Genomic DNA, 144179 nt, shown 5'->3' with positions numbered 1-144179 from the left:
GAGTTGTCAGGAGAGTTAATTTTCATCACAATATGGTTAATAATTATTTTCTGGCAAATCAGATAATGTATGCAAGATACATATGTCAGGTAAGTACCGATAAAATATGCTAAAATATTTGCATGCATAGATGCACATATTTTGCATTCCAAAAGTGTGAGGTGGGTAAAAGTTTCTAACCCTTTAATCTAAGTATACAAGATTATCACAGGTACAGGCAATTAATAAGCAGATTGCCCTACAGTCAGAGTCCTTGGGGACCCGTCACTAGCAGCAAAGGGGTGGTTGAGATTTCAGCTCAGGTACAAATAGAATTAGGCAGAGAGAACTTATACACCCTGTTCTCATTTTCTCCATTTTCTTTTGAAATTGAGAACACACTTGAGTCACTTTGAAGTGATATTATTAACTTGCATCACTTTGTTTTTTTTGCTCTACAATGTGAATGTGCATTTTTCAAATATCGAGCCTTTGATCAGACTTGCTCCACCAGAACACTCTATAGAGGCTGGAAACCATTTCTATATAAGGGTTTGCTATGCTGAGAGGAAGACTGCTCTAGCTTGGAAGAGGTTGGAAATATCCCATCTGGAAGCTCTTTCCAACCCTCCTCAGCCTAAACACTTTACTGAGAAGGGTCAAAGGTCACCAACTGCTAAAACAAAACCCAAATTACACAATGCTTCCACAAGGAAGTGAACCTAAGTGGAAACTCAGAGGTCACCAACTGGACTCCTTAATGCAGCAGGGGGCAAACAGTAAAAATGCCCTTAAAAAGCAACAGGTACATTCTCCTAAATCTTACTGATTTTGTCAACTTTTCAAATAAGTTTAAAGGACTAGCTTCTTAGGTATCAATGCAGAAATGCAATTGAACTATTTAAGAATGAGGGAGTGGTAGCAATAGTGGTGTGATCAATCCAAACTTTGAACTCTCAAAGCAACCAGCCTGCAAACTACAAAGCACCAGCACCAGCAGATAGTTTTATAAACAAGGAGATCCATAAATCTTTCCTTAAAATTTCCAAAAAAAAAAAAAGAGCTGTTTTCTTTGTGGGATTGGGGAAAATTTCAGTCATTGGTCATCTGAGCCCCACAAACCCTAATAGCTTTTTAAGTTTTCTTGCTCTGCATGCAAGACACAAGCAGAACAGAGGCCAAGAGACAAGCTCAGAAGCGTCATCTGGCAGCTGTCTTGCTGGGGAGAGAAGGCTGAGCTTCTATTTCTCAACCTTGACTGTCTCACTGGAGTCATCACAACTTCACGAAGTTCTAAGATTTTAAACTTTCATGGGCTGAGTTTGCAGATTCCTCCTTCAATTGGAAAATTAATATATATTTCTGATTTTCAATTACAACTCCAAATCTCCAGTTTTTAAATCATATTCAGCAGCGGCCAGAAAGAGGAAATGATGGGGAAAAGACTTCCCTGATTTTGTTATTTAGTCCACTGATTTGTGCCTGGTTCTTTTGCAACGCCATGGACCATATTCAACCAGGCTCCTCTGTCCATGGGATTTCCCTGGCATGAATACTGGAGTGGGTTTCCATTTCCTTGTCCAGGGGATCTTCACCGCTCCGGAAATCGAACCTGGGCCTCCTGCATTGGCAGGTGGGTTCTTTACTGCTGAACCACAAGTGTCACTTTAATTTGTAATGGAGTCAACTTTTCCCTACAACTTTTAATGTGTGTGTTTGAGCTACCCATTTTCCACATCCTACCTGGTAGAACATGCAGGAAGAGTACAGAAAATTGGATGGAAAGAGGGGCAGACCAAACAGCGATGGGTAGCCACAATGCAAATCGGCTCATTTCACTTGTAAAGTTCTGTGTACATACCTGTGTGCGGAGCATCTGTGTGCCAGCTTTATCAGGATGGGATTCAATCAGGCAAGAGTCCGCAAAAAATATGAGGCTTTGATTTTGCTACAAAAATTAGTGAATCAGAAAAGGGCAACTGTTCTTGGAAGACCCATCTATCTTACATAGTTTGGCCACTGAAATATGTAAGCATCCCATTATTTCATGTTCTTACGTCCATTTCCTGCTCTATTCAACCCTTCATTACATATCACCTTAACTTCCTTCCTTCCTTCCCAGATTTTCTTCTTCCCTAAGTACATAAAACCCTTTGTCTCCTTGTTTATCACAATGAGACTAAGACCAGCATGGATATAAAAATTGCTTTGTTAATTATGAAGCTTTGAAACAATTTCAGTCATGATTATTTATTCATATTACAAAATATGCAAAAGATAGAGTGCAAATGAAGACATGAGAAATGCTTAAGATTGCTTACCTTTAAAAAATTATGTTCAAGATCATTTAATAATCACATCAACATGTATTAGACTAGAGAGGTTTCAAATTCCATGGAAAATGGAAAACAAAACATGGAATGACTTCAAGGTTCAAGGTATACATAATAAGAAATTTCAACAATCTAGGTTGTTGAATCCTGGGGTGGATGAATCATTAAAGGAGACTGTGGACTGACTTTCCAGGAATTGTATAAAGAGCAGAATGGTCACCATCTGATGTGGTTCACACTCTAACCAAGCAAAAGGACTGAGAGAAATCAGGTCACCCCAATCCTATTTTCTAGTTCCAAAATTTGATCAAAGCATTAATTTTTAAAAACTCTCATGCAAAGTCCCTATAACTTTAATACAACACTCACATTTAAAGCAATGGCACCCCACTCCAGTACTCTTCCCTGGAAAATCCCATGGATGGAGGAGCCTGGTGGGCTATAGTCCATGGGGTCGCTAAGAGTCGGACACGACTGAACGACTTCACTTTCACTTTTCCCGTTCATGCATTGGAGAAGGAAATGGCAACCCACTCCAGTATTCTTGCCTGGAGAATCCCAGGGATGGTGGAGCCTGGTGGGCTGCCGTCTATGGGGTCGCGTAAAGTCAGACACGACTGAAGCGACTTAGCAGCAGCAGCAGCGCACATTTAAAAATGTAACATTTCCTACAGAATGGAAAAGTAGTCGAAAATTCCAGCTATTATGCTAACAAATAATAAAAATATCTTTTCAAATGCAACACATGGACATTTTAACAGCAGCCATTTCAGATGAGACTTCTGTTTATAAGACACCCCCAGAGGTTCAAAAATCAGAGGTGGTGATAGCAAAACAAGAACAAGCTTCTTGGTTTTTGGTGTAGTCCCACAAAGGCTTATGATCTGAAGTGTCCAATAAAAAATATATATATATTTCAACCACATGAAGAACATCAAGACTTTCAGTGAGTGGTCATCATAAGCAGTGTCACAGACCTTCCACAAAAGTTAAAGACATCCTTGTTAGAAGATCCTTCAGCTACTCTTTATGTATATCTGTATGAATATATTGATGTCTATGTATTTATATTTATTTGAATATTTTTATTTAAAGACAATGAAGGAGGAAAGTTAAAACTATCTTCTGATTTGAAGGTTTTGTGTGGGATTTTCACTTCTTTCATTCACATTTTACTCTGAAAGAAGACAATTAGGGCAACAAGATAAATCTAAATATTTATCTTCACTCACTGGAACATGGGAACCCGACTTTCCGTTGCATGCCAGTCATTTATTATGTGGGTTGTGTGTGTGTGTGTGTGTGTGTGTGTGTGATGGGCATATGTATACAAGCATAAGACAGCCACTGCTGCTCAAGCAGCCTGAAAAATTTCATACACCACCATTCTAGTCCTGACAAGAGGAGTCCAGCTTGGAAAACAAAACCTCTCCCTCAGTGCTACCGCAATCTTTTGTATCTCCTTAAAAACACAAATGAGACAGGGGGAGGCTTTTATTTCACACAAGCAGTTTCAAGTGATGAGGTACTTTGTCACCTCTGTGGACTAAGCACCCAGTTATAACATTTGTATGGGAGCTGACTTGTTAAATTTGCCCTCGCAGGTAAGGAACCTACCAAAGCACTAGAAAGAGGGGAAGCAGGGTCCAGTTAAAAGTGAGGCCAGAGGCTGAGGGGCGATTCATCCACTGATAACTACTTAATTATTAATCCTTTTGCTTAAGTGATATGTAAGCATCGAAAAAGTCTCCATTTTGCCTTTCTCAGTAGATACTGCAAAGTTTTTCTTTTTCCTATGTAGACACCAACATATATAAATCAAATATCATGAATAGTGACTAGCAAGCAGAGTATTTTTTGAGACAGATTTGGCAAATAAAACTGTAAGATATTTAAAGTATATAACATGATAATATGATATATGTATATATAATTTTTAAATTTACTTTTAATTGGAGTATAATTGCTTTACAATGTGTTGGTTCCTGCTGTACAACGATGTGAATCAGCCATAAATATACATATATCCCCTCCGTCTTAAATCCCCCCACCACGCACCCCATTCCACTTCTCTAGGTTGTCACAGAGCACTGGGTTAAGCTTCCTGTGTCATACAGCAACTTCCCACTAGCTATCTATTAATATTTCACATATGGTAATGTACTATGTTTCAATGCTACTCCTTCAATTCAACTTGCCCTCTCCATCCCCCATTGTATCCACAAATCTGTTCTCTGTCTCTTTTCCTGCCCTGAAAATAGGTTAAACAATGCTATTTTTCTAGATTGCATATACACACTTTAATATACAATATTTGGTTTTCTCTTTCTGACTTACTTCACTCTACATAACAGGCTGTAGGTCCATCCACCTCAGTTCAAGTGAGCCAAATTTGCTTCACTTTAAAGTTAATTAAAATTCCCTTGTATAGATGTACCACAGCTTCTTTATCCATTCCTCTCTCAATGCACATCTAGATTGCTTTCATGTCCTGGCTATTGTAAACACTGTTGCAATGAATTTTGTGGCTCGCCTGTCTTTTTGAATTATGGTTTTCTCAGGGTATTTGCCCAATAGTGGAATTTCTAGGTCATATGGTAGTTTGTTAGGACTTCCCTGATGGCTCTGCAGGTAGATTCTGCCTGCAATGCAGGAGAAAAGGAGATGGTTCAAACCCTGGGTTGGGAAGCTTCCCTGGAGGAGGAAATGGCAACTCACTCCAGTATACTTGCCATTTCCACTTACTCCTCTGCCGTAGTGCTGACCCTTACTTACATATGTATTAGAAAAGATTTTCCCTTTCTATTAACATAAGCAACATATATCATCCGAAATGTTTCCCTTTTATTTTTTGAAGAGAACACAGGTATGTTCCACTCTGTTAGACAGCATCAATTATACAACACAATTTTATCACTTATAATCACCATGGTATACATTAGATCCTCAGTTCAGTTCAGTCGCTCAGTCATGTCCGACTATTTGCAACCCCATATACCGCAGCACGCCAGGCCTCCCTGTCCATCACCAACTCCTGGAGTCTTCCCAAACCCATGTCCATTGAGTCGATGATGCCATCCATCCATCTCATACTCTGTCATCCCCTTCTCCTCCTGCACTCAATCTTTCCCAGCATCTGGACCTTTTCCAATGAGTCAGCTCTTCACATCAGGTGGCCAAAGTATTGGAGTTTCAGCTTCGACACCAGTCGTACCAATGAACACCCAGAACTGATCTCCTTTAGGATGGACTATTTGGACATCCTTGCAGTCGAAGGGACTCTCAAGAGTCTTCTCCAACACCACAGTTCAAAAGTATCAATTCCTTGGCACTCCGCTTTCTTTATAGTCCAACTCTCACATCCATACATGACCACTGGAAAAACCATAACCTTGACCATACGGACCATTGTTGGAAAAGTAACGTCTCTGCTTTTTAATATGCTGTCTAGGTTGGTCATAACTTTCCTTCCAAGGAGTAAGTGTCTTTTAATTTCACGGCTGCAATCACCATCTGCAGTAATTTTGGAGCCCAGAAAGATAAAGCCAGCCACTGTTTCCAGTGTTTCTCCATGTATCTGCCATGAAGTGATGGGACTAGATGCCATGATCTTAGTTTTCTGAATGTTGAGCTTTAAGCCAACTTTTTCACTCTCCTCTTTCACATTCATCAAGAGGCTCTTTAGTTCTTCTTCACTTTCTGTCATAAGGGTGGTGGTTTCATCTGCATATCTGAGGTTACTGATATTTCTCCCGGCAATCTTGATTCCAGCTTGTGTTTCCTCCAGCCCAGCATTTCTCATGACGTACTCTACATATAAGTTAAATAAGCAGGGTGACAATATACAGCCTTGACGTACTCCTTTTCCTATTTGGAACTAGTCTGTTTTTCCATGTCCAGTTCTAACTATTGCTTCCTGACCTGCATACAGGTTTCTCAAGAGGCAGGTCAGGTGGTCTGGTATTCCCATCTCTTGAAGAATTTCCCACAGTTTTTTGTGATCCACACAGTCAAAGGCTTTGGCATAGTCAATAAAAAAGAAATAGATATTTTTCTGGTAGTCTCTTGCTTTTTCGATGATCCATCGGATATTGGCAATTTGATCTCTTGTTCCTCTGTCTTTTCTAAAACCAGCTTGAACATCTGGAAGTTCATGGTTCACATATTGCTGAAGCCTGGCTCGGAGAATTTTAAGCATTATTTTACTAGTGTGTGAGATGAGTGAAATTGTGCGGTGGTTTGAGCATTCTTTTGCATTGTCGTTCTTTGGGATTGGAATGAAAACAACTTTTCCAGTCCTGTGGCCACTGCTGAGTTTTCCAGATTTGCTGGCATATTGAGTGCACCACTTTTACAGTGTCATCGTCACGATTTGAAATAGCTGAAATGGAATTCCATCAGCTCCACTAGCTTTGTTCGTAGTGATGCTTCCTAAGGCCCACTTGACTTCACGTTCCAGGATGCTGGCTCTAGGTGAATGATCACACCATGGTGATTATCTGGTTCGTGAAGATCTTTTCTGTACAGTTCTTCTCTATATGTTTGCCTCTTCTTCTTAATATCCTCTGCTTCTGTTATGTCTCTACATTTTGTGTCCTTTATTGAGCCCATCTTTTCATGAAATGTTCCCTTGGTATCTCTAATTTTCTTGAAGAGTTATCTAGTCTTTCCCATTCTATTGTTTTCCTCTAATTCTTTGCATGGATCGCTGAGGGAGGCTTTCTTATCTCTCCTTGCTCTTCTTTGGAACTCTGCATTCAAATGGGAATACCTTTCCTTTTCTCCTTTGCTTTTCCCTTCCTGTCTTTTCACAGCTATTTGTAAGGCCTCCTCAGATAGTCATTTTGCTTTTTTGCATTTCTTTTTCTTGGGGATGGTCTTGATTCCTGTCTCCTGTACAATGTCACGAACCTCTATCCATAGTTCATGAGGCATTCCCTCTATCAGAAATAGTCCTTTAAATCTATTTCTCATTTCCACTGTATGGTCATGAGGGATTTGATTTAGGTCATACCTGAATGGTCTAGTGGTTTTCTCCACTTTCTTCAATTTCAGTCTGAATTTGGCAATAAGGAGTTCATGATCTGAGCCACAGTCAGCTCCCAGTCTTGTTTTTGCTGACTGTATAGAGCTTCTCCACCTTGGCTGCAAAGAATATAATCAATCTGATTTCAGTGTTGACCATCTGGTGATGTCCATGTGTAGAGTCTTCTCTTGTGTTGTTGGAAGAGGGTGTTTGCTATGACCAGTGAGTTCTCTTGGCAGAACTCTATTAGCTTTTGCCCTGCTTCATTCTGTACTCCAAGGCCAAATTTGCCTGTTACTCCAGGTGTGTATTGACTTCCTACTTTTGCATTCCAGTCCTGTACAATAAAAATGACATCTTTTTTGGTTATTAGATCTAGAGGGTCTTGTAGGTCTTCAAAGAACTGTTAAACTTCAGCTTCTTCAGCGTTACTGGTCAGGGCATAGACTTGAATTACCGTGATATTGAATGGTTTGCCTTAGAAACGAACAGAGATCATTTTGTTGTTTTTGATATTGCATCCAAGTACTCCATTTCGGACTCTTTTTGTTGACTATGATGGCTATTCCATTTCTTCTAAGGGATTCTTCCCCACAGAGGTTGATAGAATGGTCATCTGAGTTAAATTCACCCATTCCAGTCCATCTTAGTTCACTGATTCCTAGAATGTCGATGTTCACTCTAGTCATCTCCTGTTTGACCACTCCCAATTTGCCTTGATTCATGGACATAACATTACAGGTTCCTATGCAATATTGCTCTTTACAGCATCGAATCTTGCTTCTATCACCAGTTCCATTCACAACTAGGTGTTGTTTTTGCTTTGGCTCCATCCCTTCATTCTTTCTGGAGTTATTTCTCCACTGATATCCAGTAGCATATTGGGCTCCTACCGATCTGGGGAGTTCATCTTTCAGTGTCCTATCTTTTTGCCTTTTCATACTGTCCATGGGGTTCTCAAGACAAGAATACTGAAGTGGTTTGCCATTCCCTTCTCTGGTGGACCACATTCTGTCAGACCTCTCCACCATGACCCCTCTGTCTTGGGCGGCCCCACATGACATGGCTTAGTTTCATTGAGTTAGACAAGGCTGTGTTCCATGTGATCAGATTGGCTAGTTGTTCGTGACTGTAGTTTCAACTTGTCTGCCCCCTGATCCCCTTTCTCAGTGCCTACTGCCTTACCTGTGTTTCTCTTACCTTGAACGCAGAGTCTCTCTTCAAGGCTGTTCTAGCAAAGCGCAGTCGCCACTCCTTAACTCAGAGGCAGGATAATTAGATCCTCAGATCTTATAATTTTCATATGTTAAAATGTATAACCTTTTACAAACCGCTTCCTATTTCCCCACCCTCCAGGCCTTGGCAATCACTTTCTTACTCTGTTTCTGAGTTCCATTTTTTTTTTTTTTAGATTCCTTAAAATTGAGATCATACAGTATCTCTCTTTCTCCAACTTATTTCACTTAGCATAAGGCCCTCCAGTTTCATCCATGCTGCCACAAATGGAAGAATTTCTTTCTTTTTTAATGGCTAAAAACAAATTCACACATATATATATATCACATCACATTGTTTTAATCTCTTCACCTGCTGACAGATAGTCAAATTGTTCCTATAATAGGTTGCTTCTCGGCTACTGTGAATATTGATGCAATGAACATGGGAGTACAGATTTCTCTTTGAGATAATTATTTCATTTCCTTTTAATATATATTCAGAAATGAATATATATCCAGAAGTGAGATTAATGGCCACATAACAGTTCTTTTTCAAATTTTGTGAGAAACTTCCAGAAGGTATTCCATGGGAGTTTTACCAATACACATTGCTACCAATTATCCATAAGACCTCCATTTTCTATACATCCTCAGCCACACTTATTTCTTACTTTTTGGTAAAAGCCATTTAAACAGGAATGAAGTGGTATTTGTTGTACTTTTGATTTGCACTTCCTTGATCGTGATGTTGATCATTTTGTCATATACTTCTTTAGCATCCTGTTTGTTTTATTTGGGGGGAAAATTGTCTATTCTGTAAAAAATAGCATGAATTTTATATAGTGTATTTGAATATACAAAACTCAGTTACCTATCCATACACCAAAACTAATTACAGAAATACAAATAATCTCATTTACAATTGCATCAATTAAAATACTTAGAAATAATATTATGCAAGGTGTTGAAAGATCTATGTAAGAAAACATTCAAGACACTCATGAAGAAATGTTTAAAGACATAAAAGGAAACATATTTCATATTTATTGACTGGAAGAATTAATATTGTTAATACATCCATACTACCCAAAGCTATGTAATTATTCACTGCAGTCTCTTTCAAAATTACAAGGCATTTTTCACAAAACAGAGAAAAAAATGTGCAACTTGTATAAAACTGTTTTTGTTGTTCAGCTGCCAGGTCGTGTTTGACACTTTGTGACTCCATGGACTGCAGCACGCCAGACTTCCCTATCCCTTACCATCTCCTAGAATTTGCCCGAGTTCATGCCCATTGAAATGGTGATGCCATCCAACCATCTCCATCCTCTGTCACCCTCTTTTTCTTCGGTTTCCAACCTTTGCTAGCATCAGGGACTTTTCTAATGAGTCAGCTATTCACATTAGGTGGCCAAAGTATTGGAGCTTCAGCTTTAGTATCAATCCTTCTGAAGGGGATTCAGGGTTGATTTCCTTTAAGGTTGACTAGTTTGATCTCCTTGCTATCCAAGGGACTCTAAACAGTCTTCTACAGCAGCATAGTTTGAAAACATCAATTCTTCAGCACTCTGCCTTCTTTATTGTCTGTCCAGCTCTTACATGCGTACATGACTACTGGAAAGAGTATAGCCTTGACTATACAGACCTCTGTCGGCAAAGTGATATTTTTGCTTTTAACACATTGTCTAAGTTTGTCATAGTTATCCTGCCAGGAAGCAATCGTCTTCTAATTTCATGGCTATAGTCATCATCCACAGTGATTTTAGAGCTCAAGAAGAGGAAATCTGTCAGTGCTTCCACCTTTTACCCTTCTATGTACCATGCAAGCGATGGGACTAGATGTCATGATCTTAGCATTTTTGATATTTAGTTTTAAGCCGGCTTTTTCACTCTCCACTTTCACCCTCATCAAGAGGCTCTGTAGTTCCTCTTCACTTTCGGCCATTAGAGTGATAATATTCATGTATCTGTGGTTGTGGATATTTGTCCCAGCAATCTTGATTCCAGCTTTTAAGACTCATCCAGTCCAGCATTTCGCATGACATGCTCTGCATATAAGTTAAATCAGCAGGGTGACAATATACAGCCTTGATGGACACCTTCACTAAGTTTGAACATGTTTAAGGTTCCTTTTGTGCTTCTAACTGTTGCTTTTTGAGCTGCATACAAATTTCTCTGAAGATGGGTAAGGTGAGTCTGTTATTCGCATCTCCTTAAGAATTTTCCACTTTGTTGTGATCCACAGATTGGTGAGGTCAATGAAGCAGATGTTTTCCTGGAATTCCCTTGCTTTCTCTATGTTCCAGCAAATGTTGCCAATTTGATCTCTGGTTCCTCTTCCTTTTCTAAACCCAGTTTGAACATCTGGAAGTTCTGGGTTCACATAATGCTGGAGCATAGCCTGGAGGAATTGAACATAACCTTACTAGCATGGGAGATGAGTATAGCTGTTCAGTGGCTTGAACATTCTTTAGTACTGCCCTTCTTGGGAAATGGGATGAGGGTTTACCTCTTCCAGTCCTCTGGCCACTATTGACTTTTCCAAATTTTCTGATACATTGTGTGGAGCACTTTAATAGCATCATCTTTTAGGAGTGTAAATAGCTTTGCTGGAAGTCTATCACGTCCACTAGCTTTATGGGCAGCAGTGTTTTTAAGACCCATTTGACTTCACATTCTAGAATGTCTGGCTCTGAGTGAGAAACTACACCATTGTGTTTATCTTGGTCATTAAGAACTTTTTTTGTATAGTTCTTCCATGTATTTCTTCCATCTCTTCTTGGTCTATTCTGCTGTATTAAATCACAAAACACCAAAGAGTCAAAGTGATCCTAAGAAAGAAGAACAAAGTTTGTGACTAGGGTTGCTGATTTCAAATTGTATTAGAAAGTCATAGTAATCAAAACAGAATGATTTGCTTGTGGCATGAAAACAGACACATAGTTCAACAGAGTAGACCAGAGAAGCCAGAAAGAAACACACACCCATATATTGTCGGTGAGCTTATGAAAAAGGAGCCAAGAATATCCAGTGGGGAAAGGACAAGCTTTTCAAAAATGGTACTGGGAAAACTCGGTAGTCCTATGAAAAAATGGATTAAACATTTGAACATAAGGCTTTAAGTGATTAACCCCCTAGAACAAAACATTGAGGTAATCATCTTGCCATTGGTCTTTGCAATGAGTTTCTGGGTTTCACACCAAAAGCAAAGGCAACAACTGCAAAAACAAACAAGTGGGACCACATCAAACTCCAAACAAAAGAACATCAACAAAATCAAATGGCAACTTAGATTGACAGAAGATATTTCCAAATCATATATTTGATAAGGGCTTAATATCCAAAAATACATGAGACATACAACTCAAGGGCAAAAAATCCCAAATAATCCAAATTTTTAATGGAGCATAAGAAAAGTAGGAATTTCAATAAATCTGAAGATTAGACTGTATATGAGAGACACAGCCAGGTTTCCCTTCTAGAACAACAAAAGCCTGTGCCTTCCTGGCATTACTTTCTTCATCTCCACTCACTTGTTTGACAATTACAATACACAGTGTACATTCTTCAGTCAATAGCAATCACCCCACAGTGAGCTATAATAAGTACTAAGAACAGCCCCACTGGGGGGAAAAAAACACACCAATATTTGCATACTTACTAATGAGGCATATCAAAAGGAAGGGAATTTCCAGAGTTTACCACTCCATCGTTTTCTATATTTCATTTCAAAATTGAGCCACCTAGCAAGGAAAATGAGTTAAGAGACCTCAATAGTCTACGACCATACCACCCTAAAAGCTCCCTATCGCATCTGATCTCGGAAGCTAAGCGGGGTCGGGCCTGGTTAGTACTTGGATGGGAGACCTCAATAATATATAGATAGAAAATGAGTTTAAATGGGGGCGTTAATGGATTATAATTTGGGGTTAATTTATTACTACTGTTGTACCTGTAGTCCTTTTGATTCTCTACTGCATCAGGTTAATAATTTACTATAAATATTAATACCAACATAGGGACACATACTACTAAAGTTATAGTGAATAGAGACAGACAATATATTGGGCAAGAAGTGAAAGTATGCAGTGGTAGTCAGCAATGGTAGTAAAGTCAAGGGCAGTATTGCCTTGAGAGGATAGAAGGTTCTCAAAGTTTCTTGAAACATCAAGAAGGAGCCAGATGTGAGGAATTAGCTTAATCTGTAAACCAGAAACACTACCAGAAGAAATTTAAGTTCATGAAAATATTACAATGCTAACAACCAAAATTTAGACAGAGAATAGGGTAGGGTAAGATATAGAGACATTCAAAATTTTCCATTGCTTAGTGCATAGGCACTCAAGGACCACCCTCACTGAAGTCTTTCTCTATTGCTTAACCTACAGGTACCAGCATGAAGAAAGAAATAGCTCTACTCCACAGGAAGTCGAACTCTATGTTTCTGGCCTCGTGGCTTTCCTTAAGAAGCATTCCATGCAGCAGATTTCCTCCATCCCATTTCGGGTGACTCCCCACAGTCAACAGGAGTCCTCACCCTGGGATCATTCCGCAATCCCCATGGCTCCAGCTTCCAGCTTCCTTGGACACCAGTGGACTTACAACCTTGTCCGAGGTATGAAAGGCTGCAGCATGGGTTGTCTATGTGGTTCTCACTCCGCTCGGATTGTCACAGATCAGTTAGGTCACTCCCCAACAGCTTCAAATGACTCTCCCCGTCCCGGTGGACGGCCATGGACCGGGAATCTGTCCCCTGCGCTTCAGCTCCCTCACCCCCAGGTGCAGGCTGGTCCCACTGGCTCTCCTCCTTCTTTCCCCTTCCTCCTTGTCCCTTCTTTCCTTTGTCCTACCAGTTCTGTATGGATCCGGATATTCCTTCTCAGTAGTCAGGGAGTCCTGCCAGTATTCACCTGGTCCTCTGTGAGAACTGCTACATCTTTAGACGTTCTTGATGCATCGGTGGAGAGAAGTGTACCCCACTTCCACCTACCCGTCCGTCATCTTGTCCACCCCATTTGTGCATGTATTACAAACGAGTTTCCCTTTCTATTAAGTAACATTGCCATCACCACCCATGTTTAACTTTTGCTTTTTGAGGAGAACACAGGTAAGTTCCACTCTCTTCAGTTCAGTCAGTCATTCTGTATTGTCCGACTCTTTGTGACCCCACGGACTGCAGCACGCCAGGCTTCCTTGTCCATCCCCAACTCCCAGAGCTTGCTCAAATTCATGATTAGATCATGAAGCTCAAATATTAGATCCTCAGACTTTCTTTAATATTTTATACATGAAAACGTGTAACCTTTAAAATTCTCTCCCTATTTGTCCTACCCTCCAATCTTTGGCAATGAATTTTCTTCTCTGACTTCCAGCTTTTTTTTTTTTTTTTTTTTGAGATTCCTTATAATTGAGATCATAAGGTATTTGTCTTTCTCTGACTTAGTTTACTTAGCATAATGTCCTCCAGTTTCATCCATGGTACCACAAATGGAAGGATTTCTTTCTTTTTCTAATGGCCAAATAATATTTACCTATATATGTCACAGCACATTGTTTTAATCCATTCACCTGTTGAAAGAAATGCAGGTTGTTCCTATCCGAAGGCTACTGTGAATAATGCTGCAATCAACATGGGAATACAGGTCTCTCTTTGAGACAATAATTTCATTTCCTTTGACTATACATCCAGAAGTGGGATAATGGATCACATAACCTTTCTCTTTTAATTTCTTGAGGAACAGCCACAGTATTTTTCCATGGGAGTTGCACTGGTATACATCCCTACCAACAGTGCATAAGCAACCTTTTCCTCCACATCCTCAATAACATTTGTCATTTCTTACATTTTTGGTACTAGCCATTCAAACAGGTATGAGGTGATATCTCTTGTCCTTTTGATCTGCATTTCCTTTGATTATTAGTGATGCTGAGCATCTTGTCATAACAAAGGTTATGAAGCAGGAAGTGAAGTCACAGGAAATTAGCAATGGTGTCAAAACAAGGGGCTGTAGTGCCTAGAAAGAAAGTAGAGTTCTCTAATTTTTTGGAGACAACACGAACAAGCCAGATGTGAGCCAACCAGCTTAAGCTGTGTAACAGAAAGTGCACCTGAAGGAAAATGAAGTTCATAAAAATATGCTGATGCTAAATGCCAAAATCCAGACAGTAAGAGAATAGTGTAGGGTTTATGTAGATACTGAAAACTACTCAGAGAGGTAGACATGGAAGCCAATACACTAATGAGCATCAGAAAAATCAAAGCACAAAAACGTCTGAAAAATAAATCATAAAGAGATGTGGTAGTCTGATCAAAAGAATAAGAGAATCAATAGAAAACCAAAATATAAAGACTTGTGCACATGATAGAACCAGAGAATGCTCAGGAGAGCAAATTTTGGACTTAGTGGACCAGCGAACAGAAGCCTTCAGCGTCAGGATCAAAAACCCTGGGCAGGACTCTTGACTGTGTGCTTCTGGGAACAGCCTCAGTTGCAAAATTTGGGCACTATACAACCTAAAGGCGAACACAGACAAGGATTATAGCCTGTTTAGAACACAGAATCACAGACAACAGTGTCTGTTAGTTTATTTTTCTCATTCAAGTATGCAGTTAATGAATCACTAACCAATGATAAGTGACACAATCAGTTTCCAGACAGATACTCTCTAGTCATACAATGGATATCTGAACCTCTTACATGATCCCCAATAACAGTTTTCATAATTAAATTTATTGATGTTTAATTGAAGAGTAATTGGTTTACAATCCTGTACTGCTTTCGGCCAAACATCAACGTGAATCAGCCATAGTTATACCTATGTCCCCTTGCTCTTGAACCTCCTTCCCGTCTTCCTTCCCATCCCACCCTTCAAAGTTGTTACAGAAAAATGTGGAAGGCTTCACAAATTTGTGTGTCATCCTTGGGCAGGAGCCATGCTAATCTTCTCAGTATTATTCCAATTCCAATTTTTAAATATATGTACTACCAAAGTAAACACTTGAATAACATTTTAACAGAAAAAAAATCATATAGTTAGTCAACTACCAATAATTCCTAATTACATTAGGAATTAGGGTATTCTGCTATATTTACTGTCTCTTATAAAATCAAATTTTATAAGGTCCAAAGTTCCGTGTAGGAATTAAGCGTGTATTTATGCATAACACATATATACATGCACAGAAATATATGCACACAAATATGTCTATGTTACACAAGCTATTATTCTCCTTGTCTGTCACAATAAGGTCTTTATTTGATGACAGAGATAGTCCCAAGTTTCTCCAACTTATATGTCTTCTTTTTGCAAACCACGTTTTTTATTTTCATCACCTAATTTTAAACAACCTTTTTATTCTTAGATACCAGGCCCCTTAAAACTAACTAAGAGCAGAGAAAACCTAGTAAAGGCTGATATCTTATCCTTAATTAAATTACCACTCTTCTGGTAAATTGGAAAAAGAATCATGTTCAGATCTCATTCAGGAGAATAAAATCTCTACATCATCAGTTCTTTTGTCCAAACTCAATTCTTGCTCACTTCAGTCTTAAATATGCTTACTACAAAGGATGGACAGAAAAAGTAATATTAAAATCACGCTTGCAACAGTCTATGATTTTATGCTTCTGTTGGCCAAAGGTAGGGCCAGAAATAATTTATGAAATATTATAATACATCCTGGAAGCTTGAAGGTTTATTTCTACTGTCAAAGAGGAGATGTTTGGAAATGGTTCAAAAACTAAGCCCCATGAGTTGTCAGGATGTACTCCCAACCAGACAGATAAATTTTTTCCCTAAAAAGTCAAAGTCAGGAAAGGGCAGGCCTTATTTGCCGAGCCAATGACGTTGTCTTGGGTGCTGATCAGGTAGTACCATGTGGAGATTTATTTGCTATTTTTTCGAAGAAACAAAAGTAATGAGAAGATTCAGTTCAATTCAGTTCAGTCTCTCAGTCGTGTCCGACTCTTTGCGACTCCATGAATCGCAGCACGCCAGGCCTCCCTGTCCATCACCAACTCCTGGAGTCTACCCAAACCCATGTCAATCGAGTCAGTGATGCCATCCAGCCATCTCAGCCTCTGTCGTCCCCTTCTCCTCCTGACCCCAATCCTTCCCAGCATTAAGGTCTTTTCCAATGAGTTAACTCTTCGCATGAGGTGGCCAAAATATTGGAGTTTCAGCTTCAACATCAGTCCTTCCAATGAACACCCAGGACTGATCTCCTTTAGGATGGACTGGTTGGATCTCCTTGCAGTCCAAGGGACTCTCAAGAGTCTTCTCCAACACCACAGTTCAAAAGCATCAATTCTTCAGCACTCAGCTTTCTTCACTATCCAACTCCAACATCCATACATGACTACTGGAAAAACCATAGCCTTGACTAGATGGACATTTGTTGGCAAAGTGGATTAAAGATACATAAAAGTAGAAGAGTTGTCCAGGTGCCTAGAAGAAAGGCTAGCCTGGAGAACCAGGCCCCCACACGGATAGTTGTAAAACTTAAACCGTGAGTGTTTTATAGACAGAGCAGAACAAGTGGATAAAACCAATGTTCTAGGGTCACTGCGGTTTTGCAGTCAAAGAGAAAATATTTTTCTCTTCAAGTAGAATCATCATAGGTCCTGATGTGGTCCTGGTTACACACATGCAGACCGAGAGCCCACAGACATGTGTGATGTGACATCAGGAAGTGAACAGATGGTACCCAGTCACCTCCATCTGCTAATAATGGGACCTGGGGAAAATTACTTACCTTCTCAAAGTCATTCCATCTTCATTAACAGAACGTGACATTCATAGTGAAGATTAAGGCTATCTCACAGGGTTACTATGACACACAAATTTTAAGATGTTTTAAAGCTTTTGGGAAAGTGTCAAAGACATGCATGGGGTTACTAAGGTGAGTTAGCAGATCCAAGGTACAGTATCCTTTTTCTCTTAGTATTCTCTTTGTTCTCAATAGGTGCAATCAGTCAGTCATGTGTTTACCCTTACCCCAGCATGATGGTAAACCACACAGGTCAACTGTACACTTCTTGTCATTTCAGTGTCTAAAATTCAAGCATTAGTCAATGTAGAGTGAAAAAATTACAAACTCCTAGAGGGCCTCACTGCTCAGAGTCTGCAGTGTCCCAACATGAAACTGTCTTAAAAGAATGGCCTAAACACTCTGGCTCAGAATTAAGTTTCAAATGTTTGCCGAGCACAGAAGTTCTTCTGGGAGCAATACAAAAATGCAGGGAGTAACCTACTTCTCCAGCTATCTATCTGTGCAAATATCATCATCCATCTCAATTTACACAGAAGGTGCTCCTTCTTCCCCACCCCAGCTATTACAGCACCAACTCCTGCTCAGAACAACAGGGAAAGAGAAGGCTTCCCTCCACAGGGTGGATTTGATAACCTCAGGTGACTAGATCTTCTCAGAATGGCTCATGTTTTTATTTAAGCAGGGTCCTGCCTGCTCTTGCTGCTGCTCATGTCAAACCTGCTCTTGTGCCAAGGCAACTTATGCCCGTCCTGCTGTCCTGACGTGTTTGACATCCCCCTGAAATCCCTTACAGCCCTGTTTATGGATGCCTCCAATCTGTCGAACAACATGTATAACCTTTACTTGATAATGTTCCATGAGTTTGTAAGTACTGTGGTGGTGGCAATTTAGTTGCTATGTTGTGTCTGACACTTGCAACCCCATGGCCTGTAGCCTGCCAGGCTCCAGAAGGAACCTTCCCGTAAGTGACTGGGCTATACTATTCTTTAAACAAAAAGGCTGCAACAGACAAACTTCAAATAACACACTCTGCAGGTCACAGGAGCCGTCAGCTCATAAGATGTGGAAATGGAAGAAAGGATCAGTTTTGTGACATCTCAGTGACTCCTAAGAAGTGCAATAAGCATTTCAATTTCCTTTCATTCATTTTCTTTTTTAAATTTCCAAAATAAATGACTTTGTATTTGTTAGCTAGGAATGCCATAAACGAATACAATAGACTCAGTGGAATAAAAAACAAATATATTTCCTACCAGTTTGGTTCTGGTAAGAACTCTTTCTCCCCAGGCTGGCTTCTCCGTGTGTCCTCACACAGGGTGGAGAGTGGGAAAGAGAGAAGAAAAGACACAGAAACACAGAGGCAAACGAGAAAATTCTCTGGTGTTTCGCTTCATGAATACACTAAACCTATCGGATCAGTGTTCCACCCTAAGAGCTCACTTAACTTTAATGGGCTTCAGTGGTGACTCAGATGGTAAAGAATCTGCCTGCAATGTGAGAGACCTGGGTTCTACCCCTGGGTCTGGAAGATTCTGTGGAGAAGGGAATGGACAGACACTCCAGTATTCTTGCCTGAGAAATCCCATGGACACAAGAGTCTGGTGGGCTACAGTCCATGGGGTTCCAAAAAGTTGGAACCCTTTCCAAAACACCTCTTTGGCAGTTAGGGCTCTAACACATGAATTTGAAGAACACACATTCAGTCCATAATACTAGCTGACATAAAGCACTTTTAGGTGGGATTGGGGAAAAGGAAGCATGTTGATTTTCTGGTCCTTCGGTGTCTCTCTGGGGTTTTTTCTCCAGGCTCTGAGTAAACGGCCAGTAAATGAGAACTGCTCGGCAGTGAACTGGGTGAATAGAACATGTTAAACAAAGCTGAATCCCGGTCACAAAGACAAATAATGGTAGTTTCTTTAATGATACAAATTATTGTTTTAAGATTTGCAGTGAATAGGTTTAGAGCTACAGTAGAAGGGGAGTTTACAATTGGAAACAATTATTCTCTTTCTGATGAAGGTATTTGAAAGTTGTAGGTTAACCCTTTTAGGTCAATCAAGGAGCACACAGTAGAGCAGACAACTAATAAAAAGCGGTGCTAAAGGTTTCTATTAAATTCACGGGGTTCTTTTTACTCACTAGCTTTTCTTTCATCCTCCGTTTTTGCCTGTCCATTTTTTTCCAACTCTTCCAAGTAATATCTTTAAATGTTCATAATTTTTGTTAAAGATTAGTTTTTCTCTATCAATCTGTTAGCTTGATTTTTCTACTCTTACTGTTCTTGGTCCATTGCTTAGTATTTCCTATAATTTTATGCAATGTTTTTCTGATGTACCATTTTGTTGCCATAAACAACATTGTATTCTGTACCTGGGATGAATACTAAGCCTTTTGGTGTGTGGATTCAGAGATAAGTCAGAGTCATAACTGTGTAACTCCTTATAAGGGAATATATTGGCTCTAACGCACAGTAAGCAAGAGATGAAATGGTTAAATATAGGTGCATGCATGCACTCTAAGTCAATTCATTTGTGTCCAAGTCTTCGCAACCCTACTGACTATAGCCCAACAGGCTCCTCTGTCCATAAGATTTGCCAGGCAAGAATACTAGAGTATGCTACTATATCCTCTTGCAAGGGATGCTCCTCACCTAGGGATCAAACCTGAGTCTTTTTATATCTCCTGCATTGCCAGGAATTTTTTTTATCACTACCGTCACCTGGAAAGCACCAAATATTGGTACATATGTACTATATTTGGTTCAAATACTAAAAAATTTAAAAAAGAGATAATAATAGAACAGAGAAGGGAAAACTTTGAACTTAGAAATGTTAGATGTAAAATCATTTTTATAGAGACAATGTAGAGAAAAAGTAGGAAAAGAATGACTTTCAAATTTGTGATGCCTTCACTCCCTTTAAAAAATTACACGTCTATCAAACATGTTGATATTCCGGTAATGGGTTCATCTACCGAATGCCCCACAACCCTAACTAATCGCCTGATCACTTTCAGAATATACAGTATGTCCAGGGCAAATAGTACTATATCAATGCCAGTGAGAGCTGCCACACCAATTCCCTCCATCTTCCTGAAGAAAGAGAACAAGCCAAACAGATGAACGTGAGTCTTTCACCTGATTTTCACTGGATCAGATGAGACAATATGTATGTTACCAGGCTGCGGATTATTAGAGGTAATGGCAACTCTATATGCAGAAAAAGGTGGAGGAACCGTAAGAAATTGAAGAGAAATTATATTGTGCAGTTGATGAAGCATGAGCGAAATCAAGGTATGACTAAAGATCTGTAGTAGCAAAATAAATAACAGATCTATAAATTGTCCATGCAGACAACTTTAGTTCAACCAATGCATTAGATACAGGATTGCAGCTATTATATTGTATGAAAACAGGAAATGAATGGGAATGTCCATGTGTAAAATTTAAGATTACAAAATTCATGAATATGTAAGAAACACACTCCAATGTTGAGTACTCCCTGTTACTAGTGACTCCTACGTGGAAGTCCTATACTGCACCACCTGAGCCATCCCGTCTGCCTTTCAAGGCTCTCCTGATTCTGCTTCTACTTCTCTGACACCTCCTTCATTCATCATTCTCAATGACTCCTCTGTTACCTTTTATTCTTAATTTGTAAGTCTCCCCCACAATGGCCTATAAAACATTGCTTTGCTTCTTGGGGCCGCAACAATTGCCTCTGTTCTGAGGACAACGAAGTTTACATATCAAGCCTCAATCATTTATGGCAGCTCCAAATTTTCATCATTATAATCTCTCCTTTCTGATTTCCTGCATTATCCTTCGTCCTAACATTATTTAAAATATTTTCACATGTATCCCCCCTTAAACTACTATCTTCTCTCTCTACAACTTTCTTAATGATACCAGCATTCTTTTCCTCTGTTAAGCTCATTAATAATGAGGATGATCAAGTAAAGGAAAAAGGTCAAAGAGGAGGAGGAGGGATTTTTCAATAAGGTTAAATTTAAAGTGTATTGAGAGTTACTACATGACCATACATTTTACTAAGCACTTTATGTGCATTACTATAGTTAATATTACTCAGTTCTCTGTTCTTTACCACTAAAACAGTTCATGGCTATAAAGAAATCAAGCATATTAATTAAAGATCTTCAGCTCCCAGGATTTTCATACTCAGTTCTGGCAGAAGTAGTGTACTAGGGGCGAAAACCCTCTATTGTGAATCCCACTGATGCTGCTACTAAAGATAACACTGTGCCATTTTGTGCCCGGACACTTGTCAACCAAACAGACTGTTCTGATATCAGCATGGGGGCTGGTATTGGGATCAACTGAGGAAAGAAAGGTTGTTTAGGAATGTCATATCTTCTTTATTGTGCCTTGTTGTAATATCATAAAGGAAATTACTGCTCAAAAATCAATATGAATGACTCATCTGATTCATTAATATGAATGAATCACTGGGTGACAATGATGTGGGCACAGGTAGAATCCCTCTTTCCTTGGTCAGGGGCTACAGGCACATACTGACTTGCCATAAAATACTAAGATTTCTCTCACGCAAATATACAAACGTAAAAGAACTCACTGACTCGATGGTAGAATTTCAGAGGAAAAAAGAAAATTCTTCATGTTATAAATTAGAATGCATCAGAAGAATTAGTTCCTAAAATAACTTAGATTTTTAATAATTCAGCTAAGTGTGAACTAATAGCTTACATTTTATACTTTGCAACTTTTACTACCTTCAAAAATCTGCATACACATAGGAATAACCAAAAGTTTTTTAGGTCAGCTGCTCTGAGCAAAGGTCAGATGTTACTAGAACCACTGAATTATGATTGTTTTAATGAGACTGTTTCTTATGGTTGCTTAGAATGAACACCTTAGTAAGTGGATACTCATGTTACTGTACTCCTGGAATAGACCTCTGTATCATCTAGTCAAAGAGCTGCAGAGAAGTAAAGAAATCTCAGATGTTTTCCTATCAATAGCCGAACATAATGAGAAGAAAGTAGATGAACTTCAAACATTCATAGAGAGGCAATTCAGCCAGGTGAGCATCTGGCAGAAGGCTTTCTTGCTTTGTTCATGAATAAAAGAGGTGACCCCTGTAATGCATAAGGAGTTTTTAAATATATCATTTTCTAAGAAAAAGATTCATAACTTCTATATTCTAGACTGCTACTACATAAAGCAGGAGCCTAGTCATTCATACTGCTAGATTCTACTGTAAAGGAATCAGAATTTCACTGCAATTTTTGACATGTGCAACCTTCCCTGCATTGCACACAGTTCTACCAAAAGCTTGCCTTTTCCTGGGCGCAGGTGGTTGAAATATTTTCAAGAGTAAGAGAACTAGAGAACAGAATTCCCAAGATCATCATTTTCTTCAAAGTATCCCAGGACATCTGCTGTTGAAGTTCCACTTGTCTTCTTTCTCTGTTCTCCTCAAATCAAAGGATGAGAGTGGGAAGGAAGAAAAGAGAAAGTTAAGACTAAACTTGAGTTATGTTTCTACATTTTATATTCCTAATAGTTTTCTCATAGGCTTGCTCCAAAATCCATATCTAGAGAGTTTTATATTCGTATGACTTCCCCAAATCTTAATATGGTAATTAGAAAGGACAAAGATAAGCAAATACTAATAAAATGCATAAGAATTCATTATGTTTTGGGTATTCAGGTTATTTTTCCAGTCAAGAAGATCTCCGAGGCTTACATTTACTGGTCGGGACTCCCATCCCTGACGTCCAGCGATGAAGATAGGCGTCATTCTGAATTTTATAACCCGCTCTACTGCCTGCACAAGAATATACATAAAGTTGACACGTACACCAAGATCATGGCGTGCCGAATCACCAAAAGGTGCTAAATCCACATCCATGCCATCCAGCTCTGAGATGGTCATAATGATCTATGCCATAGCAAGCTTCTTTGAAATTTACAGGTTTTTAATGCCTGCTCTGTTGAAATGGGTCTCCTCTTAAAAAAATAAACACAAACTCTGTAGAGATGTCAAAATGTGAGAGGGCAATTTGTCAACTTTTCTTATCTTCATTTAATAGAAAATCAAAAGAAAACCAACCCCTATGATTGAGAGAATGAAGCTCCTGTTAAAATTAGTCACAAATAGCAGAAGCTGGCATTACAAAGAATACCATTAAGAGATTACTTAAGGCTGCTATCCAAAAGTCTACAAGCAATAAATGCTGCAAAGGGTGTGGATAAAAGGGAACCCTCTTACACTGTACAGAGAAGGCACTGGCAACCCACTCCAGTACTTTTGCCTGGAGAATCCCAGGGATGGAGGAGCCTGATAGGCTGCGGTCCATGGGGTCACTAAGAGTCAGACACGACTGAGCAACTTCACTTTCACTTTTCACTTTCATGCATTGGAGAAGGAAATGGCAACCCACTCCAGTGTTCTTGCCTGGAGAATCCCAGGGATGCGGGAGCCTGGTGGGCTGCCGTCTATGGGGTCGCACAGACTCGGACACGACTGAAGTGACTTAGCAGCAGCAGCTTACACTGTAGGTTGGAATCCAAACTAGTACAGCCACTATGGAGAACCGTGTGGAGATTCCTTAAAAAACTGGAAATAGGACTGCCATATGACCCAGCAATCCCACTGTTGGGCATACACACTGAGGAAACCAGAATTGAAAGAGACACGTGTACCCCAATGTTCATTGCAACACTGTTAATCATAGCCAGGACATGGAAGCAACCTTGATGTCCATTAGCAGACTAATGGATAAGGAAGCTGTGGTACATATACATAATGGAATATTATTCAGCCACTAAAAAGAATACATTTGAATCAGTTCTAATGAGGTGGATGAAACTAGAGCCCATTATACAGAGTGAAGAAAGCCAGAAAGAAAAATATCAATACAGTATACTAACGCATATATATGGAATTTAGGAAGATGGTAACGATAACCCTATATGCGAGACAGAAAAAGAGACACAGATGCATAGAACAGTTTTTGGACTCTGTGGGAGAAGGTGAGGGTGGGATGATATGAGAGAATAGCATTGAAACATGTATATTATCATATGTGAAACAGATCGCCAGTCCAGGTTCGATGAATGAGACAAATGCTCAGGGCTGGTGCAATGGGATGATCCAGAGAGATGGGATGGAGAGGGAGGTGGGAGGGGGGTTTAGGATGGGGAACACAGGTAAATCCATGGCTGATTCATATCAATGCATGACAAAAACCACTACAATATTGTAAAGTAATTAGCCTCCAACTAAAATAAATAAATAAATTAAAAAGAGAAAAAACAGAGACATGTGTCTTAACCTTGTAACATTAACTGCAGAACAGCTTATTTACAATAGATAATCAAAACCACAAAATTTTGAAATCTATAGGCCTGCCCAGTACTTTGCTATTGGTCATTTAACCAATTGATCATTGACTTAATTCCTCCTTGACTCAGAAACTCATAGGTGTTTAGTTTACATCAGTAAAGAAAGCAGGCAGACACTCATCCTCATGGAACTGATATTCTAGCTGGGGGAAGACAGATAATGTGCAATAAAGATGAATCCAAGTACATTATATGGTATGTTAACAGGGGATCTGTACTATGGGAAAAGAAATAGTAAAGCAGAGGACGGGGTTTAGGGAATAAAGGTGAAGGAAGGGAGGTGATTTAAAGAAAAAGAACTTAGAACACACTGAGGGGAGCAAACATGCTTTCTTGCATTCAAGAGTCAAGTTTTCGCCCATCCAGTCTGGTCTCTTGGTCTTCTACCCAACTTCAAAAATGTTTCCATCTCTGAGGCTCTAGGCAAACTCATGCAAACATGGATATTCTGAACATTCTGCCTCTCTTCAATTGAACTGGTTTCATAAATAATTTTTGGTAAACTCCCCCAAATTAAGTAATATTTTATGTAACAAATTTTGGTAATTTTCTGTTTCCTGAAGAACTAATCTCCAAATTCTTTTTCCATTTTATAATATGCTCTCACTGACCTAATTATATTATGTGAAAATATGATATATGCATTGCTATTCTAATATGTTATGACATTTAAAAAATATACACAAAATATAAACTAAATGACAGTGAGATAAAAATAAATGGAAATGCTAACATTTTCTTCCCCAGAGAATGAGGACACTCATTTTTATGGCCACTGGACTAATGGACTCTGAATGTAAACACATAATTATCTCAGTTACTTAACTATCATAATAAAGTAATTTCTTTACATATAGCTTCAATCAAAGTTCTCAGAATACCACAAGGGGCCAAGAATAAAATTATATGTGAATAACTCTCTTCATATGCATATATAAAATTTTGTGAGCTCAATTAAGTAATCACCTTTAGTTCTTTTGTTATTCCATCAATTCATCTACTGGTAAATAATCCACACTCTACAATAAATTTTTTTTTTCAAGGGTTAAAATCTCACATCATAATAAAAGCAGAGCAATGGCCTAGAAGAATAAATAAAATGTCATATGGATATCATTATACATACGTATTTGTAAAGACAGTTAATGAAAATGTACAGAAGACTTGCAGTTTGCTGAAACAGAAAGTGTACTCACTCAGAGCTGAATATACACGTCATCTAGCAAAAATACTTTCTCAGCTTCTGCTGACTTCTAAAGAAAGGGACTCCATGACCTTCATATCCAGCCTACTGTGGACTCCTTTCCACTTTCCTTCTCAACTTCCCTCCATGAAATCTCTGCCCTAAGTTATAAGAAACACCTTGGGCTTCTGGTTCAGACAAGATGGCCTTGATCTCTTTGTGAACACTCCTCAATTTGTTCTGGAAATAAGATGAGACCACTAAAGGAGACCTTTTATAGTTGGCAAGAAGAAGGTGAACTAGATTAGGGCCTGAAGAACTGAAGAGCAACACAGCAGCACCTAAGAAAAGACAACCCAGGCCCAGCATCCTGCCCTCCAACCCAGCATCAGAAGGCAGCCTGAGTAGGGCTGCTCCTCCCAAAGCATGAATGTGAAAGAGCACCAGGTGGTGGTTTAGTTGCTAAGCTGTGTCTGACTTTTTGGGACCCCATGGACTGCAGGCCACCAGGTTCCTCTGTCCGTGGAATTCTCCAGGCAAGAATATGCATTCTCATGTCCTCCTCCAGGGGATCTTCCCAACACAGGGATTGAACCCAGGTCTTCACAACACAAGTGGATTCCTTACCGTCTGAGCCAACAGGAAAGCCCAAGAACCTCAAAAATGGCATGGATATTTGGAAACTAAAAGGATAAAATCATATGTTAATATTAGGTAAAATAGACTTTAGAGCAAAGAAAATTTTGAAAGACAAAGAATACAAGGATGTTACATAAGGAAAAAAGAGTCAATCCAGCAAGAATACATAATAATCCTAAATATGTATACACCAAACAGTATAATCTCAAAATACTTGAAGCAAAAACAGATACATCATCTGAATACTCCTATACCTTTAATGAGATTGAAACTGTAACTTAAAACTTTTGAAAAAGAAATCATCAACTCAAGACAGTTTGACCAGAGAATTCTAACAAATATTTTAAAAATTAAGATCAATTTGCCATAATCTCTTCAAGAAAATGAAAGAGTAGGAAACCATTCCCAACTAATTAGATGGGGCCAGTATTGCTCTGTATCAAAATCAGACAAAGGTAGTACAAAAAGGGAAATTTCATACTAATGTCTCTCATGAATTTGGAATTAAAATTTTCACTCTCAGACATAAAAATGAAGCAAAGAATTCAACAGTGTATAAAAATATCTCTTGATAGTTTCTGTTTCCTTCCTATGTCTAGTCACATTACCTATCTCTTCAAAGGGTTTAAGTGAATCAAGGATACAGTCAGTTAGGGTCCCAGTAATAATATTGTCATACTAGAAATACAGTGACAAATACTTGAGTCGAGGTCAAATCAGAAACTGACTTCTCCCATTAAAGTTAACGCTACCCAGTCATCCTAAATGTTTACCAAAAATAACTACAAATAGATTCGTAAGACAAAGAAAACATATCTAGTATATAGAAATGGTGGGTATGTTTGATATTCTTTATATGTCCCTCAGGAACACTATTGATCATTTTCTATTATGTTATGAACCTTTGGAGGCTGAGAAGACCAGACTGTATCCCTTTACTCTCCTGGCCTCTGACTTCTACTTGAGTTTGGCCAGTGGTGGACAAAAGAGATTGGTGAGTCAGTGGAGAAAGAGATTAGTGGACTGATTCTTTCTTTTGACTTCTTTCTTGCTGGGAAGTGGCCAAGTTTTTCCACTGAAGCCCAGAGCTCTTGTCAGAGGCCCGCGTTTTTAGCAGCAGTATGTACAAGACTCTTTACAGACTGCAATATCCATCCACCTCTTTGCCCTGTTGGCTTAAAAGTGTTCATGTATCCCTGTTCTTGCCTGTCTCAAAGAGTTTTGCTATTCCTTCTAAGCTATCCTTAGCTCTGATACAACTTCCAAATCCTTAAAGTTCCTTGTCTGTTAGTCGCTCAGGCATGTCAGACTTTTTGTGATCCCCAAGGACTGTAGCCTGCCAGGGTACTCTGTCCAAAGGATTCTTCAGACAAGAATACTGGAGTGGGTAACCATTCTCTTCTGTGTGGGTCTTCTCTGACCCAAGGGTGCAACCCAGGTCTCCCACATTGCAGGCATACTCTTTACCATCTGAACCACCAGGGAAACCAGTTTTCTTTATTTTCCTTATCTGTATAAATCATCTTGCTTTCTGACAATGATAGGGGTGGCTTTGGAGCTGCTAGTTAAAGATGGTCCCTCCAAGGTCTATCACTAAACTGCTTATATCAGGTGTGGGACATCATTCTTCCTGACACCAAAATCATAAATACAAGAACATGTCACAGGTCATGTAAAAATAAGTGCTGGGAAATCAATGATTTAAGAATGAATTTGGTTAAAGTGCACAAACTTTAAACTGTAAGATGATGAATAAGGTCTGAGGATCTAATGTGTAATGTGGTGACTATGGTTCGTAAAGTGTTATTGGCATTTGTGGAGCTTCCCAAGTGGTGTTAGTAGTAAAGAACACTCTTGCCAGTGCAGGATGCATAACAGAAGTGGGTTGAATCCCTGGGTCGGGAAAATCCCCTGGAGGAGGACACAGCAACCCATTCTAGTGTTCTTTCCTGGAGACACCCATGGACAGAGGAGCCTGGCAGGCTATATAGTCCATGGGGACACAAAGAGTTGGACATGACTGAAGTGACTTAGCACACATGTAAGAGAGTAAATCTTAAATTTTCTCACCAAAAAGATCTTTAAAGGTAAACATGTGAGGTGATATTAATAGATATGTTAATTAAATCAATGAGGGAATCCATGAATCATGTATACCTATTTAAATTGTCATGTATTCTTTAAATATCTTGCCATTTTATCTGGAAAATATATTTTAAAAAACTGAAAAAAGAAAAAAAGCAAGAATTTCGATGCTTTTTATATAATATTGTAGATATTTCAGCCATTACTATTGGTAAGTAGAAGGTTTTTTCTTTTTCATTCCAGAGAATAACCAGTGGGGTTCACTGGATATTCAGAAAACGAAGAAACCTTGGAAATTATCTAGACAATCCTCCCACATTAAGGATATATAAGTAAATCCAAGAATGATTAAGTCATCTATCTAAACTTATAAAACTCGATGCAAAAGTAGCAATAGAAACCAGGTTTCCTAGGTTTAAGTGAATCTTTACCAAGTTAACCAGCAAATGGAAATATCTCCTATGCTTTGCAAAACTTGATTCTTATCTCTTTCACAGAACTGATCATATTCCACCTTGTATTCATTGTCTAGTTTGCATAAGTTCTACCAAGTAAATTAAATTCCTTGAAGATTCAATCCTGGCATGTCTGTTCTTCTCACTCTATATTTTCACATGTGGCTAAAGCTCTTTGTAAATGCCATTTCTTCTCCCTGGATGACCCTCACTCTTTTACCTCGTTACTTCCCCAACATCTTTCAGATCTCAGTAAAAACCACTTCCATGAAGCAGCCTTTCCTGATTCTCACACAGCTCATGTCTCCTTGTTATGTGGACATATGGCATTCTGTGCTTTGCCCTCTCGACAAGTGTTCCAATTGTTGTGCAACATTTAAATTTGAATTTTACCTCATTTCTGTTTTTCTATTAAAATTAAGTCCTAATTTACAAAGTCCATGTGTGTGCTCTTCTTTGCATCCAGCAGGCCTTCGTTAGGTGTTTGTTCAATGAAACACTTTTATTCCTGCAGAATAAAATTTCTATGAATTTTTGATGCTGCTCTCACAGCATACAGTGAACTAAAATCATTGAGGTCTTTTCTTCCCACTCAAACCCTCATACCCGGATTATTTGGATATAATTACAGAACTAGAACTGTGGGGGCTTCCCTTGTGGCTCAGCTGGTAAAAAATCTGCCTGCAATGTGGAGGCCTGTTTTTGATCCCTGGTTTGGGAAGAGACCCTGGAGAAGGTAAAGGCTACCCACTCCAGTATTCTGTTCTGGAAAATTTCATAGACTGTATAGTCCCTGGGGTCAAAAAGAGTTGGACACAACTGAGAGACTTTCATTTTCACAGAACTGTGGATGCATTTGCTTTTAATTGTTACCCTATTAGATGGAAACCACTGGATTTTCAGTCTTTAATTCCACATACACTAGCCTGCACAGTTTCATGTCATAAGGTAATGTCATAATGGAGTCACTGACTGAAAGGCTGAATAGGACAGAATTAGAGACAGTGCTCTGAAGCTGCCAGTTGAGTCTACTTTTTACCATAGGATTCTTAACTTTACTAGAGGCGTTCAATTTCTTAGCTGTACTCCCTGATCATGACAGATAAAAACACTTTAAGGAGAGTCTACAAATCAAATATTCTTACATTGTACACAAACACCTAAAATCTCTTCGAAGGAACAAAAGCAATTCACCTCCTTGATGAATAATTATCTACTTTTCCTAGATGAAAGTACTATCTTCCTCCTTATGGCTTCCTAACGTCATTCTCACTCACCACATTCTGACTTATATTATAGTTAATTATTTGAACAACACCTATTCCCACTCCTTTAATTCAGTTCCCCTGGGGCTACAAGGGTACACCAACTGCCCTGAAGTTACTATTTATTGAGTATCAACCATGGCAGAAACTGGCCAGCCATTTGTTCTTTCTGAGGTAAGTATTATAATTAAAAGCAAATACCTAGCCTCTGGCATTTTGGATAAACTGACAAAATCTTACCTGCTATTCCAGATAAAATTTCCTTTTGTGTTAACTCTTTTTCTTTCAGATAGGGCTTGCATTCTAGATAGTGTTCAGGTAAATAGAAACGGGACTGATATGCTAGCTGCAAAAAAAAACCACTGTTGCAGGAAACAAAAGTAGACAAATCATGCATCTTCTGTATACTTTAAGACCCATTTAATTAGGAGCTGGCAGCTCAGACAGTACAGATTCCGCCTGCAGTACAGGAGAACTGGATTCCATCCATGGTCAGGAAGATCCCTGGAAGAGGGCATGTCAAACCAGTTCACTATTCTTGCCTAGAGAATCCCCATGGACAGAGGAACCTGGCGGGCTGCTGTCCAAGGGGTCGTCAGTCCATGGGATCATAAAGTGTTGGCCATGACTGAGCAACTACACACAGCAAACTTCTCAAGGTGACATACTGACATTTAGGAACAGTTTCTGTCACTAGTATACTTAACCACAACTCCTGCTTTTCAATGGAAGATCAAAGATAAAAGTAATATTCCAAAACCGTCAAGTAATTATTTCTATCAAGGATTTATTCTTAAAGCTAAGCTAGAGAAATACACTGTGAGATAGAGCAGATAAGGAGAAGTATAAGTGATCCAAACAGGGAAGCTGCACAACAAATCGATAATTTACTTTTCAGGAAAAAATATAAAACCTAAGTTTGGAATCATGTTTTATACAGACATTTGCATAATCTTTGGAAATATGAAGGATTTTTCTCCTCTAATTTTCCTTTTCAGTTGAGAAAACCAAGCCCTAGAGAAGTGAAGATAAGTTTTCCCAGTCAAAGAGCAGTTATGTGAGGATTCTGATGAGAGCCCAGTGACAGGCCTTAGGGTCCAGTTGCTTCATCTTTAGGCTGACAGGCTGAAGACTGGGGCACCATTAATGGTGCCGTCTTCAGGCTGAATTGCTTTTATTTTGGGGAAACTATATCTTTGTTCATAGGCCCTCAACTGATCACATAAAATCCACAATCTTTAGGTTTAAGTGTTAATTTCCTCTAAGAAAATATTTTCCCAGGTGAGCATATCAAAGAACTACAATTTGAAAGTAATGTACAATTCTACGGAGTATGTTACCATGTGTAACTGGAATTGAATATCTGTGCTACCTGTTCTACATTCATGACCTTGGAAAGGAAAACAAACTGACAATTTTTTTTTTTCCCATTTAATCATGTCCAGTGTTTTATTGCATGCAGGCTGCTATTACAAAATGCCAGAGGCTGGGTGGTTTATAAACCACATTATTTATCACAGTTCTGGAGGCTAGAAGTCCAAGATCAGGGTGCCATCATAGTTGAGTGAGTGAGGGCCTCTTCAAGACATATCCCTATTTAGAAGGGATGAGCAAGTATTTCAGGCCTCTTTCACAAGAGCCTGAATCCCATTCATGTGGGTTCTGCCCTCATGATCTAATCATTTTCCAATGGTCCCACCTCCTAAAATCATCACTTTGGGGATTAAGTTTCAAACATATGAATTTTGGGAGAACACAAGCAGTTAGAACATGGCACCCAACGAGGAGACTGACATGTCTAAGGTAACCCAATGTCTTATCCATGTTTAATGCTCTGTGGGGCTTATAGGAAGCCAACAACTAAGGAAGATGAGTAAGGACCAGCAGCCCCAGGTGGAGGGTCTGAGATGGCAAAATCCTTGATGGACTTAAAACAATATATGAGTGTCTCCAGGGTCTTCCTTGGTTTTAGTCAGTAAGCAATCCCTTTACCATCTTATACATGTTCCTATTTGAAATATGAGTTAATTACTGAGTTCTTAGACGAAGTACCAGTTGACCAACATGTAAACACCACGACTATGCAAATGAAAGAAAGAGCCTTTGACAGATACAAATTTCAGAGTGGAAAGTCCTCAAGACTTTATTCGCTTCAGATAGCAATTACAAGTTTGGGGATCTCCCAAGACCATTCTTGGGTTCCATAATCAGCTAGGACTGCAACAGCTCACTTAAAGCTGTTATGCATGTGGTTATGTTTCATTCCAGATATTCGATTTATTTTTAATTCATTTTTTAATTTTTAGTGCAGTATAATTGATTTACAAAGGTATAAATGTGAGTCTTTGTTGAGCAGTAAATAAGTTATACATATACATATATCCACTTTTATTTAGATTCTTTTCTCATGGAGCAACAGACTAGTTCCAAATAGGAAAAGGCGTATTGCAAGGTTGTATATTGTCACCTTGCTTACTTAACTTATATGCAGAGTACATCATGAGAAATGCTGGGCTGGTTGAAGCACAAGCTAACATCAATATTGCTGGGAGAAATATCAATAACCTCAGATATGCAGATGACAGCACCCTTATGGCAGAAAGTGAATAAGGACTAAAGAGCCTCTTGATGAAAGTGAAAGAGGAGAGCAAAAAAGTTGGCTTAAAGCTCAACATTCAGAAAACTAAGATCATGGCACCCAGTCCCATCACTTCAGGGCAAATAGATGGGGAAACTGGAAACAGTGGCTGGCTTTATGTTTTTGGGCTCCAAAATCACTGCAGATGGTGATTGCAGCCATGAAATTAAAAGACACTTACTCCATGGTAGGAAAGTTTTGACCAACCTAGACAGCATATTAAAAAGCAGAGACATTACTTTGTCAACAAAGGTCCTTCTAGTCAAGGCTATGGTTTTTCCAGTAGTCATGTAAGGATGTGAGAGTTGGACTATAAAGAAAGCTGAGCACTGAGGAATTGAGGCTTTTGAAATGTGGTGCTGGAAAAGACTCTTGAGAGTCCCTTGGACTGCAAGGAGATTCAACCAGTCCATCCTAAAGAGATCAGTCCTGGGTGTTCATTGGAAGGACTGATGTTGAAGCTGAAACTCCTAAATTTTGGCCACCTGATGAAAAAGCTGACTCATTTGAAAAGACCCTGATGTTGGGAAAGATTGAAGGCAGGAGAAGAAGGGGACTACAGAGGATGAGATGGTTAGATGGCATCACTTACTCAATGGACATGAGTTTGGGTAGACTCTGGGAGTTGCTGATGGAGAGGGAGGCCTGGCGTGCTGCTGTTCATGAGGTCGCAAAGAGTCGGACACTACTGAGCGACTGAACTGAACTCATGTCAGTCATTACAGAGAGCTGAGTAGATTTTCCTGTTCTATAGAGTAGGTCCTTATTACTTATCTATCTTATGTATATTAGTGTGTACACGTCAATCCCAATGTCACAATTCATCCCTCCCTTCTTCCCCCTGGAACCATAAGATTATTTTCTACATTGTGACTGTCTTCCTGTTTGTAAATAAGTTCATTTGTACCATTTTTTATATTCCACATATTGTGATATCATATGCATTTGGCTTTCTCTGTTTGACTTACTTCACTTGGTATGACAATAGCCAGGTCCATCCATCTTGCTTCTGATAGCATTATTTTGTTCCTTCTTGTGGCTGAGTAACATTACTTTGTATATCTGCACTACATCTTCTTTGTCCATTTCTTGTTGATGGACATTTAGGTTGCTTCCATGTTCTGGCGATTGTAAACAGTGCTGCAATGAACACTGCTGTGCTTATTCGCTCAGTTGTGTCCGACTCTTTGTGACCCCATGGACTGTAGCCTGCCAGGCACCTCGGTCCATGGGGATTGTCCCCATGGAGAAGAATAGGCAGGAATATTGCAGCGGGTTGCCATCCCTCCTCCATGGGATCTTCCCAACCCAGGAATCGAACCCCAGTCTCCCGCATTGCAGGCAGATTCTTTACCATCTGAGCCACCAGGGAAGCCCTGATGAAGCAACGAACACTGAGGGTCATGTATCTTTACAAAGTATGATTTTTCTCCTGGTATATATCCAGGGGATTGCAGCTTTTAAAAAGATACAGATAAAAAACTGTCCAGGAAAATGGAATATAGGGCAGAGTCAAAGAAATTGTGAAACATGAAACTTTGGTTTCCTCTTCCCAAGATGTCATGGGCAGCTTTAAATTCCCAGGACTGATGTGCCAGCCTTGAGCACTTGCAGACACGGGAGCTCACTCCAGACTTCGTGTGCAGAGTTTTTACTGGGACTCCATCTCTTAGGCATGATTGACAGTCCATACAGCTGATCTCAGGCTCAAACCTCTCTAGATGTGCAGCTGATACTGCATGACCAAAACCCCCATGCTGAATCACATCATTCTTCTGGCCCAAAGTTTTTGCTCTAATCACACTGTTTACATTCCTATCAGGCTGGCCCAAGACCCTCACATAAACAAAAGCACTTTTCTCAGTGTCAATCTTTAACACATTTAGTCACCCTTTCTCAGAGAAAACAACCTAAGGCTTTAGAGAGGTGACCCCAGGAAACAAGGGCAAAGACCAGACTTCCCTTTGGATGAGGCTGAGCCCTTCACTACACAGCTGGATGGCTGGTTTTGCTTGACAAGGCTCCCTCGTTGTAACGTCACAATAAGACAATGTGAAGTGACAAACATTGGTCAAGCATTTATCTTCTTCTGGTCTTTCTCTGAAATGCTTTTGTTGCATTATCTTCATTAATTTTTATGCAACTCCATGAGGTGGACGCTAGTTTGAATGGCATTTTGGAGAGAAGCAAAATATGGCTTCCCTAAAGATTCAGAGTTAGTGAGTGTTGGAGTGGGAGTATGTACAAGGGCTACAGGACTCCAAGGATCATACTTAAAGCCACTATCTTGAAAAAACACCAACATTTCATTTTTTAGCATTTTTATTTATTTGGTTGTGTTGTGTCTTAATCGTAGCACATCCGGATCTTCTACCTCTCTTCTGTCATGTGGGATCTAGATCTTGAACCCCAGGCCCCCTGCATTAGGAGCTCGGATTCTTAAGCTCTGGACAACCGTAAAGTTCAAACACCATTTCCATCTGGAGTAAATGTTCATGTGCAAGTACACACCCAAAGAAGTTTGTTGAATCTATATTGTCCAGTCTTGTAATTCTGTTCCACAGTATATATGAATTAAGAGAGTTACAATATTAACTCTGCTTGCGGTCCATTTAACAGAAACAAATGAAAGAGAGAAAGACATGAAGACTTATCATAAGCACATGATGCCATGATCAAAGAAGGCTTAGGCGAAAGGAGCATTTCAAATTGTCTTTTTGTCTGGCATCCCAGAAATCTGTACACCCTGGGGCATCACACAATAATAAGATTCCGGATAGTGAAAGGCATGCCTTTCTTTATAAAACAGGGCCCTGGCAATTCTGAAATGGAAGATGGGAAAAGACCAGTACTTAAGCTTTCAGATGCAAATGCTTTCTCAGAAAAATTTAGAAAAGAATTCATATTAATGTTGAGAGCCTGAAAATGGTTTCCCTTAAGACTCTCCCCATGAGCATATGACATGGAGAACTTCGTGTATCCCAGAATACCCTGGTTTGTTAACACAGTCTGACTGATGCAGTACTTTAATGATTTTCTTAATTTTGCGTGAAGCTTTCATTAACTTCCCATGTGACCAATGGTGTTGATAGTTGATAAATTAATTGGAATGGGGTTCCTGAAAATGGAGTGGACAGATGAGAAATGTAACCTGATTTCTAAGTGAAGGGAGTTCCATACACAGAGGGAGGAAGGAATTTTAACTTTTCTGAGGACTGGTGGTTGGTGAGATGTGGTCCTCAAGGTTCTATGTGAAAGAGCCCGCTCCCCTGTATCAACTGAGGACAGGGAAAAGGATGGAATCTAAGCTCTGGTGGCAAGACAGAAGTGTTTCAGCCCATAGCCCTTCATTATAGACAGAGTGAGCTCTCTGTAGGCAATGGTATTCAAAATGGGACACCAGCAACAGAAATACAAATGATCAAGCAATGGAGGAAAAACACAGACCTGTTCTAAGCAACCAAAGGTGTTCTTAGTGGGAAAATATTGATGGCCTCCCGACCCTTACATCTTAGTTCTAATTTTGTCTGAGAGAAAAGTTCCTCCAAGAAGGATAGGAGTTCACACTCCTTCCAGGAAGCCAACTGGTGAGTCTAAGCCATGGAATTACCATTTTCATCTAGAGTCACTTTTACAACAATACTGTGTCTCCCACCCCTCAAGTGGGTGGCCTTGGAAACAGCAGTTACAATCGTGATTTTAAAGAAATATTAAATACAGACGTTCTTCTCTTGTACTGCCTGTAAATTCTAGAAACAGGGAACTGTGAAATTGTTTTTCAAAGATGGGACAGCTGCCTGGTTTTTAATTACCTTGATTATTCTAGAATATGCCCTGAGGTTAAAATGTCTTTTGCTGAGAAAAGCGACTTTTTCCCTACCACACCCAATGTGTCATCTTCTCTAAATTTCTTGTAGCAAAGTAAGTTCTAATTTTTAATTTCTTAATCTCCACTGTCTCCAGGAAGAGTTGCAAAGAGTCGGACATGACTAAGTGACTGAACTGAACTGAACTGAATATCCATTGTCCCCAGGAAGTAGAAGCTTTATGGAAAAATGAGTACCCTATCTTAATATAAAGTGTCCCCATATGGCTACTGTTCTAAAAGACCCAAATGGCCATTCTTTTCTAACACCTAGAAATTTATTCAGGACACATTTTTACATTTATTAGTGGTTCTCTTCTTTTTGTCCAGTTTCAGCTTTAACCACCTAATTTTTGTTTCAATTTTGTTCCCCTATTGTGTCATTAGCCACAGGATTTTTTAGCGAACATAGTAGATACATTGGAAATTTGAGTCTTGTTGTATGATAAAGAATACAACTTTGAGATATAAATTAGAATCATTAAGAAACATAGTAATTGGTTTAAAAAAAAGTCAAAATGTGATTATCTGAATGCTATATAATTCTTTAACCACATTTATCTTGATGAAAAGTTTGTTAGGTATTTGATAGTCCTCACACGTTTTATTTTCTTGGGCTCCATAATTCGTGCATATGATGACTGCAGTCATGAAATTAAAAGATGCTTGGTCCTTGGAAGAAAAGCTATGAAAAAACTAGAGAGCATATTAAAAAGCAGAGACATCACTTTGCCAAAAGAATGACTGTATATGCAAAGGTATGGTTTTTCCAGTAGTCATGTGGGGATATGAGTGTTGTACCATAAAGAAGTCTGCGCACTGAAGAACTGATGTTTTCGAACAGTGGTGCTGGAAGTACTCTTGAGAGTCCCTTGGATTAAAGGAGATGAAACCTGTCAATCCTAGAGGAAATCTACCAGGAATATTCAAAGTAAGTATTAATGCTGAAGCTCTAATACTTTGGCCACTTGATTCGAAGAGCCGACTCATTGTAAAAGACCCTAACGCTGGGAAAGATTGAGGGCAGGAGGAGAAGGGGACGACAGAGGATGAGATGTTTGGATGGTATCACCGACACGATGGACATGAGTTTGAGCAAACTCCAGGAGATAGTGAAGGACAGGGAAGCCTGGTGTGCTGCAGTCCATGGGATCACAAATGTCAGATACGATTTAGTGACTGAAGAACAAGAAGAACAAGGCCTTACGTGTGGATATGAAGTTTAATATTAATGAAATATAAGCAGTCTTGCATGACACATATAGAATAACTTCAGTAATGTGAGTTGTAATAAAGGCTAATCACAGCAGAATTAAAAGGCCCAGTGTAATGACAATTCTTTGATTTGTTGTTACTACCAGTTTCTAATTGTTGTTGCTGTTTAATTGCTAAGTCGTGTCTGAATCTTTTGGGACCTCATGGGCTGTAGCCTATCAGACTCCTCTGTCTGTGGATTTTCAAGAAAAATATTGGATTAGATTGTCATTTCCTACTGTAGGGCATCTTACCTATAGAACACCATGCCCTGTCCCTAGGTCATGTGAGAAGTCTTGTCTCCAGGACAGACAGGAGTGGAGGGTTTGCTCCTAGGCTCATGTGTCCATGTGTCTGCCCAGAAGTCCACTCATAGGATGGACACAACTACAGGGAGCAAGTGAGGACATGTGAGTCACAGCCTAGGGATCTTTTGCTGTTTTTGCCTGGCCCTTCCAAAGATAGGAGAGAGTCGATAGAATTCATCATCTTTCCCCAAACCTGCGGTGCTCTTCGGATTTTAAATGTCTTTCTTCTTATAAGCTCTTCTCCAACCTGGAGTCCTGTCTCCTTCTACTCCTGGGGAGCTCATCCAGATCCTATTTCACTTGCTTTTTGAAAATTCTTTTAACTTTTCCAGACAAATCAGCTCTTCTCTCCTTTGGGTTACTATGTTAAGTTCTACTTACATTCACCAAAGAAATGAATACAACTGGACTAATTATTTATCTCTTTATATTATCACATATTTATCTCTTTCTCATGAAAAATTTGGGACCAGCAAGATTAAATTTAAACAATAAACCATTATAATATTTTAAAAATGTACATTGAACAAATGTTCAAAATAGGTTATTTGTTTATAAATTGGTTATTCATGAATTGGATGGTCATGCCTGTTGCCAAAATGCCTTAGGCTAAGTTTCAGGATAGGATTAAATTTTTATTAATGTAAAGGAGTAAAGTAGTAAACTCAAAATCAGTTAAATATTTTGCAAATGTGAATAATTTCAAAAATTCATCTATAATTACAATTTCTTAAGATAAAGGGATCCTTCAAAATAGTGAGTTTTATACTTAACATTTAAGGTCTCTGTTTACTCTTGATACTCACTGTGGCAAAAGGCAGCGGTGTTGTCAGGAACATCTGGGGAATCTTATTTTCTGTTATCCATGGTCAAATGCTTGTTGAATAAGTATTACAACCTAGACTCTCTTTCTTTCCCCTCCTATGTTAGGAAAATTTCACAAGTCATCAAGTTATTCAGGGCTATATACTCCTAGATTCTTTTGTCAGTTAATAAAGTTGAAATAGAAATATGAAGGACTGTAGAAAAACATATGGTCAAAGTCTACCTCTACTTTTTTTCCCATGATGTAGGTTATTTTTTAATTGATATATAACACCATACACATTTTATATATGCAATACAATAGTTTGATATTTGTATATATTGCAAAATTATCACCACATCTATTCTAGTGTTAATTTACTAGTGTGATCCATCATCACACACTGCTTCAAATTTTTCTTGGGGTGAGTACTTTGAGATCTACTCTCTTAGCAATGTTCAAGTATACAATACACTATTATTAACTATAGTCAACACACTCTGTATTATATCCCCCTGACTTATTTATAATGGGAAATCTGTTTCCACTTCACCCATTCTGACTCCCACACCCAAACCCTGCCTCTGGAACCCACCAAACTGTTCTCTGTATTTATATTTTGTTATTTGTGGTTATTGGGTTTGGATTCCTCATTTAAGTGAGCTCATATTGCATTTGTCTTTATCTGACTTATTTCACATAGCATAATGCCCTCAAGGTTCATTCATGCTATCACAGAGAGCAAGATTTCTTCATGTTAAGTCCATAATTAATACATTAAGAGTACTTGCATACTCCTGAGGTTAATGCTGGTTAGCTCCACACCCTAATCACACCTCATGGTGAACAAATTGTTGATATGGTATAGTTCGCATAATTTACTCTTTAATTGTTCCCTGTTTGCTTGACACCATTTTGCTACCTGCCCCCCTGGACCTGAACCCAATGTCCAGTGCATAAGTAAGCATCATTTGCACCTGGCCTGAGAGGTGGGACATGGAACTGTTGCTATACTTTGGCATAAACCATCATGATTATATAAAAATAAAACTGGAGGGAAACAAACACAATTTTTACTAGAGAAATTGTATTATATATCAGTTTTTAAATCAATAAAGCAATGCATTGACTAAATTTTGTGGATTTTAATGCTTCACAATTGCTTACTATTTTTTTTCCTTGGCCATTTCAGTTTATGTGAAAAAAATATTGTAAGAAATGAATATTTATCACTGTTTATAAAAATACAATGCAAATCTATCCAAGATGCTATCCAACATGGAAAAAAAAATAAGACACTAATAAAACTTAATTAAATCATTCAATATTTAAAATGAATTTCTAACTCTAGCTGATTTAATGGTTCCCTTTTGTGTAGTTGAAGCTCTATTATGAAGTCTATACATAAAGAAAATTCAGAAGTAAAATCAATCTATTTAATGTATTCCTCTCAATCAAAAATTCCCTTTCCTTTATCCTTCCTAAATTTAAATCATCTCAGAACACTGCATCTCCTTTTATATTGTGCTCATAACAGAAAACCCATAATAAAATAGAATTACAAATGCATCACTTGTAAAGTAGTTGCATCTTTAAATATAACTCATTCATATCACATGTATCATTTCATTTCACTAATAATGTATAATAATATTGTCCAATTTAGAATGAATGTCAAATATGTGGTAGATGAGATAATGGGTATTTACGAACTCTGTTTTTAATATCACTCACGACCAACTATATAGATATATATGTCTTCAATATCCTTCAGAAATTATTTCTTACAGTGAGACATAAGTATTTTACCTTGTATAAAAGACAATATTAGAACATAATTATTTTCTTTGGTAAAAATACAATATATCACCATATTACTACATGGATTTGTACACATCTATAAGGTAACCACATCTCTTATGTTATACCACATATATTAAAATGCAAAAAAAAAATAATAAATAACATAAGCAATGAAACACACCACAGAATAAACAAGCATATTCCTGGGTTCCTTTACCCTAATAAATAAGTGTGGAAAACTGAGCATTTCATCATTTCTTGGCATATTCCCTTGTGGCTCAGCTGGTAAAGAATCCGCCAGCAATGCAGGGGACCTGGGTTCAGTTCCTGGGTGGGGAAGATTCCTGGAGAAGGGAACAGCTACCCACTCCCGTATTCTGGCCTGGAGAATACAGTCCATGGGGTCAAAAAGAGTCAGAGATGACTGAGTGGCTTTCACTTTCATTTTTCACCACTGGCACAAAGTGCAGTAAAATCAGTAACATCTGGGGAGTCTTACTTTCTGCTTTCTAAGGTCAATGCCTGTTGCATGACTATTAAAACTTAGACTCTCTTTCTTTTCTCTCTTGTCAGTAAAATTTCTCAAGTCATCGTGTTATTCAGGGCTATGTGAACATAGATTCTTAGGTCAATTAATATAGGTGAAATAAGACCATAAGGAACATAGAAGTGCATATGATCAAAGTCTCTCTCTTATTTTTTAATGGTGTATTTGTTAGATTGAGATATTAATGTAATAGACATATAGCATCATACAAGTTTTAGATGCACAACACAATGATTTGGTATTTGTCAGTTCAGTTCAGTTCAGTCGCTCAGTCGTTTCCGACTCTTTGCGACCCCATGAATCCCAGCACGCCAGGCCTCCCTGTCCATCACCAACTCTCGGAGTTTACCCAAACCCATGTCCATCGAGTCAGTGATGCCATCCAACCATCTCATCCTCCGTCGTCCTCTTCTCCTCCTGCCCACAATCCTTCCCAGCATTAGGGTCTTTTCAAATGAGTCAACTCTTCGCATGAGGTGGCCAAAATATTGGAGTATCAGCTTCAACATCAGTCCTTCCAATGAACACCCAGAACTGATCTCCTTTAGGATGGACTGGTTGGATCTTCTTGCAGTCCAAGGGACTCTCAAGAGTCTTCTCCAACACCACAGTTCAAAAGCATCAATTCTTTGGCACTCAGCTTTCTTTATAGTCCAACTCTCACATCCATACATGACCACTGGAAAAACCATAGCCTTGACTAGATGGACCTTAGTTGGCAAAGTAATGTCTCTGCTTTTAAATATGCTATCTAGGTTAGTCATAATCTTCCTTCCAAGGAGTAAGCGTCTTTTAATTTCATGGCTGCAATCACCATCTGCAGTGATTTTGGAGCCCCCCAAAATAAAGCCTGATACTGTTTCCACTGTTTCTCCATCTATTTCCCATGAAGTGATGGGACCAGATGCCATGATCTTAGTTTTCTGAATGTTGAGCTTTAAGCCAACTTTTTCACTCTCCTCTTTCACTTTCATCAAGAGGTTCTTTAGTTCTTCTTCACTTTCTGCTGTAAGGGTGGTGTCATCTGCATATCTGAGGTTATTGATATTTCTCCCGGCAATCTTGATTCCAGCTTGTGCTTCTTCCAGTCCAGCATTTCCTATGATGTACTCTGCATATAAGTTAAACAAGCAGGGAGACAATATACAGCCTTGACGTACTCCTTTTCCTGTTTGGAACCAGTCTGTTTTTCCATGTCTAGTTCTAACTGTTGCTTCCTGACCTGCATACAGGTTTATCAAGAGGCAGGTCAGATGGTCTGGTATTCCCATCTCTTTCAGAATTTTCCACAGTTTATTGTGATCCACACAGTCAAAGGCTTTGGCATAGTCAATAAAGCAGAAATTGATGTTTTACTGGAACTCTCTTGCTTTTTTGATGATCCAGCAGATGTTGACAATTTGATGTCTGGTTCCTCTGCCTTTTCTAAAACCAGCTTGAACATCTGGAAGTTCACGGTTCACGTATTGCTGAAGCCTGGCTTGGAGAATTTTGAGCATTATTTACTAGTGTGTGAGATGAGTGCAATTGTGCGGTAGTTTGAGTATTCTTTGGCATTGCCTCTCTTTGTGATTGGAATGAAAACTGACCATTTTCAGTCCTGTGGCCACTGCTGAGTTTTCCAGATTTGCTGGCATATCGAGTGCACCACTTTCACAGCATCATCTTTTAGTATTTGAAATAGCTCAACTGGAATTCCATCACCTCCACTAGCTTTGTTCATAGTGAATCTTTCTAAGGCCCGCTTGACTTCACATTCCAGGATGTCTGGCTCTAGGTGAGTGATCACACCATCATGATTATCTGGGTCGTGAAGATCTTTTTTGGTATTTGTATATACTACAAATAGGGGCTTCCCTGGTGGCCCAGATGGAAAATAATCACCACAGTAAATCTAGTTAATGTCCATCATCACACGTCGTTATCATTTCTTTCTTGTGGTGAGAACTTTTAAGATCTACTCTCTTTGCAGCTTTCAAGCGTGCAACGTGCTGTTATTAACTAGAGTTACCACAATCTGTGTTATATTGCCGTGATTTATATATAACTGTACATTTGTACCTTTTAACCCACTTCACCCCTTTTGGCTGCTCACCCAAACCCCGCGTCTGGAAACCACCAATCGGTTCTCTGTATTTATGGTTTGTTCATCGTGGTTGTTGTTTGATTCCACATTTAAGTGTGATCACACAACATTTGTCTTTCTCTGACTTATTTCATATAGCATAGTGCACTCAAGATTCATTCATGTTATCGCAAATAGCAATATTTCTTTATGGTTAATCCATAACCAATACATTACAAGTACCTGCATAATCCTGATGTATATACTTGGGGTACCTCCACACCCTACATACCCTTAGAGTGAATAAATAGGTGATAGTGGTATGTGTGTCTTAGTCACTCAGTCGTGTGTGACTCCTTGAGATCCCATAGCCTGTAGACCATCAGGCTTCTCTATCCATGGAATTCTCCAGGTGAGAATATGGAAGTGGGTTGCCATGCTCTCCTGCAGGAGATCTTCCCAACCCAGAGATCGAACTCAGGTCTCCTTCATTGAGTGGATTCTTTAACATCTGAGCCACCAAGAAAGCCCTTAGAAGATGATAAAAACAAAAAAGAAAACAAAAAACACTTACTTTAAATTTTAACATAAAATGCAAGATGAAAATTAAAAGTAGTTAATGATAGATTTCATAAGAAGGTTCTAGATTATATAACTTTCTGAAACATGTAGAAATATTAGTAAGCAGGCATCTATAATTTTCAAAACACTCTTTTAAAGTATATGTTCTATTATCAAAATGATCTTAGAACCATCCGTTATATAAAACTGCATCCAAAATACTGTTTCAAGGGCTGAAAAAAGGAAACAGTATAAATGAACCTTTCCAGGCACACCAGCCCTTCCCCAAGATAGCACTAAAATAGAAGAAAGCTGGAGTCTTTTGATAAACACACATGGGTTCTAATCCAGGTGTGGCCAGAGGTATAACTCATATGACTCAGGGCAGGAGATTCAACCTCTCCAGTTTTCTGTTCTCTTCAAAATCTTTATGTATTGGACAACTGTTTACTGAATGCTTCCCCAGCACCAGATTCTACATTATAGAAAGAAAATATTTAGAAAACTGAGACAGGTGAGGTCACTGATTTCATTAAGATTATATTCTAGTGGAAAAGACAAGTATTTGAACAAGTAATCACAAACATGAAGAGATGTGGAAACAGGAAGGAGTCACACTGTGGGAGCAGAGAGCAAGGGAACTCGGCTCCTAGTCAAAAGGGTTAGGAATCACTGTCCAAGGAACTGATGCAGAAGCTACAAATTTAAAAGATACATGGGGGGAAGTTGAACAAGGTATAGGAAAAAACGTTCCAGGCAAAGCAAAACAAGGCAAGGAAGATAGTACAGGATCATGGTATATTAAGGGAACTGATCAGGTCTGGCGTAGCTGGACTGGAGAGAGGAGCGGATAGGGCAGGAGTGAAGCTGAAGCCCAGGCAAGAGCCAGGTCTAGGAGAGACCCAGGAACAGTGGGAAGAAAAGTAGGCTTTCTTCTAGGGAAAAGGGGTAGCCATCCTAGGATTTAGGAAGAAGAGACCTAATTATATTTGTATGTTTAAAACAAAGTTCCACTGAAGAACGAAGCCAGTATTAGATGGAACAGAAGGGGATTCCAGGGATATTAACTCGGGGACTGGGGATCACCCAGGAGATTGATGGACCAGTTTGTGGTAGAAGGTCTGGCAAGAAAAGAAATCTTTAAAAGATTTAAGTCAAAGAATGTTTAAAACTTACAACAAAGTCTAATATGTAGGAGGGATAAGCAAAGCAAGAGAGAAAGAAGTTCTCTAGCTATAAAATAACTAGGGAATCATCCCTGCCATATATGATTGTGTGAATAAAAATATAAATGTAACAAGGTGGACTACATTAAGCATCTCTTAGCCTAGTACATAGCAGATACTCAAAAAAATGAAAATGGCTATATTTAGAGTGAAATAACAATTCACACTTCTTACAAGTGACATGAGGTTGAATATTTTTCTGGGTCAAATCCCTTATCTTTGCACTCTACCATTGGATGCAAAGACTGCAGTTCACCAATGGAAATGGCGGGATGGCCAAGGGACCACAGCAACAGGCCCCCTTGCTTTCTGTCTTCCTGTTGGTATCAACAAATGGGAAGCCCTGGCAGGAGATGGATAGAAGGAAACAGAACGAGATCAGTGAACTTATTCCCCTGGCTCCCTCCTCTTAAATTTTCCCAGATACAATCACAGATTCTTCAAGGTGTCCTCCTCTGCAAAACTCTGTTTAAGTTCCACAGATGCCCCCTTCTCCAATTCTTTGGATCTAGGCTGATAACAACACATTTAACAGCACCCAACTCCCATAACTTTATAACACTCCTGAAATATTGTTATTTCAGTATACTGTTTGTTCGATTTCTAAATGCTACAATTCAATTTTATACATGAAAACACTGAACCTGAGGAAACACGGCTGTCAAGTTCAAGGTAACACAACCACTAGTCAGGCAGTGAATGACGGTGGGAAGAAACCAGAACATTCCATTGGCAGGAACAGAAGCTTCTCTGAAGCAAATTAAACAGACAAAAAGATGGAGATAGTCTTTGGACCACAGAGCAGGGAGGTTCAGTGGGACTGAGCTGGAGAATGGGAGGAGGCAGAGTCCAACCTTTATTATCAGGGATGTGTCTCTTTTCTCCATCCCTCTCCTTAGCTCCAGGTTGACAGGCAGGCTGTCCTCAGAGAACGGAAAAAGCAACTACTAGAAGCTGTATCTTTATTCATCCCAAAAGATCTAGCAAAGTCCCAGAGGCAAGTATAGTTAAGTTAGCACAACTCACAAGCCCACCATGAACAAATTAGGTGTATGCTGAGAGTTCAAATCAAGACAGTTGGCCATCCCTGAGGTGAAGAAATAGGGTCAGCCTTACAATGAAAACAGAGACTCAGGCGGGGAATAGATGATTTCTTAGAAAAAGAAACAGATAGAAAGCAGAAGAAAGAAAAATTACCTAGAAACAGGATAGAAGAAGTGTAGAACCAACCGACAACTGGTATACCAAAGCAAGAACGGAATCAGTTATCTGAACGTAATTCAATTTATGTACCACTCCTAACCTAAGCCTTACTCCATGGAACCAAAAGAAAATAATCAAACTGTACATAGCCATGATTAACATTAGTCCTGTAGTTACAAGTCACAGAGAATTATCCATACATTATCTCATTTAATTCAGTTATTCCAGATTCAGAATTTCATATACTTGGCCTGTGGTGTTTTTCAAGGTCAGACAAATGTTTGTGAACTTTGAGAATCCAAAGATTATTTATAGATACTTCAATGGTGTTCACGTGTGGTTAAGAAACTACAGTGTAAACATTTCAGAAAAACTCATGGTTGTCAGTTTTATTGTGCTAAGAGTCACAATAAAATTCAGCCAGAGACCCATTAGGATATATTTCTGGTCAAAGGCCAAAGTTGTTAGAATGATCATGCCTTTCTTTTTGCAACCTGCATTTTACCCAGGCCCCAGGGGTAACTCTAATACTAAAAATATAGCTTCCCCAATCCCTGTGAAAACCACTTATCAAGGCTTTTGCCATAATATTGAAGAAAAGCATGGATATGTGTGCCTATTTACCCAGAAATGCATGGTTAGTATAAAAATCTCAACAAATGATCAAGAGGCCAAGGCTGGCAGACTCTCATGATGGTTTTGAGGCAAACTGTGGGTTTGCTCTGGTGAAATTAAGAGGTCAGAAAATACATGAAGATGACCCCATGATGAAGTATTTAGTAAGCTTGGAAAGAAAACAAACTTGGTGTGGATTCCACTCAATTTAGAGTGAAAACTAGAGCTTGATTTAGAAGGTTAAGAGGAAAGACAAAACCCAGTAATATGAAAGACTAAATTTGTTCTGCCCTTTCTTGATAAAGGTAAAAAATATTTAATACAAATAATTTTGCATATTATATATACATATATATAAGCATATTTAAGTTTATATATATAAATTATATATGTAAAACACTATATAAAATTGCATACATACAGTTTCCGACATTTTCTAAATTTCTCAGTTATGACAACAGATGGATTGAAGATTCGCAAAATCTGCAACTGAGACTCACATCATGTGATATTTTCAAATGTACTTTTCTAAATGGTGATGGCAACCATAGATCAACCCCAGTTAGTAGACATGAGGTCAGTAATCCCCAGGTAGAGTTTATCTGGTGCTGCTAGTTAGAGAAACTGAAGTTTATATGTCTGTCAAAGCTCAAAACTCTTTTCAGTGCATTTCCCATCAGAGGCAGGTGGAAATGCCCACTTTATGATGGAACCATCTGAGAAAACTGGTGACAGATGTGATATGAGGACTAGAAAGGAGAAGTGCATAAGCAAAAGGTGACTCTAAAATCTTGAGCCTCTAGCTGTGTATTCACTCAACTATGCTTACAGAGCCCTTTTCTTTTCTACTGACTACAAAACAGTAGGAAAGAAAACAGCCCAAGTCAGCCTGCTTTCTTACACCAATCGTTTTAGGGGATGCAATTTCATTCTGCAAATTGTTGGGAGGTTCCCCTTCATCTAGAAACTGTGTCTAAGGGGATTAACTAAAAGTAAATTCAAAAGAACCTGATTCTAATCTCCAAAGCACTTTTGGAGTTTAAGTAGAAATGAAATGCAGGTCTGGTAACCAAGATTCAGTCACAGATGAGTCAGATCCAGAACCAGTTTAGACAAATATATGTTTATCATATCTGCTCAATCTGGAGTCTCCTTATTTTTCAAACAAATGACTCTGCAGTATCATTTAAGATCCAGAATTCATTTTCATCTCAGTCTGCATATGAACTTTGACATGCTAACACTGTGTTGGAAAGATGATGCAAACAAGTAGATTTATCAGAGTTTGGGAAGCAAAAAAAGAGCTACTGTTGTGGAAGGAAAAATATTGCCTTGCCTAACCACTGACATGATGTCTAATGGGTTAAGGCAAAATTAAGGAACAGTTCAGACCTCAAGATTCAATCTCTGAGTCCCATGTTTTGAGCTTTACATTCTGAACATAGACTTCCACAATATTATAGTTCACCATCATCATTTCAGGAAAGAATATGGGGAAAGAAAAATTGTCAGGAGAGTTAATTTTCATCACAATATGGTTAATATTTAGTTTCTAGCAAATCAGATAATGTATGCATGATACATATGTCAAGTAAGTACTGATAAAATATGCTAAAATATTTGCATGCATACATGCACAGATAAGGCTTTTTCTAATATTATCATAAAGCCTGTTGAACATGAAAGAAAAAAATAAACAGCCCTATCCCTAAAATGTCGTGTAATCTAAAGATACAATTATTCTGTACCTAGGAGAATGCCAGACACCCATAAAATGGGTACTCTACAAATACTATAACAACAACAGAAAAAAATGCTATGAATACAACTAATTTTCTGAGACTAAAGGTATCTAAAGGGAGAATCCATATTATCTCTGTTTCTCATTTTATATTCTTCCCTAAAATGCCCTTAAAATGCAACAGGTACATTCTCCTAAATCCTACTGATATTGACAAGTTGTCCAATAAGTTTAAAGGACTAACTTCTTAGGTATCAATGCAGAAATGCAACTGAACTATTCAAGAATGAGGGAGTGGTAGCAATAGTGTTGTGATCAGTCCAAACTTTGAACTCTCAAAGCAACAAGCCTGCAAACTATGAAGCACCAGATAGTTTTATAAACCCGAAGGTCCATAAATCTTTCCATAAAGTTTCCAAAAAAAAATAATAATAATAATAAGGGTTGTTTTGTTTGTGGGCTTGGAAAAAATTTCTGTCGTTAGGTATCTGAGCCCCACAAACCCTAATAGCTTTTTAAGTTTTCTTGCTCTGCCTGCAGGACACAAGCAGAACAGAGGCCAAGAGACAAGCTCAGAAGCATCATCTGGCAGCTCTCTTCCTGGGGAGAGAAAGCTGAGCTTCTATTTCTCAACCTTGACTGTCTCACTGGAGTCATCACAACTTCATGAAGTTCTAAGATTTTAAACATTCATGGACTGTGTTTACAGATTCCTCCTTCAATTGGAAAATTAATATATATTTCTGATTTTCAATTACAACTCCAAATTTTCACTTTTTAAATCATATTCAGAAGTGGCCAGAAAGAGGGAATGATGGGGGAAAGACTTCCCTGATTTTGTTATTTAGTCATTGATTTGTGCCTGATTCTTTTGCAACCCCATGGACCATAACCAACCAGGCTCTTCTGTCCATGGGATTTCCCTGGCATGAATACTGCAGTGGGTTTCCATTTCCTTGTCCAGGGCATCTTCACCACTTCAAGACTCGAACCTGGGTCTCCTACATTGGCAGGTGGATTCTTGACTGCTGAACCAGCAGTGTCACTTTAATTTGTAATGGAGTCAACTTTATCCCTACAAGTTTTAATGTGTGTGTTTGAGCTACCCATTTTCCACATCCTACCTGGTAGAATATGCAGGAAGAGTACAGAAAATTGGAGGGAAATAGGGGAAGACCAAAGAGTAATTGGTAGTCACAATGCAAATTGGCTCATTTCACTTGTAAAATTCTGTGTACACACCTGTGTGTGGAGCATCTGTGTGCCAAGTTTATCAGGATGGGATTCAATCAGGCAAGTGTCTGCAAAAAATATGAGGCTTTGATTTTGCTACAAAAATTAGTGAATCAGAAAAGGGCAACTGTTCTTGGCAGACCCGTCTATCTTACATAGTTTGGCCACTGAAATACGTAAGCATCCCATTATTTCGTGTTCTTACATTCATTTCCTGCTCTATTCAACCCTTCATTACACATCACCTTAACTTCCTTCTTTCCTTTCCAGATTTCTTTCTTCCCTAAGTGCATGAAACCCTTGTCTCCTTGTTTATCACAATGAGACTAAGACCAGCATGGATATAAAAATTGCTTTGTAAATTATGAAGCTTTGAAACAATTTCAATCACGATTATTTATTCATGTGCCAAAATATACAAAAGATAGAGCTCAAAGGAAGCCATGAGAAATGCTAAATGCTTGAGATTGCTTACCTTTAAAAATTATGTTCAAAAAAAAATTATGTTCAAAATCATTTAATAATCACATCAACGTGTATTAGGAATTATTAGACTAGAGAGGTTTCAAATTCCGTGAAAATGGAAAACAAAACATGGAATGACTTCAAGCTTCAAGGTATATATAATAAGAAATTTCATCAGTCTGCGTTGTTGAATCCTGGGGTGGATAAATCATTAAAGGAGACTGTGGACTGACTTCCCAGGAATTGTATAAGGAGCAGAATGGTCACCATCTGATGTGGTTCACACTCTGTAACCAAGCAAAAGGACTGAGAAAAATCAAGTCACCCCAATCCTATTTTCTAGTTCCAAAATTTGATCAAAGCATTAATTTTTGAAAACTCTTAGGCAAAGTCCCTATAACTTTAATACAACACTCACATTTAAAAATGTAAAATTTCCTACAGAATGGGAAAGTAGTCAAAAATTCCAGCTATTATAGCAACAAATAATAAAACTATGTTTCCAACTGCAACACATGGACATTTTAACAGCAGCCATTTCAGATGCGACTCCTGTTTATAAGACACCCACAGAGGTTCATAAATCAGTGGCGGTGATAGCAAAACAAGAGCAAGATTCTGTTTTTGTGTGTAGCTCCACAAAGGCTTTATGATCTGAAGTTTCCAGAAAAAAAATATTTATTTCAGCCACATGAAGAATGTCAAACCTTTCAGTGACTGAAAGGTCATCATAAACCCTGTCACAGACCTTCCACAAAAGTTAATATGTTACATATGGTAATGTACTATGTTTCAATGCTATTCCCTCAATTCAACTTGCCCTCTCCTTCCCCCATTGTATCTACAAACCTGTTCGCTGTCTGTGTCTCTCTTCCTGCTCTGAAAATAGGTTAACCAGTGCCATTTTTCTAGATTCCATATATATTTTTTAATATACAATATTTGGTTTTCTCTTTCTGACTTACTTCATGCTACATAACAGGCTGTAGGTCCATCCACCTCAGCTCAAGTGAGCCAAATTCGCTTCATTTTGCTGCTGCTGCTGCTGCTAAGTCACATCAGTCGTGTCCGACTCTGTGAGACCCCATAGACGACAGCCCACCAGGCTCCACCGTCCCTGAGATTCTCCAGGCAAGAATACTGGAGTGGGTTGCCATTTCCTCCTCCAGTGCGTGAAAGTGAAGTCGCTCAGTCGTGTCCGACTCTTCGTGACCCCATGGGCTGCAGCCTACCAGGCTCCTCCGTCCATGGGGTTTCCCAGGCAAGAGTACTGGAGTGGGGTGCCATTGCCTTCTCCATCGCTTCATTTTAAGGTTAATTAAAATTCTTTTGTAGAGATGTACTACAGCATCTTTATCCATTCCTCTCTCAATGCAAATCTAGATTGCTTCCATGTCCTGGCTATTGTAAACACTGTTGCACTGAATTTTGTGGTTCGCCTGTCTTTTTGAATTATGGTTTTCTCTGGGTATTTGCCCAACAGTAGAATTTCTAGGTCATATGGTAGTTTTGTTAGGACTTCCCTGATGGCTCAGCAGGTAAAGATACTGCCTCCAATGCAAGAGACACAGGAGATGGTTCAATCCTTGGGCCGGGAAGCCTCTATGGAGGAGGAGATGGCACCCCACTCCAGTATACTTGCCATTTCCACTTACCCCTCTGCCATAGTGCTGACCCTCATTTACATATGTATTAGAAAAATTTTCCCTTTCTATTAACTTAAGTAACATATATCATCTGACATGTTCACCTTTTATTTTTTAAGAGAACACAGGTATGTTCCACTCTGTTAGACAGCATCAATTATACAATGCAATTTTATCACTTATAGTCATCATGCTATAGATTAGATCCTCAGTTCAGTTCAGTTCAGTCGCTCAGTCCTGTCTGACTCATTGCAACCCCATGAACCGCAGCACGCCAGGCCTCCATGTCCATCACCAACTCCCGGAGTCCTCCCAAACTCGTGTCCATAGAGTCGGTGATGCCATCCAGCATCTCATCCTCTGTCGTCCCCTTCTTTCCCAGCATCAGGGTCTTTTCCAATGAGTCAGCTCTTTGCATCAGGTGGCCAAAATATTGGAGTTTCAGCTTCAACACCAGTCTTTCCAGTGAAGACCCAGGACTGATCTCCTTTAGGATGGACTGGTTGGATTTCCTTTCAGTCCAAGGGACTCTCAAGAGTCTTCTCCAACACCACAGTTCAAAAGCATCAATTCTTCGGTGCTCAGCTTTCTTCACCGTCCAACTCTCACATCCACAGGTGACTACTGGAAAAACCATGACCTTGACTATATGGACCTTTGTTGCCAAAGTAATGTCTCTGCTTTTTAATATGCTGTCTAGGTTGGTTATAACTTTCCTTCCAAGGAGTAAGCGTCTTTTAATTTCATGGCTGCAATCACCATCTGCAGTGCTTTTGGAGCCCAGAAAGAAAGGAAGCCACTGTTTCCACCATTTCCCCATCCATTTCCCATGAAGTGATGGGACCAGATGCCATGATCTTAGTTTTCTGAATGCTGAGCTTTAAGCCAACTTTTTCACTCTCCTCTTTCACTTTCATCCAGAGGCTCTTTAGTTCTTCTTCACTTTCTGCCATAAGGGTGGTGTCATCTGCATATCTGAGGTTATTGGTATTTCTCCCAGCAATCTTGATTCCAGCTTGTGCTTCTTCCAGCCCAGTGTTTCTCATGATGTATTCTGCATGTAAGTTAAATAAGCAGGGTGACAATATACAGCCTTGATGTAGTCCTTTTCCTATTGGAACCAGTCCGTTGTTTCATGTCCAGTTCTAACTGTTGCTTCCTGACTTGCATACAGATTTCTCAAGAGGCAGGTCAGATGGTCTAGCATGCCCATCTCTTTCAGAATTTCCCACAGTTTATTGTGATCCACAAAGTCACAGGCTCTGGCATAGTCAATAAAGCAGAAATAGATGTTTTTCTGGAAGTCTCTTGCTTTTTCGATGATCCAGCAGATGTTGGCAATTTGATCTCTGCCTCCTTTGCCTTTTCTAAAACCAGCTTGAACATCTGGAAGTTCACGGTTCATGTATTGCTGAAGTCTGACTTGGAGAATTTTGAGCATCACACGCTAGTATAGTGTGTGAATTTTGAGCATCACACGCTAGTATAGTGTGTGAAATGAGTGCAATTGTGTGGTAGTTTGAGCATTCTTTGGCATTGCCTTTCTTTGGGATTGGAATGAAAACTGACCTGTTCCAGTCCTGTGGCCACTGCTGAGTTTTCCATACTTGCTGGCATACTGAGTGCATCACTTTCACAGTGTCATCTTTCAGGATTTGAAATAGCTCTATTGGAATTCCATCACTTACACTAGCATTGTTCATAGTGATGCTTCCTAAGGCCCACTTGACTTCACATTCCAGGATGTCTGGCTCTAGGTGAGTGATTACACCACCATGATTATCTGGGTTGTGAAGGTCTTTTCTGTACAGTTCTTCTCTGTATTCTTGCCACCTCTTCTTAATATCTTCTGCTTCTGTTAGGTCCCTACCATTTCTGTCCTTTATTGAGCCAATCTTTCCATGAAATGTTCCCTTGGTATCTCTAATTTTCTTGAAGAGATCTCCAGTCTTCCCATTCTATTGTTTTCCTCTATTTCTTTGCATTGATCACTAAGGAAGGCTTTCTTATCTCTCCTTGCTCTTCTTTGGAATTCTGCGTTCAGATGGGAATATCTTTCCTTTTCTCCTTTGCTTTTCCCTTCCTGTCTTTTCACAGCTATTTGTAAGGGCTCCTCAGATAATCATTTTGCTTTTTTGCATTACTGTTTCTTGGGGATAGTCTTGATTCCTATCTCCTGTACAATGTCATGAACCTCCATCCATAGTTCGTGAGGCATTCTGTCTATCAGATCTAGTCCTTTAAATCTATTTCTCACTTCCACTGTATAGTCATAAGCGATTTGATTTAGGTCATACCTGAATGGTCTAGTGGTTTTCTCCACTTTCTTCAATTTCAGTCTGAGTTTGGCAATAAGGAGTTCATGATCTGAGCCACAGTCAGCTCCCAGTCTTGTTTTTGCTGACTGTATAGAGCTTCTCCATGTTTGGCTGTGAAGAATATAATCAATCTGATTTCAGTGTTGACCATCTGGTGATGTCCATGTGTAGAGTCTTCTCTTGTGTTGTTGGAATAGGGTGTTTGCTATGACCAGTGAGTTCTCTTGGCAGAACTCTATTAGCCTTTGCTCTGCTTCATTCTGTAATCCAAGGCCAAATCTGCCTGTTACACTAGGTGTGTATTGACTTCCTACGTTTGCCTTCCAGTCCCGTATAATGAAAAGGACATCTCTTTTGGCTGTTAGTTCTAGAAGGTTTTTTAGCTCTTCATAGAACTGTTCAACTTCAGCTTCTTCAGCATTACTGGTCAGGGCATAGACTTGAATTACCGTGATACTGAATGGTTTGCCTTGGAAACCAACAGAGATCATTTTGTCATTTTTGAGATTGCATCCAAGTACTTCATTTCAGACTCTTTTGTTGACTATGATGGCTACTCCATTTCTTCTAAGAAATTCCTAGCCACAGAGGTTGATAGAATGGTCATCTGAGTTAAATTCATCCATTCCAGTCCATTTTAGTTCACTGATTCCTAGAATGTCTATGTTCATGCTTGTCACCTTCTGTTTGACTACTTCCAATTTGCCTTGATTCATGGACCTAACATTCCAGGTTCCTATGAAATATTGCTCTTTACAGCATCGAATCTTGCTTCTATCACCAGTTCCATTCACAACTGAGTGTTGTTTTTGCTTTAGCTCCATCCTTTCATTTTTTCTGGAGTTATTTCTCCACTGATCTCCAGTAACATATTGGACACCTAGTGACCTGGCGAGTTCATCTTTCAGTGTCCTATCTTTTTCCTTTTCATGCTTTTCATGGGGTTCTCAAGGCAAGAATACTGAAGTGGTTTGCCATTCCCTTCTCAAGTGGACCACATTCTGTCAGACATCTCCACTATGACCCGTCCATCTTGGGTGGCCCCATATGTCATGGCTTAGTTTCATTGAGTTAGACAAGGCTGTGTTCCATGTGATAAGATTGGCTAGTTGTTCGTGACTGTAGTTTCAACCTGTCTGCCCCTGATCCCCTTTCTCAGTGCCTATCGTCTTACCTGTATTTCTCTTACCTTGAACACAGAGACTCTCTTCAAGACTGTTCTAGCAAAGTGCATTCGCCGCTTCTTACCTCGGAGGCGGGGTAATTAGATCCTCAGATCTTATAATTTTCGTATGTTAAAATGTATAACCTTTTACAAACAGCTCCCTATTTACCCCACCCTCCAGGCCTTGGCAATCACTTTCTTACTCTGTTTCTGAGTTCCACTTTTTTTTTTTTTTTAGATTCCTTACAATTGAGATCATACAGTATCTTTCTTTCTCTAACTTATTTCGCTTAGCATAAGGCCCTCCAGTTTCTTCCACACTGCCACAAAGGGAAGAATTTCTTTCTTTCTTAATGGCTAAATAAAATTCACACACACACACACACACACACACACATATATATCATATCGCATTGTTTTAATGTCTTCACCTGCTGACAGATAGTTAGATTATTCCTATAATAGGTTTCTTCTAGGCTACTGTGAATATTGATGCAATGAACATGGGAGTACAGATTTCTCTTTGAGATAATTATTTCACTTTCTTTGAAATGAATATATATCCTGAAGTGAGATTAATGGCCACATAACAGTTCTTTGTGAAATTTCGTGAGAAACTTTAAGAAGATATTCCATGGGAGTTTTACCAATATACATTCCTACCAATAATCCATAAGACCTCCATTTTCTGCACATCCTCAACCACACTTATTTCTTACTTTTTGGTAAACCCATTTAAACAGGAATAAGGTGGTATATGTTGTACTTTTGATTTGCACTTCCTTGAACGTGATGTTGATCATTTTGTCATATACTTCTCTGGCATCCTGTATGTCTTATTTTGAGGGAAAATTGTCTATTCTATAAAAAAGAGCATGCATTTTGTATACTGTATTTGAATATATAAAACTCAGTTACCTATCCATACACCAAAACAAATTACAGAAATATAAATAATCCCATTTACAATTGCATTGAAAAATAAAATACTTAGAAATAAATTTAAGCAAGGTGTGGAAAGATCTGTGCATGAAAACATTTAACACACTCATGAAAGGAATGTTTAAAGACATAAAAGGAAACATATTTCATATTTATTGACTGGAAGAATTAATATTGTTAATACATCCATACTACCCAAAGCTATGTAATTATTCACTGCAGTCTCTTTCAAAATTACAAGGCATTTTTCACAAAACAGAAAAAAATTCTACAACTTTTATAAAACTGTTGTTGTTGTTCAGTTGCCAGTTCATATCTGACACTTTGTGGCTCCATGGACTGTAGCACGCCAGACTTCCCTGTCCCTTACCATCTCCTAGAATTTGCCCGAGTTCATGCCCATTGAAATGGTGATGGCATCCAACCGTCTCCATCCTCTGTCACCCTCTTCTTCTTCGGCCTTCAATCTTTTGCAGCATCAGGGTCTTTTCCAATGAGTCAGCTATTCACATTAGGTGGCAAAAGTATTGGAGCTTCAGCTTTAGCATCAGTCCTTCTGAAGAGGATTCGGGGTTGATTTCATTTAAGGTTGACTGGTTTGATGTCCTTGCTGTCCAACGGACTCTCAAGAGTTTTCTACAGCAGCACAGTTCGTAAACATCAGTTCTTCAGCACTCTGCCTTCTTTATTGTCTGCCCATCTCTTACATGCATACATGACTACTGGAAAGAGCATAGCCTTGACTATGCAGACCTCTGTCGGCAACGTGATATTTTGCTTCTAACACACTGTATAGGTTTTTCATAGCTTTCCTCCCAGGAAGCAATCATCTTCTAATTTCATGGCTGCAGTTATCATCCACAGTGATTTTAGAACTCAAGAAGAGGAAATCTGTCAGTGCTTCCACCTTTTCCCCTTCTATTTGCCATGCAAGTGATGGGACCAGATACCATGATCTTAGCTTTTTTAATATTGAGTTTTAAGTCAGCTGTTTCACTCTCCTCTTTCACCTTCATCAAGAGGCTCTTTAGTTCCTCTTCACTTTCTGCCATTAGAGTGGTAATATTCACATATTTGTGGTTGTGGATATTTCTCCCAGCAATCTTGATTCCAGCTTTTAGGACTCATCCAGTCCAGCATTTCGCATGGCGTGCTCTGCATATAAGTTAAATCAGCAGGGTGACAATATACAGCCTTGATGGACTCCTTCACTAAGTTTGAACAAGTTTAAGGTTCCTTGTGTGCTTCTAACTGTTGCTTTTTGAGCTGCATACAAATTTCTCAGAAGACGGGTAAGGTTGGCCTGTTATTCTCATCTCCTTAAGAATTTTCCACTTTATTGTGATCCACAGATTGTTGAGGTCAATGAAGGAGATGTTTTTCCGGAATTCCCTTGCTTTCTCTATGTTCCAGCAAACGCTGGCAATTTGATCTCTGGTTCCTCTGCCTTTTCTTAACCCAGCTTGAATATCTGGAAATTCTGGTTTCACATAATGCTGGAGCATAGCCTGGAGGAATTGAGCATAACCTTACTAGCATGGGAGATGAGTGCAACTATTCAGTGGCTTGACCAATCTTTGTACTGTTCTTCTTGGGAATTGGGATAAGGATTTACCTCTTCCAGTCCTCTGGCCACTACTGACTTCTCCAGATATTCTCATATATTATGTGGAGAACTTTAATAGCATCAACTTTTAGGATTTTAAATAGCTTTGCTGGAAGTCTATCACCTCCACTAGCTTTACGGGCAGCAGTGTTCTTAAGACGCACTTGACTTCACATTCCAGAATGTCTGGATCTGAGTGAGAAACTACACCATTGTGATTATCTGGGTCATTAAGAAATTTTTTGTATAGTTCTTCTGTGTATCTCTTCCATCTCTTCTTGGTCTATTCTGCTGTATTAAATCACAAAACACCAAAGAGTCAAAGTGGTCCTAAGAAAGAAGAACAAAGTTTGAGAATAGGGTTGCTGATTTCAAATTGTATTAAAAGCCATAGTAATCAAAACAGAATGATTTGCTTCTGCCATGAAAAGAGACACATAGATCAACAGAGCAGACCAGAGAAGCTAGAAAGAAATGCACACCCATATATTGTCAGTCAGCTTATGAAAAATGAGCCAAGAATATCCAGTGGGGAAAGGAGAAGCGTTTCAAAAATGGTACTGGGAAAACTGGGTAGTCCTATGAAAAAAATGAAACTGGACCCCTGTCATTTACCATACACAAAAATCAACTAAAAAGGGATTAAAAAGTTGAACATAAGGCTTTACGAAATTAACCCCCTAGAATAAAACATTGAGGTAATCTTCTTGCCATCGGTCTTGGCAATGAGTTTTTGGGTTTCACACCAAAAGCAAAGGCTACAACTGCAAAAACAAACCAGTGGGACCACATCAAACTCCAAAATAAAGAACATCAACAAAATCAAATGGCAACTTACAGATTGGCAGAAGATATTTCCACATCATATATTTGATAAGGGCTTAATATCCAAAAATACATGAGACATACAACTCAGGGGCAAAAAGTCCCAAATAATCCAAATTTTTAATGGAGCATAAGAAAAGTAGGAATTTCAATAAATCTGAAGATTAGAATGTATATGAGAGACACAGCCAGGTTTCCCTTCTAGAACAACAAAAGCCTGTGCCTTCCTGGCATTACTTTCTTCATCTCCACTCACTTGTTTGACAATTACAATACACAGTGTACATTCTTCAGTAAATAGCAATCATCCCACAGTGAGCTATAATAAGTACTAAGAACAGCCCAACTGGAGAAAAAAGACTAATATTTGCATACTTACTAAGGTAGTATATCAAAAGGAAGGTAATTTCCAAGTTTACCACTCCATTGTTTTCTATATTTCATTTCAAAATTGAGCCATCTAGTAAGGAAAATGAGTTGAGATCTCAGTAATATATAGATAGAAAATGAGTTTTAAATGGGAGCATTAATGGATTATAATTTGAGGGTAATTTATTACTTCTGTTGTACCTGTAGTCCTTTGATTGTCTACTGAATCAGGTTAATAATTTACTATAAATATTAATACCAACATAGGGACACATACTACTAAAGTTATAGTGAATAGAGAAAGACATAGAATATATTGGGCAAGAAGTGAATGTATGGGAAGTCAGCAATGGTAGTAAAGTCAAGGGCAGTATTGCCTTGAGAGGAAGGAAGGTTCTCAAAGTTTCTTGAACACCAAGAATGAGCCAGATGTGAGGAATTAGCTTAATTTGTAAACCAGAAATACTACCAGAAGAAATTTAAGTTCATGAAAATATTACGATGCTAAAAACCAAAATTTAGACGGAGAATGGGGTACGGTAGGGTATATAGATATTCAAACTTCTCCATTGCTTAATGCATAGGCACTCAAGGACCACCCTCACTGAAGTCTTTCTCTATTGCTTAACCTACAGGTACCAGCATGAAGAAAGAGATAGCTGTACTCCACAGGCAGTGAACCCTATTTTATAGCCTCGTGGCTTTCCTTAAGAAGCATTCCATGCAGCAGATTTCCTCCATCCCATCGAGCTGACTCCCCACGGTCAACAGGAGTCCTCACCCTGGGATCATTCCGCAATCCCCATGGCTCCAGCTTCCAGCTTCCTTGGACACCAGTGGACTTACAACCCTGTCCGAGGTATGAAAGGCTGCAGCATGGGTTGTCTATGTGGTTCTCACTCCGTTCAGACTGTCATAGATCAGTTAGTTCACTCCCCAACAGCTTCAAATGACTCTCCCCGTCCCAGTGGATGGCCCTGGATGGGGGATCTGTCCCCTGCGCTTCAGCTTCCTCATCCCCAGGTGCAGGCTGGTCCCACTGGCTCTCCTCCTTCTTTCCCCTTCCTCCTTGTCCCTTCTTCCCTTTGCCCTACCAGTTCTGTATGGATCCGGATATACCTTCTCAGTAGTCAGGGAGCCCTGCCAGTATTCACCTGGTCCTCTGTGAGAACTGCTGCATCTTTAGACGTTCTTGATGCATCGGTGGAGAGAGGTGTACCCCACTTCCACCTACCCCTCCGTCATCTTGTCTACCCCCATTTGTGCATGTATTACAAAAAAATTTCCCTTTCTATTAAGTAACACTGCCATCACCACCCATGTTTAACTTTTGATTTTTGAGGAGAACACAGGAAAGTTCCACTCTCTTCAGTTCAGCCGTCATTCTGTTTTGTCTGACTCTTTGTGACCCCATGGACTGCAGCAAGCCAGGCTTCCCTGTCCATCCCCGACTCCCAGAGCTTACTCATACTCATGTTCGTCCAGTCGGTGATGCCACTCGATGATGTCCACTCTCTCAGACAATTTCAAATATACAGCACAATGTTATTAGTTACAGTAACCATGCTATACATTAGATACTCAGCTCAGTTCATTTGCTCAGTCGAGTCTGACTCTTTGTGACCCCATGGACTGAGGCAACACAGGCTTCCCTAACCATAACCAACTCCCAGAGCTTGCTCAAATTCATGATTAGATCTCGTGATTAGATCATGAAGCTCAAATATTAGAATCTCAGACCTTATTAATTTTTATAAATGAAAATGTGCAACCTTTAAAAATCTCTCCTATTTGTCCTACCCTCCAATCTTTGGCAATCAATTTTCTTCTCTGAGTTCCATCTTCTTTTTTTTTTTTTGAAATTCCTTATAATTGAGATCATAAGGTATTTGTCTTTCTCTGACTTAGTTTACTTAGCGTAATGCCCTCCAGTTTCATCCATGGTGCCACAAATGGAAGGATTTCTTTCTTTTTCTAATGGCTAAATAATATTTACCTATATATGTCACATCACATTGTTTAAATCCATTCACCTGTTAAAAGATATGCAGGTTGTTCCTATCCTAAGGCTACTGTGAATAATGCTGCAATGAACATGGGAATAGAGGTCTCTCTTTGAGACAATGATTTCATTTCCATTGACTATATATCCGGAAGTAGGATAATGGATCACGTAACTGTTCTCTTTTAATTTCTTGAGGAACCTCCACAGTATTTTCCCATGGGAAATGCACCGGTATACATCCCTACCAACAGTGCATAAGGAATCCTTTTTCTCCACATCCTCAATAACATTTGTCATTTCTTACATTTTTGGTACTAGCCATTCAAACAGGTATGAGGTGATATCTCTTGTGCTTTTGATCTGCATTTCCTTTGATTATTAGTGATACTGAATATCTTGTCATATACCTGTTGATCATATATATGTCATATTTGTGGGGAAATGTCTTTCTTTAAAGATGTAGCATACGTTAGGTTTACTATTTTCCAATATAGGAAACACAGTTGCCTACCTATATACCAACAGTGAACTACCAGAAAGTGGAATAAAGAAAACGATCCATTTACTAATGCATCAAAAAAAGATAAAACACTTAGAAATAAACTTAAGGAAGTTGTTGGAAGATTTTATAAAAAACCTTTAACACATTGATATGAGAAATTTCAAAAGAGTTAAAGATATGTAGTTAGGTGGTCTATTCAATGTGTTTCTGAGGTAGGATTTGTATTGCTATAAACTTCCCTCTTAGAACTGCTTTTGTTGCATCCTATAGGTTTTAGGTCATCATGTTTTCATTGTTCTTTGTTTCTAGGAATGTTTTGATTTCCCTTATTTCTTCAGCAACCTGTTCATTATTTACAAATGTGTTGTTTAATCTCCATGTGTTTGTGTTCTTTAAAGTTTTTTTTTCCCCCCTATAATTGATATCTAGTCTCATAGTGTTGTGGTCAGAGAAAATGCTTGATGTAGTTTCAATTTCCTTAAATTTACTGAGGTTTGATTTGTGACCCAAAATGAGGAAAATGTTCCATGTGCACTTGAGAAGAAAGTGTATTCTTCTGCATTTGAATGGAATGTGCTGAATATATCAATTAAGTCTGTTTGCTCTAATATTTCCTTTTAGGCTTTTGTTTCCTTATTAATTTTCTGTTTTGATGATCTGTCCATTGGTTTAGGTGTGGTGTCAACATGTGCTACTATTATTGTGTTACTGTCAATTTCCCCTTTTATGTCAGTTAGTGTTTACCTTAAGTATTGAGGTGCTCCTATGTTGGGTACATAAATATTTAAAATTATTATGTCTGTTTCTTGGACTGATCCCTTGATCATTTGGTAGTGTCCTTCTTTATCTGTTATAATAGTTTTTATTTTAATGTCTATTTTTTCTGATATGAGAATTGCCAATCCAGCTTTCTTTTGATTTCCATTTGCATGGAATATCTTTTTCTATCCTCTCACTTTCAGTCTGTATGTATCTCTAGGACTAAAGTGGGTCTCTTGTAGACAGCATATATATGGGTCTTGTTTTTGTATCCATTCAGCCAGTCTGTGTCTTTTGGTAAGAATGGGAGATGATAATAACAAATAAAACAACTGACAATGGATTGCTTTCCAAAATACAAGCAGCTCAATCTTCTCAGTCATCAAAAACAAAGGCAGAGCTGCAACAATAAACTAGTGAGACCGCGTCAAACTCAAAACTTTCTGCATAGTAAAAGAAGTCATCAGTAAAGAAATGGCAACCTATAGAATGAAAAAAAATATTTGCAAATCACATATTTGGTAAGGGATTCATATCCAAGTATATATAAGAGACTCATGCAACTCAGTAGGAAAAAAAGATCCAACAACCCAAATTATTAAATGAGGAAAAGAAGAATAAATGTTTTGAAAAATCTGAAGATTAGACTGTAGATGACAGATACTGTAAGTTTTTCCTTCCAGAACAAAAGCCTGTGTCTTCCTGGTATTTCTTTCTTTATCTCCAGTCATCTGTTTGGTGATTACAGTTCACAGTATATATCCTTCACTCAATAGCTATCACCCTTCACTGAGCTATATGTGCTAAGAATAGCCCTACTAACTACAAAAAACTAATAATTACATACTTAATCTTGAGGCATCTAAAATCCAAGGTGATTTTCAGAATTTTCCACTCCATTGCTTTCTAAATTCTATTTCAAAATTGAAACACCTAGTAAGGAAAAATGAGTAGGGGACCTCAATAATACATGGATAGAAAGCCATTTAAAACTGGGAGAATTACTGGGTTATAATTTGGGGGACTGTATTGTTACTAATAGTATTGTAATTTTATTCCCTTTAACTCTCAGGTACACTAGGTTGATATTTATTTAAAATAATAATACCAGCATTGAGACACATAGTGCTCAAGTTACAGTAGATTGAGAAAGACAAAGCTTATGAGGCAGGAAGTGAAATCACAGAAAATTAGCAATGGTATCAAAACAAGGGGCAATATTTCCCCTTGAAAGAAAGCAGAGTTCTCTAATTTTTTGGAGACAACACGAACAAGCCAGATGAGCCAACCAGCTTAAGCTGTATACCAGAAACTGCACCAGAAGGAAAATGAAGTTCATAAAAATATTCTGATGCTAAAAGCTAAAATCCAGACAGTAAGAGATTAGCATAGGGTTTATGTAGATACTGAAAACTACTCAGAGAGGTAGACATGGATCCAAGCAAATACACTAATGAGCATCAGAAAAATCAAAGCACAAAAGGGTCTGAAAAATAAATCATAAAGAACTTGGTAGTCTGAACCAAGAATAAGAGAATCAATAGAAAACCAAAATATAAAGACTTGTGCACATGATAGAACCAGAGAATGCTCAGGAGAGCAAATTTTGGACTTAGTGGACCAGCGAACAGAAGCCTCCAGCATCAGGAACAAAAACCCTGGGCAGGACTCATGACTGTGAGCTTCTGGAAACAGCCTCAGTTTCAAAGTTTGGACACTATACCACCTAAAAGCGAACACAGACAAGGAATATAGCTTGTTTAGGACACTGAATCACAGACAATATTGTCTGTTAGTTTATTTATCTCTCAACTATACAGTTAAGGGATCACTAACCAATGATAAGTGACACCATCAGTTTCCAGTCAGATTCTCTTTAGTCATACAATGGGTATCTGAATCTGTTATATGATCCCAATAACACTTTTCATAACTAAATTTATGGATGTTGAATTGAAGAGAAATTGCTGTACCATACTGTACTGCTTTTGGCCGAACATCAACACGAATCAGCCATAGGTATACCTATGTCCCCTCGCTCTTGAACCTCCTTCCCGTCTTCCTTCCCATCCCACCCTTCGAAGTTGTTACAGGAAAATATGGAAGCCTTCACAAATTTGTGTGTCATCCTTGGGCAGGGGCCCTGCTAATCTTCTCAGTATTATTCCAATTCCAATTTTTAAATATATGTACTACCAAAGCAAACACACGAGTAACATTTTAAGTGAAAAAAAATTATATAGTCATCTACCAATAAATGATCAGTTATGTTAGGAATTAGGGTATTCTGCTATATTTACTGCCTCTTATAAAATCAAATTTATAAGGTCCAAAATTCTATGTAGGAATTAAGCATATATTTATGCATAACACATGTTTACATGCACAGAAATACATGCACACAAATATATCTATGTTACACAAGCTATTATTCTCCTTGCCTGTCACAATAAGCTCTTTAGTTGATGAGAGAGATAGTCCCAGATTTTTCCAACTTATATGTCTTCTTTTTGAGAACCACTTCTTTTATTTTCATCACCTAATTTTAAGAAACCATTTTATTCTTAGATACCATGAGCCTTTAAACTAACTAAGAGCAGAGAAAACCTAAAAAATGCTGATATCTTATCCTTAATTAAATTATCACTCTTCTGGTAAATTGGAAAAAGAATCATGTTCAGATCTGGTTCAGGAGAGTAAAATCTCTACTTCATTAGTTCTCTTGTCCAAACTCAATTCTTGTTCACTTCAGTCTTAAATTCTGCCTACTACAAAGGATGGACAGAAAAAGTAATATTAAAATCATGCTTGCAAGTGTCTATGATTTTATGCTTCTGTTGGCCAAAGGTAGGGCCAGAAATAATTTCTGAAATGTTAAAATACATCATGGAAACATGAAGGTCTAGTTCTACTATCAAAGAGGAGATGTTTGGAGATGGTTCAAAAACTAAGCCCCATGAGTTGTCAGGATGTACTACCGACCAGAGAGATAAATTTTTTCCCTAAAATGTCAAGGTCAGGAAAGGGCAGGCCTTGTTTGCAGAGCCAATGACGTTGTCTTGGGTGCTGACCAGGTAATACCTTTTGGAGATTTATTTGCTATTTTCTCGAAGAAACAAATGTAATGAGAAGATTAAAGATACATAAAATTAGAAGAGCTGTCAAGGTGTCTAGAAGAAAGGCTAGCCAGGAGAACCAGGCTCCAACACTGATAATTGTAAGACTTAAACAGTGAGTGTTTTATAGACAGAACAGAACAAGTGGATAAAACCAATGTTCTAGGGTCACTGCGGTTTTGCAGTTAAAGACAAAATATTTTTCTCTGCAAGTAGAGCCATCACAGGTCCTGATGTGGTCCTGGTTACACACATGCAGACCGAGAGCCCACAGGCACGTGTGATGTGACATCAGGAAGTGAACAGATGACTGTATTGGTGCCCAGTCACCTCCATCTGCTAATAATGGGACCTGGGGAAAATTACTTGCCCTCTCCAAGTCATCCCGTCTTCACTAACAGAACGCGATGATCATAGTGAAGATCAAGGCTATCTCACAGGGTTACTATGAAACACAAATTTTAAGATGTTTTAAAGCTTTTAAGAAAGTGTCAAAGACATGCATGGGGTTAGTAAGGTGAGTTAGCAGATCCAAGGTACAGTATCCTTTTTCTCTTAGTATTCTCTTTGTTTTCAATAGGAGTGGCGAGTCATTCATGTGTTTATTCTTACCCCAGCGTGATGGTAAACCACACAGATCAACTGTACACTTCTTGTCATTTCAGTGTCTAAAATTCAAGCGTTAGTCTATGTGGAGTGAAAAAATTACAGACTCCTAAAGGTCTCGCTGCTCAGAGTCTGCAGAGTCTCAACATTAAATTGTGTTAAAAGAATGGCCTAAAAACTCTGGCTCAGAATTAAGTTCCAAATGTTTGCAGAGCACAGAAGTACTTCTGGGAGCAATACAACAATGCAGGGAGTAACCTACTTCTCCAACTATTTATCTGTGCAAATATCATCATCCATCTCAATTTACACAGAAGACGCTGCTTCTTCCCCACCCCAGCTACTACAGCACCAACTCCTGCTCAGAGCAACAGGGAAAGAGAAGACTACCCTCCACAGAAGGGATTTGATAACCTCAGGTGACTAGATCTTCTCAGAATGGCTCATGTTTTTATTTAAGCAGGGTCCTGCCTGCTCCTGCTGCTGGTCATGTCAAACCTGCTCTTGTGCCAAGTCAACTTATGCCCGTCCTGCTGTCCTGACGTGTTTGACATCCCCCTGAAGTCCCTTACAGCCCTGTTGATGGATGCCTCCAATGTATCGAATGACATCTATTACTTTTCCGCGATAATGTTCAATGAGTTTGTAAGTACTGTGGTGGTGGCGGTTTACTTCCTAAGTAGTGTCTGACACTTGCGACCCAATGGCCTGTAGCCCTCCCGGCCCCAGAAGGAACCTTGCGTAAGTGACTGGCTACATTATCCTTTAAACAAGAAGGCTGCAACGGCCAAACTTCAAATAACACACTCTCCAGGTCAAATAAGCTGTCAGGTCATAAAATGTGGAAATGGAAGAAAGGATCAGTTTTGTGACATCTCAATGATTCCTAAGAAGTGCAATAAGTTTTTCTATCTCTTTCATTCATTTTCTTTTTTAAATTTCCAAAATAAATGATTTTGTATTTTTCAGCTAGGAATGCCATAAACGAATAAAATAGACTCAGTGGACTAAACAACAAATTTATTTCCTCCCAGTTCTGGGGGCTACAAGTCCCAGATCAGGGTGCTAGCAAGGTCAGGTTCTGGTAAGAATTCTTTCTTCCCAGGCTGGCTTCTCCGTGTATCCTCACACAGGGTGGGGGGTGCGAAGAGAGACAGAGGAAAAGACACAGAAACAAAACAGAAAATTCTCTGCTGTTCTGCTTCTTGAAGACACCAAACCTACTGGATCAGTGTTCCACCCTAAGAGCTCATTTAACCTTAATGGGCTTTGCTGGTGTCTCAGATGGCAAAGAAACTGCCTGCAATATAAGAGACCTGGTTTCTATCCCAGGGTCTGGAAGATTCCCTGGAGAAGGGAACGGCCAGCCATTCCAGTATTCTTGCCTGAGAAATCCCATGGGCAGAAGAGTCTGGTGAGCTACAGTCCATGGGGTCCCAAAATGTTGGAACCCTTTTCAAAACACAGTACTTTGGCAGTTAGGGCTCTAACACATGAATTTGAAGACTACACATTCAGTCCATAATACTAGCTGACATAAAGGACTTTGAGGTGGGACTGGGGAAAAAGAAGCATGTTGATTTTCTGGTCCTTCGGTGTCTCTCTGGGCTTTCTTTTCCAGGCTCAGAGTAAATAGCCAATAAATGAGAACTGCTCTGCAATGAACTGGATGGATGGAACATGTTAAGCAAAGCTGAATCCCAGTCACAAAAACAAATAATGGTAGTTTTTTTTAATGCTACAAATTATTGTTTTAAGATTTGCAGTGAATAGATTTGTAGCTACAGTAGAAGGGGAGTTTACAATTGCAAACACTTATTCTCTTTCTGATGAAGGTATTTGAAAGTTGTATGTTAATTCTTTTAGGTCAATCAAGGAGCACACAGTAGAGCAGACAACTAATAAAAAGCGGTGCTAAAGGTTTCTATTAAATTCACGGGGTTCTTTTCACTCACTAGCTTTTGTTTCATCCTCCATTTTTGCCTGTCCATTTTTTTCTAATTATTCCAAGTAATATCTTTAAATGCTCATAATTTTCATTAAAGATTAGTTTTTCTCTATCAATGTGTTAGCTAGATTTTTCTACTCTTACTATTCTCAGTCAATTGCTTAGTATTTCCTATAACTTTATTCCATGTTTTTCTGATGTACCATTTTATTGCCATAAACAACATTGTATTCTGCACCTGGGATGAACACTAAGCCTTTTGGTGTGTGGATTCAGAGATCAGTCAGAGTCATAACTGTGTAACTCCTTATAAGGGAATATATTGGCTCTAATGCACAGTAAGCAAGAGATTAAATGGTTAAATATAGGTGCATGCATGCACTCTAAGTCACTTCACTTGTGTCCAACTCTTTGCAGTCCTACTGACTGTAGGCCAATAGGCTCCTCTGTCCATAGGATTTGCCAGGTAAGAATACTGGAGTATGCTGCTGTACCCTTGTGCAAGGGATGCTCCTCACCTAGGGATCAAACCTGAGTCTTCTTATATCTCCTGCATTGGCAGGAATGTTTTTTTACCACTACCGTCACCTGGGAAGCACCGTACATATGTACTACATTTGGTTCCAATACTAAAAAATAAAAAAAAAAAGATAATAATAAAACAGAGAAGGGAAAATGTTGAACTTAGAAAAGTTAGATATAAAATGATTTGTATACATACAAGGTAGAGAAAAAGTAGGAAAAGAATGACTTTCAAATTTTTGATGCCCCCCCTTTAAAAGATTACATGTCTATCAAACATGTTAATATTCTGGTAATGGGTTCATCTACTGAATGCTCAACAACCCTAACTAGTTGCATGATCACTTTCAGAATCAACAGTACACCCACGGCAAACAGTACTATATCAGTGCCACCAACAGCTGCCACACTAATTCCCTCCATCTTCCTGAAAGAGGACAAGCCGAAGAGATGAATGTGAGTCTTTCACCAAGTTTTTCACTGGATCAAATGAGACAGTATGTATGTTACCAGGCTGCAGATTATTAGAGGTGATGGTAACTGTACATGCAGAAAAATGTGGAGGAACCATAAGCAATTGAAGAGAAATTATACTATGCAGTTGATGAAGCATGAGTGAAATGAAGGGATGACTAAAGATCTGTAGTAGCAAAATAAATAACAGATCTATAAATTGTCCATGCAGACAACTTTAGTTCAACCAATGCATTAGATACAGGATTGCAGCTATTATAATGCATGAAAACAGGAAATGAATGGGAATGTCCATGTGTAAAATATAGGATTGCAAAATTCATGAATATGTAAGAAACACATCCCAGTTTTGAGTACTCCCTGTTACTAGTGACTCCTACTTGGGAGTTCTATACTGCACCACCTGAGTCATCGCGTCTGCCCTTCAAGGCTCTCCTGATTCTGCTTCTACTTCTCTGACACCTCCTTCATTCATCATTCTCAATGACTCCTGTTACCTTTTATTCTTAATTTGTAAGTCTCCCCAACATTGGCCTATAAAACATTGCTTTGCTTCTCATGGCCGCAACAATTGCCTCTGTTCTGAGGACAACACTGTTTACATATCAAGCCTCAATCATTTGTGGCAGCTCCAAATTTTCATCGTTATAATCTCTGCTTTCTGATTTCCTGCATTATCCTTTGTCCTAACATTATTTAAAATATTTTCACATGCATCCCCCCTTAAAATACTATCTTCTCTCTCTCCAACTTTCTTAATGACACCAGCATTCTTTTCCTCCATTAAGCTTATTAATAATGAGGATAATCAAGTAAAGGAAAAAGGTCAAAGAGGAGGAAGAGGAGGGATTTTTCAAAAAGCTTAAATTTAAAGTGTATTGAGAGTTACTACATGACCATACATTTTACTAAGCACTTTATGTGCATTACTATAGTTAATCCTACTCAGTTCTCTGTTCTTTACCACTAAAACAGTTCATGGCTTAAAGAAATCAAGCATATTAATTAAAGATCTTCAGTTCCCAGGATTTTCATGCTCAATTCTGGTAGTAGTAGTGAACTAGGGGCGAAAACCCTCCATTGTGAATCCCACTAATGCTGTTACTAAAGATAACGCGGTGCCATTTTGTGCCCGGACACATGTCAACCAAACAGACTGTTCTGATATCAGCATGGGGGCTGATATTGGGATCAACCGAAGAAAGAAAGCCTGTTTAGGAATGTCAAGTCTTCTTCATTGTGTCTTTGTTGTAATATCATAAAAGAAATTACCGATCAAAAATCAATATGAATGACTCATCTGATTCATTAATACGAATGAATCACTGTGTGACAATGATGTGGGCACAGGTAGAATCCCTCTTTCCTGTGTCAGGTGCTGCAGGCACATACTGACTTGCCATAAAATACTTAGATTTCTCTCACACAAATATACAAACATGAACTCATTGACTAGGTGGTAGAATTTCAGAGGAAAAATGAAAATTCTTCATGTTATAAATTAGAACGCCTCAGAAGAGTTAGTTCCTGAAATAACCTAGATTTTTAATAGTCAGTGAAGTGTGAACTAATAGCTTACATTTTATACTTTGCAACTTTTACTACCTTCAAAAATCTCTGCATACTCATAGGAATAACCAAAAGTTTTTTAGGTCAGCTGCTCTGGGCAAAGATCAGATGTTACTAGAACCACTGAATTATGATTGTTTTAATGAGACTGTTTCTTATGGTTGCTTAGAATGAAGACCTTAGTACGTGGATACTCATGTCACTGTACTCCTGGAATGATCCTCTGAATCATCTAGTCAAGGACCTGCGGAGAATGAAAGAAGTCTCAGGTTCTATCCGATCAAGCGCCAGAGAGACTTTGAAAAAATCAAAAAAACTTCAAGCACTCATGGAGAGGCAATTCAGCCAGGTGAGCATCCGGCAGAGGGCTTTCTTCCTTAGTTCATGAAAGAAAGAGGTGATCCCTGTAATGCATAAGGTGTTTTGAAATATCTCATTTTGTAATAAAAAGATGCATGACTTCTATATTCTAGACTGCTACTACATAAAGCAGGAGCCCAGTCATTCATAGTGCTAGATTCTACTGTAAAGGAATCAGAATTTAACTGCAATTTTTGACATGTGCAGCCTTCCCTGCATTGCACACAGTTCCACCAAAAGCTTACCTCTTCCTGGGCACAGGGGATTGAAATATTTTCAAGTATAAGAGAACTAGTGAACAGAATTCCCAAGATCAGCATTTTCTTTCAAGTATCCCAGGACATCTGCTATTGAGGTTCCACTTGTCTTCTTTCTCTTTTCTCCTCAAATCAAAGGATGAGAGTGGGAAGGAAGAAAAGAGAAAGTTAAAAGTAAACTTGAGTTATGCTTCTACTTTTTAGATTCCTAATAGTTTTCTCATAGGCTGGCTCCAAAATCCATATCTAGAGAGTTTTATATTCGTATGTCTTCCTCAAATCTTAATTTGATAATTAGGAGGGCCAAAGATAAGTAAATACTAATAAAATGCATAAGAAGTCATTATCTTTTGGGTATTCAGGTTATTTTCCCAGTCAATCGGAAGATCTCCGAGGCTCGTATTTCCTGGTCAGGACTCCCACCCCTGACGTGCAGCGATGAAGACAGGCGTCATTCTGAATTTTATAACCTGTTCTACTGCCTGAACAGGGATTCACGTAAAGTTGACATGTACACCAAGATCCTGGCGTGCCGAATCAGCAATATGTGCTAAATCCACATCCATGCCATACAGCTCTGAGGTGGTCGTAATGATCTGTCCTATAGCAAGCTTCTTTGAAATTTACAGCTTTCTAATGCCTGTTCTGTGAAATGGATCTCCTCTTACAAAACTAAACACAGACTCTATAGAGATGTCAAAATCTAAGAGGGCAATTTGTCAACATTTCTTATCTTCATTTAATAGAAAATTAAAAGAAAACCAACCTTTACAATTGAGAGAATGAAGCTCCTATTAAAATTAGTCACAAATAGCAGAAGCTGGCATAACAAAGAATACTATTAAGAGATTACTTAAGGCTGCTATCCAAAAGTCTACAAGCAATAAATGCTGGAAAGGGTGTGGAGAAAATGGAACCCTCTTACACTCTTGGTGGGAATGCAAACTAGTACAGCCACTATGGAGAACAGTGTGGAGATCCCTTAAAAACCTGGAAGTAGAACTGCCATATGACCCAGCAATCCCACTGCTGGGCATACACACCGAGGAAACCAGAATTGAAAGAGACACGTGTACCCCAATGTTCATTGCAGCACTGTTTATAAATGCCAGGACCTAGAAACAACCTAGATGTCCAATCAGCAGAAGAATGGATAAGAAAGCTGTGGTACATATACACAATTTAATATTACTCAGCCATTAATAAGAATACATGTGAATAAGTTCTAATGAGGTGGATGAAACTAGAACCCATTATACAGAGTGAAGTAAGCCAGAAAGAAAAACACCAATACAGTATACTAACACATATATATGGAATTCAGAAAGACGGTAACGACACCCTTATATGCGAGACTGAAAAAGAGATACGGATGCATAGAACAGTCTTTTGGACCCTGTGGGAGAAGGGGAGGGTGGGACGATCTGAGAGAATAGCATTGAAACATGTATATTATCATATGTGAAACAGAACGCCAGTCCAGGTTCGATGCATGAGACAAGTGCTCAGGGCTGGTGCAATGGGATGATCCAGAGGGATGGGATGGGGAGGGAGCTGGGAGGGAGGTTTAGGATGGGGAACACATGTAAACCCATGGCTGGTTCATATCAATGTATGACAAAAACCACTACAATATTGTAAAGTAATTAGCCTCCAACTAAAATAAATAAATTAAAAAAAAAAACACAGACATGTGTCTTAACCTTGTAACATTAACTGCAGAACAGTTATTTACAATAGCTAATCAAAACCACAAAATTTTGAAATCTATACGCCTGCCCAGTACTCTGCTATTGGTCATTTAACCAGTTGATCATTGACTTAATTCCTCCTTGACTCAGAAACTCTTATACTTGTTTAGTTTACATCAGTAAAGAAAGCAGGCAGACACTCATCCTCATGGAAATGATATTCTAGCTGGGGGAAGACAGATAATGTGCAATAATGATGAATCCAAGTACATTATATGGTATGTTAACAGGGGATCTGTACTATGGGAAAAGAAATAGTAAAGCAGAGGACGGGGTTTAGGGAATAAAGGTGAAGAAAGGGAGGTGATTTAAAGAAAAAGAACTTAGAACACACTGAGGGGAGCAAACATGCTTTCTTGCATTCAAGAGTCAAGTTTTCCGGTGTCCACTCAGGTCTCTTGGTCTTCTACCCAACGTCAAAAATGTTTCCACCTCTGAGGCTCTAGGCAAACCCGTGCAAACATGGATGTTCTGAACATTCTGCCTCTCTTCAGTTGAACTGGTTTCATAAATAATTTTTGGTAAACTCCCCCAAATTAAGTAACCTTTTATGCAGTAAATTTTGATAATTTTCTCTTCCTGAAGAACTAATCTCCAAATTCTTTTCCATTTTATAACACACTGTCACTGACCTAATTATATTATGTAAAAATATGATATGCATTGCTATTCTAATATAGTATGACATTTAAAAAATATACACAAAATTTAAACTAAATGAGAATGAGATAAAAATAAACAGAAATGCTAACATTTTCTTCCCCAGGGGATGAGGACACTCATTTTTATGGCCGATGGACTAATGGATTCTGAATGTACACACATAATTATCTCAGTTACTTAACTATCATAATAGAGTAATTTCTTTTACATATAACTTCAATCACAGTTCTCAGAACACCAAAAGGGGCCAAGAGTAAAATTATATGTGAATAACTCTCTTCATATGCATATATAAAATTTTGTGAACTCAATTAAGTAATCATCTTTAGTTCTTTTGCTATTCCATCAATTCATCTACAGGTAAATAATCCACACTCTACAAGAGATTTCTTTTTTTCAAGGGTTAAAATCTCAAGTCATAATAAAAGCAGAGCAATGGCCTAGAAGAATGGATAAAATGTCATATGGATGTCATTATATATATGCATTTGTAAAGAAAATTAATGAAAAAGTATAGAAGGCTTACAGTTTGCTAAAACAGAAAGTGTATTCACTCAGAGCTGAATATACACATCATCTAGCAAAAATACTTTCTCAGCTTCTGCTGACTTCTAAAGAAAAGGACTGCATGACGTTCATCTCCAGCCTACTGTGGACTCCTTTCCACTTTCCTCCTCAAATTCCCTCCATGAAATCACTGCCCTAGGTTATAAACACACCTTGGGCTTCTGGTTCAGACAAGATGGCCTTGACCTCTTTGTGCACACTCCTCTGTTTGTTCTGGAAATAAGAAGAGACCACTAAAGGAGACCTTTTATAGTTGGCAAGAGGAAGGTGAACTAGATTAGGGCCTGAGAATGGAAGAGCAACACAGCAGCACCTAAGAGAAGACAACCCAGGCCCAGCATCCTGCCCTGCAACCCAGAATCAGAAGGCAGCCTGAGTAGGGCTGTTGCTCCCAAGGAATGAATGTGAAGGAGCACCAGCTGGTGGTTTAGTTGCTAAGCTGTGTCTGACTCTTTGGGACCCCATGGACTGTAGGCCACCAGGTTCCTCTGTCCATGGAATTCTCCAGGCAAGAATACGCATTCCCATGTCCTCCTCCAGGAGATCTTCCCAACCCAGGGATTGCACCCAGGTCTTCATAAGGCAAGTGGATTCCTTACTGTCTGAGCCACCAGGAAAGCTCAAGAACCTCAAAAATGGCACGGATATTTGGAAACTAAAAGGTAAAAACATATGTTAATATTAGGTAAAGTAGACTTTAGAGCAAAGAAAATTTCGAAACACAAAGGAATACAAGGACATTACATAAGGAAAAAAGAGTCAATCCAGCAGGAATACATAATAATCCTAAATATGTATACACCAAACAGTATAATCTCAAAATACTTGAAGCAAAAATAGATACATCATCTGAATACTCCTATAACCTTTAATGAGATTGAAACTGTAACATAAAATTTTGAAGAAGAGATCATCAATCCAAGATAGTTTGACCAGAGAATTCTAACAAATATTTTAAAAATTAAGATCAATTTGCCATAATCTCTTCAAGAAAATGAAAGAGTAGGAAACCATTCCCAACTAATTAGATGGGGCTAGTATCGGTCTATATCAAATTCAGACAAAGGCAGTACAAAAAGGAAATTTCAGACTAACGTTTCTTACAAATTTGGAATTAAAAGTTTTAACTCGCACACATACAAATAAAGCAAATGAATTCAACAGTGTATAAAAACATCTCTTGATAGATTACGGTCCCTTCCTAAGTCTGGTCACATTACCTATCTCTTCAAAGGGTTTAAGTGATTCAAGGATACAGTCAGTTAGGGTCCCAGTAATAATATTATCATACCAGAAATACAGTGACAAATACTTGAGTCGAGGTCAAATCAGAAACTGACTTCTCCCATTAAAGTTAATCCTACCCAGTAATCCTAAATGTCTAGATAAAATAACTACAACTAGATTCATAAGATAAAGAAGACATATCTACTACACAGAAATGGTGGGTGTGTTTGATATTTTTTATATGCCCCTCAGGAACCCTGTTGATCATTTTCTATTATTTTATGAACCTTTGGAGGCTGAAAGACCAGACTTTATCCCTCTAGCTCTCCTGGCCTCTGACTTCTACTTGAGTTTGGCCAGTGGTGGACAAAAGCGATTGTTGAGTCAGTGGAGAAAGAGATTAGTGGACTGATTTTTTCTTCTGACTCCTTTCTTGCTGGGAAATGGCCAAGTTTTTCCACTAAAGCCCAGAGCTCTGGTCAGAGGCCTGCACTTTTAGCTGCAGGTATGTACAAGATTCTTTAGAGACTGCAATATCCATTCTCTTCTTTGCCCTGTGGGCTTAAAAGTGTTCATATATCCCTGTTCTTGCCTGTCTCAAAGGTTCTGCTATTCCTTTTAAGTTATCCTTAGCGCTGATACAACTTCCAAATCTCAGAGTTCATTGTGTGTTAGTCGCTCAGGCATGTCTGACTTCTTGTGATCCCCATGGACTGTTGCCTATCAGAGTTCTCTGTCGAAAGGATTCTACAGACAAGAATATTGGAGTGGGTAACCATTCCCTTCTGCGTGGGTCTTTCCTGACCAAAGGGTGCAACCCATGTGTCCCACTTTGCAGGCAGATTCTCTACCATCTTAGACACCAGGGAAGCCAGTTTTCTTTATTTTCCTTATCTGTGTAAATCATCTTGATTTCTGACAATGATAGGGGTGGCTATGGAGCTGCTAGATAAAGATGGTCCCTCAAAGATCTATCTAGAAACTGCTTACAACAGGAGGCAGACATCTTTTTTCCAGACTCCAAAATCATAAATACAAGAACATGTCACAGGTCATGTAAAAATAAGTGATGAGAAATCAATGATTTAAGAATGAATTTGGTAAAAGTGCACAAACTTTAAGCTGTAAGATGATGAACAAGGTCTGAGGATCTAATGTGTAACATGGTGACTATGGTTTGTAAAGTGTTATTGACATTTGTGGGGCTTCCCAGGTGGTATTAGTGGTAAAGAACTCTTCTGCCAGTGCAGGATGCATAAGATATGTAGGTTGAATCCCTGGGTCAGGAAAATCCCCTGGAGGAGGGCATGGCAACCTACTCTAATATTCTTTCCTGGAGAATCCCCATGGACAGACAAGCCTGGCAGGCTATATAGTCCATGGGGTCACAAAGAGTTGGACATGACTGAAGTGACTTAGCACACATGTAAGAGAGTAAAACTTAAAAATTCTCACCAAAAAGATCTTTAAAGGTAAGTATGTGAGGTGATATAAATAGATATGTTAGTTAAGTCAATGAGGGAATCGATTAATCATGTATACCTATTTAAATTGTCACGTATACTTTAAATATCTTGCCATTTTATCTGGAAAATATATTTTAAAAAACTGAAAAAAGAAAAAAAACAGGAATTTAAATGCTTTTTATATAATATTTTAGATACTTCAGCTATGACTCTTGGTATGTAAAAGGGTTTTTTTTATTCCAGATAATAACCAGTGGGATTCACTGGATATTCAGAAATGGAAGAAACCTTGGAAATTATCTAGACAATCCTCCCATATTAAGGATATATAAGTAAATCCAAGAATGATTAAGTCACTTATCTAAACGTATAAAACTCGATGCAAATGTAGCAATAGAAACCACGTTTCCTAGGTTTAAGTGAATCTTTACCAAATTACCCAGGAAATGGAAATATCTCCTATGCTCTGCAAGACTTGATTATTATCCCTTTTATAGAACTGATCATATTCCACCTTGTATTCATTGTCCATTTTTCATAAGTTTTACCAAGTAAATTAAATTCCTTGAAGGTTCAATCCTGGCATGTCTGTTGTTCTCTCTCTACATTTTCACATTTGGCTAAAGTTCTTTATAAATGCCATTTCTTCTCCCTGGAAGACCCTCACTCTTTTACCTGATTACCTCCTTGACACCTTTCAGAACTCAGTAAAAACCACTTCCACAAAACAGCCTTTCCTGGCTCTGACACAGCTCAATTCTCCTTGTTACATGGATATATGGCATTCTGTACTTTTCCCTCTCAACACGTGTCCCAATTGTGGTGCAACATTTAACTTTGAAATTTACCTCATTTCTGTTTTTCTATTAAATTTAAGCCCTAATTTACAAAGTCCATGTATGTGCTCTTCACTATTGTCCATTGTTTGCATCCAGCAGGCCTTCCTTAGTTGTTTGTTTAATGAAATGCTTTTATTCTTGCAGATTAAAATTTCTATGAATTTTGATGCTGCTCTCACAGCATAGTGTGAACTCACCATTGAGGTCTTTTCTCCCCACACAAACACTCATATCCTGAATATTTGGACATAATTACAGAACTAGAACTGTGGGGGTTTCTCTTGTGGCTCAGCTGGTAAAAAATTTGCCTGCAGTGTGAGAGGCTTGGGTTTGATCCCTGGGTTGGGAAGGTTCCCTGGAGAAGGGAAAGACTACCTACTCCACTATTCTGGCCTGAAGAATTCCATGGTCTGTATAGTCCATCAGATCACAAAGTGTTGGACACGACTGAGTGAGTTTCATTTTCACAGAACTGTGGATGCATTTGCTTTGAATTGTTACCCTATTAGATGGAAACCACTGGATTTTCAGTCTTTTATTCCACATACACTAGCCTTCACAGTTTCATGTTCTAATATAATGTCATAATGGAGTCACTGACTAAAAGGCTGAATAGGACAGAACTAGAGACAGTGCTCTGAACCTGCAACTTGAGTCTACTTTTACCAGAGGATTCTTAACTTCACTAGAGGAGTTCAATTTCTTAGCCGTACTCTCTGATCATGACAGATAAAAATACTTCAAGGAGAGCCTACGAATCAAATATTCTTACATTGTACACAAACACCTAATCTCTCTTTGAAGGTCAAAAGAAATTTACCTCCTTGATGAATTAGTACCTACTTTTCCTAGATGAAAGTACCATCTTCCTCCTTACGTCTTCCTAATGTCATTCTCACCATTTTGATCTCACTGACCACTTCTGACTTATATTATAGTTAATTATCTGAACAATACCAATTCCCACTCCTTTAATTCAGTTCCCTGGGGCTAAAAGGGTACGCCAACTGCCCTGAAGTTACTATTTATTGAGTATCAAACATGGCAGAAACTGGCCAGCCATTTGATATTTCTGAGGTAAATATTATAATTAAAAGCAAATATCCAGCCTCTGGTATTTTCAATAAACGGATAACTGGACAAAATCTTAACTGCTATTCCAGATAAAAGTTCATTTTGTTTAATTTTTTCTTAGAGAGAACTTGCATTCCAGATAGTGTTCAGGTAAATAGAAACGGACTGATACGTTAGCTGGAAAAAAAAACGCCCACTGTTGCAGGAAACAAAAGTAGACAAATCACGCATCTTCTGTATACTTTAAGACCCATTTTACTGGGAGCTGGTAGCTCAGACAGTAAAGAGTCCACTTGCAGTACAGGAGACCAGGGTTCCATCCATGGTCAGGAAAGTCCCTGGAAGAGGGAATGTCAAACCACTCTACTATTATTGACTGGAGAATCCCCATGAACAGAGCAGCCTGGTGGGATGCAGTCCAAGGGGTCGTCAGTCCATGGGGGTCATAAAGTGTTGGACATGACTGAGCAATTACGCACAGCAAACTTCTCAAGGTGAAATACTGACATATAGAAACAGTTTTTCACCCTAGTGTGCTTAACTACAACTCCTGCTTTACAATGGAAGATCAAAGATAAAAGTAATATTCTGTAACAGTTAAGTAATTATTTCTATGAAGGATTTTTCCTTAAAGCTAAGCCAGAGAAATACATGGTGAGATAGAGCAGATAATGAGAAGTATAAGTGATCCAAACAAGGAAGCTGCACAACCAATCGATAATTTTCTTTTTGGAAAAGAATAAAACCTCAGTTTGCAATCATGTTTTATATAGAGATTTGCATAATCTTCGGAAATGTAAAGGATTTTCTCCTCTAATTTTCCTTTTCCAATTGAGAAAAATAAGCCCTAGAGGAGTTAAGATAAGTTTTCCAAGTCAAAGAGCAGTTATGTGAGGATTCTGATGAGACCCCAGTGACAGGCATTAGGGTCAAATTGCTTCATCTTTAGGTTGACAGACTGGAGATTGGGGTACCAGTAATGGTGCCATCTTCAGGCTGAATTTCTTTTATTTTGGGAAACCTCTATCTTTGCTCTGACGGCCCTCAACTGATCACATAAAATCCACAATCTATTGGTTTAAATATTAATTACCTCTAAGAAAATATCTTCCCAGGTGAACATGTCAGAGAACTACAATTTGAAAGAAATGTGTAATTCTATGGAGTATGTTATCATGTGCTACTCTATTTGGAATTGAATATCTATGGTACCTGTTCCACATTTATGACCTAGGAAGGGAAAACAAGATTGACAATTTTTTTTTCCCCACTTAATCATGTCCAGTGTTTTAGTGCATGCAGGCTGCTATTACAAAAGGCCAGAGGTTGGGTGGTTTATAAACCACGTTATTTATCACAGTTCTGGAGGCTAGAAGTCAAAGATCAGGGTGCCATCATGAGTGAGTGAGGGCCTCTTCCAGGACATATCCCTAAAGAGAAGAGATGAGCAAGTGTTTCAGGACTCTTTCACAAGAGCCCTAATCCTACCCATGTGGGCTCTGCCCTCATGATCTAATCATTTTCCAATGGTCCAACTCTTAAATTCGTCACTTTGGGGATTAGGTTTCCAACATATGAGTTTTGGGGGAACACAAGCATTTAGACCATGGCACCCAGTGAGGAGACTGACTTGTCTAAGGTAACCCAATGCCTCATCCATACTGAATGCTCTGTAGTGCTGATAGGAAGTCAAGGACTAAGGAAGCTGAATAAGGACCAGCAGCCCCAGGTGGAGAGTCTGAGATGGCAAACTCCTTGATGGATTTCACAACAATATATGATTGACTCCAGGGTCTTTCTTGATTATCAGTCATTGAGCAAGCCCCCCTTCTATACATGTTCCTATTTGAAATATGAGTTAATTACTAAGTTCTTAAACAAAGTACCAGTTGACCAACATGGAAACATCATGACTATGCATATGAAGAAAAGGGCCTTTGACAGATACAAATTTCAGAGTAGAAAGTCCTCAAGACTTTATTCACTTCAGATAGCAATTACAAGTTTGGGGACCTCTCAAGACCATTCTTGGGTTCCATAATCAGCTAAGACTCCAAAAGCTCACTGAAATCTGTTATACATGTGGTTATGGTTTATTCCTGACCTTTGATTTATTATTAATTCATTTTTTATTTTTAGTGCAGTATAATTGATTTACAATGCTATAAATGTCAGGTTTTGTTGAACAGTGAATAAGTTATACATATATGTATATCCACTCTCATTTAGATTCTTTTCTCATGGAGCAGCAGACTGGTTCCAAATAGGAAAAGGAGTATGTCAAGGTTGTATATTGTCACCCTGCTTATTTAACTTATATGCAGGGTACATCATGAGAAACGCTGGGCTGGATGAAGCACAAGCTGGAATCAAGGTTGCCAGGAAAAATATCAATAACTTCCGATATGCAGATGACACCACCCTTATGGCAGAAATTGAAGAAGAACTAAGGAGCTTCTTAATAAAAGTGAAAGAGGAGAGGAAAACAGTTGGCTTGAAGCTCAACATTCAGAAAACTAAAATCATGGCATCCGGTCCCATTACTTCATGGCAAATAGATGGGGAAACTGGAAAGAGTGACTGACTTTATTTTTGGGGGGGCTCCAATATCACTGCAGATGGTGATTGCAGCCATGAAATTAAAAAATGCTTACTCCCTGGAAGGAAAGCTATGAGCAACCTACACAGCATATTAAAAAGCAGAGACGTTACTTTGTCAACAAAGGTCCGTCTAGTCAAGGTTATGGTTTTTCCAGTAGTCACCTGTGGATGTGATAGTTGGGCTATAAAGAAAGCTGAGCACCGAAGAATTGATACTTTTAAACAGTGGTGTTGGAGAAGACTCTTGAGAGTCCCTTGAATGCAAGGAGATCCAACCAATCCATCCTAAAGGAGATCAGTCCTGGGTGATCATTGGAAGGACTGATGTTGAAGCTGAAACTCCAATATTTTGGCCACCTGATGAGAAGTGCTGACTCATCTGAAAAGATCCTGATGTTGGGAAATATTGAAGGCAGGAGAAGAAGAGGAAGACAGAGGATGAGATGGTTAGGTGGCATCACCGACTCAATGGACATGAGTTTGGGTAGATTCTGGGAGTTGGTGATGGACAGTGAGGCCTGTCCTGCTGTGATTCATAGGGTCACAAAGAGTTGGACACAAATGAGTGACTGAACTGAATCGAACTCATGTAGGTCATTACAGAGAGTTGAGAAGAGTTTCCTGTTCTATACAGAAGATCCTCATTAATTATCTATCTTATATGTATTAGTATGTACACGTCAATCCCAATGTCACAATTCATCCCTCCTTTCTTCCTCCTGGAACCATAAGATTATTTTCTACATTGTGACGGTCTTCCTTTTATATTCCACATATCGTGATATCATATGCATTTGGCTTTCTCTGTCTGACTTACTTCACTTGGTATGACAAGAGCCAGGTCCATCCATCTTGCTTCTGATAGCATTGTTTTGGTCCTTCTTATGGCTGAGTAACATTACATTGTATATCTGCACTACATCTTCTTTGTCCATTTCTCTGTTGATGGACATTTAGGTTGCTTCCATGTTCTGGCGATTGTAAACAGTGCTGCAATGAACACTGCTGTGCTTAGTTGCTCTGTTGTGTCCAACTCCTTGCGACCCCATGGATTGTAGTCTGCCAGGCTCCTCTGTCCATGGGGATTGTCCCCGTGGACAAGAATTGGCAAGAATATTGGAGTGGGTTGCCATCCCTTCCTCCAGAGGATCTTTCCAACACAGGGATTGAACCAAGGTCTCCCACATTGCAGGCAGATTCTTTACCATCTGAGCCACCAGGGAAACCCTGATGAAGCAACGAACACTGAGGGTCATGTATCTTTACAAAGTATGTTTTTCTCCTGGTATATACCCAGGGCACTGCAGCTTTTTAAAAGATACAGATAAAAAATTGCCCAGGAAAAAGGCATATAGGGCAGAGTCAAAGAAAGTGTGAAATATGGAACTTTGGTTTCCTCTTCCCAGGGTGTCATGGGCAGCTTTGTGTTCCCAGGACTGATGTGCCAGCATTGAGCACTTGCAAACACGGGAGCTCACTCCAGGCTCCGTGTGCAGAGTTTTACTGGGGCTCCATCGTCTAGGCATGATTGACGGTCCAGACAGCTGATCTCAGGCTCAATCCTCTCCAGCTGATACTGCAGGACCAAAACCCCCATCCTGAATCACACCATTCTTCTGGCCCAAAGTTTTTACTCTAAAAAACACGGTTTACATCCCTATCAGGCTGGCCCAAGACCCTCACATAAACAAAAGCACTTTTCTCAGTGTCAACGTTTGACATCTTTGTCACCCTTTCTCAGAGGAAACAACCTAAGGGTTTAGAGAGGAGCTCCCAGGAAACAATTGCAAAGTCCAGACTTCCCTTTGGATGAGGCTGAGCCCTTCACTACATAGCTGGGAGGCTGGTTTTGCTTGACAAGTCTCCCTCGTTGTATTTCACAATAAGAAAATATGAAGTGGAATTGAGCTGCAGGAGTTGCTTCTATATTTTTGAGATTAATTGTTTGTGCGTTACTTCGTTTGCTATTATTTTCTCCCATTCTGAAGGCTGTTTTTTCACCTTGCTTATAGTTTCCTTTGTTGTGCAAAAGCTTTTAATTTTAATTAGGTCCCATTTGTTTATTTTTGCTTTTATTTCAAATATTCTGGGAGATGAGTCATAGAGGATCCTGCTGTGGTTTAAAATGTCAGTGAGTGTTTTGCCTATGGAGAGGGTGTGGAGAAAAGGGAACCCTCTTACACTCTTGGTGGGAATGCAAACTAGTACAGCCACTATGGAGAACAGTGTGGAGATTCCTCAAAAAACTGGAAATAGAACTGCCATATGACCCAGCAATCCCACTGCTGGGCATACACACTGAGGAAACCAGAATTGAAAGAGACACGTGTACCCCAATGTTCATCGCAGCACTGTTTATAAGAGCCAGGTCACGGAAGCAACCTAGATGCCCATCAGCAGACAAATGGATAAGGAAGCTGTGGTACATATACACAATTTAATATTACTCAGCCATTAAAAAGAATACATTCGAATCAGTTCTAATGAGGTGGATGAAACTGGAGCCTATTATACCGAGTGAAGTAAGCCAGAAAGAAAAACACCAATACAGTACACTAACACATGTATATGGTATTTAGTCAATCGGTAAAGATAACACTGTATGTGAGACATCAAAAGAGACACAGATAAATAGAACAGTGTTATGGACTCTATGGGAGAGAGCGAGGGCAGGATGATATGGAAGAATGGCATTGAAGCATGTAAGTTATCATATGTGAAATGAATCGCCAGTTCAGGTTCAATGCGTGATAATGGGTGCTTGAGGCTGGAGCACCGGGATGACCCGGAGAGATGGGATGGGGAGGGAGGTGGAAGAGGGGTTCTGGAAGGGGAAAACATGTACACCCATGGTGGATTCATGTCAATGTATGGCAAAACAAATACAATATTGTGAAGTTAAAAAATAGAAAATAAAATAAGTTAAAAAAAAAAAGAAAATGTGAAGTGACAAATGCTGTTCAAGCATTTATCTTCTTCTGGTCTTTTCACTGAAATATTTTTCTTGCATTACCTTCATTAATTCTTATGCAACTCCATGAGGTGGATATTAGTTTGAATGGAATTATGGAAAGAAGTAAAACAAGGCTTGCCTAAAGATTCAGAGTTAGTGAGTGTGGAGTGGGAGCATGTACAAGGGCTACAGGACTCCAAGGTTCATGCTTAAAGCCAATGTGTTGCAAAGATACCAGCATTTCTTTTTTTAGCATTTTTATTTATTTGGTTGCATTGTGTCTTAATTTTTGCACATCTGGATCTTCCACTTCTCTTGTGGCACGTGGGATCTAAATCTGCTAGCAGTCTTTGATGCCTGGGCCTCCTGCATTAGGAGCTCGGATTCTTAAGCACTGGACGACTGGGGAAGTCCAACACCATTTCCATCTGGAGTAAATGTTCATATGCAAGTGCACATCCAAAGAAGATTGTTGAATCAATATTGTCCAGTCTGGTCATTCTGTTCCACAGTATATATGAATTAAGAAAGTTACAACATTAACTCTTCTTGCTATCCATTTAACAGAAATAAATATAGGACAGAAAGATAGGAAGGCTTACCATATGCTCATGATGCCTGTTCCTCCAAGAAGGATAGGAGTTCACTCCTTCAAGGAAGCCAATTGGGGAGTCTAAGCCATGGAATTACCATTTCCATCTAGAGTCACTTTTACAACAATACTGTGTCTCCCACCCCTCAAGTGGGTGGCCTTGGAAACAGCAGTTACAATTGTGATTTTAAAGAAATATTAAATACAGATGTTCTTCTCTTGTACTGTCTGTAAATTTTAGAAACAGGCAATTGTGAAATTGTTTTTCAAAGATAGGAGAGCTGCCTGCATTTTAATTACCTTGATTATGCTAGAGTATGCCCTGAGGTTAAAATGTCTTCTGCTGAGGAAAGTGACTTTTTCCCTACAACACCCAATGTGTCATCTTCTTCTCTAAATTTCTTGTAGCGATGTAAGTTCTAGATTTTAATTTCTTAATACCCACTGTCACCAGGAAGAGTCAAAAAGAGTCAGACATGACTAAGAGACTGAACTGAACTGAATACCCTTTGTCCCCAGGAAGTAGAAGCTTTATGGAAAAATGAGTACCTTGTGTTAATATAAAGTGTCCCCATACGGCTACTGTTCTTAAAGACCCAAATGGCCATTCTTTTCTAACACCCAGAAATATATTCAGGGCACATTTTTACATTTATTTGTGGTTCTCTTCTTTTTCTCCAATTTCAGCTTTAACCAACTAACTTTTGTTTTAATTTTGTTCCTCTATTGTGTCATTAGCTACAAGATCTCTTAGGGAACATTGTAGATACCGTGTAAATTTGAGTCATGCTCTATGATAAAGAATACAACTTTAGATATAAATCAGAATCATTAAAGAAACATGGTAATTGGTTAAAAATAAGTCAAAATATGGTTATCCTAAGGCTATATAATTCTTTAACCACAATTATCTTGATGAAAAGTTTCAGTTAGGTATTTGATACGCCTCACATGTTTTATTTTCTTGGGCTGCATCATCAGTGCAGATGATGACTGCAGCCATGAAATTAAAAGATCCTTGCTCCTTGTAAGAAAAGCTGTGAAAAAAAATAGACAGCATATTTAAAAGCAGAGACATCACTTTGCCAAAAAAATGACTGTATATTCAAAGGTATGGTTTTTCCAGTAGTCATGTACAGATATAAGTGTTGTACCATAAAGAAGTCTGTGCACTGAAGAACTGATGTTTTCAAACAATGGTGGTGGAAGTACTCTTTAGAGTCCCTTGGATTTAAAGAGATGAAACCAGTCAATCCTAAAGGAAATCCACCCTGAATATTCAAAGGAAGTACTAATGCTGAAGTTCCAATACTTTGGCCACTTGATTCGAAGAGCCGACTCATTGTAAAAGATCCTAATGCTGGGAAAGATTGAGGGCAGGAAGAGAAAGGGGTGACAGAGGATGAGATGTTTGGATGGTATCACCGACCCGATGGACATGAGTTTGAGCAAACTCCAGGAGATAGTGAAGGACAGGGAAGCCTGGTGTGCTGCAGTCCATGGGGTCAGAAATGTTAGATATGACTTAGTGACTGAAGAAAAAGAACAACAAGGTCTCACATGTGGATATGAAGTTTAATATTTATGAAATATAAGCAGTCTTACATGACACATATAGAATAACTTCAGTAATGTGAGTTGTAATAAAGGCTAATAACAGTACAATTAAAAGGCCCAATGTAATGACAATTCTTTGATTTGTTGTTACTACCAGTTTCTAATTGTTTTTGCTGTTATTTCCTAAGTCGTGTCTGAATTTTTTAGGTCCTCATGGACTGTAGCCTACCAGACTCTTCTGTCTGTGGATTTTCAAGAAAAAAATATTTGATTAGGTTGCCATTTCCTACTGCAGGGGATCTTACCTACAGAACCCCATGCTCTCTCCCAAGGTCATGTGAGGAGGCTTGTCTCCAGGACAGACGGGAGTGGAGGGTTCGCTCCTAGGCTCATGTGTCCATGTGTCCATGTGTCTGCCCAGTAGTCCACTCATAGGATGGACACAACTACAGGGAGCAAGTGAAGACGTGTGAGCCACAGGCTAGGGATCTTTTGCTGTTTTTTCCTGGCCCTCCCAAAGATAGGAGAGAGATGATAGAATTCATCATCTTTCCCCAAACCTGCGGTGCTGTTCGGATTTTAAATGTCTTTCCTTTTATAAGCTCTCTCCAACCTGGAGTCCTGTCCCATTCTACTCCTGGGGAGCTCCTCCACATCCTATTTCACTTCCTTTTTGTAAATTCTTGTAACTTTTTCAGACAAATCATCTCTTCTCTCCTTTTGGTTACTTTGTTAAGTTTTATTTACATTCACCAAAGAAATGAATATAACTGGACTAATTATTTATTCACATATTTATCTCTTTCTCATGAAAAATTTCGTACCAGCAAGATTAAATTCAAACACTAACCCTTGATAATATTTAATAAATGTACATCGAACAAATGCTCAAAATAGGTTGTTTATTTATAAATTGCTATTTATAAATGGCGTGGTCATGTCTCATGCCAAAATGCCTTAGGCTATGTGTCAGGATAGGATTAAGTTTTTATTAATGTAAAGGAGTAAAGTAGTAAACTCAAAATCAGTTAAATATTTTGCAAATGTGAATAATTTCAAAAACTCATCTATAAATACAAATTCTTAAGATAAAGGGATCCTTGAAAAATATTGAGGTTTTATACTTAACATTCAAGGTAACATTTTACTCTTGATACCCAGTGTGGCAAAAGGCAGAGGGTTTATCAGGAACATCTGGGGAATCTCATTTTCTGTTATCCAGGGTCAAATGCTTGTTGAATAAGTATTACAACCTAGACTCTCTTTCTTTCCCCTCCCATGTCAGGAAAGTTTCACAAGTCATCAAGTTATTCAGGGCTATATCCTCCTTGATTCTTTTGTTAGTTAATACATGTGAAATAGGAATACGAAGGACCATAGAAAAACATATGGTCAAAGTCTACCTCTACTTTTTTCCCCATGATGTAGGTTATTTTTTATTTTATTTTTTTAATTAATTTATTTATCAATTTTTTTCTTTAAAATATTGTATTTGTTTTGCCATACATTGACATGAATCCACCATGGGTGTACATGTGTTCCCCTTCCAGAAACCCACTCCCACCCTGCCTCCCCATCCCATCCCTCCGGGTCATTCTGGTGCACCAGCCCCGAGTACCCTGTATCATGCATCGAACCTGGACTGGCGATTCACTTCACATATGATAATGTATAAGCTTCAGTGCCATTCTCCCATATCATCCCACCCTCGCCCTCTCCCATAGAATCCATAATGCTGTTCTATATATCTGTGTCTCTTTTGTTGTCTCACATACAGGGTTATATTTATCGATTTACTAAATTCCATATATGTGCATTAGTATACTGTATTGGTGTTTTTGTTTCTGGCTTATTTCACTCTGTATAATAGGCTCCAGTTTCATCCACCTCATTAGCACTGATTCGCATATATTCTTTTTAATGGCTGAGTAATATTCCACTGTGTATATGTACCACAGCTTCCTTATCCATTCGTCTGCTGATGGGCATCTAGGTTGCTTCCGTGACCTGGCTATTATAAACAGTGCTGCGATGAACATTGAGGTACACGTGTCTCTTTCAATTCTGGTTTCCTCAGTGTTTATGCCCAGCAGTGGGATTGCTGGGTCATATGGCAGTTCTATTTCCAGTTTTTTGAGGAATCTCCACACTGTTCTCCATAGTGGCTGTACTAGTTTGCATTCCCACCAAGAGTGTAAGAGGGTTCCCTTTTCTTCACACCCTTTCCAGCATTTATTGCGTGTAGACTTTTGAAGAGCAGCCATTCTGACGGTTATGAAACGGTACCTCATTGTGGTTTTGATTTACATTTCTCCGATAATGAGTGATGTTAAGCATCTTTTCATGTGTTTGTTAGCCATCTGTATGTCTTCTTTGGAGAAATGTCTGTTTAGTTCATTAGCCCACTTTTTGATTGGGTTGTTTATTTTTCTGGAATTGAGATGAAGGTGGTGCTTGCATATTTTTGAGATTAATTGTTTGTGCATTGCTTTGTTTGCTATTATTTTCTCCCATTCTGAAGGCTGTCTTTTCGTCTTGCTTATAGTTTCCTTTGTTGTGCAAAACATTTTAAAGTTAATTAGGTCCCATTTGTTTATTTTTGCTTTTATTTCCAATATTCTGCGAGGTGGGTCATAGAAGATCCTACTGTGGTTTATGTCGGAGAGCATTTTGCCTAAGTTTTCCTCTAGGAGTTTTGCAGTTTCTGGTCTTACGTTTAGATCTTTAATCCATTTTGAGTTTATTTTTGTCTAAGGTGTTAGAAAGTGTTTTAGTTTCATTCTTTTACAAGTAGTTGACCAGTTTTCCCAGCACCACTTGTTAAAGAGATTGTCTTTTCTCCATTGTATATTCTTGCCTCCTTTGTCGAGGATATGGTGCCCATCGGTGTGTGGATTTCTCTTTGGGCTTTCTATTTTGTTCCATTGATCTATATTTCTGTCCTTGTGCCAGTACCATACTTTCTTGATGACTGTGGCTTTGTAGTAGAGCCTGAAGTCAGGCAGATTGATCCATCCAGTTCCATTCTTCTTTCTCAAAATTGCTTTGGCTATTCGAGGTTTTTTATATTTCCATACGAATTGTGAAATTATTTGTTTTAGTTCTCTGAAAAATACCGTTGGTAGCTTGATAGGGATTGCATTGAATCTATAGATTGCTTTGGATAGTATACTCATTTTCACTATATTGATTCTTCTGATCCATGAACATGGTATATTTCTTGATCTGTTTGTGTCCTCTTTGATTTCTTTCACCAGTATTTTATAGTTTTCTATATATAGATCTTTTGTATCTTTAGGTTAGATATATTTCTAAGTATTTTATTCTTTTCATTGCTATGGTGAATGGTATTGTTTCCTTAATTTCTCTTTGTTTTCTCGTTGTTAGTGTATAGGAATGCAAGGGATTTCTATGTGTTAATTTTATATCCTGCAACTTTACTATATTCATTGATTAGCTCTAGGAATTTTCTGGTAGAATCTTTAGGGTTTTCTATGTAGAGGATCATGTCATCTGCAAACAGTGAGAGTTTTACTTCTTCTTTTCCAATCTGGATTCCTTTTATTTCTTTTTATGCTCTGACTGCTGCGGCCAAAACTTCCAAAACTATGTTGAATAGTAGTGGTGAGAGTGGGCACCCTTGTCTTGTTCCTGACTTTAGGGGAAATGCTTTCATTTTTTCACCATTGAGGATAATGTTTGCTGTGGGTTTGTCATATATAGCTTTTATTATGTTGAGGTGTATTCCTTCTATTCCTGCTTTTTGGAGGGTTTTTATCATAAATGGATGTAGAATTTTGTCAAAGGCTTTCTCTGCATCTATTGAAATAATCATATGGTTTTTATTTTTCAATTTGTTAATGTGGTGTATTATATTGATTGATTTGCGGATATTGAAGAATCCTTGCATCCCTGGGATAAGGCCCACTTGGTCATGATGTATGATCTTTTTAATATGTTGTTGGATTCTGTTTGCCAGAATTTTGTTAAAGATTTTTGCATCTATGTTCATCAGTGATATTGGCCTGTAGTTTTCTTTTTTTGTGGCATCTTTGTCAGGTTGTGGTATTAGAGTGATGGTGGCCTCATAGAATGAGTTTGGAAGTTTACCTCCCTCTGCAATTTTTTGAAAGAGTTTGAGTAGTATAGGTGTTAGCTCTTCTCTAAATTTTTGGTAGAATTCAGTTGTGAAGCCATCTGGTCCTGAGCTTTTGTTTGTTGGAAGATTTTTGATTAGTTTCAATTTCCAATTTGTGATGAGTCTGTTAAGATTTTCTATTTCTTCCTGGTTCAGTTTGGAAGGTTATACTTTTCTAAGAATTTGTCCATTTCTTCCAAGTTGTCCATTTTATTGGCATATAGTTGCTGATAGTAGTCTCTTATGATCCTTTGTATTTCTGTGTTGTCTGTTGTGATTTCTCCATTTTCATTTCTGATTTTGTTGATTTGATTCTTCTGCCTTTGTTTCTCCATGACTCTGGCTAAAAGTTTGTTTATTTTATTTATCTTCTCAAAGAACCAGCTTTTAGTTTTGTTGATTTTTGCTAAAGCCGTCGTGTTTTCATTTGTTTCTATGCATATTTTGATTTCCTTTTTTATTTCTTCCATGATTTGTTGGTTATTCAGCAGTGTGTTGTTCAGCCTCCATATGTTGGAATTTTTAATAGTTTTTCTCCTGTAATTGGCATCTAATCTTACTGCATTGTGGTCAGAAAAGATGCTTGGTATGTTTTCAATTTTTCTGAATTTACCAAGACTAGATTTATGGCTCAGGATGTGATCTATTCTGGAGAAGCTTCCGTGTGTACTTAGAAAAAGGTGAAATTCATTGTTTTGGGGTGAAAATATCGTATAGATATCAATTAGGTCTAACTGGTGCATTGTATCATTTCAAGTTTGTGTTTCCTTGTTAATTTTCTGTTTAGTTGATCTGTCCATAGGTTTGAGTGGGGTATTTAAGTCTCCCACTATAATTGTGCTATTGTTAATTTCCCCTTTCATACTAGTTAGCAATTGCCTTACATATTGCAGTGCTCCTATGTTGGGTGCGTATATATTTATAATTGATATTTCTTCTTCTTGGATTGAGCGTTTGATCATTATGTAGTGTCCATCATTGTCTCTTTTCACAGCCTTTGTTTTAAAAATCTATTTTATCTGATATGAATGTTGCTACTCCTGCTTTCTTTTGGTCTCTATTTGCATGAAATACCTTTTTCCAGCCCTTCACTTTCAGTCTGTATGTGTCCCTTCTTTTGAGGTAGGTCTCTTGTAGACAACATATATAGGGGTCTTTTTTTTGTATCCATTCAGCCAGTCTTTGTCTTTTGGTTGTGGCATTCAACCCATTTACATTTAAGGTAATTATTGATAAGTATGATCCCATTGCCATTTACTTTATTGTTTTGGGTTCAAGATTATACACCCTTTCTGTGTTTCCTGTCTAGAGAAGATCCTTTAGCATTTGTTGGAGAGCTGGTTTGGTGGTGCTGAATTCTCTGAGTTTTGCTTGTCTGTAAAGCTTTTGATTTTTCCTTTGTATTTGAATGAGATCCTTGCTGGATACAGTAATCTGGGCTATAGTTTATATTCTTTCATCACTTTAAGTATGTCCTGTCATTCCATTCTGGCGTGAAGAGTTTCTGTTGAAAGATAAGCTGTTATTCTTGTGGGAATCCCCTCGTATGTCATTTGTTGTTTTCCTTTGCTGCTTTTAATATTTGTCCTTTCTGTTAGATCTTTGTTAATTTGATTACTATGTGTCTTGGGGTGTTTTGCCTTGGGTTTATCCTGTTTGGGACTCTCTGGGTTTCTTGGATTGGGTGATTATTTCCTTCCCCACTTTAGGGAAGTTTTCAACTATTATCTCCTCGAGTATTTTCTCATGTTCTTTCTTTTTGTCTTCTTCTTCTGGGACTCCTATGATTCGTATGTTGGTGTGTTTAACATTGTCCCAGAGGTCTATGAGGTTGTCCTCATTTCTTTTAATTCTTTTTCCTTTTTTCCTCTCTGTTTCATTTATTTCTATCATTCTATCTTCTACCTCACTTATTCTAACTTCTGCCTCCATTATTCTACTGTTGGTTCCCTCCAGAGTGTTTTTGATCTCATTTATGGCATTATTCATTATATATTGACTCTTTTTTATTTCTTCTAAATCTTTGTTAAACCTTTCTTGCATCTCCTCAGCCCTTGTCTCCAGGTTATTAATCTGTAACTCCAATTTGTTTTCCAGATTTTGGATCAATTTCGTTATCATTATTTGGAATTCTTCATCAGGTAGATTCCCTATCTCTTCCTCTTTTGTTTGATTTGGAGGACATTTATCCTTTCCTTTACCTGATGAGTATTTCTCTGCTTTTTCATCTTGTTTATATTGCTGTGTTTGGGGTAGCCTTTCTGTTTTCTGGCAGTTTTTGGTTCCTCTTTATTGTGGAGGTTCCTTGCTGTGGCTGGGGTTAGACAGGTGGCTTGTCAAGGTTTCCTGGTTGGGGAAGCTTGTGTTGGTGTTCTGGTGGGTGGAGCTTGATTTCTTCTCTCTGGAGTGCACTGAAGTGTCCAGTAATGAGTTTTGAGATGTCAGTGGGTTTTGTGTGACTTTGGGCCGCCTGTATATTGAAGCTCAGGGTTATGTTCCTGTGTTGCTGGAGAATTTGCGTGGTATATCTCACTCTGGAACTTGTTGTCCCTTGGGTGGTGCTTGGTTTCAGTGTAGGTATGGAGGCGTTTGATGAACTCCTATCGTTTAATGCTTCCTGGATTCAGGAGTTCTCTGGTGTTCTCAAGATTTGGACTTAAGTCTCCTGTCTCTGGTTTTCAGTCTTATTTTTACAGTAGCCTCAAGACTTCTTCATCTATAGAGCACCGATGATAAAACATCTAGGTTAATGATGAAAAGTTTCTCCACAGTGAGAGACACCCAGAGAGGTTCTCAGAACTTCATGGGGAAAAGAAGAGGTAGGAGGGAGATAGAGGTGACCAGGAGGAGAAGAGGGGAATCAAAAGAGGAGAGAGCAAGCAAGCCAGTAATCACTTGCCTATGTGCTCTCCACAGTCTGGATCTCTCAGAGATGTTCACGGAGTTACAGAGGGAAGAGAAGAGGGAGGAAGGAGACAGAGGTGGCTAGGAGGAGGAAAGGGGGAATCAAAGGGGGAGAGACAGATCCAGCCAGTAATCAGTTCTCTAAGTGTTCTCCACATCCCGAAACACACAAAGAGATTCATAGAGTTGGTTTGAGAATAAAAGGGGGAGTGGGGAGATGGAGGCGACCTGGTGGAGAAAAAGTAGAGTAAAAAGGGGAGAGAGCGATTAAGCCAGTGATCTCACTCCCAAGTAAAAATGGGTACTGAAGATTGGGTTCTTGAAGATACAAAGTTGATAACAAATACTAAAAAGCAAAGATTTAAAATCTAGACTAGAGGTTCGGTTCTCAAAAATATGATATTAAGAAAAGAGAAAAAAAGGAAAGAAAGAAAGAAAGAAAAAACCCACCAAAGTCACAAAAATTATAAAATATATAGATATAGATATAGATATATATCTATCAAGTTTGCTTTAAAAATAGGCTCTGTATTTTTTTAACAAGTAATAGTAGGTTATAAAAATGAAAATTGAAGGAGTAGTAGGGGACTTAAAAATAAAAAATCAAAATAAAATAATAATAAAAAGATAAAAAAATAATAATTTTTTAATTAAAAAAATGATAAGAGTAAAAATATATCTAGGACTTTCTCGGCAGCTGTTATGGACAGTGTGGGGTCAGTTCATTTTCATAATTCCTTGGTCCAGCTTGTAGTTCTCAAGGTCTATAGGCCCCTTTCTATGTAGTCATTGCTAACTACAGGGTTTAATCTATTGCACCTGTCACTTCCAAAGCGGTTCCCTTTGTTTCTTTTAGCTTCATTTGTTTGCTGGTCTCTTCAGTGTCTACTTTCTGCCCTGACACAAGGGGGGCGGTGGTGGTCACTTTTTTTTTTAGTCTCACTTGTTCAGTCGTGCTGTGGGGAGGTAGGAACACTGCAAACAAATCTCACTGGCGTGTGCTCACAATGATTCAGCCACACTGGGTTTGCCCCGCTAACGGCATGTGTGCTTTCCCAGTCTATACTGCTCAGGCTCTAGGTTGCACTGCCGGGAACTGTCTGAAGCGGCCCCTGGGGTTGCCTGTACTTCCCAGGTTTAAGCCACTGAAGTTCAGTTTCCTGGGTACTTCACAAAGGTGCAGACTTGGTTGAGCCTGGGTTTTGTGCCCTTCCCAGGTCCTAGCAGCTCAGGTCACCAGGTTTTTCACTAGCACGGTCGGAGGCTGTGTCTTTTTCCCTTCTCCTGTCCCAGCCGCTCGGTTTCCTGGGTGTACAGTGGGTGCAGCTTCCCACGTGTGCTGTGTGTCTCCCCTAAGGAGCTGATCTCTGGCTGCGACCCTCTCGGCGTGTGTTGACCCTCCTGAGTCCCAAGAAGTCCTGGTTAGCTACGAGGTCTGCTTGCAGTTTGGTATAAGATGCCTCTCTGGGGCCGCGATTGCACCCTACCGGCTCTGGCTGTCCTCACCTGACTGTCTCCGGTGGGGGATGGGCTGGTCCGCAGCCGGCTTGCTCTGCTCAGTCTTTTGTTCTGTGAGCGGGCCTGGCGGTGTCTTAGGTTAAGGCTTTTTGAGGGAAGGCTATCTCATGGTCTAGCTTGCTGTCTTAATCTAGCTCCCTCAGATTGCCCTGGGCGCATTCAGGCCCAGTCCTTACCCAACGCAATGCAGCCCGCCCCTCCCTGCCCAGCCCCCACTTGCTAGTTGGGGATGCAAACATCTGGGCTGCGGCTCCACTGGAAGTTACTGTTAGGTACGTAAACAGCAGGTTTTAATTATTTATTTATTTTTCCTCCCAGTTATATTGCCCTCTCAGCTTCCAAGCCTCACCACAGACCCGCCTGAGAGAGTGTTTCCTGGTGTATGGAAACTTCTCTCTTTTTTAAGACTCCCTTCCTGGGACGGATCTCCGTCCCTACCTCTTTTGACTCTCTTTTTATCTTTTATATTTGGTCCTACTTTCTATCGAAGACTATGGGCTGCCTTTCCAGGTGTCTGATGTCCTCTGTCAGCATTCAGAAGTTGTTTTGTGGAATTTGCTTGGCGTCTAAATGTTCCTTCAGTAAATTTGTGGGGGAGAAAGTCGTCTCCCCATCCTGTTCCTCTGCCATCTTAGGAGTGCTCCAGTTATTTTTTAATTGACATATAACACCATACATATGCAACACAATGGTTTGATATTTGTATATATTGCAAAATTATCACCACATCTATTCTAGTGTTAATTTACTAGTGTGATCCATCATCACACACTGCTTCAAATTTTTCTTGTGGTGAGTACTTCAAGATCTACTCTCTTAGCAACTTTCAAGTATACAATACACTATTATTAACTATAGTCAACACACTCTGTATTATATCCCCGTGACTTATTTATAATGGGAAATCTGTGTCCACTTCACCCATTCTGGCTTCCCCACCCAATCCCTGCCTCTGGAAACCACCAAAATTTTCTCTGTATTTATATTTTATTCTTTGTGGTTATTGGTTTTTGATTCCTCATTAAAGTGAGCTCATATTGCATTTGTCTTTATCTGATTTACTTCACATAGCATAATGCCCTCAGGGTTCATTCATGCTATCACAGAGAGCAAGATTTCTTCATGGTAAGTCCGTAACAAATGCATTAAGAGTACTTGCATAATCCTGAGGATAATGTTGGTTAGCTCCACAACCTAATCACCCCTCATGGTGAACAAATTGTTGATAGTGGTATAATTTGTGTAATTTACTCTTTAATTGTTCCCTGTCTGTTTGCTTGACACCATTTTGCTACCAGCCCCCCTGGACCTGAGTCCCAATGTCCAGTGCATTAGCAAGCATCATTTGCACCTGGCCTGAGAGGTGGGACATGAAACAGTTCCTATACTTTGTCAAAAACCATCACGATTATATAAAAATAAAACTGGAGTGAAGCAACTACAATTTTTGCTAGAGAAACTGTATAATATGCTGCTGCTGCTGCTGCTAAGTCGCTTCACTCGTGTCTGACTCTCTGCGACCCCATAGACGGCAGCCCACCAGGCTCCCCCTTCCCTGGGATTCTCCAGGCAAGAACACGGGAGTAGGTTGCCATTTCCTTCTCCAATGCATGAAAGTGGAAAGTGAAAGTGAAATCACTCAGTCGTGTCTGACTCGTGGCGACCCCATGGACTGCAGCCTACCAGGATCTTCAATCCATGAGATTCTCATGCAAGAGTACCAGAGTGGGGTGCCATTGCTTTCTCCTACTGTATAATATATTGGTTTTTACATCAAAACAGCAATGCAGTGAATAAATTTTGTGGGTTTTAATGTTTCACAATTGCTTATTATTTCTTTCCTTGGCCATTTCAGTTTATGTGAAAAAAAATATTTTAAGAAATGAATATTTATCACTGTTTATAAAAATACAATGCAAATCTATCCAAGATGCTATCCAACATGGAAAAAAGAAAGATGAGACACTAATAAAACTTAATTAAATCATTCAATATTTAAAATGAATTTCTAACACTAGTTTAATAGTTTCCTTTTATGTAATTGAAGCCCTATTATGAAGTCTATACATAAAGAAAATTCAAAAGTTAAATCAATCTATTTAATATATTCCTCTCAATCAAAAATTCCATTTCCTTTACCCTTCCTAAATTTAAATCACGTCTGAACACTACATCTCAATTTATATTTTGCTCATACCAGAAAACCCATAATAAAATAGGGTTACAAATACATCACTTGTAAAGTAGTTGCATCTTTAAATATAACTCATTCATTACACATGTTTCGTTTCATTTCACTAATAATGCATAATAATATTGTCCAATTCAGAATGAATGTCAAATATGTGGTAGATGAGAAAATGGATATTTATGAACTCCATTTTTAACATCATTCACGACCAACAACATAGATATATATGTCTTCAATATCCTTCAGAAATTATTTCTTCCTGTGAGACATAGGAATATTACTTTGTATAAAAGACAGAATTAGAACATAATTATCTTCTTTGGTAAAAATACCATATATTACCATATAGCTACATGGATTTGTACACATCTATAAGGTAACCACATCACTTATCTTATACCACATATATTAAAATGAAAAAAAAATAAATAAATAACATAAGTAATGAAACACATTACAGAATACACAATCATATTCTTGGGTTGCTTTACCCTGACTAAATAAGAGTGGAAAACTGAGCATTTCATCATCTCTTGGCATATTCCCTTGTGGCTCAGCTGGTAAAGAATTCACCAGCAATGCGGGAGACCTGGGTTCGATCCCTGGGTGGGGAAGATTCCCTGCAGAAGGGAACAGCTACCCACTCCAGTATTCTGGCCTGGAGAATACAGTCCATGGGGTCAAAAAGAGTCAGAGATGACTGAGCGGCTTTCACTTTCATTTCTCACCACTGGGACAAAGGGTAGAGGGTTTATCAGTAAAATCTGGGGAGTCTTATTTTCTGCTTTCTAAGGTCAAATGCCTGTTACATGGCTAATAAAACTTAGACTCTCTTCCTTTTCTCTCTTTTTGTCAGTAAAATTTCTCAAGTCATCTTGTTATTCAGGGCTATGTGGACATAGATTCTTAGGTCAATTAACATAGGTGAAATAAGACCATAAGGAACATAGAAATGCATATGATCAAAGTCTCTCTCTCCTTTTTTTTATGGTGTATTTGTTAGATTGAGATATTAATATAATTGACTTATAGCATCATGCAATCTTTAGATGTAGAACACAATGAATGATTTGGTATTTGTATATACTGCAAGTAGGGGCTTCCCTGGTGGCTCAGATGGAAAATAATCACCACAGTAAATCTAGTTAACATCCATCATCACACATCGTTATGATTTCTTTTTTGTGGTGAGAACTTTTAAGATCTACTCTCTATGCAGCTTTCAAGTGTGCAATACACTGCTATTAACTAGAGTCACCACGCTGTGTGTTATATCCTCATGACTTATACATAACTGTACTTTTGTACCTTTTAACCCACTTTACCCATGTTGGCTGCCCAGCCAACCCCGCATCTGGAAACCACCAATCTGTTCTCTGTATTTATGTTTTGTTCATTGTTTTTGTTGTTTGATTCCACATTTAAGTGTGATGATACAGTATTGGTGTTTCTCTGACTTATTTCATATAGCATAATGCACTCAAGATTTATTCATGTTATCGCAAATAGCAAGATTTCTTTATGGTTAGTCCATAACCGATACATTAAAAGTATCTGCATAATCCTGATGTATATACTTGGGGTACCTCCACACCCTACACACCCTTAGAGTGAATAATTAGTTGATAGTGGTATGTGTGTCTTAGTTGCTCAGTCGTGTGTGACTCCTTGCGACTCCATGGCCTGTAGCCCATCAGTCTCCTCTATCCATGGAAGTCTCCAGGCAAGAACACAGAAGTGGGTTGCCATGCTCTCCTGCAGGAGATCTTCCCAACCTAGAGATTGAACTCAGGTCTCTTTCATTGCAAGTGGATTCTTTTATATCTGAGCCAGCAGGGAAGCCCTTAGAAGATGATGAAACAAAACAAAAGCAAACAAAAAATACTTAATTTAAATTGTAACATAAAATTCAAGAGGAAAATTAAAAGTAGTTAATGATAGATTTCAAAAGAAGGTTCTAGATTATATAACTTTCTGAAACATGTAGAAATATCAGTAAGCAGGCAGCTATAATTTTCAAAATACTCTTTTAAAGTATATGTTCTATTATCACAAAGTTCTTAGAACCGGCCATTATATAAAACTGGATCCAGAATACCGTTCCAATGGGAGAAAACAGGAAACAGTATAAATGAACATTTCCAGTCACCTCAGCCCATCCACAGGGTAGCAGTAAAATGGAGTGAAAGCTGGACTCTCTGTATAAACACACATGGGTTCTAATCCAGGTGTGGCCAGAGGCGTAACTTGTATGACTCAGGGCAGGAGATTCAACCTCTCCAGTTTTCTGTTTTCTTCAAAATCTTTATGTATTGGACAACTGTTTACTGAATGCTTCCCGAGCACCAGGTTCTCCATTACAGAAAGAAAATACTTTGATAAATGAGACAGGTGAGGTCACTGATTTCATTAAGATTATATTCTAGCGGAAAAGACAGGTATTTGAACAAGTAATTGCAAACATGAAGAGATGTGGAAACAGGAAGGATTCAACCTGTGGGAGCAGAGAACAAGGGAACTCGCTCCTAGTCGAAAGGGTTAGAAGTCACTGTCCAAGGAACTGATGGAGAAGCTAAGAATCTAAAAGATACATGGGAGTAAGCTGAACAAACCATAGGAAAAAAAATTCTATGCAAAGCAAAACGAGGCAAGGAAGATAGTGCAGGATCATGGTATATTCAGGGAACTGATCAGGTGTGGTGTAGCTGGACTGGAGAGAGGAGAGGACAGGGCAGGAGTGAAGCTGAAGCTCAGGCAAGGGTCAGATCTAGGAGAGACCTGGGAACAGTGGGAAGAAAAGTACGCTTTCTTCTAGGAAAAAGTGGTAGCCATCCAACGGTTTAGGGAGCAGAGACACAATTATACTTGTATGTTTAAAACAAAGTTCCGCTGAAGAATGGAGCCAGTATTAGAGGGAGCAGAAGGGGATTCCAGGGATATTAATTCGAGGACTGGGGATCACCCAAGAGAGTGATGAAGCAGTTTGTGGTAGAAGGTCTGGAAAGAAAAGGAATCTTTAAAAGATTTAAGTTAAAGAATGTTTAAAACTTACAACAAAGTCTAATATGTAGGAAGGATAAGCAAAGCAAGAGAGAAAGAAGTTCTCTAGCTATAAAATAACTAGAGAATCATCCCTGCCATGTATGATTGTGTGAATAAAAATATAAATGTGACAGTGTGGGCTACATTAAGCATCTCTTATACTACGCAGTGCATAGAAGAAACTCAAAAAAATGAAAACGGCTATCTTTAGAGTGAAATAACAATTCACACTTCTTACAAGCGATGTGAGGTTGAATTTTTTTCTGGGTCAAATCCCTTATCTTTGCACTCTACCATTGGGTGCAAAGACTGCAGTTCAACAATACAAATGGAAAGGAATGTGGCAGGAGGTTGTCTGTACATGGAAAGAGCCTACACCCTGTCCTCCAGATGATGAATGCTCCACTTTTACATGCTGGCAGCCAATAAAAAATGTTATTTGAGAATATACATCAATCAGTTTGGTGAGATTTTTCTCTTAAATTTATGAAGACGATCAAGACCGTGATCTTGATCACGGTTTGTGTTCTTTTCCAAGGAGTCTGTTTTTACTCCTATTGATTATACCTTTCTGATGAAATCCTTTGAGATGGAATAAAATCTTGAGACTCTGCAGTTTGCACCTCCAGTGGCCAAGACAAAGTTCTTGGTGGGGGTGCTATAGAACTGTGGTTGAACCACACACAAGGTATGCATAGATGGAGATGGCCACACACAGACCTCTCTGGTGGACAGGGCACAGGAGAACCATCCCACAACAGAAGAAGCCTGTTTTACTTCACTAACTATAGACACAGACCATCACTATCACCAAGGAGGAGGGTGGTGTTTCTGTATTATAGGTTAACACACATACATTAAGACATCGTATCTACAAGAATGCAGTTCTAACAAAAGAATGGGAGTTGGACAGGCTTTTTTTCTAAATTTGTAAGACCTCCATATCTTTATACAGAATTATTCTCTCTGAATATTCTGAAAGCCAGGGAAGTCTGCGTGCTACAGTTTGTAGAGTTGCAAATAGTCGGACACGATTTAGGAGTGAACAAAAACAACTCTAAAGATTCTATTGTGCCGTTACAATGGAGATGTATCTTAATCAGGAGTTAAATAAGTGGGGAAAATTTCTATGGAGAAAAATTTACTCTTGAACATTCTTTAAATCACCCACAAAGAATTGTATATGTTATTTTATACATACTTTGTGGTCTTGCAATAAACCTAACATGGTCATGCTTTCTCAAGGATTTAGACAAATTCCTACCTCTTTAGTGGAGAAACCAGATGAAACACTAGGCCTCTGTTTAATGGTTATTTCTTAAAAATAAATTTTTGTCTGTCTTCTGCTTTTTAAAAAAAATATATATATATACAATGTTTAAAGATTGCTTTCTATATATATTTACTATAAAACTTTGGCTACATTGCCCATTTGTACAAAACATTCTTCAGCATATCTTATATCCAATAGTTTGTACACTCGCCATCACTAAATAACCCCCCACCCACTACTAACAACTAGTTCATTCTCCACATCTGTGAGTCTACTTTTCTGATTTTTTTCAAGCACATGTTAGTTGAGTAAGTTAAAGCTATTCAACTCTACTGAATACTAAAGAAAAGTACTTTTCTAAATCTATTTTCAAAATCAACACTCAAAGTCCTATTCTAATTTTTAAAATCAACTTTCAAGAATAATTTGAATCAATTTATTGTCTAATTTAACCAGTAAATTACCTAACTCTTTTGCCTTGTCATTTGAAACAGTAAAACATCATTGGCCTAATTAGTCATGCATTTAATGAACTAGGATATTAAATGTGCAGAAAAGAGGAGGGAGTAATGTAAGATTCCCTCCTCTTTTCTCACTAATATGTGTACATTAATCCAAACGAATCCCAATGTCTTGTCATTCTAGACTTTTATTCATTCTCATTTAATTTTAGAACTCAAAGACAAGTCCAAGATTATCTGTCATGCCAGATACCTTCTCATTGCCATTCTGGATATACTTTCTCCCTTCTCCACCATGTTTATGGCCTGTGGGATGGCCTAGGGACCACAGCAACAGGCCCCCTTGGTTTCCATCTTCCTGTTGGGATCAACAAATGGGAAGCCCTGGCAGGAGATGGATGGAAGGAAACCGAATGAGATCAGTGCACTTATTCCCCTTGCTCCCTCCTCTTAAATTTTCCCAGATACAATCACAGTTTCTTCAAGGTGTCCTCCTCTGCAAAACTCTGTTTAAGTTCCACAGATGCCCCCTTCTCCCATTTCTATGGATCTAGGCTGATAACAACTCATCACATTGTTTTAATCCATTCACCTGTTGAAAGATACACAGGTTGTTCCTATCCTAAGGCTACTGTGAATAATGCTGCAATGAACATGGGAATACAGGTCCCTCTTTGAGACAACGATTTCATTTCCATTGACTACATATCCAGAAGTGGGATAATGGATCACATAACCATTCTCTTTTAATATTGAGGAACCTCCACAGTATTTTTCCCTGGGAGTTGCACTGGTATACATCTCTACCAACAGTGCATAAACACTCCTTTTCCTCCACATCCTCAATAACATTTGTCATTTCTTACATTTTTGGTACTAGCCATTCAAACAGGTATGAGGTGATATCTCTTGTGCTTTTGATCTGCATTTCCTTTGATTATTAGTGATGTTGAACATCTTGTCATATACCTCTTGATCATCTATATGTCTCATTTGTGGAAAAATGTCTATCCTTTAAAGATGTAGCATACATTATGATTACTATATTCCAATATATGAAACTCAGTTGTCTACCTGTATATCAACAATGAACTATCAGAAAGTGGAATAAAGAAAACAATTCAATTTACTATTGCATCAAAAAAAGATAAAACACGTAGAAATAAACTTAAGCAAGGTGTTGAAAGATTTTATTCAAAACCTTTAAGACATTGATATGAGAAATTTAAAGAGTTAAAGATATGTAAAGTTAGGGTATCTATTCACTGTGTTTCTTGAGGTAGGATTTGTATTACTATAAACTTCCCTCTTAGAACTGCTTTTGTTGCATCCTATAGGTTTTAGATCATCATGTTTTCATTGTTCTTTGTTTTTAGGTATTTTTTGATTTCCCTTATTTCTTCAGTAACCTGTTCATTATTTAGAAATGTGTTGTTTAATCTCCATGTGTTTGTGTTCTTTAAAGTATTTCTTTTCCTATAATTGATATCTAGTCTCATAGTGTTGTCATCAGAGAAAATGCTTGATGTAATTTCAATTTCCTTAAATTTACTGAAGTTTAATTTGTGACACAAGATGAGGAAAATGTTCCATGTGCACTTGAGAACAAAGTGTATTCTTCCGCATTTAGATGGACTATGCTGAAGATATCAGTTAGGTCTGTTTGCTCTAATGTTTCCTTTTAGGCTTATGTTTCCTTTTTAATTTTCTGTTTTGATGATCTGTCCTTTGGTATGCTACTCTTATTGTATTACTGTCAATTTCCCCTTTTATGTCAGTTAGTGTTTACCTTATGTATTGAGGTGCTCCTATGTTGGGTACATAAATATTTAAAATTGTTATGTCTGTTTCTCGGGCTGATCCCTTGATCATTTGGTAGTGTCCTTCTTTATCTGTTATAATAGTTTTTATTTTAAGGTCTATTTTTTCTGATACGAGAATTGCCAATCCAGCTTTCTTTTGATTTCCATTTGCATGGAATATCTTTTTCCATCCTCTCACTTTCAGTCTGTATGTGTCTCTAGGACTGAAGTGGGTCTCTTGTAGACAGCATATATATGAGTCTTGTTTTTGTATCCATTCAGCCAGTCTGTGTCTTTTGGTAAGAATGGGAGAAGATAATAGCAAATGAAACAGCTGATACAGGATTGCTTTCCAAAATGCAAGCAGCTCAAACAACTCAGTCATCAAAAGCAAAGACAAGAGCTGCAAAAATAAACTAGTGAGATCACATCAAAAACAAAAACTTCTGCATAGGAAAGAAGCTGTCAATAAATGAAATGGGAACTTATGGAATGAAAAAAATATTTGCAGACCACATATTTGGTAAGAGATTCATATCCAAGTATATATAAGAGATTCATGCAACTCAGTAGGAAAAGAAACCAAACAATCCAAATTACAAAATGAGCAAAGGAAGAGTAAGTGTTTGGAAAAATCTGAAGATTAGACTGTAGATGACAGAGACTGTAAGTTTTTCCTTCCAGAACAAAAGCCTGTGTCTTCCTGGCATTGCTTTCTTTATCTCCAATCACCTGTTTGGTGATTGCAATTCACAGTTTACATCCTTCACTCAATAGCCATCAACCTACACTGAGCTATATGTGCAAGAATAGCTCTACTAACTATAAAAAACTAATAATTACATACTTAATCCTCAGGCATCTAAAATCCCAGGTGATTTTCAGAATTTTCCACTCCATTGTGTTCTACATTCTATTTCAAAATTGAAACACCTAGTAAGGAAAAATGAGTAGGGGACCTCAATAATACATGCATAGAAAGTCGTTTAAAACTAGGAGCATTACTGGATTGTAATTTGTAGGAATGTATTATTACTAATACTATTGTAATTTTATTCCCTTTAATTCTCAGATACACTAGGTTGATATTTATTTAAAATAGTAATAACAACATAGAGACACATAGTACTCAAGTTACAGTAGATTGAGAAAGACAAAGCTTATGAGGCAGGAAGTGAAATCACAGAAAATTTTCAATGGTATCAAAACAAGGGGCAGTATTGCCTAGAAAGAAAGCAGAGTTCTCTAATTTTTTGGAGATAACATGAACAAGCCAGATGTGAGCCAACCAGCTAGAGCTGTATACCAAAAACTTCACCAGAAGGAAAATGAAGTTCATAAAAATATGCTGATGCTAAAAGCCAAAATCCAGACAATAAGAGAATAGGGTAAGGTTTATGGAGACACTGAAAACTACTGAGAGAGGTAGACATGGAAGCAAATACACTAATGAGCATCAGAAAAATCAAAGCACAAAAGGGTGTGCAAAAGAAATCGTAAAGACACTTGGTAGTCTGATCAAAAGAATAAGAGAATCAAATTAGAAAACCAAAATATAAAGACTTGTGCACATGATAGAACCAGAGAATGCTCAGGAGAGAAAATTTCGGATTTAGTGGACCAGTGAACAGAAACCTCCAGCATCAAGATCAAAAACCCTGGGCAGAAAAAAAAAAAAAAACAGAAACCCTGGGCAGGACTCATGACCTTCTGCTTCTGGAAACAGCCTCAGTTTCAAAATTTGGGCACTATACCACCTAAAAGCGAACGCAGACAAGGATTATAGCTTGTTTAGGACATTGAATCACAGACAATAGTGTTTGTTAGTTTATTTTTCTCATTCAACTATACTGTTAATGAATCACTAACCAATGATAAGTGACACCATCAGTTTCCAGTCAGATCCTCTTTAGTCATACAATGGATATCTGTACCTGTTATATGATCCCCAATAACGGTTTTAATAACTAAATTTATAGATGTTTAATTGACGGGTAATTGCTTTACAATCCTGTACTGCTTTCGGCCAAACATCAACATGAATCAGCCATAGGTATACCTATGTCCCCTCACTCTTGAACCTCCTTCCCGCCTTCCATCTAAACCCACTCCTCGAAGTTGTTACAGAAAAATATGGAATGCTTCACAAATTTGTGTGTCATACTTGGCAGGAGCCATGGTAATCTTCTCAGTATTATTTCAATTTTTTAATATATGTGCTACCAAAGCAAACACACAAACAACATTTTAACAGAAAAAAAAATCATACAGTTAGTCGTCTACCAATAAATGATCAATTACGTTAGGAATTAGGGTATTCTGCTATATTTACTGCCTCTTATAAAATTGAATTTTATAAGATCCAAAGTTCCATGTAGGAATTAGGCATATATTTTATTCATAACACATGTACATATTCAGTTCAGTCGCTCAGTCGTGTTCGACTCTTTGCGACCCCATGAATCACAGCACGCAAGGCCTCCCTGTCCAACACCAACTCCCGGAGTCCACCCAAAACCATGCCTATTAAGTCAGTGATGCCATCCAGCCATTTCATGCTCTGTCGTCCCCTTCTCCTCCTGCCCCCAAACCTTCCCAGCATCAAGGTCTTTTCCAATGAGTCAACTCATCACATTAGGTAGCCAAAGTATTGGAGTTACAGCTTCAACATCAGTCCTTCCAATGAACACCCAGGACTGATCTCCTCTAGGATGGACTGGTTGACTCTCCTTGCAGTCCAAGAGACTCTCAAGAGTCTTCTCCAACACCACAGTTTAAAAGCATCAATTCTTCGGTGCTCAGCTTTCTTCACTGTCCAACTCTCACATCCATACACGACCACTGGAAAAACCATAGCCTTGACTAGACAGACCTTTGTTGGCAAAGTAATGTCTCTGCTTTTAAAGATGCTATCTAGGTTGGTCATAACCTTCCTTCCAAGGAGTAACCGTCTTTTAATTTCATGGCTGCAATCACCATCAGCAATGATTTTGGAGCCCCTCAAAATAAAGTCTGACACTGTTTCCACTGTTTCCCCATCTATTTCCCATGAAGTGATAGAACCAGATGCCATGATCTTAGTTTTCTTAATGTTGCACTTTAAGTCAACTTTTTCATTCTCCTCTTTCACCTTCATCAAGAGGCTTTTTAGTTCCTCTTCACTTTCTGTCATAAGGGTGGTGTCATCTGCATATCTGAGGTTATTGATATTTCTCCCAGCAATCTTGATTCCAGCTTGTGCTTCCTCCAGCCCAGCATTTCTCATGATGTACTCTGCATATAAGTTAAATAAGCAGGGTGACAATATACAGCCTTGACGTATTCCTTTTCCTATTTGGAACCAGTCTGTTGTTTTATGTTCAGTTCTAACTGTTGCTTCCTGACCTGCATACGTGTTTCTCAAGAGACAGGTCAGGTTGTCTGGTGTTCCCATTTCTTTCAGAATTTTCCACACTTTATTGTGATCCAAACAATCATAAGTTTTGGCATAGTCAATAAAACAGAAATAGATGCTTTTCTGGAACTCTCTTGCTTTTTTGATGATCCAACGGAAGTTGGCAATTTGATCTCTGGTTCCTCTGCCTTTTCTAAAACCAGCTTGAACATCTGGAAGTTCATGGTTCATCTATTGCTGAAGCCTGGCTTGCGGAATTCTGAGCATAACTTTACTAGCATGTGAAATGAGTGCAATTGTGGAGTAGTTTGAGCATTCTTTGGCATTGCCTTTCTTTGGGATTGGAATGAAAACTGAACTTTTCCAGTCCTGTGGCCACTGCTGAGTTTTCCATATTTGTTGGCATATCGAGTGCACCACTTTCACAGCATCATCTTTCAGGATTTGAAATAGCTCAACTGGAATTCCATCACTTCCACTAGCTTTGTTTGTAGTGATGCTTTCTAAGGCCCACTTGACTTCACATTCCAGGATGTCTGGCTCTAGATGTGATCACACCATCATGATTATCTGGGTCATGAAGATCTTTTTTGTACAGTTCTTCTGTGTATTCTTGCCATCTCTTATTAATATATTCTGCTTCTGTTGGGTCCATATCATTTCTGTCCTTTATCGAGCCCATCTTTGCATACATTTTCCATTGGTATCTCTAATTTTCTTGAAGAGATCTCTAGTCCTTCCTATTCTGTTGTTTTCCTCTATTTCTTTGCATTGATCACTGAGGAAGGCTTTCCTATTTCTCCTTGCTATTCTTTGGAACTCTGCATTCAAATGGGAATATCTTTCCTTTTCTCCTTTGCTTTTCACTTCTCTTCTTTTCACAGCAATCTGTTAGGCCTCCTCAGACAGCCATTTTGCTTTTTTGCATTTCTTTTCCATGAGGATGGTCTTGATCCCCATCTCCTGTACAATGTCATGAACCTCTGCCCATTCACAGAAATATATGTGCATAAATATGTCTATGTTATACAAGCTATTATTCTCCTTGCCTGTCAAAATAAGCTCTGTAGTTGATGAGAGAGATAGTCCCAAATTTTTCCAACTTACATGTCTTCTTTTTGAGAAACACTTCTTTTATTTTCATCACCTAATTTTAAAGAACCATTTTATTCTTAGATACCATGCCCCTTTAAACTAACTAAGAGCAGAGAACACCTAGTAAACGCTGATATCTTATCATTAATTAAGTTATCACTCTTCTGGTAAATTGGAAACAGAGTCATGCTCAGATCTCTTTCAGGAGGAAAAAATCTCTATTTTATCAGTTCTCTTGTCCAAACTCAATTCTTCCTCACTTCAGTCTTAACTTCTGCTTCCTTACAAAGGATGGACAGAAAAAGTAATATTAAAATCACACTTGCAACAGTCTATGATTTTATGCCTGTGTTGGCCAAAGGTGGGGCCAGGAATAATTTCTGAAATATCACAAAACATCACAGAAACATGGAAGTCTAGTTCTACTATCAAAGAGGAGATGTTTGGAGATGGTTCAAACACTAAGCCCCATGGGTTGTCAGGATATACTCTTGACCAGACAGATAAATTTTGTCTCTAAAAAGTCAAAGTCAGGAAAGGGCAGGCCTTGTTTGCAGATCCAATGACGTTGTCTTGGGTACTAACCAGGTAATATTCTTGTATTACCATTTGGAGATTTATTTGCTATTTTCTAGAAGAAACAAACATAATGAGAAGATTAAAGATGTATACAAGTAGAAGAGCTGTCAAGGTGCCTACAAGAAAGGCTAGTCAGGAGAACCAGGCTCCAACACTGATAATCGTCAAAGACTTAAACAGTGAGTGTTTTATAGACAGAGCAGAACAAGTGGATAAAACCAATGTTCTAGGGTCACTGCGGTTTTGCAGTCAAAACAAAATGTTTTTCTCTGCAAGCAGAGCCATCACAGGTCCTGATGTGGTCCTGGTTACACACATGCAGACCGAGAGCCCACAGGCATGTGTGATGTGACATCAGGAAGTGAACAGATGACTGTATTGGTGCCCAGTCACCTCCATCTGCTAATAATGGGACCTGGGGAAAATTACTTGCCCTCTCCAAGTAATCCCATCTTCGTTAACATAACTTGATGGTCATAGTGAAGATTAAGGCTATCTCATATGGTTACTATGAAACACAAATTTTTAAATGTTTTAAAGTTTTTGGGAAAGTATCAAAGACATGCATGGGGTTACTAAGGTGAGCTAGCAGATCCAAGGTACAGTATCCTTTTTCTCTTAATATTCTCTTTGTACTCAAGAAGCGATCAGTCAGTCATGTGTTTACTCTTACCCCAGCATTTTGGTAAACCACACAGATCAACTGTACACTTCTTGTCATTTCAGTGTCTAAAATTCAAGCATTAGTCATTGTAGAGTGAAAAAATTACAAACTCCTGGAGGGCCTCGCTGCTCAGAGTCTGCAGAGTCTCAACATGAAACTGTTTTAAAAGAATGGCCTAGAAAATTGCCTTCACAGAAGATGGCGGAGGAATAGGACGGGGAGACCACTCTCTCCTCCACAAGTTTATCGAAAGAACATCTGAACGCTGACCAAACTTCACAAAACTACTTCTGATGGCTGGCAGAGGACGTCAGGCTTCCACAAAGACAGAGCATTATCTTCAAAAGAGGTAGGAGAAATTATAAAAGATAAAAAGAGAGACAAAAGAGTTAGAGACGGAGACCCGTCCCGGGGAGGGAGTCCTAAAAGAGGAGGAATTTCCAAGCACCAGGAAACCCTCTCACCGGCGGGTGTGGGGGAAGATTTCTTATCTCGGAGGGCAACGTAACTGGGAGGAAAAAATAAATAAAATCCACAGATTACGTGCCTAAAGCAACTCCCAGCAAAGAACCCCAGACGCTCGCATCCTCCGCCACCAGCAAGTGGGGGCTGAATGGAGAGGAGCGGGCGGCACTGCCTAGGGTAAGGACCGGGCCCGAGTGCCCCGAGGGCAATCTGAGGGAGCTAACGTGAGATAGTAACCTAAACTGTGGGACAGCCAGAGAGAGAGAACTATCCCGCGAAAAGCCCAACTCTAAGGCACTGCCGGCCCGCTCACAGAACAAAGGACTGAGCGATAACAGAGGAGACCTAGCCGGCTGCGGACCGCCCCATCCCCCGCCGGACACAGCGGGCAGGCGGGGCCCGCCAGAGCCGGAAAGGGGCAAGCTCGGCTCCAGAGAGGGCACCCCCTACCAAACTGCAAACAGGCTCCCAGTTTCTAAGCAAAGACTGCCTGAGATCCCGGAGGGTCGACAGCCGCCGGGAGGGTCGCAGCCAGAGACCAGCTCCCCAGAACCGACACAAAGCACACCGGAGCCGGGCGCGCCCGTAAACCGAGGCGGGGACCAGGGAGGTGATAAGCCGCACCGCCCCAACAGGGGAGAGCGCGCTCGCCAAACTCCTGGCCGCCTGAGCAGCTCCGACCGGGAACGGCACAAGCCGCGGGCGAAACCGAGTCTGCGCCTTTGTGGAGTAACCGGGAGCCTGAACCTGAGCGGCTTAGACCTGGGAAGTGCACGCAGCTCAGGGCCCGCTCCCCGGCCGAGTAACCTGAAGCCTGAGCAGCGTAGACGGGGAAAGCACACACGCCGTGAGCGGGGGCGAACCCAGTGCGGCCCAGACACTGCGAGCTTACCACACACACGCCAGATTTGCAGTGTTCCCTCCTCCCCACAGCACGATTGAACAAGCGAACCTAAAGAGATCACCTCCACCGCTTTGTTGCAGGGCGGAAATTAGATACTGAAGAGATCTCCAAACAGAAGCCAAATAAACAGAGGGAAGCGCTTTGGAAGGGACAGGCCAACAGATTAAAATCCCTGTAGTTAATACCGACTGCATTGAAAAGGACCTATAGATCTTGAAAAGTATAAGCAGGAATAAGGATCTATCTGAAACTGAGCAGATCCCACACTGCTCACAACAGCTCCAGAGAAAGTCCGGGATATATATTTTTTTACTATTATTATTTTTTTTTAATTAAAAAAAATTTTTTTTCTCTTCTTTCCTTTTTCTTCAAGTCCTCTATTACACCTTTAACTTTCATTTTCATAACCCACTATTAACTTGCAAAAAAAAAAAACCCTATTTTTGAAGTAAACTACATACATATATCTTATACCTTTTGTGTTTTCTTTTTTTAATGTTTTTTTTCCTGTTTTACTTTTTTTTACTGTTTCTTTTTTTATTGTTTTACTGTTTTTTTTTCTTTTTACACTGTTTCCTTTTTTCTTTTTTTTTATATTGTAAGTTTTATAAGAGTCTAACCTCTACTCTAGATTTTTAATCTTTGTTTTACATATTTGATATCAATTTTGTACATTTAAGAACCCAATCTTTAGGACCCATTTTTACTCAGGAGTGTTATCACTGGCCTGATTACTCTCTCCCCCTATTGATGCTCTTTCTTCTCCCCCAGGGAACCTCTATCTCCCACCCTCCTCCTTCTCTTCTCAACCCAATTCTGTGAATCTCTGAGGGTGATCTGGCTACCGGAGAACACTTCAGGAACAGGATACTGCCCAGATCTCTCTCTCCCCTCTTGATTCCTCCCTTTCTACTCATGCTCACCTCTATTACCTTCCTCCCCCCTCTCTATGTATCTCTGTGACCACTCTGAGGGTTCCAAACTGTGGAAAGCACAGAGGGAAGTGCTTACTGGATAGATTGCTCTCTCCACATTTGAATTCCCCTCTTCCCCTCCTGGTCACCTCAACACCCCCCACCCCACCTCATCTCTCCATGTAACTCAGTGAACCTTTCTGGGTATCCCTCACTGTGGAGAATCTTTTCACCATTAACCTAAAAGTTTTATTATTGAGGCTGTACGGAAGGAGAAGTCTTGAGGCTACTGCAAGAATAAGACTGAAAGCCAGGGGAAACATTAATTAATAAGAGACCATCCAATAGCCTCCATATATACACTGAAACCAAGCTCCAACCCAAGAGCCAATAAGTTCCAGAGCAAGACATACCACGCAAATTCTCCAGCAACGCAGGAACATAGACCTGAGCATCAATATACAGGCTGCCCAGAGGCACACCAAATCCATAGACATCTCAAAAATTAATACTGGTCACTCCATTGCACTCTAGAGAGCAGAAATCCAGCTCCACCCACCAGAACACCGACACAAGCACCCCCAACCAGGAAGCCTTGACAAGCCACCTGTCCAACCCCAACCGCAGTGAGGAACCTCCACAATAAAGAGGAACTTCATACTACCAGAATACAGAAGGGCCACGCCTAACGCAGCAATCTAAACAAGATGAAAAGGCAGAGAAATACTCAGCAAGTAAAGGAAAATGAGAAATGCCCACAAAGCCAAACAAAAGAGGAGGAGATAGGGAATCTATCTGAAAAAGAATTTAGAATAATGATAATAAAAATGATCCAAAATCTTGAAAGCAAAATGGAGTTACAGATAAATAGTCTGGAGACAAAGATTGAGAAGATGCAAGAAATGTTTATCAAGGACTTAGAAGAAATAAAAAGGAGTCAATATAGAATGAATAATGAAATAAAGGAGATAAAAGACACTCTGGAGGGAACCAACAGTAGAATAACGGAGGCAGAAGATAGGATAAGTGAGGTAGAAGATAGAATGATGGAAATAAACGAAGCAGAGAGGAAAAAAGAAAAAAGAATCAAAAGAAATGAGGAAAACCTCCGGGACCTCTGGGACAATATGAAACGCCCCAACATTCGAATCATAGGAGTCCCAGAAGAAGAAGATAAAAGGAAAGGCCATGAAAAAATACTCGAGGAGATAATAGTTGAAAATTTCCCTAAAATGAGGAAAGAAATAGTCACAGAAGTCCAAGAAACCCAGAGAGTTCCAAACAGGATAAACCCAAGGCGAAACACCCCAAGACACATATTAATCAAATTAACAAAGATCAAACACAAAGAACAAATATTAAAAGCAGCAAGGGAAAAACAACAAATAACACACAAGGGGATCCCCATAAGGATAACAGCTGATCTTTCAATAGAAACCCTTCAGGCTAGAAGGGAATGGCAGGACATACTTAAAGTAATGAAAGAGAATAATATACAACCCAGATTACTGTACCCAGCAAGGATCTCATTCAGATATGAAGGAGAATTCAAAAGCTTTACAGACAAGCGAGAGCTGAGGGAATTCAGCACCACCAAACCAGCTCTCCAACAAATGCTAAAGGATCTTCTCTAAACAGGAAACACAGAAAGGATGTTTCAACACGAACTCAAAACAACAAAGTAAATGGCAACGGGATCATACTTATCAATAATTACCTTAAATGTAAATGGGTTGAATGCCCCAACCAAAAGACAAAGGCTTGCTGAATGGATACAAAAACAAGACCCCTATCTATGCTGTCTACAAGAGACCCACCTCAAAACTAGGGACACACACAGGCTGAAAGTGAAGGGATGGAAAAACATATTTCATGCAAACGGAGACCAAAAGAAAGCAGGAGTCGCAATACTCATTTCAGATAAAATAGACTTTAAAATAAAGGATGTGAAAAGGGACAAAGAAGGACACTACATAAAGATCAAAGGATCAATCCAAGAAGAAGACGTAACAATCATAAATATATATGCACCCAACATAGGAGCACCACAATATATAAGGCAAATACTAACAAGTATGAAAGGGGAAATTAACAATAACACAATAATAGTGGGAGACTTTAATACTCCACTTACGCATATGGATAGATCAACTAAACAGAAAATTAACAAGGAAACACAAACTTTAGATGATACAATAGACAAATTAGATTTAATTGATATTTACAGGACTTTCCACCCCCCAAAAATCAATTTTACCTTTTTCTCAAGTGCACATGGAACCTTCTCCAGGATAGATCACATCCTGGGCCATAAATCTAGCCTTGGTAAATTCAAAAAAATTGAAATCATCCCAGCCATCTTCTCTGACCACAATGCAGTAAGATTAGACCTCAATTACAGGAAAAAAACTATTAAAAATGCCAACATATGGAGGCTAAACAACACGCTTCTGAATAACCAACAAATCACAGAAGAAATTAAAAAAGAAATAAAATTATGCATAGAAACGAATGAAAATGAAAACACAACAACCCAAAACCTATGGGACACTGTAAAAGCAATACTAAGGGGAAGGTTCATAGCAATACAGGCGTACCTCAAGAAACAAGAAAAAAATCAAATAAATCAACTAACTCTACACCTAAAGCAACTAGAGAAGGAAGAAATGAAAAACCCCAGGGTCAGTAGAAGGAAAGAAATCTTAAAAATTAGGGCAGAAATAAATGCAAAAGAAACAAAAGAGACCATAGCAAAAATCAACAAAACTAAAAGCTGTTTTTTCGAGAAGATAAACAAAATTGACAAGCCATTAGCCAGACTCATCAAGAAACAAAGGGAGAAGAATCAGATCAACAAAATTAGAAATGAAAATGGAGAGATCACAACAGACTCCACAGAAATACAAAGGATCATAAGAGACTACTACCAACAGCTATATGCCAATAAAATGGACAACTTGGAAGAAATTGACAAATTCTTAGAAAAGTATAACTTTCCAAAACTGAACCAGGAAGAAATAGAAGATCTTAACAGACCCATCACAAGCACGGAAATCGAAACTGTAATCAGAAATCTTCCAGCAAACAAAAGCCCAGGACCAGACGGCTTCACAGCGGAATTCTACCAAAAATTTAGAGAAGAGCTAACACCTATACTACTCAAACTCTTCCAGAAAATTGCAGAAGATGGTAAACTTCCAAACTCATTCTATGAGGCCACCATCACCCTAATTCCAAAACCAGACAAAGATGTCACAAAAAAGGAAAACTACAGGCCAATATCACTGATGAACATAGATGCAAAAATCCTTAATAAAATTCTAGCAAACAGAATCCAACATCATATTAAAAAGATCATACATCATGACCAAGTGGGCTTTATCCCAGGAATGCAAGGTTTTTTTAACATCCACAAATCAATCAATGTAATACACCACATTAACAAATTGAAAGAAAAAAACCATATGGTTATCTCAATAGATGCAGAAAAAGCCTTTGACAAAATTCAGCATCCATTTATGATAAAAACCCTCCAGAAAGTAGGAATAGAAGGAACATATCTCAACATAATAAAAGCTATATATGACAAACCCACAGCAAACATTATCCTCAATGGTGAAAAATTGAAAGCATTTCCCCTAAAGTCAGGAACAAGGCAAGGATGCCCACTTTCACCACTACTATTCAACATAGTTTTGGAAGTTTTGGCCACAGGAATCAGAGCTGAAAAAGAAATAAAAGGAATATAGATAGGAAAAGAAGAAGTAAAACTCTCACTGTTTGCAGATGACATGATCCTCTACATAGAAAACCCTAAAGACTCTACTAGAAAATTACTAGAGTTGATCAATGAATATAGTAAAGTTGCAGGATATAAAATTAACACACAGAAATCCCTTGCATTCCTATACTCCAATAATGAGAAAACAGAAAGAGAAATTAAGGAAACAATACCATTCACCATTGCAACAAAAAGAATAAAATACTTAGGAATATATCTACCTAAAGAAATAAAAGACTTATATATAGAAAACTATAAAACACTGATGAAAGAAATCAAAGAGGACACAAACAGATGGAGAAATATACCGTGTTCATGGATTGGAAGAATTAATATAGTGAAAATGAGTATACTACCCAAAGCAATCTATAGATTCAATGCAATCCCTATCAAGCTTCCAATGGTACTTTTCACAGAACTAGAACAAATCATCTCACAATTTGTATGGAAATATAAGAAACCTCGAATAGCCAAAGCAATCTTGAGGAAGAAGAATGGAACTGGAGGAATCAACCTGCCTGACTTCAGGCTCTACTACAAAGCCACAGTCATCAAGACAGTATGGTACTGGAACAAAGATAGAAATATAGATCAATGGAACAAAATAGAAAGCCCAGAGATAAACCCACGCACATATGGACACCTTATCTTCGACAAAGGAGGCAAGAATATACAATGGAGAAAAGACAATCTCTTTAACAAGTGGTGCTGGGAAAACTGGTCAACCACTTGTAAAAGAATGAAACTAGAACACTTCCTAACACCGTACACAAAAATAAACTCAAAATGGATTAAAGATCTAAATGTAAGACCAGAAACTATAAAACTCCTAGAGGAAAACATAGGCAAAACACTCTCCGACATAAATCACAGCAGGATCCTCCATGACCCACCTCCCAGAATATTGGAAATAAAAGCAAAAATAAACAAATGGGACCTAATTAAAATTAAAAGCTTTTGCACAACAAAGGAAACTATAAGCAAGGTGAAAAGACAGCCTTCAGAATGGGAGAAAATAATAGCAAACGAAGCAACAGACAAACAATTAATCTCAAAAATATACAAGCAACTTCTGCAGCTGAATTCCAGAAAAATAAACGACCCAATCAAAAAATGGGCCAAAGAACTAAACAGACATTTCTCCAAAGAAGACATACAGATGGCTAACAAACACATGAAAAGGTGCTCAACATCACTCATTATTAGAGAAATGCAAATCAAAACCACAATGAGGTATCATTTCACACCAGTCAGAATGGCTGCTATCCAAAAGTCTACAAGCAATAAATGCTGGAGAGGGTGTGGAGAAAAGGGAACCCTCTTACACTGTTGGTGGGAATGCAAACTAGTACAGCCACTATGGAGAACAATGTGGAGATTCCTTAAAAAACTGGGAATAGAACTGCCATATGACCCAGCAATCCCACTGCTGGGCATATACACCGAGGAAACCAGAATTGAAAGAGACGCGTGTACCCCAATGTTCATCGCAGCACTGTTTACAATAGCCAGGACATGGAAGCAACCTAGATGTCCATCAGCAGACGAATGGATAAGGAAGCTGTGGTACATATACACAATGGAATATTACTCAGCCATTAAAAAAAATACATTTGAATCGGTTCTACTGAGATGGATGAAACTGGAGCCCATTATACAGAGTGAAGTAAGCCAGAAAGAAAAACAACAATACAGTATACGAATGCATATATATGGAATTTGAAAGATGGTAACGATAACCCTATATGCGAGACAGAATAAGAGACACAGATGCATAGAAAAATTTTATGGACTCTGAGGGAGAAGGTGAGGGTGGGACGTTCTGGGAGAATAGCATTGAAACATGTATATTATCATATGTGAAACAGAACACCATTCCATGTTCGATGCATGAGACAAGGGCTCAGGGCCGGGGCAATGGGATGACCCAGAGGGATGGGATGGGGAGGGAGGTGGGTGGGGGTCCAGGAAGGGGAACACATGTAAACCCATGGCTGATTCATGTCAATGTATGGCAAAAACTATTACAATATTGTAAAGTAATTAGCCCCCAACTAAAATTAAAAAATTTATAAAAAAAAAAAAAAAAGAAAACAAAAAAAAATAAAAAAAATAAAAGAATGGCCTAAACACTCTGGCTCAGAATTAAGTTCCAAATGTTTGCAGAGCACAGAAGTACTTCTGGGAGCAATACAAAAATGCAGAGAGTAATCTATTTCTCCAACTATCTATCTGTGCAAATATCATCATCCATCTAAATTTACACAGAAAGCGCTGCTTCTTCCCCACCCCAGCTACTACAGCACCAACTCCTGCTCAGAGCAACAGGGAGAGAGAAGGCTTCCCTCTACAGGATGGATTTGATAACCTCAGGTGACTAGATCTTCTCAGAATGGCTCATGTTTTTATTTAAGCAGGGTCCTGCCTGCTCCTGCTGCTGGTCATGTCAAACCTGCTCTTGTGCCAAGACAACGTATGCCAATCCTGCAGTCCTGACGTTTTTGACATCCCCCTGAAATCCCTTACAGACCTGTTTATCAATGCCCCCTGGCTGGCCCATGACATCCATAACCTTTCCGCAATAATGTTCAGTGAGTTTGTAAGTACTGTGGTGGTGGTGGTTTCATTCCTAAGTTGTGTCTCACTCTTGTGGCCCCATGGACTGTAGCCCACCAGGCTCCCAGAAGGTACCTGAACCTAAGTGACTGGGCTGTACTATCCTTTAAACAAGAAGGCTGCATCCAGCCAAACTTCAAATAACACACTCTCCAAGTCAAAGAAGCCGTCAGCTCATAAGATGTGGAGATCGAAGAAAGGATCAGTTTTGTGAAATCTCAAAGAATCCTAAGAAGTGCAATAAGTTTTTCAATTTCCTATCATTCATTTTCTTTTTTAAATTTCCAAAATAAATGATTTTGTATTTGTCAGCTAGGAATGCCATAAAGGAATACATTTGACTCAGTGGAATAAACAACAGAAATTTATTTCCTCCCAGTTCTGGGGGCTAGAAATCCAGATCAGAGTGTCCGAAGGTCAGGTTTGGGTAAGAACTCTTTCTTCCAAGACGGGCTTCTCCGTGTGTCCTCACACAGGATGGGGGGTGGGGAAGAGAGACAGAGGAAAAGACACAGAGACCAAAGAGAAAATTCTCTGGTGTTTCGCTTCATGAAGACACTTAAACTATTGTATCAGTGTTCCACCCTAAGAGCTCATTTAACCTTAATGGGGCTTTGCTGGTGTCTCAGATGGCAAAGAAACTGCCTGCAATATGAGAGACCTGGTTTCTATCCCAGGGTCTGGAAGATTCCCTGGAGAAGGGAACGGCCAGCCACTCCAGTGTTCTTGCCTGAGAAATCCCATGGACACAAGAGTCTGGTGAGCTACAGTCCATGGGGTCCCAGAGGTTGGAACCCTTTTCAAAACACAGTACTTTTGCAGTAAGGGCTCTAACACATGAATTTGAAGAACACACATTCAGTCCATGATACTAGCTGACATAAAACACTTTTAGGCGGGACTGGGGAAAAGGAAGCATGTTGATTTTCTGGTCCTTCAGTGTCTTTCTAGGCTTTCTTCTCCAGGCTCAGAGTAAATGGCCAATAAATGAGAACTGCTCTGCAGTGAACTGGGTGGATGGAACATGTTAAACAAAGCTGAATCCTAATCAGAAAAACGAATAATGGTAGTTTTTCTTAAAGCTAAAAATTATTTTTTTAAGATTTGCAGTGAATATGTTTAGAGCTACAGTAGAAGGGGAGTTTACAAATGGAAACAATTATTCTCTTTCTAATGAAGGTATTTGAAAGTTGTATGTTAGTTCTTTTAGGTCAATCAAAGAGCACACAGTAGAGCAGACAACTAATAAAAAGCAGTGCTAAAGGTTTCTATTAAATTCACGGGGTTCTTTTTACTCACTAGCTTTTGTTTCATCCTCCATTTTTGACTGTCTTTTTTTTTCCCCAACTCTTCCAAGTAATCTCTTTAAATGTTCATAATTTTCACTAAAGATTAGTTTTCCTCTATTAATGTGTTAGCCAGATTTTTCTATTCTTATTATTCTCATTCCATTGCTTAGTATTTCCTATAACTTTATATCATGTTTTTCTGATGTACCATTTTGTTGCCATAAACAACATTGTATTCTGCACCTGGGATGAACACTAAGCCTTTTGGTGTGCGGATTCAGAGATAAGTCAGAGTCATAACTGTGTAACTCCTTATAAGGTAATGTATTGGCTCCAACCCACAGTAAGCAAGAGATTAAATGGTTAAATATAGGTGCATGCATGCATTCTAAGTCACTTCAGTTGTGTCCAACTCTTTGCAACCTTACTGACTGTAGCACAACAGGCCCCTCTGTCCATAGGATTTGCCAGGCAAGAATACTGTAGTATGCTGCTGTACCCTCTTGCAAGGGATGCTCCTCACCTAGGGTTCAAACCTGAGTCTTCTTATATCTCCTGCATTGGCAGGAATGTTCTTTACCACTACCGTCACCTGGGAAGCACCAAATACTTGTACATATGTACTATTTTTGGTTCAAATACTAAAAAATTTAAAGAAAAGATTATAAAACAGAGAAGGGAAAAGTTTGAACTTAGAAAAGTTAGACGTAAAATCATTTTTATAGAGACAATGTAGAGAAAACGTAGGAAAAGAATGACTTTCAAATTTTGTGATGCCCCACCCCCGTTAAAAAAATTACACATCTATCAAACATGTTAATAATGTTCTGGTAATCAGTTCATCTACTGAATGCCCAACAACCCTAACTAATTGCCTGATCATTTTCAGGATAAACAGTATGCCCAGGGCAAACTGTACCATATCAATGCCAGCGAGAGCTGCCACACCAATTCCCTCCATACCCCTGAGGAAAGAGAACAAGCCCGACAGATGAACGTGAGTCTTTCACTTGGGTTTTTCACTGGATCAGATGAGACAGTATGTAGGTTACCAGGCTTCAGATTATTAGAGGGAATGGTATCTGTTCATGCAGAAAAATGTGGAGGAACCGTAGCAACTGAAGAGAAATTATATTTTGCAGTTGACGAAGCATGAGTGAAATCAAGGGATAGCTAAAGATCTGTAGTAGTAAAATAAATAACAGATTTATAAATTGTCCATGCAGACAACTTTAGTTCAACCAATGCATTAGACATGGGATTGCAGCTATTATACTCTACGAAAACAGGAAATGAATGGGAACATCCTTGAGTAAAATGGAAGATTGCAAAATTCATGAATACGTAAGAAACACACCCCAGTTTTGAATACTCTCTGTTACTAGTGACTCCTACGTGGAAGTCCTATACTGCACCACCCGAGCCATCGCGTCTGCCTTTCAAGGCTCTCCTGATTCTGCTTCTACTTTTCTGACAACTCCTTCTTTCGTCATTCTCAATGACTCTTCTGTCACCTTTTCTTCTTAATTTGTAAGTCTCCCCCACAATGGCCTATAAAACATTGCTTTGCTTCTCATGGCAGCAACAATTGCCTTGTTCTGAGGACAACACAGTTTACATATTAAGCCTCAGTCATTTATGGCAGCTCCAAATTTTCATCATTATAATCTCTCCTTTCTGATTTCCTGCATCGTCCTTTGTCCTAACATTTTTTAAAATATTTTCACATGCATCCCTCCTTAAAATACTATCTTCTCTCTCTACAACTTTCTTAATGACACCAGCATTCTTTTCCTCTGTTAAGCTCATTAATAATGAGGATGATCAAGTAAAGGAAAAAAGGTCAAAGAGGAGGACGAGGGATTTTTCAAGAAGCTTAAATTTAAAGTTGATTGAGATTTACTACAGGGCTACAGATTTTACTAAGCACTTTATGTACATTACTATATTTAATCCTATTCTCTGTTCTTTACCACAAAAACAATTCATGGCTGTAAAGAAATCAAGCATATTAATTAGAGATCTTCAGCCCCCGGGATGTTCATGCTCAATTTTCATAGTAGTAGTGAACTAGGTGGGAAAACCCTCCATTGTGAATCCCACTGATGCTGTTACTAAACACAACGCTGTGCCATGTTGTGCCCGGACACATGTCAACCAAACAGACTGTTCTGATATCAGCATAGGGGCTGGTATTGGGATCAACTGAGGAAAGAAAGCCTGTTTAGGAATGTCATGTCTACTTCATTGTCTCTTTGTTGTAATATCATAAAACAAATTACCGATCAAAAATCAATATGAATGACTCATCTGATTCACTACTATGAATGAATCACTGGGTGATAATGATATGGGCACAGGTAGAATCCCTCTTTCCTGGGTCAGGTGCTGCAGGCACATACTGACTTGCCATAAAATACTTAGATATTTCTCATGCAAATATAGAAACATAAAAGAACTCACTGAATGGGTGGTAGAATTTCAGAGGAAAAAAGAAAATTCTTCATGTTATAAATTAGAACACATCAGAAGAATTAGTTCCTAAAATAACCTAGATTTTTAATAATTCAGTGAAGTGTGAACTAATAGCTTACATTTTATACTTTGCAACTTCTACTACCTTCAAAAATCTCTGCATACACATAGGAATAACCAAAAGTTTTTTAGGTCAGCTGCTCTGAGCAAAGATCACATGTTACCAAATCCCCTGAATTATGATTATTTTAATGAGACTGTTTCCTATGGTTGCTTAGAATGAAGACCTTAGTAAGTTCATACTAATGTTACTATACTCTTGAAATAGACCTCTGTATCATCTAGTCAAAGAGCTGCCGAGTTTGAAAGAAGTCTCAGATACTATCATATCAAGCACCAAAGAGAATGAGAAAAAAATCAAACAAACTTCAAGCATTCATAGAGATGTAATTCAGCCAGGTGAGAATCCTGCAGATGGCTTTCTTACTTTGTTCATGAATGAAAGAGGTGACCTCTGTAATGCGTAAGGAGTTTTGAAATATCTCAACTTGCAAGAAAAAGATTCGTGACTTCTATATTCTAGACTGCTACTACATAAAGCAGGAGCCTAGTCATTCATACTGCTAGATTCTACTGTAAAGGAATCAGAATTTCACTGCAATTTTTGACATGTGCAGCCTTCCCTGCATTGCACACAGTTCCACCAAAAGCTTACCTCTTCCTGGGCACAGGGGATTGAAATATTTTCAAGAGTAAGAGAACTAGAGAACAGAATTCCCAAGATCAGCATTTTCTTCAAAGTATCCCAGGACATCTGCTATTGAAGTTCCACTTGTCTTCTTTCTCAGTTCTCCTCAAATCAAAGGATGAGAGTGGGAAGGAAGAAAAGAGAAAGTTAAAAGTAAACTTGAGTTATGCTTCTACTTTTTAGATTCCTAACAGTTTTCTCATAGGCTGGCTCAAAAATCCATATCTAGAGAGTTTTATATTCATATGCCTTCCCCAAATCTTAATTTGATAATTAGAAGGGACAAAGATAATCAAATACTAGTAAAACGCATAAGAAGTCATTATCTTTTGGGTATTCAGGTTATTTTCCCAGTCAAGCGGAAGATCTCCGAGGCTCGTATTTTCTGGGCAGGACTCCCATCCCTGACGTGCAGCGATGAAGACAGGCATCATTCTGAATTTTATAACCTGTTCCACTGCCTGCGCAGCGATTCACGGAAAATTGACACGTACACCGAGATCCTGGCGTGTCGAATCCTCAAAAGGTGCTAAATCCACATCCATGCCATCAAGCTCTGAGATGGTCGTAATGATCTATCCTATAGCAAGCTTCTTTGAAATTTACAGCTTTTTAATGCCTGCTCTGTGAAATGAGTCTCCTCTTAAAAAAGGGCTCGGGAGCTCTGTGTGTCTCTTATATATAAAAGTACTCATCTCGTTGAAGAGGCTCCATTCTTGTAACTCCATCACCTCACAAAGGCCTCATCTACGGATGCCATAACCATGTGAATCGGGATTTCATCATATGAAATTTCTGGGGGACACAAAGTTTGAGACCATAGCAGATACAAACGTAAACTGTCTCCATCCTCCTCCAGTGGCTGTCTTCACCCACACTCCACAGCATCCGCATTTTCTACATCACCTTGCAACCACCCCAAACACTGTATCACTCTGGGTTTCACAAGTCCAGGTCAGTCAAGTGTCAAGTCCATCTCATATTCAGCCTATTCAGTGTTTCCCTAAGCCCTGCCGAGGCCAAAGGGACCTACCAGGTAACACAGATGTGTCCATTTCTGCAAGGTTCTTTCTCTCTCCCTCTCCGGATCTTCATTCCTTGGGCCATGTTGGAACAGGGTAGATGGTGACGAGATGGGAAAATTCCGACATCACTGACTTACATGGTGCTGTTGTTGCCTTCTCTTGGTCCACAAGGACTGATCTGAAATTCCCCCTGACTGACAAGTGTTTCTCTTGTGGGGTATCCTTGTGATATTCCAGGACATTCACAAGGTATGGATCCACAACTTCATAGTTTCTTTTTTAATTAGGGGAAATGTTCTGGTGCCCACAGCTCACCACCTGCAATATTCACCACAGCCTCTCTGATTCCCTCACTCTGCAAGTACCATGTGGAGAAAATTAATTAACCCACAGTCAGCTGCCTACTAGCTGGCCCGCAGGAAACCCATGTGTCATAAACTCTCCGAACAACTGAATGGCAGAAATACTGGTGTGCATCTGTCCCCCGCCTGGGGCCTCTGGACAATTGTCCAACTGGTCACATATACACCGAGTAGGTCAGAAAGCTGAATTCAAAAACACATTTATCTGATAAGTGAGATACCATTCTCTCTTCCTTTTAGAGTAACTATCCTTGTCATTAATTATTTGGCCTTACGCACAGACCCTAGTGGGTCAGTGAAGTATAAATCCCTCCAAGTAGATTGAGTCTCTACTGAGAATGGAGCAATGCGACTGGATTACGGTTGCTCAGCTTGTTCAACAGCCTCCAAACAATGTGGGATTAGGGCCAATCTCAAGACTGGCTCTCCTAAGAAGTCAGTGATGTTGCTGGGCTGGTTTTGCAGCATCTTTAGGGATTTAGCAGTAATTCCAGGTAAACAGAAAATGGGAAATCAAAAGGTAGAAGGGAAAGAGGGATGAATAAGAAAGAAGGAAGAGAAAGACAGAAGGAAGGAAAAGCAGCAAAGGGAAAGTGAGTCAAGGACTTGGGTAGTGAAGGATGAAATGCTGTTAGAACACTTTATTTTTAAGGACCCAAATATATATGCTTTTTTTAATATCCTAAGAGCAAATATCTCATATTCCCTTTTATTTCCATTTTCTCTTCTCTCCTGTTTTTTCTGAAATTCTCTGTTATATTAGGAGTGTTCTTTTGTTGTTACTAAAGGCTATAGTTCTAGAGATGAATAAAGCTTGGCAACTCTTCAGGGCAGAATCCAGTCAAATTATCTTCTTTTAAGCAAAGACACCTTTCACCCACATACAGGAACACTGTCCAGCAAACCAACCTCTTCCCTCATAGCCAGGGTTATTCTTGCTGGAGTCCTGCTCCTGCCTCGACCTGGGATGACCCAAACGTTTCAGAACATGACAGAATACTCTGCCCCAAAGCAATCTATCAATCCCTCCTTCGGCTCTTTCATGCATGTAAAGTTTCAGCTTTCTTGTATTTTCCCTTTCTTCTCTCAAAAGGTATAAACCACGAAAAAACCCTGTAAGTTCTTTCTAAGTCATTTACTGCCAACAACATCTAATTCTATTTTGTTACTTCCTTAACTTTCTTTCCTTCAATGTCTAGATATTTCCAGCAGAGAGGATGGTATTTTTCAGAGAGAAAATTTGGCAATAAGGGGGACAATGCAATTGGAGGAAACATACACTCACCAACAGACCACACACATCGTCATGTATTTGTCTCTTAAAAAATTTATTTCAAGCATAAATTTAGGACTTTAGATGAAAAATAGAGGTGATGACATTGAGAGCTCTCTCCTTGCTTGACTATGACTTATAAAGTGAATACTGTAGATTTCAGACAATATTGAACAGAGCCATAGATATTCTATAGAGTCAGTCAGGAATAGCCAAAGAGCAGATATTTGCACAGGATTTAACAATCTCTTCCTTGCCATCCAGAAAGCATCAATTTTTCCTTCTTTTACAGATTTCCATGTAAGATTACATTTTAAGAAAGGGCCCTGCTCTATCAAGAATAGTAGCAGTGATTACCGAATGGATACAAACAAATGAAGAACCTTTGACGTTCACTGACCTTATAGATTAGTAAATCGCATGTCATGGATACAGTGAGGACTTAAACTGAGGTTTAAAAAAATCTCTATTTTCCAGAAGTGGACCCTCAAGTTGTGGAGAAGGAGAGGGTGATATAAACACACAAATTCCTATATTACATGGTAAAGTGAAGAAGAATAAGATGTGATGCCAACACGGTGCTCCAGAAGATTGAAGTAAAGCTAGGAGCCATCTGAGTGTGTCATAGGAGTGACGCAAATGGGATGGCTTTATGATGGAGTTTTGAAGGGTTGATGGGATATTGATGTGCAAAAATAGGAAAACAATATATCTGTCAATTAATTTAGGATCATCTTATGAAGTAAGGATCTTTGACATCCTAGATCAAGGCAACTGAGATATTAATACATATAGCATTATAAGGTATCAGTGAATAATCAAGTCTGACAAAAACACAAGTAATATTCATTTTTTACCATACACGTTGTATCTCTCTTGATTTTGCTCCCATTATATACTGTATATATTATTGTAGGGTTAGAATGGAGAAATACTTTTATGGATTTTTATGCATTAGGGAGAATCATATATGCCAATTTGAAGAGTTTGTCTTTATTCTACAAAGCAACAGGAAACGAAGAACATTTGTCCAGAGAGCAATATGTCCAGAATTAGAAAAGAGAAACTTTAATGTAGATTGAGGAGTTGTGGATGTTGTGGCTGCTAGAGAAAAAGAAAGAGGCCAGAAAGAGCTGGGAATATTATGACACCAAAATGAAAGAGGGCTCTGCCAAGTGAAAAGACACAAAGGATGTGAGAGATATAGGAAATGAAATAAACCTTGACCACATGCAAGCAATGAGGCAGACATAAGAGTCAAAAAAAGGAGAAGGTAAGGGTGGGACGTTCTGGGAGAATAGCATTGAAACATGTATATTATCATATGTGAAACAGAACACCATTCCATGTTCGATGCATGAGACAAATGCTCAGGGCTGGGGCAATGGGATGACCCAGAGGGATGGGATGGGGAGGGAGGTGGGAGGGGGGTCCAGGAAGGGGAACACATGTAAACCCATGGCTGATTCATGTCAACGTATGGTAAAAACTACTACAATATTGTAAAGTAATTAGCCCCCAACTAAAATAAATAAATTTATTTTAAAAAATAAATTAAATAAATACATTTATAAAGAAAAGTATTAACGATGCTAAAAATGAAAATTTAGACAGAGAAGAGGGTAGGGTATATAGACATTCAAAATTCTGCATTGTTTAGTGCATCAGGCACTGAAGGACCACCCTCACTGAAGTCTTTCTCTATTGCTTAACCTACAGGTACCAGCATGAAGAAAGAGATAGCTGTACTCCACAGGCAGTTGAACCCTATTTTTATGGCCTCATGGTTTTCCTTAAGAAGCATTTCATGCAGCAGGTTTCCTCCATCCCATCGCATCAGGCTGACTCCCCACAGTCAACAGGAGTCCTCACCCTGGGATCATTCCGCAATCCCCATGGCTCCAGCTTCCAGCTTCCATGGACACCAGTGGACTCACAACCCTGTCCGAGGTATGAAAGGCTGCAGCATGGGTTGTCTATGTGGTTCTCACTCCGTTCAGACTGTCACAGATCAGTTAGTTCACTCCCCAACAGCTTCAAATGATTCTCCCCGTCCCAGTGGACGGCCCTGGATGGGGGATCTGTCCCCTGCGCTTCAGCTCCCTCACCCCCAGGTGCAGGCTGGTCCCACTGGCTCTCCTCCTTCTTTCCCCTTCCTCCTTGTCCTTTCTTTCCTTTGTCCTACCAGTTCTGTATGGATCCAGATATTCCTTCTCAGTAGTCAGGGAGTCCTGCCAGTATTCACCTGGTCCTCTGTGAGAACTGCATCTTTAGACGTTCTTGATGCATCGGTGGAGAGAGGTGTACCCCACTTCCACCTACCCCTCCGTCATCTTGTCCACCCCCATTAGTGCATGTATTAGAAACGAGTTTCCCTTTCTATTAAGTAACAATGCCATCACCACATATGTTTAACTTTTGCTTTTTGAGGAGAACACAGGTAAGCTCAACTCTCTTCAGTTGAGTCAGTCGTTCTGTCTTGTCCGACTCTTTGTGACCCTATAGACTGCAGCACGCCAGGCTTCCCAGCCCATCTCCTGCTCCCAGAGCTTACTCAAACTCTTGTCCGTCGAGTCGGTGATGCCACTCGATGATGTCCACTCTCTCAGACAATTTCAAATATACAGCACAATCTTATTAGTTACAGTAACCATGCTACACATTAGATCCCCAGTTCAGTTCAGTTGCTCATTTGTATCCAACTGTGACCACATGGACTGCAGTAACACGGGCTTCCCTATCCATAACCAACTCCCAGACTTTGCTCAAACTCATGATTAGATCTAATTATTAGATAATGAAGCTTAAACTTAGATGCTCAGACCATATTAATTTTATATACATGAAAATGTGTAACCTTTAAAAATCTCTCCCTATTTAACCTACACTCCAGGCTTTGGCAATCATTTTTCTACTCTGAGTTCCATGTTTTTTTTTTGAGATTCCTTATAATAGAGATCATATGGTATTTGTCTTTCTCTGACGTATTTCATTTAGCATAATGTCCTCCAGTTTCATCCACATTGCCACAAATGGAAGGATTTCTTTCTTTTTCTAATGCTAAATAATATTTACCTATATAAGTTACATCACATTGTTTTAATTCATTCACCTGTTGAAAGAACTCAGGTTGTGCCTATTTCAAGGCTACTGTGAATAATGCTGCAATGAACATGGGAATACAGATCTCTCTTTGAGACAATGATTGCATTTCCTTTGATTATATATCCAGAAGTGGGATAATGAATCACATAACTGTTCTCTTCTAAATTTCTTGAGGAATCGCCACAGTATTTTTCCATGGGAGTTGCACTGGTATACATCCCTACCATCAGAGCATAAGCACTCCTTTTCCTCCACATCCTCAATAACATTTGTCATTTCTTACATTTTTGGTACTAGCCATTCAAACAGGTATGAGGTGATATCTCTTGTGCTTTTGATCTGCATTTCCTTTGATTATTAGTGATGCTGAACATTTTGTAATATACCTCTTGATCATCTATATGTCTTATTTGTGGGAAAATGTCTATTCTTTAAAGATGTAGCATGCATTATGTTTACTAAATTCCAATATACGAAACTCAGTTGCCTACCTGTATATCAACAATGAACTATCAGAAAGTGGAATAAAGAAAACAATCCAATTTACTATTGCATCAAAAAAAGATAAAACACTTAGAAATAAACTTAAGCAAGGTGTTGAAATATTTTATACAAAACCTTTAAGACATTGATAAGAGAACTTTAAAAAGAGTAAAGATATGTAAAGGTAGGTGGTCTATTCAATGTGTTTCTTGAGGTAGGATTTGTATTACTATAAACTTCCCTCTTAGAACTGCATTTCTTGCATCCTATACGTTTTAGATCATCATGTTTTCATTGTTCTTTGTTTCTAGGAATGTTTTGATTTCCCTTATTTCTTCAGTTACACATTTGTTATTTAGAAATGTGTTGTTTAATCTGCATGTGCTTGTGTTCTTTAAAGTTGTTTTTTTTTCCTATAATCAATATCTAGTCTCATAGTGTTGTGATCAGAGAAAATGCTTGATGTAATTTCAATTTCCTTAAATTTACTGAGGTTTGATTTGTGACACAAGATGAGGAAAATGTTCCATGTGCACTTGAGAAAAAAGTGTATTCTTCTGCATTTGGATGGGATGTGCTGAAGATATCAATTAAGTTTGCTTGCCCTAATGTTTCCTTTTAGGCTTATGTTTCCTTTTTAATTTTCTGTTCTGATGATCTGTCCATTGGTATAGGTGCGGTGTTAACATGTGCTACTATTATTGCATTACTGTCAATTTCCCCTTTTATGTCAGTTAGTGTTTATCTTATGTATTGAGGTGCTCCTATGTTGGGTACATAAATATTTTAAATTGTTATGCCTTTTTCTTGGACTGATCCTTTGATCATTTGAGAGTGTCCTTCTTTATCTCTTATAATAGTTTTGATTTTGAGGTCTACTTTTTCTGAAACAAGAATTATCAATCTGTCTTTCTTCTGATTTCTATCTGCATGGAATATCTTTTTCCATCCTCTCACTTTCAGTCTGTATGTGTATCTAGGACTGAAGTGGGTCTCTTGTAGACAGCATACATATGGGTGTTGTTTTTGTATCCATTCAGCCAGTCTGTGTCTTTTGGTAAGAATGGGAGAAGATAATAGCAAATGAAACAGCTGATACAGGATTGCTTTCCAAAATACAAGCAGCTCAAACAACTCAGTCATCAAAAGCAAAGGCAAGAGCTGCAAAAATAAGCTAGTGAGACCACATCAAACTCAAAACCTTCTGCATAGTAAAAGAAGCCATCAATAAAATGAAATGGCAACTTATGGAATGAAAAAAAATTTGCAAATCACATATTTGATAAGGGATTCATATCCAAGTATAGATAGACTCATGCAACTCAGTAGGAAAAAAATCAAACAACCCAAATTATTAAATGAGGAAAGGAAGAGTAAGCGTTTTGAAAAATATGAAGATTAGATTGTAGATGACAGACACTGTAACTTTTTCCTTCCAGAACAAAAGCCTGTGTCTTCCTGGCATTGCTTTCTTTATCTCCAAACACCTGTTTGGTGAATGCAGTTCACAGTATACATCCTTCACTCAATAGCCATCACCCTACACTGAGCTATATGTGCTAAGAATAGCCTTTCTAGCTATAAAAAAGGTAATAATTACATACTTAATCTTGAGGCATCTAAAATCCCAGGTGATTTTCAGAATTTTCCACTCTATTGTGTTCTACATTCTATTTCAAAATTGAAACACCTAGTAAGGAAAAATGAGTAGGGGACCTCAATAATACATGCATAGAAAGTCATTTAAAACTGGGAGCATTACTGGATTATAATTTATAGGAGTGAATTATTACTAATACTATTGTAATTTTATTCCCTTTAATTCTCAGGTATACTAGGTTGATATTTATTTAAAATAGTAATAACAACATAGAGACACATAGTACTCAAGTTACAGTAGATTGAGAAAGACAAAGCTTATGAGGCAAGAAGTGAAATCACAGAAAATTAGCAATGGTATCAAAACAAGGGGCAGTGTTGCCTAGAAAGAAAGCAGAGTTCTCTAATTTTTTGGAGACAACACGAACAAGCCAGATGTGAGCCAACCAGCTTAAGCTGTCTACCAGAACCTGCACCAGAAGGAAAATGAAGTTCATAAAAATATGCTGATACTAAAAGCCAAAATCCAGGCAGTAAGAGAACAGAGTAGGGTTTATGGAGATACTGAAAACTACTCAGAGAGGTAGACATAGAAGCAAATACACTAATGAGCATCAGAAAAATCAAAGCACAAAAGGGTGTGCAAAAGAAATTGTAAAGAGACTTGGTAGTCTGATCAAAAGAATAAGAGAATCAAGTTAGAAAACCAAAATATAAAGACTTGTGCACATGACAGAACCAGAGAATGCTCAGGAGAGAAAATTTCGGACATAGTGGACTAGCGAACAGAAGCCTCCAGCATCAGGATCAAAAACCCTGGGCAGGACTCATGACTGTGCGCTTCTGGAAACAGCCTCAGTTTCAACGTTTGGGCACTATACCACCTAAAAGCGAACACAGACAAGGATTACAGCTTGTTTAGGACACCGAATCACAGACAATAGTGTTTGTTAGTTTATTTTTCTCTCAACTATTCAGTTAAGGAATCACTAACCAATGATAAGTGACACCATCAGCTTCCAGTCAGATTCTCTTTAGTCATACAATGGGTATCTGAACCTGTTATGTGATCCCAATAACACTTTTCATAACTAAATTTATTGATGTTTAATTGAAGGGTAATTGCATTACAATCCTGTACTGCTTTCAGCCAAACATCAACATGAATAAGCCGTAGGTATACCTATGTCCCCTCTCACTTGAACCTCCTTCCCACCTTCCTTCTCATCCCACCCCTAGAAGTTGTTATAGGAAAATATCGAAGGCTTCACAAATTTGTGTGCCATCCTTCGGCAGGAGCCATGGTAATCTTCTCAGTATTATTTCAATTTTTTAATATATGTGCTACCAAAGCAAACACACGAATAACATTTTAACAGAAAAAAAATCATATACTTAGTCATCTACCAATAAATGATCAATTACATTAAGAATTAGGGTATTCTGCTATATTTCTTGCCTCTTATAAAATTGAATTTTATAAGGTCCAAATAGGAATTAAGCGCATATTTACACATAGTACATGTGTACATCCACAGAAATATATGCACACAAGTATGTCTATGTTATACAAGCTATTATTCTCCTTGCCTGTCACAATAAGCTCTTTAGTTGATGAGAGGAGATAGTCTCAAATTTATCCAACTTATATGTCTCCTTTTTGAGAACCACTTCTTTTATTTTCATCACCGAATTTTAAATAACCATTTTATTCTTAGATACAATGCCCCTTTAAACTAACTAAGAGCAGAGAAAACCTAGTCAAAGCTGATACCTTACCCTTAATTAAATTGCCACTCTTCTGGTAAATCGGAAAAAGAATCATATTCAGCTCTCATTCAGGAGGATAAAATGTCTATTTTATCAGTTCTCTTGTCCAAACTCGATTCTTGCTCACTTCAGTCTTAAATTCTGCTTACTTACAAAGGACGGACAGAAAAAGAAATAATAAAATCACGCTTGCAAGAATCTATGATTTTATGCTTCTGTTGGCCAAAGGTAGGGCCAGGAATAATTTCTGAAATATTACAAAACATCATGGAAGCATGAAGGTGTTGTTCTACTATCAAAGAGGAGATGTTTGGAGATGGTTCAAAAACTAAGCCCCATGGGTTTTCAGGGTGTACTCCCGGCCAGAGAGATAAATTTTGTCCTTAAAAAGTCAATGAATAGCATTGAAACATGTATATTATCATATGTGAAACAGAACACCATTCCATGTTCGATGCATGAGACAAATGCTCAGGGCTGGGGCAATGGGATGACCCAGAGGGATGGGATGGGGAGGGAGGTGGGAGGGGGGTCCAGGAAGGGGAACACATGTAAACCCATGGCTGATTCATGTCAATGTATGGCAAAAACTACTACAATATTGTAAAGTAATTAGCCCCCAACTAAAATAAATAAATTTATTAAAAAAAAAATACCTTAGGGAACACAGCAAGGAGGGATCACATCTTATTTCAATTCCACCATATATAAATGTATATTTTTCAGTTAATGCTAGGTCAAGTTGGACTAAATCTTTTGCAACCTAAAATGCAGATATTATTTGTAAGTGTTCCTTGTGTATTTGAAAAAAATGTATAGTCTCTGATTTCTGTTAAATAAGGATTTCTGAATATATTAAATTAAGCCAAATTGCAAAAAAAAAAAAAAAAAGTCAATGTCAGGAAAGGGCAGGCCTTGTTCTCAGAGCCAATGACATTGTCTTGGGTGCTGACCAGGTAATATTCTTGTATTATCATTTGGAGATTTATTTGCTATTTTCTCGAAGAAACAAACGTTATGAGAAGATTAAAGATGTATAAAAGTAGAAGAGCTGTCAAGGTGCCTAGAAGAAAGGCTAGCCAGGAGAACCAGGCCCCCACACTGATAATTGTAAGACTTAAGCAGTGAGTGTTTTATAGACAGAGCAGAACAAGTGGATAAAACCAATGTTCTAGGGTCACTGCGGTTTTGCAGTCAAAGACAAAATGTTTTTCTCTGCAAGTAGAGCCATCACAGGTCCTGATGTGGTCCTGGTTACACACATGCAGACCGAGAGCCCACAGGCATGTGTGCTGTGACATCAGGAAGTGAACAGATGACTGTATTGGTGCCCAGTCACCTCCATCTGCTAATAATGGAACCTGAGGAAAATTACTTGTCCTCTCCAAGTCATCCCATCTTCATTAACGTAACTTGATGATCATAGTGAACATTATGGCTATCTCACAGGGTTACTGTGAAACAAAAATTTTAAAATGTTTTAAAGCTTCCGGGAAAGTATAAAAGACACGCTTGTGGTTACTAAAGTGATTTAGCAGAACCAAGGTACAGTGTCCTTTTTCTGTTAGTATTCTCTTTGTTCTAAACAGTAGTCATCAGTCAGTCATGTGTTTACTCTTACCCCAGTGTGATGGTAAACCACACAGATCAACTGTACACTTCTTGTCATTTTAGTGTCTAAAATTCAAGCATTAGTCACTGTAGAGTGAAAAAAATTTACAAACTCCTAGAGGGCCTTGCTGCTCAGAGTCTGCAGAGTCCCAACATTAAATTGTCTTAAAAGAATGGCCTAAATACTCTGGCTCAGAATTAAGTTCCAAATGTTTGCAGAGCACAGAAGTACTTCTGGGAGCAATACAACAATGCAGGGAGTAACCTACACCTCCAACTATCTATCTGTGCAAATATCATCATCCATCTCAATTTACACAGAAGGTGCTCCTTCTTCCCCACCCCAGCTACTACAGTACCAACTCCTGCTCAGAGCAACAGGGAGAGAGAAGGCTTCCCTCCACAGGATGGATTTGATAACCTCAGGTGACTAGATCATCTCAGAATGGCTCATGTTTTTATTTAAGCAGGGTCCTGCCTGCTCCTGCTGCTGGTCATGTCAAATGTGCTCTTGTGTCAAGGCAACTTATGCCCGTCCCTCTGTCCTGACGGGGATGAACTCTGCCGGACCTCCATGATAGACCTGTTTATCCGTGCCTCCATCTTGTCCAATGACTTCTATAACCTTTCCATGGAAATGTTCAACGAGTTTGTAAGTACTGTGTTGGTGGGGGTTTAGTTGCTAAGTCGTGTCCGACTCTTGCCACCCCATGGACTTTAGCCTTCCAGAAGGAACCTTCGCCTAAGTGACTGGGGTATACTATCCTTTAAACAAGAAGGCTGCAACAGCCAAACTTCAAATAACACACTCTCTAGGTCATAGAAGCCGTCAGCTCATAAGATGTGGAAATTGATGAAAGGATCAGTTTTGTGACATCTGAAAGATTCCTAAGAAGTGCAATAACTTCTTCAATTTCATTTCATTCATTTTCTTTTTTAAATTTCCAAAATAAATGATTTTGTATTTGTCAGCTACGAATGCCATGAAAGAATACAATAGACTCAGTGGAATAAACAACAGAAATTTATTTCCTCCCAGTTCTGCGGGCTAAAAGTCCAGATCAGGGTGTCAGCAAGGTCAGGTTCTGGTAAGAATTCTTTCTTCCCAGGCTGGCTTCTCCGTGTGTCCTCACACAGGGTGGGGGGTGGGGAAGAGAGACAGAGGAAAAGACACAGAGACACAGAGACGAAAGAGAAAATTCTCTGGTGTTTCCCTTCATGAAGACACTAAACCTAATGGATCAGTGTTCTACCCTAAGAGCTCATTTAGCCTTAATGGGCTTTGCTGGTGGCTCAGATGGTAAAGTATCTGCCTGCAATGTGAGAGAACCGGGTTTTATCCCTGGGTCTGGAAGATTCCCTGGAGAAGGGAATGGCCAGCCACTCCAGTATTCTTTCCTGAGAAATACCATGGACAGAAGAGTCTGGTGAGCTACAGTTAATGGGGTCCCAAAATGTCGGAACCCTTTCCAAAACACCTCTTTGGCAGTTAGGGCTCTAACACATGAATTTGAAGAACACACATTCAGTCCATGATACTAGCTGACATAAAGCACTTTTAGGCGGGACTGGGGAAAAGGAAGCATGTTGATTTTCTGGTCCTTCGGTGTCTCTCTGGGCTTCCTTCTCCAGGCTCAGAGTAAATAGCCAATAAATGAGAACTGCTCTGCAGTGAACTGGGTGGATGGAACATGTTAAACAAAGCTGAATCCCGGTCAGAAAAACGAATAATGGTAGTTTTTTTAATGCTACAAATTATTGTTTTAAGATTTGCAGTGAATCGTTTAGAGCTACAATAGAAGGGGAGTTTACAATTGGAAACAACTATTCTCTTTCTGATGAAGGCAATTTGAAAGTTGTATGTTAATTCTTTTAGGTCAATCAAGGGGCACACAGTAGAGCAGACAACTAATAAAAAGCAGTGCTAAAGGTTTCTATTAAATTCACGGGGTTCTTTTTACTCACTAGCTTTTGTTTCATCCTCCATTTTTGACTGTCCATTCTTTTCCAACTCTTCCAAGTAATCTCTTTTAATGTTCATAACTTTTGCTAAAGATTAGTTTTTCTCTATCAATGTGTTAGAGTTTTCTACTCTTATTATTCTCAGTCCATTGCTTAGTATTTCCTATAACTTTATCTCATGTTTTTCTGACGTACCATTTTGTCACCATAAACAGCATTGTATTCTGCACCTGGGATGAACACAAGCTTTTTGGTGTGCCGATTCAGATAAAAGTCAGAGTCATAACTGTATAACTCCTTATAAGGTAATATATTGGCTCTAACACACAGTAAGCAAGAGATTAAATGGTTAAATATAGGTGCATGCATGCATTCTAAGTCACTTCAGTTGTGTCCAACTCTTTGCAACCCTACTGACTGTAGCACAACAGGCTCCTCTGTCCATAGGGTTGGCCAGGCAAGAACACTTGTGTATGCTGCTGTATCCTCTTGCAAGGGATGCTCCTCACCTAGGGATCAAATCTGAGTCTTCTTATTTCTCCTGCATTGGCAGGAATGTTCTTTACCACTGCCATCACCTGGGAAGGACCAAATATTGGTACATATGTACTATATTTGGTTCAAATACTAAAAAATAAAAAAAAGATAATAATATAACAGAGAAGGGAAAAGGTTGAACTTAGAAAAGTTAGATGTAAAATCAATTTTGTAGAGACAATGTATAGAAAAAGTAGGAAAAAAATGATTTTCAAAATTTTATGCCCCCCCATTAAAAAAACTACATGTCTATCAACATGTTAATGTTCTGCTAATGAGTTCATCTACTGAAAGCCCAACAACCCTAACTAATTGCCTGATCACTTTCAGGATTTACAGTATGCCCAGGGCAAACCGTACTATCTCAATGCCTCCAACTACTGCCACACCAATCGCCTCGAGACCCCTGAAGTTAAACAACACGTCCAAAACATGCACGTGAGTCTTTTACCTGGATTATTCACCAGATCAAATGAGACAGTATGTAGGTACCAGACTTCAGATTATTAGAGGTAATGATAACTGTACATGTAGGAAAAGGTGGAGGAACCATAAGCAATTGAAGAGAAAGTATTATGCAGTTGATGAAGCATGAGTGAAATCAAGGGATGACTAAAGGTCTGTAGTAGCAAAATAAATAACAGATCTATAAATTGTCCATGCAGACAACTTTAGTTCAACCAATGCATTAGACACAGGATTGCAGCTATTATACTGCACGAAAACAGGAAATGAATGGGAACATCCATGTGTAAAATATAAGATTGCAAAATTCATGAATATGTAAGAAACACACCCCAGTTTTGAGTACTCCCTGTTACTAGTGACTCCTACGTGGAAGTCCTATACTGCACCACCCGAGACATTGCGTCTGCTGTTCAAGGCTCTCCGGATTCTGCTTCTACTTCTCTGACACCTCCTTCATTCATCATTCTCAATGACTCCTCTGTCACATTTTATTCTCAATTTGTAAGTCTCCCCTACAACGCCCTATAAAACATTGCACAGCTTCTCATGGCTGCAACGATTGCCTCTGTTCTGAGGACAACACAGTTTACATATCAAGCCTCAATCATTTATGACAGTTCCAAATTTTCATCATTATAATCTCTCCTTTCTGATTTCCTGCATTATCCTTCATCGTAATATTATTTAAAATATTTGCACATGCATCCCTCCTTAAAATACTATCTTCTCTCTCTACAACTTTCTTAATGATGCCTGCATTCTTTTCCTCTTTTAAGCTCATTAATAATGAAGATGATCAAGTAAAGGAAAAAGGTCAAAGAGGAGGACAAGGGATTTTTCAATAAGCTTAAAGTTTAGATATACTATAGGGTCATACATTTTACTAAGTACTTTATGTGCATTACTATATTTAATCCTCTTTAGTTCTCTGTTCTTTACCACTAAAACAGTTCATGGCTGTAAAGAAATCAAGCATATTAATTAGAGATCTTCAGCCCCCGGGATTTTCATGCTCAATTCTCATAGTAGTAGTGAACTAGGCAGGAAAACCCTCCATTGTGAATCCCACTGATGCTGTTACTAATGACAATGCTGTGCCATTTTCACCCGGACACATGTCAACAATACAGACTGTTCTGATATAAACATGGGGGCTGCTGTTGGTATCAACTGAGAAAAGAAGGCCTGTTTAGGAATGTCATGTCTTCTTCATTGTCTCTTTGTTGTAATATCATAAAACAAAATACCAATCAAAAATCAATATGAATGACTCATCTGATTCATTAATATGAATGAATCACTGGGTGACAATGATGTGGGAACAGGTAGAATCCCTCTTTCCTGGTCAGGCTCTACAGGTACATACTGACTTGCCATAAAATACTTAGATTCCTCTCACGCAAATATGCAAACATAAAAGAACTCAATGAGTGGGTGGTAGAATTTCAAAGGAAAAAAGAATATTCTTCATGGTATAAATTTGAACTTAACATAAGAATTAGTAAAACAACCTAGATTTTTAATAATTCAGCAAAGTGTGAACTAATTGCTTACATTTTATAATTTTGCAACTTTTACTACCTTCAAAAATCTCTGCATACACATAGGAATAACCCAGAGTTTTTTAAGTCAGCTGCTCTGAGCAAAGATCACATGTTACCAAAGCGACTGAATTATGATTATTATAATGAGACTGTTTCTTATGGTTGCTTAGAACAAAGGCCTTATTAGGTGGATACTCATGCTACTGTTCTCCTGGCAAAAACCTCTGTATCAGCTAGTCACGGACCTGCAGAGAATGAAAGAAGTCTCAGATTCTATCTTATCAAGTGCCAGAGAAAGTGTGAAAAAAGTAAAAGAACTTCAAGTACTCATAGAGAGGCCATTCAGCCAGGTGAGCATCCTGCAGAGGGCTTTCTTGCTTTGTTCATGAATGAAAGAGGTGACCTCTGTAATGTGTAAGGAGTTTTGAAATATCTCATTTTGTAAGAAAAAGATTCATGACTTCTATATTCTAGACTGCTACTACATAAAGCAGGAGCCTAGTTATTCATAGTGATAAATTCTATTGTAAAGAAATCAGAATTTCACTCAATTTTTGACACGTGCAGCCTTCCCTGCATTGCACACAATTCCACCAAAAGCTTGCTCTTTCTGGGCACAGGTGGTTGAAATATTTTCAAGAGTAAGAGAACTAGAGAACAGAATTTCCAAGATCAGCATATTCTCCAAAGTATCCCAGGACATCTGCTATTGAGTTTCACTTGTCTTCTTTCTCTGTTCTCCTCAGATCAAAGGAGGAGTGTGGGAAGGAAGAAAAGAGAAAGTTAAAACTAAACTTGAGTTATGTTTCTACTTTTTAGATTCCTGATACTTTTCTTATAGGCTGGCTCCAAATCCATATCTAGAGAGTTTTATATATGTATGTCTCCCCCAAACCTTAATTTGATAATTAGAAGGGACAAAGATAAGAAAATATTAATAAAACACATAAAAAGTCATTATCTTTTGGGTATTCAGGTCATTTCTACAGTCAGGAGGAAGATATACAACGCTGGCATTTACTGGTATGCTGGAGCCCTGCGGTCGAGCATTGAAGATAGGCGTCATAAGGCATTTTTTAACCTGTTCCACTGCCTGCGCAGGGATTCACGTAAAATTGATATTTACACCAAGCTCCTGGCATGCCGACAGCTCTACGATAAATGCTAAATCCACATCCATGCCATCCGGTTCTGAAATGGTCATGATGATCTATCTCATAGCAAGCTTCTTTGAAATTTACAGCTTTTTAATGCATGCTCTGTGAAATGAGTCTCATCTTAAAAAAATAAACACAGACTCTGTAGAGATGTCAAAATCTAAGAGGGCAATTTGTCAACATTTCTTAGCTTCATTTAATAGAAAATCAAAAGAATATCCACCCCTACAATTGAGAGAATGAAGCTCCTATTAAAATGAGTCACAAATAGCAGAAGCTGGCTTTACAAAGAAGACCATTAAGAGATTACTTAAGAATCACAGCCAGTTATTCTGGGTCAAGTTATTAGAATCCAAGAATTAGACAATTGTTCATAGTTCTGGTCATGCTACCAAGAAGACCGAATTCTCAGGATTCTTTATGAAAGCCAGCCACGAACTGTTAGCCAACTATCACAGTATTACACCAGACAATATAAGTGCTTTGCACCTTTGTCTAAATAGCACGAGGTTTACTGTGTTGTCTAAAGATTGTTAGGATGCTGTCTTAGCCCCTCTGGGCTGCTAGAACAAATATCACAGACTTAAAAACAATGGAAATGGATTTCCACAGTGTGGTCGTGCAGCGTCCTTTCTGGTCACACACTTCTTATTGTATCCTCACAGGGGGGAAGGGCTCGGGAGCTCTGTGTGTCTCTTTTATATAAAAGTACTCAACTCATTGAGGAGGCTCCATCCTTATAACCATCACCTCACAAAGGCCCCACCTATGGATGCCATAACCATGGAAATCAGGATTTCATCATATGAAGTTTCTGGGGGACACAAAGGTTGAGAACAGAGCAGATACAAATGTGAACTGGCTCCATCCTCCTCCAGTGGCTGTCTTCACCCACACTCCACGGCATCCGCATTTTCTGCATCACCTTGCAACCATTCCATACATTCTGTGACTCTGGGTTTCACAAGTCCTGGTCAGTCCAGTGTCAAGTCCATCTCATATTCAGCCTATTCAGTGTTTCCCTCTCCACTGCTGAGGTCCAAGGGACCTACCAGGAAACATAGATGTGTCCATTTCTGCAAGGTTCCTTCTCTCCCCTCTCTGGATCTTCATTTCTTGGGCCATGTTGGAACAGGGTAGATGGTAACAAGATGGGAAAGTTCTGACATCACTGACTTACATGGTGCTGTTGTAGCCTTCTCTTGGTCCAGATGGACTGATCTGAAATTCCCCCTGGCTGACAAGTGTTTCTCTTGTGGGGTATCCTTGTGATATTCCAGGACATTCTCAAGGTACAGATCCCCAACTTCATAGTTTCTTTTTTAATCAAGGGAAATGTTCTGGTACCCACAGCTCACCACCTGCAGTATTCACCACGGCCTCTCTGTTTTCCTCACTCTGCAAACATGTTATGGAGTAAATTAATTAGCCCACATTCAGCTGCCTACTAGCTGGCCCACAGGAAACCCATGTGTCATAAACACTCCGAACAACTGAATGGCAGAAATACTGGTGTGCATCTGTCCCCCGCCTGGGGCCTCTGGACAATTGTCCAACTGGTCACATAGACACTGAGTAGATCGGAAAGCTGGATTCAAAAACTCATTTATCTGAGAAGTGAGATACCGTTCTCTCTTCCTTTCAGAGTAACTATCCTTGTCATTAATTATTTGGCCTTACACACAAGCCCTAGTGGGTCCCCGAATTGTAAATCCCTCCAAGTAGACTGAATCTTTACTGAGACTGGAGCAATGTGACTGGATTACGGTTGCTCAGCTTGTTCAACTGCCACCAAACAACCTGGGATACGGGCCAATCTCTTGACTGGCTCTCCTAAGAAGTCAGTGATGTTGCTGGGCTGGTTTTGCAGCATCTTTAGGGTTTTAGCAGTAATTCTTGGTAAACAGAAAATGGGAAATCAAAAGGTAGAAGGGAAAGGGGGATGAATAAGACAGAAGGAAGAGAAAGACAGAAGGAAGGAAAAGCAGCAAAGGGAAAGTGAGTCAAGGACTTGGGTAGTGAAGGATGAAATGCTGTTAGAACACTTTATTTTTAAGGACCCAAATATATATGCTTTTTTTAATATCCTAAAAGCAAATATCTCATATTCACTTTTATTTCCATTTTCTATTCTCTCCTCTTTTTTCTGAAATTGTCCTTTATATTAGGAGTATTCTTTTGTTGTTACTAAAGGCCATAGTTGTAGACATGAACAAAGGTTCACAACTCTTCAGGGCAGAATCCAGCCAAATTATCTTCTTTTAGGCAAAGACACCTTTCACCCACATACAGGAACACTGTCCAGCAAACCAACCTCTTCCCTCATAGCCAGGGTTATTCTTGCCCGAGGTTTGCTCCTGCCTCTACCTGGGATGACCCCAAAATTTTAGAACATGACAGAATACTCTGCCCCAAAGCAATCTATCAATCCCTCCTTTGGTGCCGTCATGCATGTAAAGTGTCAGCTTTCTTGTATTTTCCCTTTTTTCTTCAAAAGGCAAAAGACCATGAAAAAACCCTATAAGCACTTTTTAAGTCATTTACTACCGAAAACATCTAATTCTATTGTGTTACTTGCTTAAGTATCTTTCCTTCAATGTCTAGATATTTCCAGCAGAGAGGATGGTATTTATTAGAGGGAAAATTTTGCAATAAAGGGGACAATGCAATTGGAGGAAACATACACTCACCAACAGACCACACACATCGTCACGTATTTGTCTCATATAAAATTTATTTCAAGCATAAATTTAGGACTTTAGATCAACAACAGAGGTGGTGACATTGAGAGCTCTCTCCTTGCTTGACTGTGACATATACAGGGAATACTATAGATTTCAGACAATATTGAATAGAGCCATAAATATTCTTTAGAGTCAGTCAGGAATAGCCAAATAGGGGATATTTGGACAGAATTTAACAGTCACTACCTTGCCATCCAGAAAGCATCAATTTTTCCCTCTTTTACTGATTTCCGAGTAAGATTACATTTTAAGAAAGGGTCCTGCTACACCAAGAATAGTAGCAGTGGTTACTGAATGGATACAAACAAATGAAGAACCTTTGAATTTCACTGACCTTATAAATTAGTAAATCGCATGTCATGGGTACAGTGAGGACTTAAACTGAGGTTTAAAAAAATTTCTATTTTCCAGAAGTGGGCTCTCATGTTGTGGAGAAGGAGAGGGTGATATAAACACACAAATTCCTATATTACATGGTAGAGTGAAGAAGAATAAGATGTGATGCCAACACGGTGCTCCCGTAGATTGAAGTAAAGCTCAGAGCCATCCGAGTGTGTCATAGGAGGATACCAATGGGATGGCTTTATGATGGAGTTTGAAAGGTTGATGGGATATTGATGTGCAAAAATAGAAAAACAGTATATCTCTCAATTCATTAGGAAGTAAGGATCTCTGACATCCTAGATCAAGGAAACTGAGATATTAATACATATAGCATTATTAGGTATCAGTGAATAATCAAGCCTGACAAAAACACAAGAAATGTTCATTTTTTACCAGACATTTTGTATCTCTCATGATTATGCTCCCATAATATGCTGTATATATTATTGTAGGGTTAGAATGGCGAAATACTTGTATAGATTTTCATGCATTAAGAAGAACATATATGCCAGTTTGGGGAGTTTGTCTTTATTCTACAAAGCAACAGGAAACCAAGAACATTTAGTACAAGAGAGCAATATGTCCAGAATTAGAAAAGAGAAACTTTATTGTGGATTGAGGAGTTGTGGCTGTTGTGGCTGCTAGAGAAAAAGAAAGAGGCCAGAAAGAGCTGGGAAAATTATGACACCAAAATGAAAGAGGGCTGTGCCAAGTGAAAAGACACAAAGGATGTGAGAGATACAGGAAATGAAATAGACCTTGACCACATGCAAGGAATGAGGCAGACATAAGAGTCAAAAAAGGCATTCAACAATATGGGACTAGCTGAGTAAATAAATGACTGAAAAGTGAGAGAGAAGGGAGGAGATAAATTAAGCTTTTATCCAAAAGCATCTGAGCTCTATTTCCCTGTATTTCATCGACTTAGTACCAGAAATCACCAAAAAATGTT

The 144179-nt window shown here is 38.8% G+C and overlaps 3 protein-coding genes and 4 non-coding genes across 8 annotated transcripts; 3 read left to right on the top strand and 4 right to left on the bottom strand.

Moving 5' to 3' along the window:
- Positions 1-13115: 13115 nt before the first annotated feature.
- On the top strand, positions 13116-23207 carry LOC145516636 (placental prolactin-related protein 3-like). The gene is given in 5 exon segments (XM_081518011.1): positions 13116-13170; positions 18011-18192; positions 20344-20451; positions 22209-22388; positions 23019-23207. Coding segments are annotated over 5 exon segments (714 nt in total).
- LOC145519258 (U6 spliceosomal RNA) lies at positions 15440-15541 on the bottom strand. Its single transcript, XR_014063674.1, has one exon. It is a non-coding gene; the product is annotated as a U6 spliceosomal RNA (small nuclear RNA).
- Positions 23208-60237: 37030 nt separating the features above from the next.
- LOC145516642 (placental prolactin-related protein 3-like) lies at positions 60238-72214 on the top strand. Its single transcript, XM_081518013.1, has 5 exons — positions 60238-60401; positions 66994-67175; positions 69352-69456; positions 71213-71392; positions 72023-72214. Exons 1-5 carry the CDS (start codon positions 60347-60349, stop codon positions 72212-72214), a joined length of 714 nt encoding a protein of 237 aa, XP_081374139.1. The 5' UTR covers positions 60238-60346.
- LOC145519266 (U6 spliceosomal RNA) lies at positions 64902-65003 on the bottom strand. The gene has a single exon (XR_014063681.1). It is a non-coding gene; the product is annotated as a U6 spliceosomal RNA (small nuclear RNA).
- A 4088-nt stretch (positions 72215-76302) lies between the features above and the next one.
- Positions 76303-140258, top strand: LOC145516217 (placental prolactin-related protein 4-like). 2 transcript variants are annotated; one of them, XM_081517323.1, is made up of 7 exons: positions 76303-76373; positions 120870-120977; positions 127583-127813; positions 134902-135083; positions 137261-137368; positions 139113-139292; positions 139919-140258. In XM_081517323.1, exons 3-7 carry the CDS (start codon positions 127591-127593, stop codon positions 140108-140110), a joined length of 885 nt encoding a protein of 294 aa, XP_081373449.1. In that variant the 5' UTR covers positions 76303-76373; positions 120870-120977; positions 127583-127590; the 3' UTR covers positions 140111-140258. The 2 variants fall into 2 exon arrangements, with proteins under 2 accessions (XP_081373449.1, XP_081373450.1); XM_081517324.1 differs by lacking the exon at positions 76303-76373 and adding an exon at positions 110074-110360 and having other exon boundaries at positions 139919-140250.
- LOC145519269 (U6 spliceosomal RNA) lies at positions 106407-106516 on the bottom strand. Its single transcript, XR_014063684.1, has one exon. It is a non-coding gene; the product is annotated as a U6 spliceosomal RNA (small nuclear RNA).
- LOC145519271 (U6 spliceosomal RNA) lies at positions 132302-132412 on the bottom strand. Its single transcript, XR_014063686.1, has one exon. It is a non-coding gene; the product is annotated as a U6 spliceosomal RNA (small nuclear RNA).
- Positions 140259-144179: the final 3921 nt, after the last annotated feature.

Source organism: Giraffa tippelskirchi, chromosome 8 (genome assembly GCF_054371585.1).
Source record: "Giraffa tippelskirchi isolate mGirTip1 chromosome 8, T2T-mGirTip1v1.2.pri, whole genome shotgun sequence".
In the NCBI taxonomy this organism is placed as follows: Eukaryota; Metazoa; Chordata; class Mammalia; order Artiodactyla; family Giraffidae; genus Giraffa; species Giraffa tippelskirchi.
Note: the sequence above shows the minus strand (reverse complement) of the source record. Positions and strands in the feature narration are given on the sequence as shown.

Excerpts from the sequence above, each read along its gene's own strand:
- LOC145516642 (XM_081518013.1), top strand. The coding sequence starts at position 60,347 with ATGGCTCCAGCTTCCAGCTTCCTTGGACACCAGTGGACTTACAACCCT. Across the intron at positions 67,176-69,351 it reads CGATAATGTTCAATGAGTTT|AATCAACAGTACACCCACGG; the intron begins GTAAGTACTGTG and ends GATCACTTTCAG. Across the intron at positions 71,393-72,022 it reads TGGAGAGGCAATTCAGCCAG|GTTATTTTCCCAGTCAATCG; the intron begins GTGAGCATCCGG and ends TTGGGTATTCAG.
- LOC145516217 (XM_081517323.1), top strand. The coding sequence starts at position 127,591 with ATGAAGAAAGAGATAGCTGTACTCCACAGGCAGTTGAACCCTATTTTT. Across the intron at positions 135,084-137,260 it reads TGGAAATGTTCAACGAGTTT|GATTTACAGTATGCCCAGGG; the intron begins GTAAGTACTGTG and ends GATCACTTTCAG. Across the intron at positions 137,369-139,112 it reads AACACGTCCAAAACATGCAC|AACAAAGGCCTTATTAGGTG; the intron begins GTGAGTCTTTTA and ends ATGGTTGCTTAG.